Source organism: Bos indicus, chromosome 5, assembly GCF_029378745.1.
Source record: "Bos indicus isolate NIAB-ARS_2022 breed Sahiwal x Tharparkar chromosome 5, NIAB-ARS_B.indTharparkar_mat_pri_1.0, whole genome shotgun sequence".
Classification (NCBI taxonomy): Eukaryota; Metazoa; Chordata; class Mammalia; order Artiodactyla; family Bovidae; genus Bos; species Bos indicus.
The window spans coordinates 82,430,548-82,544,170 of NC_091764.1; the positions used below are offsets into that span (position 1 = coordinate 82,430,548).

Sequence of the window (113,623 nt, forward strand, 5' to 3'; positions counted from 1 at the left end):
AGCTTTTGTGTGGAGTCTTTAGGATTTTCTATATACAGTATTATGTCATCTATGTTAATAACAATTTAACCTCTTCCCTTCCAATTTGGATAAATTTTATTTCTTTTTCTTGTCTGATTGCTGTGGGTAGGACTTCCAGTACTATGTTGAATAGAAGTGATGAGAGTGGGCATCTTTGTCTTGTTCCAGATTTTAGTTAGAAGACTTTCAGCTTTTCAGTGTTGAGTTTTATATTGGCTGTGGGTTTGTCATAAATAGCTTTTATTATGTTGAGATATGTTTCCTCTATACCCACTTTGGTAAGAGTTTTTAGCATGAATGGATGTTGAATTTTGTCCAATACTCTTTCTGCATCTATTAAGATCATCATGTGGTTTTGGTCTTTTCTGTTGATGTGGTGTATCACATTGATCTGTGTATATTGAACCATCCTTGTGACCCTGAAGTAAATTCAACTAGGTCATGGTATGTGATTTTTTACATATTTTTTAATTCAGTTTGCTAATATTTTGTTAAGAACTTTCATATCCATATTCACGAAAGATATTGGCCTGTAATTTTCTTTTTTGGTAGTGTCTTTGCCTGGTTTTGGTATCAGGGTGATGGTGGCTTCTTAGAATGCCTTTGGGAATGTTCCCTCCTTTTCAATCTTTTGAAAGAGTTTGATAAGGATCGGTAAAAGTTCTTCTTTATATGTTTGGTAGAACTTGGTTGTGAAGCCATCTGGCCCTGGACTTTTGTTTGTAGGGAGTTTTAGAATTACAGATTTTTTTTTACTTCTAGGGTTTGGTCTGTTCAGATTATCTATTTTTTCTTGATTCAGTTTTGGTGGGTGGTATATTTCTAGGAACTTGACTATTTCTCATAGATTGTTGAGTTTGTTGGCATATAATTCTTCATAGTATTCTCTTATGGTTTCTAAAATTCCTGTGGCATCATTTGTTATTTATTTTTCACTTTTTATATTGTTTATTTAGGTCCCCTCTCTTTTCTTTTTAGTTAGTCTGGCCAGAGATTTGTCAATTTTGTTTACCCTTTCAAAGAACCAGCTTTTGGTTTAATTGATTTTTTTTTACTTTTTAATCTCTATTTTATTTATTTCTTCTCTGATTGTTATTATTCCCTTCCTTTTTCTGACTTTCAGTTTTGTTTGTTCTTTCTCTAATTCTTTTAGGTGGGAGGTTAGGTTGTTCATTTGAAATTTTTCTTGGTTTTTGAGGAAGGCCTATATCATTATGAACTTCCCTCTAAGAACTGCTTTTGCTGCAGCCTATAGATTTTGTATGGTTGTGTTTTTATTGTCATTTGTCTCAAGGTATTTTTTAATTTCCTCTTTGATTTCATCAACCCATCAGTTTTTTAGTAAGATGCTGTTCATTTTCCATGTAATCATTTTTTTCCTCATTTTTCTGTGATTGATTTCCAGTTTTATGCCATTATGATCTGAAAAGTACTTGAAATAATTTCTATGCTCTTAAATTTGTTGAGGCTTGTTTTATGCTCCAGTGTGTGGTCAGTCCTAGAGAATGACCCATATGCACTGGAAAAGAATGTGTGTATTTGTTTTTTTGTATGTAATGTCCTGAAAATATCAATTAAGTTTAATTGTTCTATTTTATCACTTAGGATTTCTGTTGCCTTACTGATTGTGTGTAGAAGATCCGTTCATTGATGTTAAATTCTCCTACTATTATTGTATTCCGACCCAGTTCTCCCTTCATGTCTTCATTTTATGTATTTGAGTGCATCTATATTGGGTGCATAAATGTTGTCCTTTTTTTTATTTTTATTTTTTAAAATTTTAATTGGAGGCTAATTACTTTACACTATTGTACTGGTTTTGCCATACATCAACATGTTGACAAGTGTAATATCCTCTTCTTGTATTGATCTTTTTATCACTATATAGTGTCCTTCTTTATCTTTCTTTGTGGACTTTGTTTTAAAGTCTATTTTGCCTGATATTGTGACCCCCACTTTCTTGCCATTTCTGTTTGTGTGAAATATCTATTCCCATCCCCTCATTTTCAATCTATGTATGTCCTTTGCCCTAAAGTGAATCTCTTGTAGGCAGCATATTGTAGGCTCTTGTTTTACCCAATCTGACACTGTCTTTTGATTGGTACATTTAGTCCATTGACACTTAAGGTAATTTTTGATAGATATGTATTTATTACCAGTTTAAACCTGTTTTCCAGTGGATTCTATCTTTCTTCCTTTCTTTTTGTTTTTCCTTTTGTGGTTTAATGATTTCCTTTTCTGTTATGCTTCTGTTCTCTTCTTTTCAGTTTTTGTCAATCTGTTGTGTTTTTGATTTTCACTTTTCAAGTATTGTTAACCCCTTCCTATATCTACTTGCTATGGACTGAAATTCATATATGTTCAAACACATTATAGAAGAAAAAATCTACGTTTTCTTACTCTCCTCCTCCACATTTTATTATTTTTGATGTCCTCTTTTACATCTTCACGTTTATCCTTTTGCTGTTTGTTATGGTTATCATTGTCTCAAAAAACTTTTTGTGGATTTTTAAAAATATGTATAATGGCTTACTAAGTGATTCACTTCCTAATTGTGATTTTCTCTTTCCTATAGCTTCTTGTTTCTCTTCACTTAAAGAAGACCTTTCAATATTTCTTTTAGGATATGTTTAGTATTGCTGTATTCTTTCAGATTTTGCCTGTCTGAAAAACTCTTTATCTCTTCTTCTATTTTAAATTGTAATCTTGCTGAGTGGAGTAAGATAGATTGCAGATTTCCCCCTTTCAAGACTTTGAATATATCTTTACATCCCCTTCTGGACTACAGTATTTCTGTAGAGAAATCAGTGATAGCCTTATGGGGATTCACTTGTAATTAAGTCTTTGTTTTTCTCTTGCTGTCCTAAGATTCCTCTTTTTTTTTTTTTCTCTTTTTTAAAAAATTATTTTTGTCTGTGCCAAGTCTTCATTGCTGCATACAAACTTTCTCTAGTTGTGGCGAATGGAGGCTTCTCTCTAGTTTGAGTGTGCAGGTTTCTCACTGCACTGGCTTCTCCTGCTGTGGAGCACAGGCTCTAGGGCATCATGTGGGCTCAGTAGTTGTAGCTTATAGGCTCGAGACCACAGGCTCAGCAGCTGTGGCACACAGGCTTAGTTGCCCCATGGCATATGGAATCCTCCCAGACCAGGAATCAAATCTGTGTCCCCTGCACTGGCAGGCAGATTCTTAACCACTGGACCACCAAGGAGGTCTGATAATCCTCTCTCTAACTTTTGCCGTTTTAATTATATGTTTTGGTGTAGTTCAGTTTGGGTTCATCTTATTTGGGACCCTCTGTACTTCCTGTATATGGATATATTTCCTTCTTTAGGAGTAGGATGTTTTCAGCTATAATTTCTTTAGATAGATTTTTGGTCTCCTTTCTTCTCCTTCTGGAATTCCTATTATGCATGGGTTGGCATGTTTTATGGTATCCCATATGTCTCTTTTATTGCTTTCATTTTTTTTTAAATTTGGCTTTTTGTCTGCTGTTCTAATTGGGTGATTTCTATTATTCTGTCTTCCAGATCACATATTCACTCTTCCACATTAATCAATCTGCTATTTATTACCTGTAGCTCACCTTTTGTCTCAGCAAATGAGTTTTCTAATTTTTCTTGGCTCATCTTTATAGCTTGTAGTGACTTTTTCAATAATCTGCATTTCTATGGATAGTCTTTCTTAATTCCTTCAATATTTTTATTATCTCCTTTTTGAACTCAGAGTCGGTCAGAGTAAAGAAGTTTGTTTCATTGATTGTCCTTTCAGGAGAGTTCTCTTGATCTTTTAACTGGAAGTAGTTCCTATGCTTCTTCATTTTACTCATATTTCTCTTGCTCTGTGAGTTAAGGAGAAATAATTATTTACTATAGTCTTGGAGGGCTATTTTTATATGGGAGGATCCAATTTTACCCTGCATGGGTTTAGTATTTTTGACATGAGGGCTGTTTTAGTATGCATGCCTGCCATCTCTTTCCTCAGTGTGTCCTGGCCATTATCCCCTAATAAGAGGGAGTGACTGGTGTTGGGTGACCAACAACCAACTGTTCCTCCTTTTTGCTCAGTGGTGTCACAGCCCTGTCACAGGTAGAGGCTGCTCCCTGGCTTTTGGAGTTGAAGACTCAAATCCATTGCTGAGCTGTGCTTCTGAGCTGAAGTTCCAGGTAAGTAGGATTGGAGCACTCCCAGTGGGAGAGGAGCCACTGAGTATTCCTCTGCCACTAGTGAGTGTGCTCTGTTGTGGCACCTGCCACCCGCTGTGTAGGCTCACAAAGTACTCTGTTGTGGGCACTGCCCTTGGCCCCACGTCAGTTGTGAGAATGATGACAATCAGTTTTGGTATCCCTCAGGCACTGTTTCCACCAGAACTGATCCACTGACGTCAGGTCCCAGAATTGCCATGGTCATGCATCTAGACACCCCATGGGAGCTAAGGAGGAAGTGCAGACCTTGGCCCAGCCCAGCCCCCAGTGTATGTGCCCACAAAGTTCACAGTTGCTAAGGCCAGACCTATCCCAGCTGCAGAAGCACCCATGTCCACTTGGATGTCCCACAGGTTCTGAGCTTACAAAGCTCACCAGCAGAGACCATAAATCTATGGTTTGTGCAGCTACAGGGAGACATTTCAGCCCTGCGCACTAAGTCATGCAGCCCCCGGGGCTTAGCTATGATTTCAGCCCCACTTCTGTGTGTGGTCAACCCAGTGGTACCTGTTCCTAGAGCTGCCAAGGTGGTGGCTGGCACAGGATCCCTCAGAGGTGGCAGCAGGTGCATGGGGAAAGAGGCTGTGGTGGTGGTTCCTGCCTCCTTTGTGTTCCCATTAGGAATGGGGGCTTCTCTGGTGTCTCAGATGGTAAAGAATCTGCCTGCAATGCAGGAGACCTAGGTGCAATCCCTGGGTTGGGAAGATCCCCTGGAGGAGGGAATGGCAACCCATTCCATTTCCTTTTTTTCCTCTTTCATCCTACTCAGTTATGTGGATATCTCTTATCTGTTCAGGTGTCAGAGGCTTTCTCCCAGTGATCAGTTGGCATTCTGTGAGAACTACTCTGTATGTAGATGTACTTTTGATGCATTTGTGGTAGGGGGTGAGTGCCACATCCCTGTACTCCACCCCCTTAATTGCAGACCCTGTTTTTTGTATTTCTGAATTTTCAATAAGGAATATAAGTTCCTTTATAATCAGAAAACTAATTGATTGGTTGGTATGAGTAATTGTGGTTTTAGACTGTGAATTTTAAGTCATTGTAACTAGGCTCAAACACATCTTTATTAATCAAAATAGGAACCATTACACAATCAACACATTTTTGCCAATGCGAAATGTTTGTTTATTCCAGTAGCGTAAAAATCCATGCCTCAGGATTCGACAAACTCTTGGAAAATATTTTCTGTCTCCTTCTGGATGTGGAAAGGTTTTCCATGCAAGAAGTTGTTGAGATGCTTGAAGAAGTAGTAGTCAGTTGGTGAGAGGTCAGGTGAATATGGCGAATGAGGCCCAATTCATTCAACTTTTGAAGTGTTGGTCGTGCGACATGTGGTCAGGCATTGTTGTGGAGAAGAACTGGGCCCTTCCTGTTGACCGCTGCAGGTGCTGAAGTTTTTGGTGCATCTCGATTTGCTGAGCATACTTCTCAGATGTAATGGTTTTGTTGGGATTCAGAAGTAGTGGATCAGACTGGCAGCAGACCACCAAACAGTGACCATGACCTTTTTTGGTGCAAGTTTGGCTTTGGGAAGTGCTTTGGAGCCTCTTCTTGGTCCAGCCTCTGAGCTGGTCATTGCTGGTTATTGTATACAATCCACTTTTCATTGCATGTCACAATCCAATTGAGAAAAGACTTGTTGTTGTACAGAATAAGAGAAGACAACTCTTTAAAACAACGATTTTTTTGATTTTCAGTCAACTCATGAGGCATCCACTTATGGAGGTCTTTCAGCTTTCCAATTTGCTTCAAACGTTGAATGACTGTAGAATGGTCGATGTTGAGCTCTTTAGCAACTTCTCGTGTAGTTGTAAGAGGATAAGCTTCAGTGATGGCTCTCAATTGGTCGTTGTCAGCTTCTGATGCCCGGCCACTATGCTCATCTTCAAGGCTCTCATCTCCTTTGCAAAATTTCTTGAAGCACCACTGCACTGTATGTTGGTTAGCAGTTCCTGGGCTAAAAGTGTTGTTGATATTGTGAGTTGTCTCTGCTGCTTTACCACCCATTTTGAACTCGAATAAAAAAATCTCCTGAGTTTGCTTTTTGTCTAACATCATTTTTATAGTATAAAATAAATATAGACAGCAAGTAGTAAGTCATTAGCAAAAGAAAAAAATAAAGTGAGAAATGTGCATTAAAATGATGTATAACATAACCAGATTTATTTAAGAATATATTTCAATATCAAATGGCAAATTTCAACAATACAAAACTGCAATTCCTTTTGCACCAATCTAACAAAAACAGAACCTGCTACTAATGTTATTATAGAGAAACAGAATAGCATTTTTTCTATGTAAATATTATGAACTTTATTATCTTACATATAATCTGCTATGTATCCATCCATCTTCTTGCCTCCCCAAGAAGATATTTCAGGCACTGTAACTATGTCTTTCTTGATCTTTGTTAAATAGAATACTATGGATTCCCACAAATAACTGAACAATCAAGTAATCATATGCTATTTGTCTAGACATCAGTTTTGATATATAGGAAGTTTTTTGGGTTACTGCTCACTCAACCAAGTAGTAAATGAGATTTCCAAGAGTTCACTTAAATTATAAGTTTACATAATCTAGACTTCTTATTTATGTTTTTTAAAAAATATTCTATCACAAAAATTATTCTGATGTATTGACACTCAAGATAACATGCAACAGATTTCTCCCTGGATAGGAGTGTGTGTGTGTGTGTGTGTGTGTTAGTCAGTCATGTCTGACTCTGTGATCCCATGGACTGTAGCCCATCAGGCTCCTCTGTCCATGGAATTCTCCAGGCAAGAATACTGGAGTTGATTGCCATGTCCTCCTCCAGGGGATCTTCCCGACCCAGGGATTGAACCCAGGTCTCCTACATTGAAGGAAGGTTCTTTACCATCTGAGCCACCAGGGAAGACATATGGGAAAGACTGCTTAACAGTCAGCCAAGTGCTAGGACTGCCCAAGTTTCAATTCAATGCCAGAAACACATAGGTGGACAAGGACTTAACAACTTTTTATGGTCTGTCTCAACACACACTTACTTAAGCTATGGTCAGTTCAGTTCAGTTGCTCAGTTGTGTCTGACTCTTTGTGACCCCATGGACTGCAGCACACCAGGCTTCCCTGTCCATCACCAACTCCCAGAGTTTACTCAAATTCATGTCCATTAAGTCGGTGATGCCATCCAATCATCTCATCCTCTGTCATCCCCTTCTCCTCCCGCCTTCAATCTTTCCTAGAATCAAGGTCTTTTCCAAGGAGTCAGTTATTCATATCAGGTGGCCAAAGTAATGGAGTTTCAGCTTCCACATCAGTCCTTCCAATGAATATCAGTACTGATTTCCTTTAGGATTGATTCGTTGGATCTCCTTGCAATCCAAGGGACTCTCAAGAGTCTTCTCCAACACCATAGTTCAAAAGCATCAATTCTTTGGTGCTCAGCTTTCTTTATAGTCCAACTCTCACATCCATATATGACTACTGAAAAAAATCATACCCTTGACTAGATGGACCTTTGTTGGCAAAGTAATGTCTCTGCTTTTTAATATGCTGTCTAGGTTGGTCATAGCTTTTCTTCCAAGGAGGAAGCGTCTTTTAATTTCATGACTGCAGTCACCATCTGTAATGATTTTGGAGCCCCCAAAAATAAACTCTGTCACTGTTTCCATTGTTTCCCCATCTATTTGCCATGAAGTGATGGGGCCAGATGCCACGATCTTAGTCTTCTGAATGTTTAGTTTTAAGCCAGCTTTTTCACTCTCCTCTTTCACTTTCATCAAGGGGCTCTTTAGTTCTTCTTCTCTTTCTGCCATAAGGGTGGTATTATCTGCATATCTGAGGTTATTGATATTTCTCCCAGCAATCTTGATTTCAGTTTGTGCTTCATCCAGTCCAGCATTTCTCATGATGTACCCTGCATTTAAGTTAAATAAGCAGAGTGACAATATACAGCCTTGACCTAGTCCTTTCCCAATTTGGAACCAGTCTGTTGTTCCATGCCCTTTTCTAACTGTTGATCCTTGACCTGAATACAGATTTCTTAGGAGGCAGATCAGGTGGTCTGATATTTCTATCTCTTTAAGAATTTTCCACAGTTATTTGTGATCCACACAGTCAAAGGCTTTGGCATAGTCAATAAAGCATAAGTAGTTGTTTTTCTGGAACTCTCTCATTTTTTTTGGTGATCCAACGGATGTTGATCGCTGGTTCCTCTGCCTTTTCTAAGTCCAGCTTGGACATCTGGAAGTTCACAGTTCACATACTGTTGGAGCCTGGCTTGGAGAATTTTTGCATTACTTTGCTAGCCTGTGAGATGAGTACAACTGTGTGGTAGTTTGAGCATTCTTTGGCATTGCCTTTCTTTGGGATTAGAATGAAAACTGACCTTTTCCAGTCCTGTGGCCACTGCTGAGTTTTCCAAATTTGCTGGCATATTGAGCGCAGCACTTTTATAGCATCGTCTTTTAGGATTTGAAACAGCTAAACTGGAATTCCATCACCTCCACTAGTTTTGTTTGAAGCTATGGTCAGAGCCCTCCAAATTGACTAGTGGCTGGGTATTAAATAAAAGAGGTAGCCAAGGCTTAGAAACATATAACTTGCAATGAAGGTTTGATCCCTTAATCAACAAGATTCCCTGGAGTTGGAAATGGCAACTGACTCCAGTGTTTTGCCTAGAAAATCCCATGGACAGAGGAGCCTGGTGGGCTATAGTCCATGGGATTGCAAAGAGTTGGACACTACTGAGCGACTGAGTAGGCACACATGCTACCCCCACCCTCAAAAAAAAAAAGAAAAGAAAAGAAAGAAAGAAAAAAACAAACCACCAAAACCAAACAATCTGAAAATACTTGAGGCTCACATAACCTAGACTCACAATTCTAGGAAATCATCAACTCTCCAGAATTATGAGTTTTCCATTGTTCCTTCTGCCTACATCCCTATTCCTTCCTCTGGACGTAGGCAGTTGGGTCAGGCAGTTGGCTATTTTTGACATGATTTCCCTTTCAAGGATGCCTTTTAACTTAGGTTTGGTCATGGGACCAAAGCCTGGCCATCTGTATATTCATTCCAGCCTACTGACCACAGAAGAGAGTCCATGTGAACCAAGCTGAAACAGAGGCCTGATCAATGGACATTTTTCTGTGAGTTACTAGGGAACAGAGAAGCTCTCTTTTGATTGTTAATTGCCAGGTACAAGAGCAATATGTGCTTGGAGGTTTTGAGCATCCACAATAAACTGTGGAAAATTCTGAAAGAGATGGGAATACCAGACCACCTGATCTGCCTCCTAAGAAATCTGTATGCAGGTCAGGAAGCAACAGTTAGAACTGGACATGGAACAACAGACTGGTTCCAAATTGGGAAAGGACCAGGTCAAGGCTGTATATTGTCACCCTGTTTATTTAACTTATATGCAGAGTACATCATGAGAAACGCTGGACTGGAAGAAACACAAGCTGGAATCAAGATTGCCAGAAGAAATATCAATAACCTCAGATATGCAGATGACACCACCCTTATGGCAGAAAGTGAAGAGGAACTCAAAAGCCTCTTGATGAAAGTGAAAGAGGAGAGTGGAAAAAGTTGGCTTAAAGCTCAACATTCAGAAAACGAAGATCATGGCATCCGGTCCCATCACTTCATGGGAAATAGATGGGGAAACAGTGGAAACAGTGACTGAATTTATTTTTCTGGGCTCCAAAATCACTACAGATGGTGACTGCAGCCATGAAATTAAAAGACGCTTACTCCTTGGAACGAAAGTTATGACCAACCTAGATAGCATATTGAAAAGCAGAGACATTACTTTGCCAACAAAGGTTCGTCTAGTCAGGGCTATGGTTTTTCCTGTGGTCATGTATGGATGTGAGAGTTGGACTGTGAAGAAGGCTGAGCGCCAAAGAATTGATGCTTTTGAACTGTGGTGTTGGAGAAGACTCTTGAGAGTTCCTTGGACTGCAAGGAGATCCAACCAGTCCATTCTGAAGGAGATCAGCCCTGGGATTTCTTTGAAAGGAATGATGCTAAAGCTGAAACTCCAGTACTTTGGCCACCTCATGCGAAGAGTTGACTCATTGGAAAATACTCTGATGCTGGGAGGGATTGGGGGCAAGAGGAGAAGGGGATGGCAGAGGATGAGATGGCTGGATGGCATCACTGACTCGATGGACGTGAGTCTGAGTGAACTCCGGGAGTTGGTGATGGACAGGGAGGCCTGGCGTGCTGCAATTCATGGGGTCGCAAAGAGTCGGACACGAATGAGCGACTGATCTGATCTGATCTGATGGGGAAGAAGGTCCATTAGAGGATAAAACTCAGAGAAAAACAGAGCAGAGAGACGGAAAGAGGCAGAGGCAAAAAAGAGCAACAGGTAGAGTCAGAGAGACCAACAGTGATGATGACATTGGATGTGATATGAGCAGAAGGAAACCTTTACCAGGTTAAGCCACTGATATTTTAGAGTTGCTATAGCAGTTAGCACATCCTGATGAACACACCCTAAAATGTGTAAAGTGACATGTATCTCCCTTCCCAGTGGTTTTATTTATTTGGCTGAGCCAGGTCGTAGTTGTAGCATGCAGGATCTTCTAGCTTCGTTGCAGCACATGGGATCTTTAGTTGCAGCATGTGAACGCTTAGCTGTGGCATGTGGATTCTAGTTCCCTGACCCAGGCTTGAACCCAGGCCCCTGCACTGGGAGTGTGGAATCTCAGCCACTGGACCACCACGGAAGTACCCTCCAGTGGTTTTAGAATACTGGATCTTCTACCCACTCTTTCCACTTTAGAAAGTAATTAAGGGCATATGTTTTTAGAGGAAGTGTAATGTTAAATAAAAACCCCAAACTAGTAGTTACTACAAAATATAGTTTAATTTCACTCTTCATTATTTCCCACAAAATTTTAAAAATACCAACATATAGACCAGAGCAAGTGAAACAGAAAAGACCTTAAAAGTTGTATAAAAGACAGACCTAAACTCAAGATTGTATGAGCAGTGACACACACACACACCAAATACTCTGAAATGAATTCAGAAAGCATGTCCCCAGTTGGGTGAGTTTCACATCTGGAATGATCCTAAACAAAAATTGTTATTTTATGTGGAAAGGATCTTCCCAGACTTCTCTTAAAAAAGCATTCTTTATTAAACAGAGGCAGACTTATTCTAGGAACAAAAGTCCTAAATGCCTCTCCTAGGCCCCATGGAACTTAGAAAAATTAACGAAAACAAAGCCCTCTAGGGATGAGAAAGTGACCCCTAGTGGCCACTCAGCAGGTTTTCCTTATGGCTTCTGAAAACTCTACCAGTGAGATGTCAGCCCTGCTCGTGCCCACGATATTATGTTTGGCAAACCTGAGTCTCTAATTCCAGAGCCCAGCAATGACCTACCTGAGTGACAGATTCCTCTTTAGAACAGGATCTGAAACTGGACCCATTAAACATGGGCTGATACCTAGAGATTGGCTATTTTATATACTTGTGCCCTAGACTCTATGGAGATTTCTCATTATGACAACCAATGAACGCAGCCTCTTCCCACTGTGACACTGTAATTACATACTTTCCTTTATTTCTGTTTAGTTACCAAAAGTCTATTCTGTATCTTCCTGTTTGTTTTTGTGTTTATCAGTGATTTCCCAATTTAGTGACTACTACAGTGCATACCAGCCACTCCAGTGTTATTGCCTGGAGAATTCCAGGGACGGGGGAGCCTGGTGGGCTGCCATCTATGGGGTCGCACAGAGTCAGACACGACTGAAGTGACTTAGCAGCAGCACAGTGTATATCTCAAGTTTTATTTGATTTCAGGTTAATGAATGTTTAATACTTTTAAGTTTACTAATTTCAAAAAAGTTTTAAGTTTGATACATTGATAAAGGTTCACAATTATTTACATTGAACCGAGGATCAATAAATGTTCTTTATAGCAATTAGAGGTAAACACCCATACTTAATAGTATAAATTTTGATCTATTTAAATAATACCCACTTAATAAAATGTCCAAGAGCAGGGCTGAAGAATAAAAATATAATGTGTATCACATGTGTAATTTAAAACTTTATGGTAGTCATATTAGAAAAGTAAGAAAATAAAATTAATTTTAATGTTTAATTTGGTATATCCAAAATATTATTTGAACATGTAATCAATATAAAGTTGTTATGTGATATTTTATATTCCTTTTTTTTTCATACTAAGTCTTTGAAATCTGGTATACATTTTATATTTACAGCACATTTCAGTACATACAAGTCACGTTTCCAGTTTTCAGTAGCCACATATGGCCAGTGGCTATCATACTGAACTGAATATTTCTAGCATCTGATTATGGGTTTGACTCCTATGGGTGAGAATCATTACTCCATAGGAAGTAAATGGAGAGATCAAACCTCTTTTTACAAATAAGGAAACTGAGGTACAGAGAGTTAAAATGGCTCTCTTGAGGTCACACAGAGAAATTTAGTTTAGCAGGCTCTCCCAATCCAGGCATGCCTCCCATGTAGATAATTTTTAGAATTAAAAAAATAAATAAACAGTATTCTTTTTAGGATATTTGATTAAATTGGTAGATATTTTCACCAACATGTAAGAAATTAATAGGTTTGAGTAAAAAAAAACAGTATAATGTAAAGCATAAAAAATATGTCACTCTTAACAGCAATCATAAAATGCATGAAGAAAGCACTGAACTTAGAGCTACAGTATCATACAATGCTTGGATTGAATTCTGGGTGCAGAGGAAGAAGATAAACATCAGAGTGGGTTACTAAAGGATCAAAGCATTCAATTCAAAGCAATTCAATTACTATCCACCCGTAAGTCTATGGAATAACCTCTCCTCTTACAAAGAGAGAGAACTGCTACTGTGCAAGCAGAAATGACCAAGTTCGAGAAAGTCTGCATTTCAGATCCCTGGATCATGAGGGTTGCCCCCACCTCCTTGGGAGGTCAAGGGGCCACAGTGACCTATCCTGCTACACTGGATTAGGCTGACTCTGGAGGTTTAGCACAATCTGCAGTGGTCCAGACTCCTGAAATGTTACCTCTGTAGGCAGACCTCTCTACTTGACTTAGAGAACAGGTATGTATATCTGTCACGCTTCTTCAGACTTAATTATCATGCTTGTGTGCATATGTGCGTGTGTGTGCTCAGTAGTGTCCAACTCGGACTGTAGCCCACCAGGCTCCTCGGTCCATGGAGATTCTCCAGGCAAGAATACTGGAGTGGGTTGCCATTTCCTCCTCCAGGGAATCTTCCCAACCCAGGGATCACACCCAAGTCTCTTGTGTCTTCTGTATTAGCAGGCAGATTCTTTACCAATGAGCCACCCAGGAAGCCCAACTATCATGCACAGGCTGCTACAAACCAATACCCCCATCTTGTAGGATTTCTTTGGCTTTGGCTTATTCTACACTTGAATGTCCCCCAAGTTCTCAAATGCCAGAACCAGAGGTGGTGCTGAACCTCTTACATTGCTGGAATATTGCATTGGCTCAAGATAACAGGTCAATACATCCTTGCCCACATGGCCTCTGCAAATGTCACATGTGAAGGAACATATGATTTTGGTCGTGGCCTGTTACTATGTTGCCCATTAATGTGTCTGAAAGTTTAATCTATTGCAGCCTAAGGATATATATGTAAGGTAAAAAGGATGCTCTGAGGAAAATCTGCTGGAGAGGGACAGCGTGACACAGAAAACTGGAGTGGATCCCCAGGGGTTTCCCCATTAGTTTCCTGCCTATCTTACTTTTACTTGCGAGGCACAAAAGAGAATATAAGGGAATACACTTGGTAAACTAGAAAGAGCTATTAAAACCATAGGTATTATGGAACCATTATAATATTATGGTATTATGATCTTCAAACATGTAGATATACATACAGTATTTTAAATATCCTTAATTCCTGCACTCAATTTGAGCCACTTCTAGATTACTGGTTTTAAAAATGCTTTCAATTTTTAATTATAGCTGGAAAATTGGTTTTTAAATTCTTTCTCATTGCCTCATGGTTTTAAAAATGTACTTGTCATTTATGTAATTACCTTTGGTTACAAGCAGTAGTTGGAGAAGGAAATGGCAACCCACTCCAGTGTTCTTGCCTGGAGAATCCCAGGGACAGGGGAGCCTGGTGGGCTGCCATCTATGGGATCACACAGAGTCGGACACGACTGAAGTGACTTAGCAGCAGTAGCACAAGCAATAGTAATTGTAATTTCCTAATAATTTAGAGAGCCAACAACTAGTTCTTAGGTCACTTAACTAATCATTTAACTACTGAGACTATTGGTTTCCCAAATGTGTATAAAGAAACTGGTTTATACACATTAAACATTAAAAGACATATGAACTTAATTGTGACATTATGCAAGACATTGAATCTGCCTGGACCCACTTCTTCCACTAAGACTAATCTATTGCTAAATACCTTTTCAGCATCAGAAACCTGTTCTATCTGTAATAAAAATCTTGAGTGGTTCTATTAAGAGTAAATCTTAATACTCTTGAGTATTAAGGCAAAGGCTAATCACCCAGCTCTAGGGCCCAAGATCTTTCCTTTTCTGCAAGCAAAGTTGAAACTTTCTCAGCTTTTCCTTTTGAGTTTTAAATAAGAAATCATCTCATTTAAAATCTATCTCAAAGTGCTCAATTGAGCATAACTATTGTGGTTCTGTACTTGCCCAAGTCCACAAAGACTGAATACAGTATTCATTGTGATCACAATTACAAATTGCACTATCCCTTTAAATGTCCAAGTACCCACTATTTTCTTAAAGTGGATAAGCCCTGTCCTCAGTGAAGGAAATATATGAGGAATGGAAATGTTCCAAATTACACAAATCTTCTAAGTCAATTATAAATGAATCCTGAGATTACAAGGAAAATGTCCACACATTAAACTCCCCAAACTCAAAACAACTGCACCATAAAACAAAAATAAAACCAAAACAAGATACATGTGGCATTCTTGGTTAAAAAGATTTTAGCAAAAATATAGCAACTAGTGGGTTTGAAGCCATGTCGATGACTAAAGCAGTCTATAGAAAATTCTGTGAATCTGAAGATTTCCCCAAACACATTTCCCCAAACCCCTATTAAAGTCAGGAGCAAATCTATAAAAACTGGCAGACCATTAATAGGAATAAGAGATAAAAACAGTATACAAAGGATACAAAGACCATATAGTCTTTTGTAAATGAAATGCTTTGAGACTTTTCTCATGTTTAGAGTTAAAAATCAAATGCTAGAGTGTCCAGTGGATGTCACTGAAGTCCCCGGGGTCTCCCAGGCCCCCCTCTGCTTCTAAGTAATTCATGAAGGCAGCCATGGCTGTGTCATCATTGTCACAGAGGGCTTCCAAGTCCAGCTGGACTCCTTCTCCTATCAAATTGAAATACAGGCTTGTGTAAGTACATTTGGAGATTAAAAAATGAGTTATCAAAAATGGCAAAACAAGGTTAGGATACCATACAATGTATTATTGAAAGCAAAGCATACGTTTTACAGATGCCAGATATATTTTTTAATGGGTTGCCTATTTTTATAACAATCTGCTGTCAGATAAATTGCACTTCACTCATTTGACGCACATAAGGGAGTTAGTCTATGAGTTTTCTAATAGAAAATAAAAGCACTAAGAGGTACAGACTCTGAGATAGTTGGACGGTAAGGGCTGGGGTTTATTCATGTGTGTATATAGAGCCTGGAAGGAGACATTTAACTTTAATCTGCCTTGTGAAATGCTTGTTTAACTCCAAAATTAGAAGGCTGAGACAAAAGCATCACCTTCCAAAAATCTGAAAGACTCTAATAAAAGGAAGGGGTCCCCAGATTTTTGATTGAAAAAGGAAATAAAGAGGAACCACGGAAATGTGTTTTAAATAAGATATGAAGAGGTTCTAGAAATCCATGGTTAAAACACAGTGAGAGATTAATCAAAGGTTTCTAAGTATCTTCCAAAGTACAATAGAATTTAAGATGATTAATATGTGGTTTTTGGAGAAGGAAATGGCAAGCCACTCCAGTATTCTTGCTTGGAGAATCCCATGGACAGAGGAGCCTGGCAGGCTACAGTCAACGGAATTGCAAAGAGCCAGACATGACTTAGTGACTGAGCATGCAATATGTGGTTTTGTGTGAAGCTGAATGTCCAGGTTCCTTCAAGGCTTTTGATTCTCAGGGCTTTCCCAGTGGCTCAGACAGTAAAGAATCTGCCTGCAATGCAGGAGACCTGGGTTTGATCGCTAAGTCAAAAAGATCCTCTGGAGAAAGAAATAGCTACCCACTCCAGTATTCTTACCTGGAGAATTCTAAGGACAGAGGAGTCTGAAGGGCAACAGTCCATGGGTTCCCAAAGAGTCAAACACAACTGAGCAATTAACACTTTCACTTTCTTTTTTTCCCTCTGATTCTCTTTAACATTTATTTTCAGGAGATCAGAGGCAGTTATGGGGAGCATAAAATTGTATCCCTTCAAGTTTCTTTATTCGGACTTGGCATAGGTATAGTTAAAATGAATAATTACATCTTAAACTTTTTATGATTGGTATCTTTTAAAAATCTTTTTCTGGAGAATGGAATTTTTCCCTAAACATGAGAGCTTTAGTTTTATTTAAATTGTGTTTTAATAATACTCACAACAACTCAGTTGATAATCAGACTTTCAATGACAGGTCCATTACATAGAATGTGCTGTGTGTGCTCAGATGCTTAAGTTGTGTCCAACTCTTTGTGACTCTATGGACTGTAGCCCACCAGGCTCCTCTGTCCATGGGATTCTCCAGGCAAGAATACTGGAGTGTGTTGCCATGCCCTCTTCCAGCGGATCTTCCCAACCCAGGGAACAAACCTGCATTTCTCATTTTTCTTGCACTGGCAGCCAGGTTACCACTAGTACCACCTAAGTAGCATACACTTAACAACTAACACTATGATTACTGTATTTAAGATCCTGAATGAAAAATCTTAGTTTTTTTTTTTGAAGTAGTTGATTTTATAATGTGTTAGTTTTTGGTGTACAGCAAAGTGATTCATATATATATATATACATTCTTTTTCAGATTCTTCTCCATTATAGTTTGTGATACTATATTGAATAGAGTTCCCTGAGCTATATAGTAGGACCTTGTTGTTAACCTATTTTATATATAGCGGTTTGTATCTGATAATCCCAAATTCCTAATTTATCCCTCCCCCTGCCTTTGTCCTTTGATAACTATATTTGTTTTCTGTTTGTAGATCTACTTCTGTTTAGTAAATAAGTTCATTTGTGTCTTTTTTTTTTAGATTCCACATATGTGATACTATGTGATATTTGTCTCTCTCTGTCTGATCTACTTAATATGATAATCTCTAGGTGCATCCATGTTGCTACAAATGGCATTATTCCATTTCTTTACGGCTGAGTAATATTCCATTGTGTGTATATATACCACATCTTCTTTATCCATTCATCTGTTGATGGGCATTTAGGTTGCTTCCATGTCTTGGCTATTGTAAATAATGCTGCTACAAACACTGGGGTACATGTATCTTTTCGAATTAGTTTTCTCCAGATATATGTCTATGAGTGGGATTGCTGGATCATATGGTAGCTCTAATTTTAGTTTAAGGAACCTCCATATGTTCTTCATAGTCATTGTACCAATTTATGCTCCCACCAACAGGGTTAAGGGTTCTCTTTTCTCCGTGCCTTCTCCCACATATATTATTTGCAGAGTTTTTGATGATGGTCATCCTGACCAGTGTGAGGTGATATCTCATTGTAGTTTGGGGGAAAAACTTAGTTTTAAAGCTGTTTGCATATTTAGAAATTTCCTAAACCTGAAACTATAGTGATTAAAAAAAGAGTTTTTGGAAAACCAAAATGGTGGTCCATTGTGAAAGAAATCTTACCGAGGAGTGGTTCATGACTGAGGGGAGCAGTAGCACTTTGGTTTTGCTTTGTAGCTTCTCGTTCCCCTATTTCAGATGGACTTAGGGTAATCAACTCCTTATCTGACATCTGTAATGACAAAATAAAAAACAGTAAGTTTCCTATTTGAATGAAATAAATATTTCTTACCAGTTTTCATATGTGGGTGTGCTGTCATGAACAATATGGCAATTTGCACTTACTGAGTGTCCTATGCTTAGTACTCCACAAATAAAATTTTGTTTCATGTTATAAATATTGTGAGGTCAAGAATCTGAGGCCTAAAGAGTCTAATATCTTGTCTAAAGTGTTGGAGCCATGATTCTAACTCAAGTCCATCTGACTCCAAAGCTCCTACATTATTCATAATCATAACTAGAGTATACAATTACACATATAAGGGAAAGTTTTAGATTAAGAAGGAAACACATTTCAGTATTTTTAAAATGATGGTAAAACTATATCTCATCCAAAGCTACAGTGGGAAATACTGCTTTGGAATAGGGAATGTATTAAACCAGAGACTTTTACCAAAAGTTGTAATAGTGTTACACAGACATAGGCCAAACAAACTGATGTTCAATATAGCTCATCAAAAGAAATTGTTTACCTATATTGCCTGATTCAGTTGATAAACTTTATCATAATGCCTACATAACATACACTACTCAGAGATTCTTGTGTGCTACAAGGACTTAAATCCCTGTTTCTGGTCTGGCACAAAATGCATACCCAATAAACAGGTGTTAAATGTATGAGTAAAACTTGAAAATACCAGAACAAAAGTCTATATTAATATAAAAAGATATTTTCAGGTTCTCTTTTGTCCCTGGTCAGATTTAATTTCTCTTCTCTCCTATATTCTCATGTGCTGTGTCCTATGTCATTTCAGTTGTGTCTGACTCTTTTCGACCCCATGGACCGTAGCCCACTAGGCTCCTCTGTCCATGGGATTTCCCAGGTAAGAATCCTGGAGTGGGTTGCCATTTACTACTCCAGGGGCTCTTCCTGACCCAGGGATTAAGTCCGATTCTCCTACGTCTCCTATGTTGACGGGTGGATTCTTTACCACCAGTGCCACCTGGGAAGTATACCTACTTTAGAGCATTTTGTTGTCTGGGATACATCACAATTATATTATATGAGGGTCTTCCATATATTCAGTACACACATTTTGTATGTATTTAAAATTGCTAATATTTGTTCAATTGAATTAAATAGTAGGTAATACTTATTTTGTAGCTTATATTAAGCTTTCTTCCAGACCATAAGGAATACTTTTAATCCATAGACTTGGAGTTTGTTAAAATAACAACTATTATTTATTGAGCACATACTATGTCCCAGGAACTGTGAGGTTTTTTGTTTCTTTGTGTATTAAATCATTTAATTCACACACCACTACAAGAAACTGGAGCTATTATTAATTCCTGTTTTACAAATGAGGAAGCTGAGATGCAGAGTTTAAAAAATACACAGGAGGTTATCCCAGCAGGTGAATCAAAACTTGGACCCAGACATTAATGTCCCAGCAACTTCACTATTAACCACTATTCTACACTGCCTCTTAAAAACTCTGGAAAGAAATCATTTTTTTTTTTACAGGATTGCCTCTTTTCTCAAAAGAAATAATCAACAAGGACCAATTTATCATTCATTTATTTCATGAATATTATCACTTATAATAGTACTTACATTCCTGCAGTTGAGAGTGTGTGTATCTTTCAATAAATCTGTTGGACTTGAATCAAGGGATGAAGATGACTGTAACCTTCAAAAATTACACATAAAACATGTTATATGTCTATGTATATATATTTTAGAGAAATTTCTCTTCTGAATACAGTCTACTGATAAAAATACAGGGAGGAACATAAAGACTGAATATCACAACAGTTTTCATCATTAGACTTGTTCAGAGCCAGACATATATTTGACTACAGAGTGCTGAAAACACTGTAGTAAATAGAAACATAAAACCCCAAGGTGAAAGCTCTTAAGTACATCATGTTACCTGTCTTAATACAACACTTTGCATAGTAATGGAACAATTACACAGTTCAAAATAGGCACTGACATCAAGAATCAGTTCTTATCAGGATACTAAAAAGCAGAACTAAAGAAAGATTTTCTAACATTCTGCAACCTTTTCTTTAAGTGGAAAATACGTCATGTTTTTACTATAATAGGTCATCTCCAGGTACAAATACATGAAGATAAAAACATGATCATAAGGCTTTTGAAGAGATAACAAATCTCTTCAAAACTTAATATATAAAACTTACAATATTATATATTACTAAATGCTCAATTATGTGATACATAATGGCATAAACATAACTTATGGCCTTGTGTATTTCCAGGGATGCAGCTGACAAGAAATTATAGAGGGAGAAATCAAAACAGAAAAATGAAATGAATTAGGTAGGAAACATAGATGAAAAGATTAGTGACATGTCTTGGAGATTTTTCACAATGTAATGTATATAGCTTGGCTGACTGCTCATTCTGTGGTTCAAGGTTTAAAATCACCAACCACTCTAGCCCTTGTTTAAAGATGAAAAAAGCTAACTTCCCCTAACCATGCATGTCACTACCAGATTCTGAAATATGGCTTTCTTCATATTAGTTTACTGGGCAAAAACCTGCTATTTAACTTCACCTCAGTCCCTTTTATGGAGAAGGCAATGGCACCCCACTCCAGTACTCTTGCCTGGAAAATCCCATGGATGGAGGAGCCTGGTGGGCTGCAGTCCATGGGGTTGCTAAGAGTCGGACACGACTGAGCGACTTCACTTTCACTTTTCACTTTCATGCATTGGAGAAGGAAATGGCAACCCACTCCAGTGTTCTTGCCTGGAGAATCCCAGGGACGGCAGAGCCTGGTGGGCTGCCGTCTATGGGGTCGCACAGAGTCGGACACGACTGAAGTGACTTAGCAGCAGCAGCAGTCCCTTTTAACTGAGTTAAAACTCCGTTGCTCAGTGGCCTGATCTCTTCCTCAGTGAATCTCCTTGTTGTTTGCTGAAACCAGCATGCTTTCTCCTACTTAACTGAGTTAAAACTCCGTTGCTCAGTGGCCTGATCTCTTCCTCAGTGAATCTCCTTGTTGTTTGCTGAAACCAGCATGCTTTCTCCTACTCAACGCCATACACTGGCCAAGGTGACTCCATACATAAAACTCCATACACTGCAGCCTGCACATTCTAATAGTTCCCAGCTAGCAACGTCTGGCTCAATTTTTGCTTTCCTTATGTTGCCCTTCCAGCATATACAGTCAAAAAATGATTTTCAACAAGGGTGCCAAGACCATTCAATGGGAGAAGGAATAGTCTTTTCAGCAAATTATGTGAGAAAACTGGATATCCACATGCAGACAAAGGGAGTTGGACTATAACCCTACTCAGAGTAATTTTCTTGGTTGAACTTTGTGCTACTTAGTACAAATATTTACAATTCACTTCAGAAATACATTTTAGAGCTATTATGGAAAACTCCAAAGAGATATAAAAGCAGATAATATAAAGAAATTTCATATACCCACCAAACTGCTTCAGTAATTGTCCTTTCCTCACCTAATAACAATGTATGAGATATAAAATTTTAAGTGTTTTTGTGTAGGATGTAAAATTAATATAAATATAAATGTATTATATGTAAATGATTAATAACATCATTCAAGATGCTCCTATTCCTATTTTTTCTGCATTTGATAAGATATTCTCAGAGAAATGTTAATATGTCTCACTATGATTTTATTTTTTCTTTATGATTATATATCTTTAAATTTTTTATTTATTTTTTTATTGAAGGATAATTGCTTTACAGAATTTTGTTGTTTTCTGTCAAACCTCAACATGAATTAGCCATAGGTATACATATATCCCCTCCCTTTTGAACTTCCCTCCCTTTTCCCTCCCCGTTCCATCCCTCTAGGTTGATAACAGAGCCCCTGTTTGAGTTTCTTGAGCCATACAACAAATTCCTGTTGGCTATCTATTTTACATATGGTAATGTAAGTTTCCATGTTACTCTTTCCATACATCTCACCCTCTCCTCCCCTCTCCCCATGTCCATAAGTCTATTCTCTATGTCTGTTTCTCCACTGCCACCCTGTAAATAAATTTTTCAGTATCATTTTTCTAGATTCCATACATATGCATTAGAATATGATATTTATCTTTCTCTTTCTGACTTACTTCAGAATAAGTTCAGAATAAGTTCTGACTTACTTCAGTATAATAAGTTCTAGGTTCATCCACCTCATTAGAACTGACTCAAAAGCATTCCCTTTATGGCTGAGTAATATTCCATTGTGTATATGTGCCACAACTTCTTTATCCATTCATCTGTCAATGGACATCTAGGTTGCTTCCATGTCCTAGCTATTGGAAATAGTGCTGCAATGAACAATGGGATACATGTGTCTTTTTCAATTTTGGTTTCCTCAGAGTATATGCCTAGGAGTGGGATTGCTTGGTCATATGGTGATTTTATTCCTAGTTTTTTAAGGAATCTCCATACCATCTTCCACTGTGGCTATATCAATTTACATTCCCACCAACAGTGCAAGAGCGTTCCCTTTTCTCCACACCCTATCCAGCATTTGTTGTTTGTAGACATTTTGATGATGATCATTCTGACCGGTGTGAGGTGCTATCTCATTATAGTTTTGATTTGCATGTCTCTAATAATGAGCGATGTTGAGCATCTTTTCATGTGTTTTTTAGCCATCTGTATGTCTCCTTTGGAGAAATGTCTGTTTAGGTCTTTTTCCCACTTTTTGATTGGGTTGTTTGTTTTTCCAGTATTGAGTTGTATGAGCTGCTTTGTATATTTTGGAAATCAATCCTTTGTCAGTTGTTTCATTTCTTATTATTTTCTCCCATTCTGAGGGTTGTCTTTTTACCTTGCTTATGGTTTTCTTTGCTGTGCAAAAGCTTTTAAGTTTAACCAGGTCCCACCTGTTTACTTTTGTTTTTATTTCCATTACTCTAGGAGGTGGGTCATAGATGATCTTGCTTTGATTTATGTTATCGAGTGTTCTGCCTATGTTTTCCTCTAAGAGTTTTATAGTTTCTGGTCTTACATTTAGATCTTTAACCCATTTTATCTTTGTGTGTGGTGTTAAGATGTGTTCTAATTTCATTTGTTTACATGTAGCTGTCCAGTTTTCCCAGCACCATTGACTGAAGAGGCTGACTTTGCCCCATTGTATATTCTTGCCTCCTTTGTCAAAAGTAAGGTACCCGTAGGTGCATGGGTTTATTTCTGGGCTTTCTATCTTGTTCCATTGGTCTATATTTCTGTTTTGGTGCCAGTACCATACTGTTTTGATGACTGTAGCTTTATAGTATAATCTGAAGTCAGGAAGTTTGATTCCTCCAGCTTCATTCTTCTTTCTCAAGACTACTTTGGCTATTCGGGGTCTTTTGTGTTTTCATATGAATTGTAAAATTTTTTGTTCTAGTTCTGTGAAAAATGCCATTGGTAATTTTATAGGGATCACACTGAATCTGTAGATTGTGTTTGGTAGTGTAGTCATTTTCACAATATTGATTCTTCCTACCCAGGAACATGGAATATCTCTCCATCTGTTTATGTCATCTTTGATTTCTTTCATCAGTGTCATAATTTTCTATGTACAGTTCTTTTGTCTTTCTAGGTAAGTTTATTCCTAGATAATTATTTGTTTGTTTGCAATGGTAAATGGGATTTATTCCTTAATTTCTCTTTCTGATTTTTCATTGTTAGTATATAGAAATGCAAGTGATATCTGTGTATTGATTTTGTATCCTGCAACTTTTCTAAATCCACTGATTAACTCTAGTAATTTTCTGATACTATCTTTAGGGTTTTCTATGTACAGTTTCATGTCAACTGCAAACAGTGAGAGCTTTACTTCTTTTCCCATCTGGATTTGTTTTATTTCTTTTTCTTCTCTGATTGCTGTAGCTAGTACTTCCAGAACAATGTTGAATAATAGAGGTGAAAGTGGACACCCTTGTCTTGTTCCTGATCTTAGGGGGAATGCTTTCAGTTTTTCACCATTGAGAATAATGTTTGCTGTAGGCTTATCATATATGGCCTTTACTGCGTTGAGGAAGGTTCCTTCTATGCCCATTTTTTTGGGAGAGTTTTAATCATAAATGGGTGCTGAATTTTGTCACAGGCTTTTTATACATCTATTGAAGTTATCATATGGTTTTTATCTTTCAATTTGTTAATATAGTGTTATTAATGTTAACATTGATTGATTTGCACATATTGAAGAAATCCTTGCATCCCTGGAATAAACCCAACTTGATTATGGTGTATGAGCTTTTTGATGTGTTGCAGAATTCTGTTTGCTAAAATTTTGTTGAGGATATAGGTGCATAGATATTTACAATTGTTATGTCTTCCTCTTGGATTGATCCCTTGATCATTATGTAGTGTCCTTCCTTATCTCTTGTAATCTTTATTTTAAGGACTCCAGCTTTCTTTTGCTTCCCATTTGCATGGAATATATTTTTCCATCTTCTCACTTTCAGTCTATATATGTCTTTAGGTCTGAAGTGGGTTTCTTGTAGACAGCATATATATGCGTTTTGTTTTTGTATCCACTCAGCCAGTCTGTGACTTTTGGTTGGAGCATTTAATCCACTTACATTTAAAGTAATTATTGATATATCTGTTCCTATTGCCATTTTCTTAATTGTTTGGGGTTTGTTTCTGTAGATCTTTCTCTTCTCTTTTATTTCTTGATTATGTAAGTCCATTTAACATTTGTTGTAAAGCTGGTTTGGTGGTACTGAATTCTCTCAACTTTTGCTTGTCTGAAAAGCTTTTGATTTCTCCATCAATTTTGAATGAGGTCCTTGATGGGTACAGTAATCTTAGTTATAGATTTTTCCCTTTCAGTACTTTAAATATATCCTGCCATTCCCTTCTGGCCTGCAGTTTCTGCTGAAAAATCAGCTGTTAAGCATATGGGATTTCCCTCGTATGTTACTTGTTGCTTTTCCCTTGCTGCTTTTAATATTCTTTCTTTGTGTGTTTAGTCTTTGTCTGTTTTAGTATGTGTTGTGGTGTATTTCCTCTTGGGTTTACCCTGTATGGGACTCTTTGTGTCTCTTGGACTTGTTGACTATTTTCTTTTCCATGTTGGGGAAATTTTCAACTATAATCTCTTCAAACATTTTCTCATATCCCTTCTTTTTCTCTTCTTCTTCTGGGACCCCTATTATTCTAATGTTGGTGTGTTTGATATTGTCCCAGACGTCTCTGAGACTATCCTCAATTCTTTTCATTCTTTTTACTTTATTCTGCTCTTCAAAAGTTATTTCCTCCATTTTATCTTCCAGCTCACTGATTCGTTTTTCTGCTTCAGATATTCTGCTATTGGTCCATTCTAGAGTATTTTAATTTCAGTAATTGTCTCTGTATGTTTATTCTTTAATTCTTCTAGGTCTTTGTTGATTCTTGCATTTTCTCCATTTTATTTTCAAGGTTTTTGATCATCTTTACCATCATTATTCTGAATTCTTTTTCAGGTAGTTTGCCTGTTTCCTCTTCAAATATTTGGACTTCTGTGTTTCTAGTTTGTTCCTTCATTTGTGTAATATTTTTCTGCCTTTCCATTATCTTTTTTTTAACTTACTGTGTTTGAGGACTCCTTTTTCCAGTCTTCAAGGTTGAATTCTTTCTTCCTTTTGGCCCTGGTAAGTTTGGTCCAGTAGTTTGTGTAAGCTTCGTATAGGATGAGATTCATGCTAAGTTTTTGTTTGTTTGCTTGTTTGTTTTTCCTCTGATGGGCAAGGCTGAGTGAGGTGGTGATCCTGTCTGCTGATGATTGGGTTTGTGTTTTTGCTTTGTTTATTGTTTAGATGAGGTGTCCTGCACAGGGTGGTACTGGGTCTTGTATTCAAGTGGTTTCCTTTGTGTGAGTTCTCACTATTTGATACTCCCTAGGGTTAATTCTCTGGTAGTCTGGGTCTTGGAGTCAGTGTTCCCACTCCAAAGGCTCAGGGCTTGATCTCTTTGATGACACGTTCAGTGGTGGAGAGGTGGAGTTTCCTCCTGGACATGATCCCCTCAGCCTCCTCCCATCCTCCCCAGCCAGGGAGATCTCCAGATGTGTGCTGGTCAACCTGCTTTGCCCTAGCCTTAATTATCAGGGTGGCCCAGCCACCAAAAGGAGGCGGCCACAGCAGCCTAGCCTCAAATCCCACAGACTTGAGATGCAGGCCCACTGGCCACTCCCCCCAGAGGCGCCAAGTCCGGAGCACCCACAACCATGAATCAGGGAGCAACATGGGCGGCTGCAGCTGCCGATTATATATCTTTTTCTTCTGATTTTTGCTTTATGTTCTTTGTTTCTTTGTTGTTAGATGCCTAATGATTTATGATGTCTATTTTCTTTGTGAATTGTATCTTTTGTCATTAAAAATATTCATCCTTGTTTCATTTAAAAATAAATTAATTAAAAAAAAACTGTCCTTTCCTAGTCTTGTTAAATGTATTTAACCCAAACTCATACTCCCCTTTCCTCCTACACACTTCACCACTTAATCTGTAAATACTTATCACTGGAGAAATACTGATTTAATTATTATGGAGTACTGCCCATGATATCGGAGAAGGCAATGTCAACCCACTCCAGTACTCTTGCCTGGAAAATCCCATGGATGGAGGAGCCTGGTGGGCTGCAGTCCATAGGGTTGCTGAGGGTCAGACACGACTGAGCGACTTCACTTTCACTTTCCATTTTCATGCATTGGAGAAGGAAATGGCAACCCACTCCAGTGTTCTTGCCTGGAGAATCCCAGGGATGGGGGAGCCTGATGGGCTGCCGTCTCTGGGGTCACACAGAGTCAGACACGACTGAAGTAACTTAGCAGCAGCCCATGATATAACTGTTTTCTGGGGGTATTATACCTACCTCTAAAAAGCTTGAATTCTGAAACATTATTTTTCTAAAATCTAAGGAAATTCTGAGTTCAAATTTTATCTAAAACCTGCCTAAAGGTTTTAGATGAGTAATTATGGGCCTGCATATATGCATATGCACATATATCCACACATATCTTTTCTTCCTTATGAAAGTGAAAGTGAAGCTGCTCAGTTGTGTCTGATTCTTTCAATTCCATGGACTGTTGCCTAACAGGCTCCCCTGTCCATGGAATTTTCCAGGCAAGAGAACTGGAGTGGGTTGCCATTTCCTTCTCCAGGGGATCTTCCTGACCCAGAGATAGAACCCGGGTCTCCTGCATTGCAGGCAGATGTTTTACTGTCTGAGCCACCAGGGAAGCCCATAATACTATTCTTTTGTTCTATTTCTGTGCTTTTTTCCTATTAACCATATAAAGTTCTTTCCATATTAGCATAGATAGAGCTACCTAATATTTAACTGTTACAAAGTATAACATTGTATGGATAAATACTTAAATCCCGACCGTAGACAAGTGCAGCAAGGAACAGTCTTATTCATGGATCTTTCTGCAGTTGTAAAAGAATATTTGCTTCTGAAGTAGGGTTGTTGAGTCTAAGATTATATACAACTACATTTTTGATGGGTATTATTAAATTACCCTCCAAGAGCCTTCACTAATTTATGCTCCCATGGACAGTTTGACTGTTTCCTTGCACTGTCACCAATATTATCAAACTTGCAAACTTTTGACAATCTCCTAAATGAAAATGGGTATCTTATTATCATTTAATTTTGTGTATATATATATGTATGTATATATATATATATATAATTTTAACTATGAGTGGGGGTGAGCAATTTTTAGTTTCTTGGCCATTTGTTTTTTTTTTTTTCAAGTCTACTCTCCAACTTTTTTTTTTTAATATTGAGCTATTTTTAAAACTTCCTTGACAACTGTATTCTTTATACTACCCATAAAGTTTTATATATAAAATGTATGATACATAAACTTTAATATAACATTCAATAACTTTATACTATAAAATTCTTCATCAGTTCAGTTCAGTCACTCAGTCATGTCCAACTCTTTGTGACCCCATGGACAGCAGCACACTAGGCCTCCCTGTCCATCACCACCTCCCAGATTTTACTCAAACTCATATCCATCGAGCTGGTGATGCCATCCAACCATCTCATGCTCTGTCATCCCCTTCTCCTGCTTTCAATCTTTCCCAGCATCAGGGTCTTTTCCAATGAGTCAGTTCTTCACATCAGGTGGCCAAAGTATTAGAGTTTCAGCTTCAGCACCAGTCCTTCCAATGAATATTCAGGACTGATTTCCTTTAGGATTGACTGGTTGGATCTCCTTGCAGTCCAAGAGACTCTCAAGAGTCTTCTCCAACACCACAGTTCAACAGCATCAATTCTTTGGCACTCAGCTTTCTTTATGGTCCAACTCTCACGTCCATACATGACTACTGGAAAAACCATAGCTTTGACTAGAGGGACCTTTGTTGGCAAAGTAATGTCTCTGCTTTTTAATATGCTGTCTCAGTTCAGTTCAGTTCAGTCGCTCAGTCTTGTCCGACTCTTTGCAACCCCATGAATCGCAGCACACGAGGCCTCCCTGTCCATCACCAACTCCCAGAGTTCACCCAAACTCATGTGCATCGAGTTGGTGATGCCATTCAGCCATCTCATCCTCTGTTGTCCCCTTCTTCTCCCACCCCCAATCCCTCCCAGCATCAGGGTCTTTTCCAATGAGTCAACTCTTTGCATGAGGTGGCCAAAGTATTGGAGTTTCAGCCTCAGCATCAGTCCTTCCAATGAACACCCAGGATTGATCTCCTTTAGGATGGACTGGTTGGATCTCCTTGCAGTCCAAGGGACTCACAAGAGTCTTCTTACATGCATGGATTGCAAAAGTAGGAAGTCAAGAAACACCTGGAGTAACAGGCAAATTTGGCCTTGGAATACGGAATGAAGCAGGGCAAAGGCTAATAGAGTTTGCCAAGAGAACACACTGGTCATAGCAAACACCCTCTCTCAACAACACAAGAGAAGACTCTACACATGGACATCACCAGATGGTCAACACCAAAATCAGACTGATTATATTCTTTGCAGCCAAAGATGGAGAAGCTCTATACAGTCAGCAAAAACAAGACCGGGAGCTGACTGTGGCTCAGATCATGAACTCCTTATTGCCAAATTCAGACTTAAATTGAAGAAAGTAGGGAAAACCACTAGACCATTCAGGTATGACCTAAATCAAATCCCTTATGATTACACAGTGGAAGTGAGAAATAGATTTAAGGGATTAGATCTGATAGAGTGCCTGATGAACTATGGATGGAGGTTCTTAACATTGTACAGGAAACAGGGATCAAGACCATCCCCATGGAAAAGAAATGCAAAAAAGAAAAATGGCTATCTGGGGAGGCCTTACTAATAGCTGTGAAAAGAAGAGAAGTGAAAAGCAAAGGAGAAAAGGAAAGATATTCCCATTTGAATGCAGAGTTCCAAAGAATAGCGAGGAGAGATAAGAAAGCCTTCCTCAGCCATCAATGCAAAGAAATAGAGGAAAACAACAGAATGGGAAAGACTAGAGATCTCTTCAAGAAAATCAGAGATACCAAGGGAACATTTCATGCAAAGATGGGCTCCATAAAGGACAGAAATGGTATGGACCTAACAGAAGCAGAAGATATTAAGAAGAGGTGACAAGAATACACAGAAGAACTATACAAAAAAGATCTTCACAACCCAGATAATCACAATGGTGTGATCACTCACCTAGAGCCAGACATCCTGGAATGTGAAGTCAAGTGGGCCTTAGAAAGCATCACTATGAACAAAACTAGTGGAGGTGATGGAATTCCAGTTGAGCTATTTCAAATCCTGAAAGATGATGCTGTGAAAGTGCTGCACTCAATACGCCAGCAAATTTGGAAAACTCAGCAGTGGCAACAGGACTGGAAAAGGTCAGTTTTCATCCCAGTCCCAAAGAAAGGCAATGCCAAAGAATGCTCAAACTACCGCACAATTGTACTCATCTCACACGCTAGTAAAGTAATGCTCAAAATATGCTGTCTAGGTTGGTCATAGCTTTTCTTACAAGGAGCAAGCATCTTTTAATTTCATGGCTGTAGTCACCATCTGCAGTGTTGAGCTTTAAGCCAACTTTTTCACTCCCCTCTTTCACTTTCATCAAGAGGCTTTTTAGTTCCTCTTCACTTTCTGCCATAAGGGTGGTGTCATCTGCATATCTGAGCTTATTGATATCTCTCCTGGCAATCTTGATTTCAGCTTGTGCTTCATCCAGTCCAGCATTTCTCATGATGTACTCTGCATGTAAGTTAAATAAGCAGGGTGACAATATACAGCCTTGATGTACTCCTTTCCCAATTTGGAACCAGTCTGCTGTTCCATGTCCAGTTCTAACTGTTGCTTCCTGACCTGCATACAGATTTCCTAGGAGGCAGGTCAGGTGGTCTGGTATTCCCATCTCTTTAAGAATTTTTCAGTTTGTTGTGATCCACACAGTCAAAAGTTTCATATATTAAGATAATTAGTGTATTTTATCCTATGTAATACACACATTTTCTATGGCTTATAATTTGTCTTTTAGCCTTGTTAATTACAATGGTTATAGTTATGTTTGAGTTTTTATACAATTAAATTTATCCATTTTTATCTTAATGAATTCTAGGTTCTGTGCGATGTTTAGGAAGGACTTTACAAACTAAGTTGCTACTATAAAAGTGATCTCTTCCATTATATTATTAAACTGGTTACTGTTTGCATACAGGAAACCTATTGATTTTTTAATATTTGTATGGTTAATAAGATGATGATTCTACTTGTGAAAGTATTTGCAGTAATCAAACATTACCTTTGTAAGTCCAGAAGTTCGCTTGCAACATCTGTTCCGATACTACCAGCACCGAGTAATATTTCCGTAGACGTCCCAGGCACACTAATAAAAGACTGTCTAGAGGATCCTAAATCATAACAAAAGATTCAACTGAGGACTTTAAAAAGTATATAACTTGGTCAATATATTTTTTCAATTCAAATATATTTCCTATTTCCCTCTTTAAGAGAAACAAACCAGCTGCATCCTAAAATGTTAGAAACATTCATGCTTACCTTACAAACATTCTCATAATGGTTTAAGATGCTTATAAAGACTGATGTGAATCAAGTATGTGGGAAGTCATTGAGGGGTCCACCATGACCTATAACCCTTGAGTATAGACAGTTCTTCACACTTTAACTTACTCCACACTAAAGGCAGAGCAATATTATTTTTTTTCTTTTATTGAGGTATAGTTGATTTATAATATTGTTAGTTCCAGATGTACAGCAAAGTGATTCAGTTGTACATATATATGTGTATATACATTCTTTTTCAGATTCTCTCCATTATAGGTTATTACAAGATAGTTCCCTGTGCTATATATGAAATTCTTATTATTTTACATATAGCTGTGTGTATCTGTTAATCCCATACTCCTAATTTATCCCTCTCAACCCCGCTATTTCCCCTGTGATAACCATAAATTTGTTTTCTATGTCTGTGAGTCTATTTCTGTTTTGTAAATATATTTATGTGTATTCTTTTTTTTAGATCCCACCTATAAGTGATATCATATTTGTCTTTCTCTGACTTACTTCACTTAGTATAACAAGCTCTAGGTCCAATCATATTGCTGCAAATGGCAATATTTCATTCGTTTTTATGGCTGAATGACTCTACTTTTAATATTTCCTAATATGTTGATTTTTCTTAATGCAAATAATATATTAACATATTCCTGTGGTGCACAGCTACGATAACTTCCCCTTGGTGCTTTTCATAAATTTGACCAACAGACATTTGAGCGCTCTAACATACAAGGAACTATGCTAGCAGCTGGTGGTTGATAATAAGTAGAACATCATTTCTGCTCTTACAGTCTAGCAGTGCGCCAGTTGAGTGAACAACTTATTGCAATACAATATAAGATTATAACAGAAGTGTGACCAAAGTACTGTGGGAATTCTGAGGAGGATAACTCAACCCACTGAAATCTTTTCAAGTTCACTTAGAAATTTTTCCCTCTCCAAGACAGATAAAGATGATAACTTTCTTAGTAATAAGTCTTCACACCTAAAACTAAGCTTACCTTCTGATGACTGAGAGCTGCAAGGAAGCAATGATGTTTCTCCAGCATCACTATGTCCCCTAGAATTCAGAAACACCATAGGTGATTTTTTTAAGGTGAAGAAAAATGTTAAAGCAACTACATTAAGCTCTGTGTATCTGAATGGTCAGTTCTTGACCCACTAGTGTTTTATATGCATATTGTTAATGTCACCACCAATGCCGAGGTATTGATGTGCTAAGTACCAGGGCTTTTGCCAGATGCCGTATTACCCTGTAATGTATATGTTCTCACAGATACAAATTCTCAGTTCATAGTCTAATGATAAGAAGGCAAGAATTGTTGGGATGAGTAATAGAATTATCAGGATGGGTAATTAGTACTTACTGCAGGTACTAAGAATTGGAGGGGCTATTTTTAAAAAACTAAATATTTTAGATAAGGAAATAGAATTGGATTGATAAAACCTTATAGCAATTTCAAATAGAACATAGAAAAATAATCCTTGGAATGGGGCCATGCTAGCATATTGAGCATATCAAGAAAAGCTGGCTCTTTCTTTAGGCTGACATAGCCATAGACCAGGTCTTGGAAGGCAGTGAATGGTCTGGATTTCTGCTTATCCCTCAGCCAAATATTTTTACACAAGTATATGTGGTCCCAAAGTTTAGAAGACGGACATGAAAAAATGATGTGGAGGCCAAAATGACTTATAGCAATTATGTGCTTGTGTGTTTAGTTGCTCAGTTGTGTCCGACCAGAGTCTTTGCGACCCCATGGACTGTAGCCTGTCAGGCTCCTCTGTCCATGGGGATTCTCTAGACAAGAATACTGGACTGGGTTGCCATGCCCTCCTCGAGGGGATCTTCCTAAGCCAGGGATCGAACCCAGGTCTGCCACATTGCAGGTGGATTCTTTACTGTCTGAGCCACTAGTGAAGCCTTCTTACAATTATAAACAGTTTAAAGCCACATCCACAGTGTTTTCTGGAAGGACAAAAGAAGGTCATGAAGGGTAGGAAAAAACTGCCTGAATAAATGCATCTACTGCCACATTTTATATCAAGCCAAAAGGAACTTATTACAAAAGGGCAAACTTTTAGCTTAATTCTGAGAACTAATGCCAATGAGCAGTGAATGAATTACTCAAAATATATACTCAAGTTACAAAGCCAGGGGATCATATGTGTTTTTTTTTTTTTAATTGAAGTATAGTTGATTTACAATGATTCATGTGTATAGCAAAGTGATTACACACACATATATATTTTCTTTTTCAGTTTCTTTTCCATTATATCATAGATTATTAAAAGATATTGAATATAGTTCTCCGTGATATAGTAGGTCCTTGTTCATCTATTTTATATATAGTAGTTTGTATCTATTAATCATCAATTCCCAATTTATTCCCCCCCTTTCTTCTTTGGCAACTATAAGTTTGTTTTCTATGTGAGTCTCTTTCTGTTGTGTAAGTTCATTTGTGTCATTCTTTAATTAATTAATTTTTTGGAGGGTAAAAATCTCAACTTTTTATTGAGATATAATTGACATATAACACTAGATCTGATTAGATAGAGTGCCTGATGAACTATGGACTGAGGTTTGTGACATTGTACAGGAGACAGGGATCAAGACCATCCCCATGGAAAAGAAATGCAAAAAAGAAAAATGGCTGTCTGGGGAGGCCTTACAAATAGCTATGAAAAGAAGAGAAGCGAAAAGCAAAGCAGAAAAGGAAAGATATTCCCATTTGAATGCAGAGTTCCAAAGAACAGCAAGAAGAGATAAGAAAGCCTTCCTCAGCGATCAATGCAAAGAAATAGAGGAAAACAATAGAATGGGAAAGGCTAGAGATCTCTTCAAGAAAATTAGAGATATCAAGGGAACATTTCATGCAAAGATGGGCTCCATAAAGGACAAAAATGGTATGGACCTAACAGAAGCAGAAGATATTAAGAAGAGGTGGCAAGAATACACAGAAGAACTGTACAAAAAAGATCTTCATGACCAAGATAATCACAATGGTGTGATCACTCACCTAGAGCCAGACATCCTGGAATGTGAAGTCAAGTGGGCCTTAGAAAGCATCACTACGAACAAAGCTAGTGGAGGTGATGGAATTCCAGTTGAGCTATTTCAAATCCTGAAAGATGATGCTGTGAAAGTGCTGCACTCAATATGTCAGCAAATTTGGAAAACTCAGCAGTGGTCACAGGACTGGAAAAAGTCAGTTTCATCCCAGTCCCAAAGAAAGGCAATGCCAAAGAATGCTCAAACTACCACACAATTGCACTCATCTCACACGCTAGTAAAGTAATGCTCAAAATTCTCCAAGCCAGGCTTCAGTAATACGTGAACCGTGAACTTCCTGATGTTCAAGCTGGTTTTAGAAAAGGCAGAGGAACCAGAGATCAAATTCCCAACATCTGCTGCATCATGGAAAAAGCAAGAGAGTTCCAGAAAAACATCTATTTCTGCTTTATGGACTATGCCAAAGCCTTTGACTGTGTGGATCACAATAAACTGTGGAAAATTCTGAAAGAGATGGGAATACCAGACCACCTGACCTGCCTCTTGAGAAACCTATATGCAGTTCAGGAAGCGACAGTTAGAACTGGACATGGAACCACAGACTGGTTCCAAATAGGAAAAGGAGTACATCAAGGCTGTATATTGTCACCCTGCTTATTTAACTTGCAGAGAAACTCTGGGCTGGAAGAAGCACAAGCTGGAATCAAGATTGCGGGGAGAAATATCAATAACCTCAGATATGCAGATGACACCACCCTTATGGCAGAAAGTGAAGAGGAACTAAAATGCCTCTTGATGAAAGTGAAAGTAGAGAGTGAAAAAGTTGGCTTAAAGCTCAACATTCAGAAAACTAAGATCATGGCATCTGGTCCCATCACTTCATGGGAAATAGATGGGGAAACAGTGGAAACAGTGTCAGACTTTATTTTTTGGGGCTCCAAAATCACTGCAGATGGTGATTGCAGCCATGAAATTAAAAGACACTTACTCCTTGGAAGGAAGGTTATGACCAACCTAGATAGCATACTCAAAAGCAGAGACATTACTTTGCCAACAAAGGTCCGTCTAGTCAAGGCTCTGGTTTTTCCATTAGTCATGTATGGATATGAGAGTTGTACTGTGAAGAAAGCTGAGTGCCGAAGAATTGATGCTTTTGAACTGTGGTGTTGGAGAAGACTCTTGAGAGTCCCTTGGACTGCAAGGAGATCCAACCAGACCATTTTAAAGGAGATCAGTCCTGGGTGTTCTTTGTAAGGACTGATGCTAGAGCTGAAACTCCAGTACTTTGGCCCCCTCATACGAAGAGTTGACTCATTGGAAAAGAACCTGATGCTGGGAGGGATTGGGGGCAGGAGGAGAAGGGGACAACAGAGGATGAGATGGCTGGATGGCATCACTGACTCGATGGATTGTGAGTTTGAGTGAACTCCGGGAGTTGGTGATTAACAGGGAGGCCTGGCGTGCTGCAATTCACGGGGTCGCAAAGAGTCGGACACGACTGAGTGACTGAACTGAACATTGTATTAGTTTCAGGTGTACAAGATAATGATTTAATATTTGCATATATTGAAAAATGTTCACCACAAAAGTCTAATAACACCTGTCATTACACATAGTTATAATTTTTATCCTTGTGATGAGAACTGTTAAAAAAAATTAATTTTGAATTGGAGTATAATTGCTTTACTATGTTTAGTTTCTACTATATTTATAATTTTTTAAGATTCTATTAATATATGTAAGTGATATCATGTATTTGTCTTTCTCTGTCTGACTTACTTCTCTTAGTAGGATAATCTCTAGGTCTACTCATGTTGCTGCAAATGGCATTACCTCAAGTTATAAAGACAGAGAATCAAATAGTTTTAATGATTTAGCAAGATGAAAAGAGGGAAACAAAGATACTTATTTGAAATTAATAAAAAGGTCTTAACAACATAAAGTATTACTTACAAAACTACAGTGTTGACAGACACAATATATTCCAGTTCTTTGGTCCAAGGATTTGTGAAACTAAACCACTGGCTTTTTAAAGTTACAAAAGACCCATCTTTCGCTCTGAATTTGTATGAATCTGTAAATATTTTCTCTTTACTCTGTAGAACTTAATAAGAAAAGATAATAATCAGCATAACAGTTTACCACTGTATAAATCAGTCCTTTAAGGATTAACTCAAGGTTCAGATTTCACAGGAATGAAAAATTAAGAGTTGAAACTATAATTTAAAAAGTACTAAAAGGCAACCCCACTCAAGGCATACCTGCTTTGTGCTTGTCAGTCAAATTACTATGGTCATCCTGATGAAAATATTCATAACAAGAAGTTCCCAAGAGTTCCTGAGGCAGATATCCTAAAATTGCTGTTGCCCTAGTTTTAAAATTAAAAGTAAGGTTCAGAATTTGTGAATGTATCCCCTTCTGGAAGACTGTTTTTCCATACATGATCAGGACAGTAGAGAAGTGGACCAGGAGATGACTAACCCTTAGCTTCACTGGGCTCCCTTTGGCTGCCCTTGACCCAGATTAGAGTTGCAAAGCAGAATGGACAGCCAGGCACCAGGCTGTTCCTGAGGCCACCTATCTAATCCACGGTATGCTGTTCTCACCATGTGCCAATAAAAGTGTGGCCATAGGCCATGCAGTTTCTGCACCACTGGCTAAGAAATATTTTAAGTGTACAATTTGGTTATAGATGTATCCATATCCTTATTTCATTTAAGCTTTATTCCCATTCTAAAGCTTAAAAAAAAAAAATCCAGCCGTGCTACTAAGCCACATCTTTAGTAGCTTTAAATATCCCATTGAACTCTAATCAGTATGGCAAAAAAATGTTTACCTTTGATCAACATAGACAAATTTTCCGTTAACTGCAAAACGGGTAATAAATTCAGTTGGTTTCACTTTAATCTCGCCACTGTTCTGTGGGACAATATGTGGATGTAGTCTTCCAACGGCAACAAGGCAGGTGAAATTACTCCTGTCTTTCTTATTGTCCCTTTCTTCTTCCATTCCAGCAATATTTGGAGGCCAGCTTCTCAAGTAACCAGTGCAGTGGACAGTACAGAATTTTCTGTGATCTAATTCAAAGGTTTTTAAAAAAGAGCATTTGTCAACTATATCACAATAAAACTAAAAAAAGATAAAAAATTTAAAAGCATTTCAATCATTATGAATAAATTCATTACACTGACATTTATATTAGTTATAATTCTGCTATGAAATAGCCTTTATGCTAAATATGAAAAGGGAATAGGTTGGCATTAAAAAGAAAGCATCAATCATGTTTACTTAACAACTTGATTCCTAATGGGTTATTTTTCTCAAGAACTAAATTATATGTCCTACATCAAAAGGATTGTTTTAATCTCAGTTTAAACAGATCCATACCTATTTCATTATTTCCAAGTTAATTTTTTAAATTACAGTAATTTATATGTTAAAAACTGTTAAACTTCATACCCCCTTGCTCTTTGCTACAGAAGTATTATTTTCAGCTTATTTAAATTTTGGTATATTATAATTTATATTCATAAATTTAAAGGACACATGGGTATATTCTTAAATTTCTTATGTTAGCATTTTAATGGCTAATAGATACATATTATATTATAGAAACATTTCAGGGAACATTCAGAGAAATTTATCATAAAATGTATAAAAATAAAACTTGACTAAATTAAAAAAAAATCTTAAGCAATTAAGTCATAAGAAAACACTCACCAAACAGATTCAACCAGGAAAATTAAAAATTGGAAATAATCCATATGTGAAAATATCAGGAAATGCTTAAGAAAACAATAACAGTATAAAAGATAGGCAGTATACAGATTATGCAATCTACAAAAAATTAACTTAAAGGTAAAAAAGAGGGGAGGAAAAAAAAAGTTGTTTGTGATAAGATTTAGGAAAGACCAGAATAGTCACTGCTGTAAGTTGGCACTCTTTGCTCAGACTGTTATTACAAATCTTTAAAAAAATTTTTTTGATGGAAGGTGATATGGGCTGTCTTATTAAATAGCAACTAATAGTAATAGCGAAGGTGTAAAGAACACTTTAGGTGCCATGCTGTAAGTTCTCGGTATAATTCATTTAATCTTCTTAATTAAAAGATGCTTGCTCCTTCCAAGAAAAGCTATGACAACCTAGACAGCATATTAAAAAGCAGAGACATCACTTTACAAACAAAGGTCCATTTAGCCAAAGCTATGTTTTTTAAGTAGTCATGTATGGATATGAGAGTTGGACCATAAAGAAGGCTGAGCACCAAAGAATTGATGCTTTCAAACTGTGGTGCTGAAGACTCTAGGGAGTCCCTTGGACAGCAAGGAGATCTAACCAGTCAATCCTAAAGGAAATCAACCTTGAATATTGACTGGAAGGACTGATGCTGAAGCTGAAGTTTCAATACTTTGGCTACCTGATGTGAAGAGCCAACTCATTGAAAAAGATGCTGATGCTGGGAAAGATTGAGGGCAGGAAGAGAAGTGGGTGACAGAGAATGAGATGGTTGCCTGGCATCACTGACTCAATGCACATGAGTCTGATCAAACTCTGGGAGATAGTGAAGGACAGGGAAGCCTGGAGTGCCTCAGTCCATAGGCTTGCAAAGAGTTGGACTTGACTGAGTGGCTGAACAACAAAAACAATAGTTCTATGAGAGGTTCTAATACTATCCCACCATCTTAGGAAACTGAGAGTTACTGCCAAGGTTACAGCAGGGAAGGGTGGAGCTTGGGGTTTACATTCAGACAGACTGCCTCCAAAACTCCCTATGAACCACTGTTCTGGTGCTATTTGATGGGCGTGAGTGCTGTCACAGCAGGTATTCAAACAGGAGCCTGGGTGATGGAGAGGGAGGGGTATAAAAAAGTGTTCCAATAGGGAACAGCCAGTGCAAAGAGAGTCAAGAGTGAGCAGTCAGAAGTGGCTGGGGCACCTCTGTCATGGGAAGTGTCTGGAGAATAAAGCGGGGAACACACAGTTTAGCTCTTGGAAGCCCTGCACAGTGTTAGTTGCTCAGTCATGTCTGACTTTTTGTGGTTCTGTGGTCTGAAGCCCTCCAGGTTCCTCTGTCCATGGAATTCTCCAGGCAAGAACACTAGAGTGGGTAGCCACCTATTCCCTTCTCCAGGGGTTCTTCCTGACCCAGGGATGGAACCCAGGTCTCCTGCATTGCAGGCAGAGTATTTCCCATCTGAGCCAAAGGACCTTGTATTCAACACTTAACAGACATCAACACTCTCCATGACCCACAGATGCCTTAAATTACAAGTTGTTACCTCTTTCAACCCCAAACCAAGTCTTGATCACTTCTTTCCTATCCTGCTTTATGGCACCATAATTAACCCAGGTAGTTAAATAAAAAATCTGGGCTCCTTCCTTTACCTCACCCAATATCCAAGATACCTTAAAGGAATTAAAAATTAGCATAAATACAAGGTTTTCATTTATACTAACAAAACTAAATCACAGTCAAAAATAAAAAGGCTGGGGTTTCCCCAGCAGTTCACTGGTGAAGACTCTACCTTCCAATGCTGGGAGCACAGGTTTGATCCCTGGTCAGGAAACTAAGATCCCACATGCCATGCAGTGCAGCCAAGAATTTGAAAAATAAAATAAAAAGTAAAAAGGCTTACGCCTGTGACAACATGGGTGGACCCTGAGTGTATCACGCTGAGTCGGACGGAGAAAGACAAACACCGTATAATTTCACTCATATTTGGTTATGGAAACAAAAGACAAAATAAATGTACAAACCAAATCAACCAAAAACACATAAAGAGAACAGAGCAGTAGTTACCAGAGGGGAAGGGAAGGAGGGGAGGACAAAGTGAGTAAAGGCAAATCAATTGTATGGTGAAGGATGAAACTAAATCTTAGTGGTGAGCACACAGTAATGTACACAGAACTAAAAATACAATGTTGTACACATGAAGCTTACATAATGTTATAAACCAAAGTTACCTCAATACAGAAAAAAAAAAATTTTTTTTTTAAAGCTTAGGGACTTCCCTGGTGGTCCAGTGGATAAGATTCAGTGCTCCCAATAGGGGAGGCCTGGGTTCAATTCCTGTTCAGGGAACTAGATCCCACATGCTACAAGCAACTAACCCCTGGTGCAGCCAAATAAATAAATAAATATGAAAAAGGAAAAGGCTTATACACTGAGTTAGACATTTCTTATTTCTTGCAAATTTACAAAAGATACTAACTAAAAATATTCTGCGTGCATATGCGCTAAGTCGTGTCTGACTCTTTGTGACCCCATGAACTTGGGCCTGCCAGGCTTGTCTGCCCATGGGATTTTCCAGGCAAGAATACTGGATTGGGTTGCCATTTCCTATTCCAGGCTCAACTGAAAATACAGATTGGAAAGTTTTATATTAATGTATGGAATCTCATCCTATAGAACGTAGCCTTTGACTTCAGTTCTCTAACAATAGGGTTACCAACAATTTCTAACTCACCCTGTTCTTCAGTTCCCACCTTGAACATTCATTCAGTTGGCAGATTTCTAGTTGGGATTGCTAATTCCATCTGCTGATGGAATTTGATCCATTTGATCAATTATCTAAAGTTTTTTAAAAAATCCCATTAAAAAACACTTTTATCCCCCAAATTCTTTAGACTTTTACCTAAATATTGGGATCATGGGCCTCAATCATTACCAAACTAATTATTTACATTAGCTCCACAAGGTAGATTCATATGCAATCTACTCCATGATTAAAAAAAAAAAAATCCAAGCACTGATATAACCCACAGGACAGCTTTTCAAAATCCTTTCAAAAGGACTCAAACTTTATGAATGTTTTCTTCCACAAGTTGCAGGCTGGGTCTCTCAACTTGATATCTTGCTGGCTTAGTTTGAATTCTCACAGAAGCTGATCCTGAGACAAGGATTCAAGTACAAGAAGTATGTTTGGGAGGTGCTCCTAGGGAGCTCTGTCAGGAAGTAAGACAGAGAAGACAAAGAAACTAATAATAGATCCATTTTCCAACATGTTGCCACTATGAGAAAACTGAAGCTTAATCTATTGGGGCATTCTGGGAGAAAGTTCAGTTCAGTCGCTTAGTCGTGTCCGATTCTTTGTGACCCCATGAACCGCAACATGCCAGGCCTCCCTGTCTATCACCAACTCCCAGAGTCCACCCAAACCCATGTCCATTGAGTCGGTGATGCCATCCAACCATCTCATCCTCTGTCATCACCTTCTCCTCCTGCCCTGTATCTTTCCCAGCATCAGGGTCTTTTCAAATAAGTCAGCTCTTCGCATCAGGTGGCCAAAGTACTGGAGTTTCAGCTTCAACATCAGTCCTTCCAATGAACACCTAGGAGTGATCTCCTTTAGGATGGACTGGTTGGATCTCCTTGCAGTCCAAGGGACTCTCAAGAGTCTTCTCCAACACTACAGTTCAAAAGCATCAATTCTTCAGCGCTCAGTTTTCTTCACAGTCCAACTCTCACATCCATACATGACCACTGGAAAAACCATAGCCTTGACTAGACAGATCTTTGTTGGCAAAGTAATGTCTCTGCTTTTTAATATGCTGTCTAGGTTGGTCATAACTTTCCTTCCAAGGAGTAAGCGTCTTTTTATTTCATGGCTGCAATTACTATCTAGGAGAAAAATGGAGAACAAAAACCTCAGAGTTATGTGGCCTGAAGTGCCTCAAGGAATAGGAGAGTAAGGATATTGAGAGTTAACTTAGGCAGGTTGATAAGGAGTCCAAGCCTAAGGGCCCCTTCAAGGAGGAGGTAAACATACTTTTCTACATTCTTTTGCCTTAGACAAGATATTGTTCATAGGCAGCAATATCTCTTGTTCAAGGACTTTTTTATTTTTTGAGTTTTGGATGTATGTTATGGGAGAAGGTCTGGGTAAAAACTTCCATAGCCTTGAGCTCTGGGTTAGCCTGTTCCTTCTGGCTAATCTCTTGCTGATGTCATTCCAGGATGTATGTTATGGCAAAGGGTCTGGGCAAAATTCTCACAGCCTTGAGGTATTTTTTTATCTATTCTCAGCAGCTACTTGAGAAGTATATAAGGCCCCACTTAAATTAGTGAGGCGGGTACTCTCCTACCCCTTTCTGATGTCTATCAGATGTCACAAGTTTTTTTTTTTTTTGTCACTTTCACTTTAAATAAAATCTACACAAAGCTCTGAGTGACTGAGACTGTCTTTGGTCCTGAAGTTAAATCTCTTTCAGAGACCATGAATCTGGTGGCACCCTTAACTGTTCATCACTAAGATATCAGTATTTATATATCAGCTGCCCTCAGTCAGTGGAGTGGGGATGCTCCCAGGCAGAGCCCCACCAGGAGTGGAAGCCCTCCTCTTGCTGATACAGGCAGAACTGTCTCTGAGGACCAGAGAAAGAGGTCAAGTAGAGAGTCACGAGTGTTGGACAGTGGAAGCCAAGTGGCATGAGAGGATGTTGTGGGGTTCTGATAACTGCCACACTTGCAGAAGAAGCCAATGGATTACTGATATTCTTACCAAGATAAATTTAAGGAGTATCTAAGCTATTTGGTAACAATCATTCATCCCTAGCAGCCTTTGATTTCACAAGTGGAGGTACATGAGCAATCTTATCCTTGTCTTAAAAGCTTTTTCGAAGTTTGCATGGCATTCATGTTACAATTAGGGTTGAAATAAGGTTTTAAATGCCAATCATGTTTTTTTAAAAGACTTTTTATTATGGAAAATCTCAAATATCCACAAAATCAGAGAGAACAGTCACTCAAGTGACTCATGGCCAATCTTGCCTTTCCATAAACCTTAAATTCATTTTCAATTAGCCTAAAATGGGCTGCTTTCCAGTCTCTCTTTTTTTAAATTTAAATATAATGAAGGCAAAAACTCATCAAAAATATAATGAGACAAAAAATAAGTGATTGCCAGAGGTAGTTTGGGGGAGAAATGAATAGACAGAGCAGAGAGAATTTTTACAGCAGTGAAAATACTCTGTATGGTATTACAAAGATGACCAAGATTGAACCCTAAGGTAAAGTAATGGGCTTCAGGTGACTATGATGTGTAAACGTACTATATATATATGGCATATAAATATATGCCATATATACAACAGCATTCTGGGTGGAAGATTCAGTTGATAATGAAGGAAGCTATACACGTGTGGGGACAGGGATATATGGGAAACCTCTGTACCTCCCTCTCTGTTGTGTTCTAAACCTCAGTTAGTTCAGTGCAGATCAGTCGCTCAGTCATGTCTGACTCTTTGCGACCCCATGAATCGCAGCACACCAGGCCTCCCTGTCCATCACCAACTCCTGGAGTTCACTCAGACTCACGTCCATCGAGTCAGTGATGCCATCCAGCCATCTCATCCTCTGTCGTCCCCTTCTCCTCCTGCCCCCAATCCCTCCCAGCATCAGAGTCTTTTCCAGTGAGTCAACTCTTCGCATGAGGTGGCCAAAGTACTGGAGTTTCAGCTTTAGCATCATTCCTTTCAAAGAAATCCCAGGGCTGATCTCCTTCAGAATGGACTGGTTGGATCTCCTTGCAGTCCAAGGGACTCTCAAGAGTCTTCTCCAACACCATAGTTCAAAAGCATCAATTCTTTGGCGCTCAGCCTTCTTCACAGTCCAACTCTCACATCCATACATGACCACAGGAAAAACCATAGCCTTGACTAGATGGAGCTTTGTTGGCAAAGTAATGTCTCTGCTTTTGAACGTGCTATCTAGGTTGGTCATAACTTTCCTTCCAAGGAGTAAGCGTCTTTTAATTTCATGGCTGTAGTTACCATCTGCGGCCCAAAAAAATAAAGTCTGACACTGTTTCCACTGTTTCCCCATCTATTTCCCATGAAGTGATGGGACCAGATGCCATGATCTTCGTTTTCTGAATGTTAAGCTTTAAGCCAACTTTTTCACTCTCCACTTTCACTTTCATCAAGAGGCTTTTTAGTTCCTCTTCACTTTCTGCCATAAGGGTGGTGTCATCTGCATATCTGAGGTTACTGATTGTTGAAAATAAAGCTATGGGCCTTGCTCACTGAAGCTTGGTCTCCCCATGTCATTCTTTCTCTCAACCTCTGGCTGAGTTTCCATCTGGAGCATGAAGGTCCTCTGCGACCACTTATTTGCCTGGGCTTCTAAGACCCACTTGAGAAGGTGCCTAAGGTGGGGCACCTTCTGCTATTCGAGAGGGCGCCTGCGGCCTCCGTGGTCAGAGCTAACCTGATGTCACAGGTTATATTGACTTTCCGCGTAAACCAAGCTACTCAGCGTCTCTTCTCCACTGAATTTTCCTACTGAGCTATCCTCATTCTATTACTCTTTATATCTTTGATTAATATTTAATTAAAGCCAGTGGAAGAAGGGGACGACAGAGGATGAGATGGCTGGATGGCATCACTGACTCGATGGATGTGAGTCTGGGTGAACTCCGGGAGTTGGTGATGGACAGGGAGGCCTGGCGTGCTGCAATTCATGGGGTTGCAAGGAGTCGGAAACAACTGAGCAACTGAACTGAACTGAACTGAAAGCCAGTGTAATTGCCGACGCCATCTCCCCTTCGAACTCCCTGGATCAGCCAGGGCTGGACCTCGGCAACTGATATTTCTCCCAGCAATCTTGATTCCAGCTTGTTTCTTCCAGCCCAGCGTTTCTCATGATGTACTCTGCATATAAGTTAAATAAGCAGGGTGACAATATACAGCCTTTACGGACTCCTTTTCCTATTTGGAACCAGTCTGTTGTAACCTCAACCTGCTCTAAAAAAGTAATTTTAAACAATAATTACAAAATTTAACTGTAACTGACGTGTCATGGTAAAAGGGAAGAAGAACACCTTTGCTAACTATAGGCTTTTCTCAATAATAGGGAGTGGTCTTAAAACACAGTGAATTCCATTGGCTAATTATCATTGGAAAAAACAATTTAGTAGCAACTCTACACAAAATTGAAGGCAAAAGGAGAAGAGGGAGGCAGAGAATGAGATTGTTAGATGGTTATCACCAACTCATTGGGTGTGAATTTGAGCAAACTCCAGGAGATAGTGAAGGACAGGGAAGCCTGGAGTGCTGCAGTCCACGGGGTCACAAAGAGTCAGACGTGACTTCAAGACTGGACGACAGCTATGTATAACCTAATCATTTCACTTGGCAGACATTCCCTTTGGTTAAAGTAGAATACAAAAGTGTCTCACGAGTGGGACACCATCTGTGCAGCCAGTCAGGGTTACACTCTGCAGTTGCCTCCTCCTGACCCAGGCAACTGTCTGTACACCTATCTCCATATAGTCTCCCCAACTTTCAACTCTTCTACAGGTGAGGCAGAGCCTCGCCATCAGAATAAGACATACGCTTTGCCACCTTAGTTGCTCAGTCATGTCTAACTCATTGTGACCCCATGGATTATAGCCTGCCAGGCTCCTCAGTCCATGGAATTTTCCAGGCAAGATAGTAGAGTGGGTTGCCATTCCCTTCTCCAGTGGATTTTCCCAACCCAGGTATCGAACCTGGATCTCCAGCAATTCAGGCAGATTCTTTATCATCTGAGCCACCAGGGAAGCCCTGAGGAAGAGCCCATCTAATGGTTAACATGCCCTTACTGTTCCTGAGGCCAAACAGGGCTCATGCCTTTGGCACAGAGCTCTGGAGTGTTAAGTGAAATACTTGGTCAGGCACTTGAGCAGATTAAAAAGTCCTTTATGAAAAGGTGTTTGACTCTGACTGCAGGCTTCTGTGTGGCCTAGCCTGGCAGGGGAATAAACGTCCGTGTGTGGGCAGGGAGACATTCCTAGAGCAGGAGCCAAGCCCCTGGCTGTGTGTCTGCTGCAGAAATCATCTAGAATGGACCTCTTTCATTAACAACCTTTGGCATCTAGGAAGCTACTCCAGTTGGTAGCATGGCACAGTGGAAAGAACACAGATTTTAAGGCCGGATTCCTGATTCTGCCCCCTTCTGTGTGATTTCCAACAAGTTACAGAATTTTTTCAGGCTTCAGATTTTCTCATTTGCAAGACTGGGATGGTTTGCACAGGACTGTTATGGAAATGAAAGTAGGTTTCATATGCAAAGTGTTTGGCATACAGATTTTAAAAAATTACTGATTCTCGCTCTTTGATTTTCCTTCTCTTCTTTCTGAGCCACAAATAACAGCTTACATTTATTGAGTGCTGTCTAGGAACCAAACACTGCCTTCAGTTCAGTTCAGTTCAGTTCAGTCCCTCAGTCGTGTCCGACTCTTTGCGACCCCATGAATCGCAGCACACCAGGCCTCCCTGTCCATCACCAACTCCCAGAGTTCACTCAGACTCACGTCCATCGAGTCAGTGATGCCATCCAGCCATCTCATCCTCTGTCGTCCCCTTCTCCTCCTGCCCCCAATCCCTCCCAGCATCAGAGTCTTTTCCAATAAGTCAACTCTTCACATGAGGTGGCCAAAGTACTGGAGTTTCAGCTTTAGCATCATTCCTTCCAAAGAAATCCCAGGGCTGATCTCCTTCAGAATGGACTGGTTGGATCTCCTTGCAGTCCAAGGGACTCTCAAGAGGCTTCTCCAACACCACAGTTCAAAAGCATCAATTCTTTGGCGCTCAGCCTTCTTCACAGTCCAACTCTCACATCCATACATGACCACTGAATCCTCACATCACTCCCATGTGGTGCTATTATTCCAGCCATTATATCAGTCTGCTTGGGCTGCCATATAGAAGATCAGAGACTGAGTGGCTGAAATAATAGACATTAATTTTCTCACAGTTCTGGGGGCTAGAGGTCCTGGATCAAAGTGTTGGAAAGTTTGGTTTCTCCCAAGGCCTCCCTCTGGCTTATAGATGACCTACTGTTTCCTCACGTGGCCTCCTCTTTGTGTGTGTACCCCTGGTGTCTCCTCCTCTTCTTATGATGACACCAGCCACATTGGATTAGGCCCCCACTCTTATGATCCTTATGGCAGAAAGTGAAGAGGAACTAAAGAGCCTCTTGATGAAAGTGAAAGGAGAGTGGAAAAGCTGGCCTAAAACTCAACATTCAGAAAATGAAGATCATGGCATCCAGTCCCATCACTTCATGGTAAATAGAGGGGGAAAAAGTAGAAACAGTGGCAGATTTTATTTTCTTGGGCTCCAAAATCACTGTGGACAGTGACTGCAGTCATGAAATTAAAATATGCTTGCTCCTTGGAAGGAAAGCTATGACAGACCTAGACAGCATATTAAAAACCAGAGATATCACTTTTCAGACAAAGGTCCATATAGTCAAGGCTATGGTTTTTCAGTAGTCATGAATGGATGTGAGAGTTGGACCATGAAGAAGGCTGAGTGCCTGAATTGATGCTTTTGAGTTGTGGTGCTGGAGAAGACTCTTGAGAGTCCCTTGGACAGCAAGGAGATCAAACCAGTCAATCCTAAAGGAGATCAACTCTGAATATAAATTGGAAGGATTGATGTGGAAGCTGAAGCTCCAATCCTTTGGCCTGATAGGAAGAGCTGATTCATGGGAAAAGACCCTGATCCTGGGAAAGAATAAGGGTAGCAGGAGAAGATGGTTGGATAGTATCTCCGACTCAATGGATGTGAGTTTGAGCAAACTCCGGGAGATAGTGAAGGACAGGGAAGCCTGGGGTGTTGCAGTCCAGGGAATCAGAAACAGCTGAGCGACTGAATAGCTTATGATCTCTGCTGCTGCTGCTGCTAAGGCACTTCAGTCCGACTCTGTGTGACCCCATAGACGGCAGCCCATCAGGCTCCTCTGTCCCTGGGATTCTCCAGGCAAGAACACTAGAGTGGGTTGCCATTTCCTTCTCCAGGGGCTCTTCCAAATCTAGGGATCCAACCCTCATCTCCTGCATTGGCAGGTGGATTCTTTACTCCTGAGGTACTAGGGAAGCCCTACTGTCAATGACTAACTGTGTATATTCAGTCATGTGCTGTCCTAGAATTTGACAAAAACTGAAATGAAAATTCAAGGTGAAAGATAGGACAAGCCTAGACAAGGCAGAATCCTACCACCAATTTGTGACTTGTAGTTCCATTTTTCAAGATAAATTGTAATATGCCAATTTACTAAACATACATTTATTTTCCGCAAAGCCCAGATTCCTTTGGTTCCCACGGCAGAGCCTTTTCAGAAATACTTACGAGAATCACCATAGAGAAAATGATCCAGGTTGTTTGCTGTCTTGGTCAGCTGGGCCCCCCATAATAAGTACTACAGGCTCAGTGGCTTAAACAACAGACATTTATCTCCTCACAGTTCTGGAACCTGGAGTTCTGAGATCAGGACGGCAGCATAGTTGACTTCTGGCTTGCAGACAGCTATCATCTCACTGTGCGCTCACAGACTACAAATCTTCTGGGCTCCCCTCTTAGAAGGGTGCTAAATATAGCATGAGGGCCCCACCCTCATGAATTCACCTAAATCTAATTATATCTCAAAGGTCCTATCCAAATAATACCACATTGGGCTTCAACATATGAATTTCAGGGACACAATTCCATGTGTGCATGTGTGCTAGGTCACTTCAGTTATGTCTGACTCTTTGCTACCCTATGGACTGTAGCCCACCATGCTATGCTGTCCATGGGATTCTCCAGGCAAGAATACTGGAGTAGGTTACCATTTCCTGCTCCAGAGGATCTTCCTGACCCAGAGACTGAACCCCCATCTCCTGCATTACTGGCGAATTCTTTACTACTGAGCCACCTGAGAAGCTCAGAGAATGGTTCTCAAAAAGAATAGACAGGTTGAAAATTAACCTTGTGGGACTGCAAGGTTTAGAAGCAAAGAGTAAAATTCTAGGCCAGGGGGTAAGATCCAGTTTTACAGAAGTTAAATGGTTATACTGGGCACTAGCCATGCGCCATGACAAAGAGATGACTGAAATATTAGTACTGAATAAGTACATGTGGAAAATCTGCTTTCCTCAGAAGGAGAGATAAACTAATTTGGCAATCCTTAAAAGACTTAGAAACCTGGCTAGTGTTAGCCTCTACTCAAGTTACAACTTGCATCAAACATCAAAGAGATTTCAGCTGTGTTGAGGTGGTTGCACTGGCTGCCATGTTTTCTCTCATATGGACTGCTGTGTAGATTAGGTGATTCATTTATAACTGGATCTATTCAACATGGAATTGATTCACCAGAGCCATAATTATTGGATAAATAAATGCTTTTGACCTCAGTATTTCCCTTGACCATTCAGTTCAGTTCAGTCGCTCAATCATGTGACTCTTTGCGACCCCATGGACTGCAGCATGCCAGGCCTCCCTGTCCATCACCAACTCCTGGAGTTTACCCAAACTCATGTCCATTGAGTCAGTGATGCCATCCAACCATCTCATCCTCTGTCATCCCCTTCTCCCACCTTCAATCTTTTGCAGCATCAGGGTCTTTTCCAGTGAGTCAGCTCTTTGCATCAGGTGGCCAAAGTATTGGAGTTTCAGTGTCAACATCAGTCCTTCTAATGAACATTCAGGACTGATTTCCTTTAGGATGGACTTATTGGATCTCCTTGCAGTCCAAAGGACTCTTAAGAGTCTTCTCTAACACCACAGTTCAAAAGCATCAATTCTTCAGTGCTCAGCTTTCTTTAAAGTCCAACTCTCAGATCCATACATGACTACTGGAAAAACCATAGCCTACCTTGACCATACAACTTATTTTTTTATGTAGAAAATATTAGGACATTAATTTTACATCCATGCCTCAAATCACTTGATATTTCAAAAAGATGATACCTTTCTTTTTTGAGTTGGGTAAGTATTCATGTTCTTCTTTGACAGAGATTTTGCAGCTCTTGATTCGACAGAAAAAAGATCTTCTTGAGCCAGAATACACATGACTCTTACTTGTGTGGAAATTACTGTGAACTTGCAAAGCAGCTTTCATAGTGCAAGGAGGCAAAAGAATAGGAAGAAAATGTTTTCAAATAAATTTAAAATGTATTTCCTCATGTGTTCTGGTCATCTATGGTTATTGACACCATTGTACAGCAAACCCCAAAGTGAAACACACCAAAAAATATATTATAATCACTTGCAATTTATCTTTATATTTTTCCCCAGGGGGGCAGATAGTAAAAATAACTTAAATGAAATAAAAGTTACATTTAAAAACTTAACTAAAATAGTATCAGTGGCATAAAACATCATTATTTTATATGATAAACAATTATTAGGCAATAAGCAGTTTCAGAGAAAAGAAGTATTTCTGGAAAAGACAGAGAATATGTATACTTCCCAAGAACAATTATACAAGGTCTTTCACATTGAGAAGACCTAACATATTTGAGAAAGAGAATTGTTATCCCTTAGCAAACAACTAAATAATAAAAAAACTCCAGCAATTTTTTTATCCCAAGTAACACTTTCCAATAAAGATTTTATTAGCATATGAAAGCTAGAGAATATGAAGTAATCACATTTTCCCAAAAGCATCTTCATATATTTGCTTTGATACATGAATTTTCTATATAGCGATATTTTTAAAACTGAGGTTGATGATTATAAAGTTATTAAATAATTCTCCCCTTGATAAAACTATAATTAGTAACTTTTCAAAAAACTATATTGCTGTACTTTTAAGTAAGAATTATATTTCCATAAAATGATAAGAAGGCTGAAATGAGTACTTACCTTTGGCATCTATTAGCTTCTCTCTGGGTGAAATATCAGAGGAAGAAAGTTGTTCCTTTACTTTGGAAACATCTTTTGGATGTAAGAAGTCAAATAAGCTTTGTCCAATCAAACTAGCCTATTTATAAGGTAGAAGTTCATTTAAAATCAGTATCATGTTATTTCTATGTTTCCTCAAACAAACAAATGATACTGTTTTTTTTTGGTTAAAGTGGCTTTTTCTTAAGCTTGGATACATCAACTACACTGAGTGAAGTTACCTTAGTGTTAAAAGCAGAGCAAAACTTGCAGACAAAAAAAAGTACATAGACACAGACCCATAACTGGATACACACAAATCACATACACATACCTAATAACTAACCTTTTATTTAAACTTAATCATTGGTAAAAGTGGTAAAGAAAAAAAGAGTGGGCTTCCTGGGTAGCTCAGTTGGTAAAGAATCCACCTGCAATGCAGGAGACCCCAGTTTGATTCCTGGGTCAGGAAGATCTGCTGGAGAAGGGATAGGCTACCCACTCCAGTATTCTTGTACTTCCTTTGTGGCTCAGCTGGTAAAGAATTCACCTGCAATGAGGGAGACCTGGATTTGATCCCTGGGTTGGGAAGATCCCCTGGAAAAGGGAAAAGCTACCCACTCCAGTATTCTGGCCTGGAGAGTTCCATGGACTGTATAGGCCATGGGATCACAATGAGTCAGACACTTTTCACTTTCACTTTCATTGGTAAAAGTAAAAACATTATATTACAGAATAATATAAAAGACACTGAATACCTATGATCTCATGATGTGACTCAGAAATTTACCATACTGCCTTAAAAAATTACCATACTATTGATAAACCAAACCCAACTTGGTACACCTCCTTCCTACTTGGCATTTCACTTCTCCCCACATGCAGAGCATTCCTTGGCCCATGACTTTGTTTGCATGGTCTCATCACCTGGAAATCACTATCTCTTCTCTATAAATTCAGTTCCCTGGCCAAGCTAGCCAATTGCCTTTTACTCCCTAACTTCCAAGATTCCCTCTCCAAACCTGAAATGTCTTCCTCCTCCTCTCTGCTCTAAACTAGCAGACATTCTACTTCACATGTGAAGCCCACAGTGATCACTCTCTTCTGAATTTATTACCCAAGTAGACATTCCAATGGGAGGTAGAACAAATGGACCAGCTGGTCCAAGTGGCCTGGAGTGCTTGGCAGTTAGATCAGTATAGTTTAGTCACTCAGTCATGTCCAACTCTTTGAGACCCCAGAGACTACAGCACACCAGGCTTCCCTGTCCATCACCAACTCCTGGAGCATGCTCAAACTCGTGTGCATTGAGTCGGTGATGCCATCCAACCATCTCATCCTCTGTTGTCCCCTTCTCCTCCTGCCTTCAGTCTTTCCCAGCATCAGGTCTTTTTCTTCACATCAGGTGGCCAAAGTATTGGAGTTTCAGCTTCAGCATCAGTCCTTCCAATGAATATTCAGGACTGATTTCCTTTAGGATGGAATGGTTGGATCTCCTTGCAATCAAGAGTCTTCTCCAACATCACAGCTCAAAAACATCAGTTATTCAGTGCTCAGCTTTCTTGATAGTCCAACTCTCACATCCATACATGACTACTAGAAAAACAATAGACTGATGTATAAATCAGATTGCTAGTTTCTTTCTTCTTTTTTTTTTAAGGCAGTTAGCTAGCTCTACTTTAAAAAAAAGCTAGCAATCTGATTTATACTTCAGTCTATTGTGTGATTGGCTAATATAAGTCTATGCCCAGAACTCTGGTTCAGAGCAAATTAGTTTTTTTTTAATTGATGTATAGTTGATTTACAATGTTGTATCAGTCTCTGCTATACAGACAGATCAGATTTCTGAAGCTGAAAAGCTGAGGACAAGACCCTATACCACAGGGATCCCAAAGTCTTCCTGAGCAGTCAGTGAGTCTCATGGTCTCTGAAATGCAAAGTCAGTGTCCAGTGGGACCAGACTCTTTGTCACTAATTTGGAACTTAAGAGCTATCTTCAGTTGTCAAGTATCTTGGTGTGTACCTATGTGAGTGATGTTCTCTATTTCTAATTAGAAAATATAATAATCAAATCAGCTGCATGATTCCTTCGGTCTTCACTCCTTTTGTATGTAGGTTCCTACTATCTATTTCTTTTATTTAACTTATTATCTATGAATGCCTTCCATCTCTCCATATTTTCAAGTTTTGGGGAGAATATAGGCTGAGATTGATGAGAGTTATTTATGATCAAAGCTGTTATCTTTATATTATCTTATCTTATATTACATATTATAATATATACATATTATATTATATTATTGTATTATATTTCTGTTTTAAAGGAGACCACATGTACTAGTTTATTCTCTCTGTTGGTTTCAATCCTATAGTTTTTGAGTAACTAGTTTAAATTAAATGGTGTTCAAAAATGAGACAAACCAATCACAGTGCTGGTTAAATAAAGGGTGTATTTCAGAATTTGTTGCCAGAGCCTACAGCCAAAGCTGTTTCGCAATGCACATAGCTTAATAAATATTAATGCTCTCTCCTGGAGGAAACAGGAAAGGGTGACTAATATTTTTCCAACACTTAAATATGATATCTTATTTAATGTGTTTATATCCTGAAAAACAGGTATAATCATGATTTCCATTTTTTACATAGGAGGAAGCTGAGGTTCAAGAAAATGAAATAACTTGCTTAAGGAAGTAAACACTCCTGCCAGTAACAAAAATTCATACTTTTTCCACATATCTTCCCATCTCTCTTGAAATTCTAACTCAGCAGAACCCAATCCCACAACCCAGGTGGAAGAAAGAGTTAAGAAGCTTCAATATATGTGTTATTTTTAAAAAATAAACATAATAAGAAATATCTTCAGTTTTGGATACCTGATCATAATTAAGTATTCTGGAGACCGATTTAGAAACGAAGAGAATTTTTCCTCTTTCACATCCAACCACAAATAGGAAGCCTTCTGCAGTCTAGGATTTAAAAATATAATACAAGGTGAATACGTTAAAAGATCTTGAGGGAAACGTGGTTCACTGATTTATGTAGGTATAGACATTAGATTTATTTTGCTCTTCTTGATGTATTAACCTATCCACAGTTTAAATTCTAATGAGCACTGTAAACAATTCAAAACCAAGTTAATTGGATTGTTAATGGGTAGAGTTTCTTTTGAAGGTGATGATAATGTTCTAAAATTGCATTGTGGGAGTTTCCTGGTGGTCCAGTGGCTAAGAGTCCATGCTTCCAATGCAGAGGGCCCAGGTTTGATCCCTAGTCTGGGAACTAGATCCCACATGCCACAAGTAAGACTTTTCACGCCTCGACTAAAGATTACATGTACCACAGCTAAGACCCGGTGCAGCCAAATAAATAAATATTTAAAATTTTTCTTTAAGAATGATAAAAGAGTTGCATTGTGATTATGATTGCATAACTGTGAATATACTAAAAACCATATGGTATGTAAATAATCTCAAAAAAAGGAGTTAAACAAAAAATAAAAGATCTTCTGTCTCTCTCATACATATACATTCAGATTTTGAGAAAATTACTGTAGCAATAAAACTAAAGAGTGGTCGTAAGAGCTAGTAAAGTTAATTTTAAGAAATTTTCTCATTATATAAAAAGATTGATAACATCAAGTTGAACTCCAGTCGAAACTAATGTTTTTCATCTGGAAAGTCCAGGCATGCAATATTAAATTGAAATATTTCATAATATAAAAATTACCTGTGTCAAGTTCTATACTCATATAGAAACTCTGTAAACATATCAAAACACATCCATAACAGTTGCCTGTGGATGTGTTGAGATGGAAGGACTGTGCAGACTGGGATAAAGGAAGCATCAGGAATACTATATTTGAATTCAGCTGTTCAGATAAAAAAGGGGCTCTTAAAAAAATTCAAGGACAAATGTAAATAAAATCTTTCTGTTTAGTCATACAAAGGCATAAAGCCTAGTAGTAACAGCACAAGATCAAGACACATATTGCCTCCTGGGGGCAGAATAAGCCAATGACATGCTCATATTTTCCACATCAAATAAACCTCTAGACCAATGAATCTGATGCATTTGAAATGATGATGACAGAAATGGCAAAGCATTAACTAAAAATTCATTCAGTAAGCAGTGGCTGGCTCTGCAGAGGACAGGATCCTGAAGGAATTGAGTACAAGATAGATGGCTTTGAAGGAGGGGGTAATAGAGGGGCACAGAGCTTACAGTGTGCGAGGTGAGCATGTCAGGAAGCATAAGGAGCTTAGCGTTGAAGACTAGCTATGCTCTCTCTTTGGAATATGCCCATCCTCTGCCTCTACATTCATTAGCTCAAACTAACAAGACACGAGCTCCCCTGGTGCCTCAGATGGTAAAGAATCCGCCTGCAATGAGGGAGATCTGGGTTCCATCCCTGCATTGGGAAGATTCCCTGGAGGAGGGAATGGCAACCCACTCCAGTATTCTTGCCTGGAGAATTCCTTGGACAGAGGAGCCTGGCGGGCTATGGTCCAGGAGGTTGCAAAGAGTTGGATACAATGGTTACTTGTGATAACTTAAATTTTTATCTTAAAGGAAATTTGACATAATATATATTCCTGTACATTTACAATAGGAAGTGAACTGAAGAAAATCTTCCTCCTATTCAGACAAAAATGAAAGGACAATACAACTTAGACAAGCATATCTCTTTACTTACCTTAAGAATTAAGTGTCTGAGCTCATTATCATGAATGAATGAAGGTCTGTAATTATTTCCTGGGTAACAACTTGTCATACCTAAAAATAAAGAAGTCATATAGTTAACTGAAAATCAAGTAGAGATGGAAATATAGTAGATGCTCAGTGAATATTAGCAATTCTGGGGCTGCTATTGGTAATGACAAGGATGATGGTATTTTCTTTTCTAGCATACTCTAAGATCTCTTCTATAATTATTCTCTTTCTTTTTTGATACTCGATTACAATTTCCTGCTTTCAGATAAGTTCTTAGAGCTACTTATTCCTTTATACACAAATGTACAGATAGTAAAAGCTGTATATTGAAAAGAGATAAAAATGCAATATATTATCTATAACATTATAATAACACACAACAATGTTCAAGACTCTGGTTATTTTATAATCTCTTAGCTTCCTAAAACTGATCATATGGTGATCTAGTGGTTAAGGGAATCTGCCTTGCAATGCAGGAGATGTGGGTTCAGTTCCTGGTTGGGGAACTAAGATCCCATATGCCTTGGAGCAACTAAGCCCACTTATGTGCTGCAACTACTGAAGCCTGAATGCTTGGAGTCTGTGTGCCACAACTAGCGAGTCCAAGCACAATACCAAAAGAGAGCACGTGAGGTAACAAAGATCCCGCATGCCACAACTAAGACCAGAGGTAGTCAAATAAGTAATAAAAAATACTCCTTTCAAAAAAAAAACCACCTGATCATATGAATTATCCTGAATAGGAAGATTATTGAATTCTAAGCAAATTTTATGGATTCATAGGATTTTCTATATGAACCTTTAAAGACCATATGGAGACTTCTGACAGTATACAAAATGTATAAAGTATAAATGAAATCATTCATTTCAAGCCCTTTCACAGAGTTCATCATATTGAAAGGAAAGTCTCAAAAGCAACCAGAAGAGCTTGGAAAAGGGTAAGGAATGATCAGATCAGTTCAGTTAAGTTCAGTTGCTCAGTAGTGTCTGACTCTTTGCGACCCCAGAGACTGCAGCACACCAGGCTTCCCTGTCCATCACCAACTCCCAGAACTTGCTCAAACTCATGTCCATCGAGTCGCTGATGCCATCCAACCATCTCATCCTCTGTCATCCCCTTCTCTTCCCACCTTCAGTCTTTCCCAGCATCAGGGTCTTTTCCAATGAGTCAGTTCTTCGCATCTGGTGGGCAAAGTATTGGAGTTTCAGCTTCAACATCAGTCTTTCCAATGAATATTCAGGACTGATTTCCTTTAGGATCGACTGGTTTGATCTCCTTATAGTCCAAGGGACTCTCAAGAGTCTTCTCCAACACCACAGTTCAAAAACATCAATTCTATGGCACTCAACTTTCTTTATAATCTTTTATAATTTTCTTATAATCTTTCTTTATAATCTTTTTTTCCAGTAGCTGGAAAAACCATAGCTTTGACTAGACAGACCTTTGTTGGCCAAGTAATGTCTCTGCTTTTTAAAATGCTGTCTAGGTTTGTCATAGAGCAAGGAGCAAGAGCCTTTTAATTTCATGGCTGCAGTCACCATCTGCAGTGATTTTGGAGCCCAAAAAAATAAAGTCTCACGGTTTCTATTGTTTCCCCATCTATTTGCCATGAAGTGATGGGACTGGATGCCATGATCTTAGTTTATTGAATGTTGAGTTTTAAGCCAGTTTTCTCACTCTCCTCTTTCACTTTCATCAAGAGGCTCTTCAGTTCCTCTTCATTTTCTGCCATAAGGGTGGTGTCATCTGTATATCTGAGGTTATTGATATTTCTCCCAGCAATCTTGATTCCAGCTTGTGCTACATCCAGCGCGATGATCAGGTCAAACCTAGGTAAAAGTTTGACCTGAGAGAAGTAAAGGAAGAACTAAAAGTAATACGTTTGTCTTGAGGACATCCACCAAGTCTTACAGGGAAAGCCCTCCATGGCCACAAGGGGGCGCAGAGGACTGTTCACCCAGCCCAGGTAACTCTAAGCAAGGGTGATTCAAAAGTAAATCAAATTTCCCTTCCTTACGCTTCCCAGTTTCCCTAAACAGCAACCCCTCCTAGGGACTTCAAAGAAAGATGTTTTTGCAAAAAAAAAAAAGATGGGGGTAACACTCTGATACAGGCTAACCATTAACTGGCCTTTGGATGAATTTACAGCCCAAACTCACCAATTACCTGGAGCTTCCCTGGTAGCTCAGATGGTAAGAAAGTGCCTGTAATGCAGGAGAAGCAGGTTTGAGCCCTGGGTTGGCAAGATCCCCCTGGAGAAGGAAATGGCAACCCACTCCAATATTCTTGCCTGGGAAACCCATGAACTGAGGAGCCTGGCGGGCTATAGTCCATGAGGTTGCAAAGAGTTGGACACAACTTAGCCACTAAATCATCAACACCAATTACCTAAGTGGTGGGGAAAGAACAAAACCAGAAAATAAAAAATCCTCATGGAATGATTTGGTAAATTCTTTTCAGATTGGCAGCATCCTTACAAGGCCTGACATAAGCAAAAGAAAGCTCTTTTGGAATCTACCTTCTAGGTAGCCCTCAACGAATCTCCCCACATGACTTCTTGTTATTATTATTATTGTTATCAGTCCCCAGGAGACTTGTAGGAGGGAATTGAGCAAAGGCTAAAGATGCAGACCTGAGTGCTCGGCTGGCACAGGAATAAATCAGTGTGAGTGAGGCAGTGACACTTGCAGGCTGGCCTGAAGCCAGGTTGGCAGAATTGTGCTGAGGTAACCTGGTCAGAGTCAGTCGGCCAGAGTGGGTGAGCCCTGGCTAAATAGATGAGTGAGGACGTGAGGACATGACAGTGAGGCAAAGACGGCAGTCAGTGTAGAGCTGAAGTTAGGGTGAAGTGAACTAACAATGTATGGTGAACTAACAGTGTATGGTGTGCGATTCTGTACTCCTGCCATCGGGCAGCGACAAATTTGATTCTCAGATTCTAGTGGCAAAAACAAATGCAGAACATGATGACTTACTTTTACTAAGTTCTTCATTGTCATTTATTGTCATTTTATTTTATTGTGTTCTTCATCGTCATTTGTCATTTTATTTTATTGTGTTCTTCATCATCATTGAAAATGACAATATGACAGTAATAATGACAATGATCATTATCATGATAAGGATAAATAAGGATCAATATGACAATAACAACTCTTCTTCTTCATCCTCGGACCACCACCTCCACCATTAAGAAACACTGTGCTCAAGGACGTCCCTGAGGACCTGCCTCAGGGAAAGGAAAGGCTACCCACTCCAGTATTCTTGCCTGAAGAATTCCATGGAGCCTGGTAGGCTACAGTCCATGGGGCTGCAAAGAGTCCAACATGGCTGAGAGACTAACATACACACACATGGAAATGTAGAACTGCTGGGACATACCAGTCTATGAGCATTTTCCCCTTAATTAATTGTGCTGTATTTTACAATGGATAGGGAAAGGGAATACTTGCCCTTTCCCCAGATAATTTGAGATGCACTGCTGTAGAATGTAGAGAAAAAAAAATCATTTCACATCCTCTGTCTTCAGAGTAATTATCTGTAGACCATCCACATGCAACCCTATCATGGCATCTAGGCATTTTGGGGATGGAATTGGGGTACCCTCTGGCCAGAGCACTGGAATGAAGCCCCAGCTGCTCTATGTCATCTCATCCATGGGCAGCACTAAGGTCTGATGAGGATAAGACCATCTCATTTCAGTTTACAAGGACCAATGGTGAAATCTATGCTATGTTCCAAAGAACCCCATCTGGATTTAGACAGGGTTTCCTCCTTACTGAGCTTGCCTTGCAGCACATCCCATGCATACTTCCACGTATCATTAATCACACTGGGTGTTAATAATCTCTCCCTGGGTCTATTCCTTATCCACCATGCACCCCCCGCCCCCAGCACAGAGACCTTGCCTCCTTCATTTGCCTAACCCCAGCACAGAACAAGAACTCAGCTGATGCTCAGTGCATACGTATTGAATTAGGTTGCTGATTCATAGCTTTTCCCTCAGGTCCTCCTTCCTCAGAACGCTGTGAATGTGAAAACTGTTGGATAATTTTAGGGTTGCAATCAAATGACCTCAGTTGAACCTGCTAATGTTCATTGCTAACAGATTTAACAGAAATATTCACACAACTTATGCAAGGCCTAGTTGTGAATAAAAGAGAATCTTCTTTCACAATGGGCTGTTATGAACAAAAGACCACCAATCGTGCTCCCAGAAGGAGGCCTGCCAGGCAGTCCCCCAACCCCAGGCCTGCTGTGCATTCTGTACTGAAGGGATCGAGAGCTGTACTTGCTTTCCCCACAGCCTGCTCTCCAGATCTACTTGTGCTCGGCGGGAGTGCACAAGCCAGTTTTTTACCATCTGCAGAGATTTAAGGAAGGCGCTTTAAGGCACAACTTGCACAAACTACTATTAAATAGCCCTGTAATAGCTGTCTCTGGTTTTATGTCCTAATTTGTAGATGTCCCTTCCTCCTCCAATCTGAGTAGATCTGTCAGGATTTTTTGGTTCATTATGAAGTAAGATCCTCTTGGTCTGGGCTCCAGTTTGCACGTGGAATCCAGGTAACATCACTCTCCTCTAAGCCACTTTAAGTCAACTTTCAAAATCTGTGTTTTGGCCACAGAACTTCCTTCTCCCTGAAACAGACTGTCCTTTTCCTGGCATGCAGTTCAGGACAGAATCTAAATAAGACTGTTGCCTTTCCTTTGCTTATTCCTTTTTAATACTTTTTGAGCAAGATTTCACTATAATCTTTCAGATCTTTACAAAACCGAGCCTTCAGAGTCTCCTCTACAGTCTGCAGAAAACTCACCGCCCAGGTCTTCAGACTGTATCAAAATGAATTCATGTCACCAATATTCTTGTATCTAAAACCCCAGTCTATTTCCATTGTTCTGTCCCTCAAGTTGGACCGGGTTTGTTCCCAAACCAGATGTGATTTTAACTACACATGTACACAGAATGTTTATTACACTTTGATCTAAAATTCAAGTTCAGGGCTTCCCTGGCTCAGTGGTAATCCACCTGCCAATGCAGGAGACATGAGTTCGATCCCTGACCCAGGAAGATCCCCCATGCCACAGAGCTGCCAAGCCCGTGCACCACAACTGTTGAGCCTGTGCTCTAGAGCCTGGGAGCCACAACTACAGAGCCCATGTGCCGTAGCTACCGCAAGCCTCGTGCCCTCAACAAGAGAAGCCTCCTCAGTGAGAAACCTGCTCACCACAGCTAGAGAAAAGCCCACACAGCAACAAAGACCCAGCATGGCCAAAAGTACACAAATAAGTAAATAAAATTATTTTTTTGAGTTCGAAGTCAGAAATGATCATGCATACCTCAATCCTCATCAGCTGAGGACCTCCTTCACCCAATATGTAAGACTATCTTGGTTTATGTGAGACTATATTAGTAAGTGGAGACACTAATAGTAAGGCATGATGCATTTTCAGGTACTACTTACAAGTCTGAATGAAGTTTTAAGAGAAATTGATGAGTTTAAAGAGTTTTTCTTTTCTAATAATGGAAATCTGACAATAACTTTAAATTATCATAACTAAATATTTCAGAACTTCTAAACTAGGTATGCATGACAAGTATCATCACCTTAATATTATACCTGGGAAGACAAGTAAAAATGTAAAGACTTTTCAAGTTCACAGAGTAAACCTAAGATGAAGAGTTCAGTGAAACCAACTTTTCTGACATCCAAGTTAGTATTTTCTCCACCTATGGAATATGGATGAGCATCAAAATGAATATCCATGAAGCTGAAAGACACATTTGTATAAAATCTCAGTAGCCTAAAACAACAAACCAGGGACCTCAATTACAGGGGAGACTTTACAAACCCGAGTGTGGAGGCCGTCTTCCAACTCACCTTTTAAAGATCTCAAGTGTTGAACAGCCAGTCTTAAAACTGTCAGTTTGTCCAGTTTCCGGGCCATGGGACTGCACTGAGGGATCATCGTAGACAGTTTTCCAATCAGGTTGTTCATTTTATCTCTCCTCCGCTTTTCAGTTTGGCTATGAGCTTCTCTAAGAAGGAGAAAGCGCCTCTGTTATATTTAGCATTCAGCAGACACTCAGGGACCCCAGGGGCACTAGCAGGAGCATGGGTGGGGCCGGCAAGCTCCCGCTGTTCGTCCTCCTGACTTTGACCCTGCAGATGGCATTCAGGGATGAGGCAGGACGGGCTGCGACAGGAGTGGCGTTGTTCACACTGTTTTTACCAGCCTCCACCTCCTGCCCCTACCCCCATTGCACTACCCTTGCTCCTTCCCTTCTGATCTTAGTCCCTGAAATCTGCAAGTAATAAGATTTCCCACCCTAGTATTCTTGCCTGGAGAATCCCAAGGACAGAGGAGCCTGGCAAGCTATGGCCCACAGGGTCGCATGACTGAAGTTGGACATAGGATCGAACACGACTGAAGTGACTTAGCACATGAGAGGTGAGGTGGATTTCTTTTTTCCACTTCCCTCTTAGAGGAAGAGATATGCGTGTATGCGTGTGTGCACAGTTATGCCTAACTCTTTGTGCCCCCATGGACTGTAGCCCGCTGGGCTCCTCTGTCCATGGGATTTCCCAGGCAAGAATACTAGAGTGGGTTGCCATGCCTTCTGCAGGGATCTTCCCAACCGGAGGATCAAACCCGAGTCTCCTGCATCTCCTGCATTGGCAGGCAAACTCTTTACCACTGCACCACCCAGGAAGCCCCTGAGAAAGAGATGTGTTGCCTTCTATTCAAAGCTAACTTCTCTGGTCTTCCCTTGAACAGTAACCAGCATCTTGAGCTCATTCTCTTTCACAACTCCTTCTACGGGTCAATAAATGGGCTCAAATCTCTTCCCTTTAGGGGGAAAAATTTTTTTTCCCTAAATCTAGAGATTTTTTCCCCCTTCCCTCTTCCCTCCTTGGCCAGCTTCCTGAGGCTGTCATCTCACTCAACCTTCCACTTCCCAGGCGTCTCTCCATCTATTAAAGCAACCTCCCACAGCCCCCACTCCACTAAAACTACTCTAGCAGAAGTCATCCGCATCTTATGCAACCCCAGCTGTTCCCTGCCTTACACTGGACACTGATGGCATTTTTCAGTCTTCGTTGGCTTCTGCTCCTCCATCCTCCCGCCTCAGCTCTTCCTCTGTCCTTCAGTACTGGTACCCTGAGATCCCTTACTTGGCACTACTCGTTCTTCCCCCTATAGCTTCACCCTGAGAGATCCCATTCTCTCAGAAGGCTTTACAGCAACTCATAAGCTACTTAACCATTTAATCTCTATCTCATTCATATGTCATCCAACTCCAGAACTTTAGAGCTAGAAGGATGTACATCAGTGATTCAAAGCACCCTAAAATTCAACAAATCCCAAACTGAATGCGTTCTTTGCAACTGGCCTCATTTTAATTCTTCCTCTGCCAGCCCTGATTACTCCTTTTCCTTTTATAGGGCTTATCTTGATTGGTGACACCACTGGACTCATGCTAGACCCTTTATCCTTCTTCACCTGGAAGAACCAGATAATCACAAACTCCTATAAATTCTTGTTTTAAAATTATCTCTTAAAGGTGTCTTTTGCTTCTCTCCATCCACCTGTTACTGTCTTAGTGTTAGTCATTCAATTGTGTCCAAGTCTTCGTGACCCCATGGACTGTAGCCTGCCAGGCTCCTCTGTTCATGGAATTCCCCAGGCAAGAATACGGAAATGGGTAGCCATTTCCTTATCCAGGGGATCTTCCTGACCCAGGGATCAAACCCATGTCTTCTGCACTGGCAGATGGATTATTTACAACTGTGCCACTTGGGAAGCTCCATGATACTCATTGCACAACCCCTAAAAGCCTTTGAATTGATATTACTGCTTCTTCAAGTATCTTCCTTATCTACTCTATCCTACCCATGACTTCCAGAATTATTGTTTTAAAATAAAATCATCTAATCCCATTGCATAAAGGATGCTAGCATGCATTTTCACTGCCAAAGAGGAAAGTCCAGACTCCCTAATGACATCTCAGTGTTCTCATGACCTGGCTCATGCCTTCATCTCTGGTTTCACCTCTCCATTCCTTCGCCCTACAGGTCTGGGTGTTGTAGAGCAGCAGTGCCAGATAACTTTCTGTCCTCCAACACATGAAGTCAGCTCCCATGTCCTCTATGTCTTGCACTCTTCTAGGATTAGAATGTCCTTCCTCCCTATATTCCTGGAAAAAAATCCTAGTCCCTCTTCAAAACCCAGGTGACTTATTTCTCTGGGAAACTCTCTTTAACATCCCTCTCAAAGCCACCTCAGTGCTTTGTTTCATCAAATATACCACTACCACATTTCATCAAGTCTAAGACACCATCAGCTGTAAGATGCACCATTATCTACTGCATCACAAAGACGGAAAAATGCTCTCAATAAACAGGAAGATAACGATGATAAGACATGTTTCACAGGTGATAAGATGTGAGGGGTGGGTGTATATCTTTGATTTCAAGAATTAGGTTATTCTACTTTTGACATTTTACTGTGAATATTTGTCTGTTTCTCCTACAACACACAGATCGTGGCAATTCCAGAATTTCTACATAAGAAAAGTTTGGGGGAAGTCAATCTAATGGGAAAGGGGAAAAATAGGAGATTTGTCCTTATCTATTTTTAGAGACTTTAAATGAAGGAGTGGGAGGAAGGGGAGAAGCACTGATGGAGCTAACAACCTCCTTGTGCACTGCCCCCCAAAAAACCATTCACCTTTGTCCAATGCCTGGAACAAAGGACATGCTTTGGGATGAACAGGATGGCATTCAAATTAAAGGGAAAGTGAAAATGAAGTTGCTCACTCGTGTCCTACCAGGCTTCTCCGTCCATGGGATTTTCCAGGCAAGAGTACCAGAGTGGGTTGCCATTTCCTTTTCCTGGGGATCTTCCCAACCCAGGGATTGAACCCGGGTCTCCCACATTGCAGGCAGATGCTTTACCCTCTGAGCCACCAGGGAAGCTGCATTCAAATTAAATGTAGATAACTATGAGCAAGCAAATTGATTCTCAGACTGTGCTCCCCAAAGTCTGAAACTTTGGAAGGGGTCTTGGGAGTCATGTGGAGGAAAGCAGAAATGAAGGACTCCTGGAGTGGGGGTGGGGGTATGATAGAGCTGCTGTAAGAATTCATTAAGCAAAGGGTTCTGCAGCTTTAAAAATAAAGTTGGCTCATGCATGCATTCATTCACCTGTACATAAATAGATGTACTTAGCATACGTGAATGCATATGTGAATGGATAACTACTACTTCAAATGCCATCTTGTTCATCCCAAAGCATGTACTTTGTTCCAGGCATTAGCCAAAGAATGGTCTTTTTGAGGAGGGTGGGGGGTTGTCAGCTCCATCAGTGCTTCTCCCCTTCCTTTCACTCCTTCATCTAAAGTCTCTAAAAATAGATCAGGACAAATCTCTTATTTTTCCCCTTTCCCATTAGAGTGACTTCCCCAAACTTTTCTTATATAGAAACTTTGGAGTTGCCATGATATCTGTGTTATAGGAGAAACAGACAAATGTTCACAGTAAAGTATCAAAAGTAGAATAACCTAATTCTTGAAATCAAAGATATACACCCACCCCAACATTTTATCATCTGTGAAACATATAGGGCTCCCCTGATCGCTCAGTTGGTAAAGAATCTGCCTGCAGTGCAGGAGACTCTGGTTCCATTCCTGGGTTGGGAAGATCCACTGGAGAAGGGGAAGGCTACCCACTCCAGCATTCCTGCCTGGAAAATCCCATGGATGGAGATGCCTGGCAGGCTACAGTCCACGGGTTCGCAAAGAGTCGGACACGACTGAATGACTTTCACTTTCACTTGTACTATGGTCTGCTGTTGTTAGTCACTAAGTTGTGTCCAGCTCTTTGCAACCCCATAGACTATAGCATGGTTTTCCCTCATAGCTCAGTTGGTAAAGAATCTGCCTACAATGCAGGAGATCCCTGGGTCGGGAAGATCTCCTAGAGAAGGAAATGGCAAACCACTCCAGTATTCTTGCCTGGAGAATCCATGAACAGAGGAGTCTGGCAAGCTACAGTCCTTGGGATCGCAAGAGACTTAGAGACTTACGTGAGAGACTACAGTACATCAGGCTCATCTGTCCTCCACTATCTCCCAGAGTTTGTTCAAATTCATGTCCATTGAGTCAGTGATGCTATCTAATCATCTCACCCTCTGTCACCCCCATCTTCTCCTGCCTTCAATCTTTCCCAGCAGCAGGGTTTTTTGTTTTTGTTTTTTTTTTTTCCCCCAATGAATCAGATTTTCCTATCAAGTGGCCAAAGTACTGGAGTTTCAGCTTCAGCATCAGTCCTTCCAATGAATAATCAGGGTGGATTTCCTTTAGGATTGACTGGTTTGATCTCCTTAGAGTCCAAGGGACTCTCAAGTTAGGTCCTTACTGTTTCTGTCCTTTATCATGTCCATCCTTGCATGAAATGTTCCCTTGACAGCTCCAGTTTTCTTAAAGAGATCGCTAGTCTTTCCATTCTGTTGTTTTCCTCTTATTTCTTTGCATTGTTCATTTAAGAAGGCCTTTTTGTCTCTCCTAGCTATTGTCTGGAACTCTGCATTCAGTTGAGTATACCTTTCCTTTTCTCCTTTGCCTTTCACTTCTCTTCTCTCCTGTTGGGGCATAGACTTGGATTACTGTGATGGTGAATGGTTTGCTTAGAAATGAACTGAGATCATTCTGTAGTTTCTGAGCTTGCATCCAGATATTGCATTTCAGACACTTTTGTTGACAATGAGGGCCACTCCATTTCTTCTAAGCGATTCTTCCCCATAGTAGTATATATAAGGGTCTGAATTAAATCCACCCTTATATATATAAGGGTCATCTGAATTAAATTCTCATGCTTTTTAGTTCACTGTTTCCTAAGATGTCAGTATTCATTCAATCTTGCTATCTCCTGCTTGACCACATCCAATTTACCTTGATTCATGGACCTAACATTCCAGATTCCTATGCAATATTGTAATTTATAGCATCGGACTTTACTTTTATCACCAGATACATCCACAACTGAGCGTCGTTTCCACTTGGCCCAACTTGCTTTATTCTTTGTGGAACTACTAGTAATTGCTCTCTGCTCTTCCCCAGTAGTGTACTGGACACCTACCAACCTGTGGGGCTCATCTTCTGGTGTCATATCTTTTTGCTTTTCCATACTGTTCATGGGGTTCTCTAGGCAAGAATACTGGAGTGGGTTGCCATTTCCTCCTCCAGTGGACCATGTTTCATCAGAATTCTTCACCATGACCCATTTCTCTTGGGTGGCCCTACATGGCACCATTCATAGTTTCACTGAGTTATGCAAGTACCTTCACCATGTGAGGTTGTGATCGATAAAGGGGATACTATGGTCTATTCAAGAACAATTTTTATATTAAAGATTTATGTTTTAAAAATGTAATAGTTATCCTCTAAGGTGAAGAATGTTCACCTCTTCTTTCTAACAGTATTACCCGTTAACACAGACAGTAGCAGTAGACAGAGCTGCCTGATTCCAGGAACATACAGCAGAAGTGTCTTCTCTTAGACCCAGGATTTGAGGGAGATGAGAACTGATGAGAACAGTTTTCATCAGTTGGAAATAAGGAATGGTGGTGCTGGGAGCCAGGAAACAGAGAGGAAGGTGAGATAGCCAGTTTTTGAATAAGGTACTTTACTTGAAGGGGGTGCACTTGAAAAGATTTCTTGGAGAATTTTATTAAAGAAAGGTATATCTACCCAGAGAACAGTTTTCTGCTTAATAATTTATCAGGGCTCTGGCTCCTAATCCTGTGATTAGGAGGATTTTGAACCATGTCACTTTGAACCATGTCAGTGTTTCATAAAGTCTTATTAAAAAAAAAAATAAATGGAGAAAAAGCAAAACTGAGATCTGGCCATGTTGCCAGAGGTAGAAAAATATTTGTTGATGTTGAAAGAATATGATGAAACAATTGACAGAATTTATGACGATGGAATCCTAATAATCAGAAGCTCCTTGTAAGTAATTCTGATTTGCTATTGGATGAATTAGGTTTTCTCTAGTACTTCAAGGAAATAATAGTTGTTTTTAATAAATAGCTATTCTAAGAAAAATTTAAAGACACATAAGCCAAAATGTTATCCAAGTAGATAGAGAAAAAAGGTATAAGGTATATGATGATCACTACATCTCGGAGCAGAACAGATGAGAAAAACCTAATATTCATGAATCTATTCTATCTTGACATCACTGTTTGCTTCAGCTGATGGTCTGCATATGTGACCTTCCCCACCCACCACACACCCTCTCAATGGTTCATTGTACCTGAAGGACTTAATTTTTACTTGTTGTTCACCATCTTCCATTCTTCAAAAAAGCAAGATAAAGTATCAAACTACAAGAAACAGATCTTCAGTAATTCTTGAGAAATAAATGTGAGATTAAGTTCAATCATCCTAATTCCTATTAAGTCTTTAGTTATACATGCTACCTGAGCTCCTAATTGAAATGATTAGTATTGTCTGGGTGAGCTGTTCTTGTACCAAAGCTGACAGGTACCTCATCTCCATCAGGTAACAATAACTATGTGAAGCAACAGTGAATAATAATTGCTGCTCTGTTTAGAAATCATGCCATGCCAATCTTGAAAAGGAGTGCATTCATAGAAATAACATTAAATAAAATAGCAATTTTTAAAACAATGGATGGCTTAGCCAAAAATGTTGTAATAGCTCTATTACATAGACTGAAAATTTATTAAAACTATAAGACCTTTAATTTTGTCTGAAAATTCATCTAGACAATAAGAAATAATTTTGAAAACTGGAAACTGATTACTTGCCAATCATATTAATTTTCACATTAATATATGCCTTAGCAGAAAATTCTAAATGTATATATGTGTGTATATAAATATTTGTATATATATACTTACATACAGGTACATATATGGCAGTGTATTTATTCATTCAGAATGTAGTCACCAGACCACTACCAAAGTGATGGTGATAAAATACTTTCCACATTAAAAAATCATGCAGGCTGAGTAGTTTTTATTCAAATATGTGTTTTAAAATATATATTCCCAAGTATATTAATTTTTGAAAGGGCACTTAAAAAATTCACAGTAAAGCTTCCATAATCTCATCTGGAAATAATTACAATCAACATATTAGTGGGTCTCCCCTACACGTCTTTCATAGAGATGCATCTGTGTGCGTGCTTAGTTGCTCAGTCGTGTCTGATTCTTTGTGACCCCATGGACTGTAGCCTGCCAGGTTCTTCTGTCCATGAGATTCTCCAGGCAAGAATACTGGAGTGGGTTGCCATGATCTTCTCCAGGGGGATCTCCCTGACCCAGGGATCGAACCTGCATCTCTTGAGTCTCCTGCATTGGCAGGTGGATTCTTTATTACTGAGTCACCTGGGAAGCCCAGCCATCTATCTAGATACATAAAAACAGCTTTGACTATTTAATTTAGTCATGGGGGGTGGGGGGGAGTTGTGGAGCATGGAGGGTATTTATATAGATTTGTGTTCTATATTGTGTACATATTGATATAAATATATAAAATAAAATTCAGATGACAGTGTAAAATTTTTCATGTCTTGTCTGATTCACTTAACACTATAACATAAATATTTTCTCCTAGCTTTAAATATTCTTGAAGAACATAATTTTTAATGACTAAATAGTGGCCTGTTGGTTAGCTATGCTATAATTTATTTAATAATTTTATATTACTAGCTATCTCAATATTCTAATTTTTCAATATTATAAATAGTGTGCCTAATACCACTGTGGTCCATGCATCTTCGATTATCCTCCTAGGATAAAACTTTGGTAGTCAGTCTTATCTGACTCTTGGCAACCCCATGCATTGTAGCCTGCCAGGATCCTCTGTCCATGGCATTCTCTAGGAAAGAATACTGGAGTTTGTAACCATTCCCTTCTCTGAGGTATCTTCCCAATCCAGGAATGGAACTCAGTTCTCCCACATTGCAGGCAGATTCTTCACTGTCTGAGCCACCAGGGTAAACCTTCAGATGTACAATGTATGGATAACTACTTTAAGGCTTCTGACTCATGTTGCCAAGTTTCCCTCTTTTAGAAGACTCAACAATGATCATTTTCTAGACTTTGAAAAGAGTTTGATCTACCTGTGAACTATTTTATTCATATGATGTATTTTATTTGAGGTTTCAATAATATTTTCCAGCTTAAAAAAGATAATACATACTGTATAGAAGACTTAATAAAATTTATGAAGAGATGCATATAAATGTTCCAAATTAAAAAGGACCACTAAGATAAAAGCTTAATCAAAAAGCTTTTGATTTTCCTTAGCACTGTCTAAACAAATAGCTTTGATGACACTTTATCAAAAGTACTTTCACATGTGTTATTTGATTCTGACAGCATTTAAGAATCATGTAGTTATTCAGTTCAGTTCCGTTCAGTCACTCAGTCATGTCCGACTCTTTGCGACCCCGTGGACTGCAGCACACCAGGCCTCCCTGTCCATCACCCACTCCCAGAGTTTACTCAATCTCATGTCCATTCAGTCGGTGATGCCATCCTTTGCCATCCCCTTCTCCTCCCACCTTCAATCATTCCCAGCATCAGGGTCTTTTCCAATGAATGAGTTCTTCACATCAGGTGGCTGAAGTATTGGACTTTCAGCTTCAGCATCAGTCCTTCCAATGAATACTCAGGACTGACTTCCATGTAGTTATTACTCTCCCCATTTTACAGATGAAGGAATTGAGGCCCAATAAGGTTACTGCTCAAGGTCATAGACCTAACAGGAGGCCAGTGAAGCTTATTCTATGTAGGCTCATATGCCTTTCTCTATGCCTCTCTCATTATCAGCCTGCTCTGTGGTATAAAATTAAACAGCCTTTTTGAAGCAATAGAGAGTGTTAGATTAAGTCAGCTTTTTTTCCCCCTCTCTTTTCTGCCTGACTTCACATCTAAGGATTAAAGTAGAGAATAATGATATAGGATGAATGATTTTCTTCCTAATGACCTGGAATTATATACACATATGCATATGTGCTCAGTTGCTCAGTTATGTCCTACTTTTTGCGACCCCATGGACTGTTGCCCACCAGACTCCTCTGTCCATGGGATTTCCCAGGCAAGAATACTGGAGTAGCTTGCCATTTTCTTCTCCAGGGGATTTTTCAGATCCATGGATTGAACCCATGTCTCCTGCATTGGCAAATGGATTCTTCACCACTAAGCCACCTGGGAATCCCCATATATAGATATGCTGCTGCTTAGTTGCTTCAGTCGTGTCCAGCTCTGTGCGACCCTGTGGACTGCAGCCCGCCAGGCTCCTCTGTCCACGGGATTCTCCAGGCAAGAATACTAGAGTGGGTTTCCATGCCCCATCCAGGGGATCTTCCTGACTCAGGGATCGAACCCGAGTCTCCTGCATTGCAGGCAGATTCTTTACTACTGAGCCACCAGGAAAGCCCCATATATAGATATATATTACTTCAATTTCAAAAGGTAAAGTTTAACTTTTAAATCATGCTTTTGCTTTTATTATACATATCTTAGCAAATTAACTCACTGGCTAAATTTGCCTCCTTGATGAAATCCAAACCGACTGTACTTAAGAAATCAAAATATACTTTAACGGTCCTGTGCAGAACAGAAAAAAGGCATGATCTCATTAGTCAAACAGTTCATTCCTTTGCAACATGAACCTAGACAATTAGTAAATTTGCTCTTTGTATGTTTTCCTCATGCTGGCATTTGGTCTATAGTAAAGATATTTTTACTTATGAATTTTAATAAGCTCACTGATATTAATAACATTCACATTACTCAGATGCATTTTCTTAGTGTAGCTTCTTATACTAAGTAATATAACTTTTTCAAAACACAGTGGAGGTGTCCTTGAAAACTACTTTCTCTGCATTTTGAATGAAATGTAGGCCCTCCTCATAAATCAAGCAAAAACAAATGAAATTGGAAGCAAATACGGTCAAAACAACTCCTCCGATTTGCTCCTTTCCATGACTTTCTCATTTTTGAAACTTTCTTCCTTTCCCTTCTGCAATACCATGCTCATTTTACAGCCCCATCTCCTCACATTTTGGGTAGGCGCCCCTCCTCCCTGAGCCTCCCCCATCTTTCCTGCACCCATACCTGCATCCATGCCAGTCACCGCTCTTATTCCTTTATACATTAACAATGTCTGAATCTCCATCTCCAGGCCATGCCTCCACTCTGAGTTCCAGACCCTTATATCCAACTGCCTACTTAAAGATTCCCATAAATGTCACATTCTCCTTGTAGCCAAAACTGAATTCATCATCTTCCCCTCAATATCAATGAGTGAAATACCATCCTTCATCCACGTCCAAGTCAGAAAATTTGGATGCTTCTTAAATTCTTACTCTTCCTCATGAACAAGAGTGAATCTTAGAGATTCTCTCTTCTGAATGTGTCATAACGTGTCCCTCCCTCTCCAGGCCCTTCCTGCCCAGGCTACTGTCTTGGACCAGTGCTCAGAAAACCTATTCCCCAGCAATCGTCTCTCTGCTGTTTTCTCTGCCTGATGGATTTTCCTCTGTCAGCCCATCCTCCATACTGTTTCCTGAGTGCTCCTTTAAAAATACAAATCTGTACCACTTCACACTTACTAGGATAGCTTTTTTTTTTTTAATGGAAAATAACAAGTGTCAGCAAGGATATGCAGAAATTGGATCCCTCACACATTTCTGGTGGGAATGTAAAATGGTGAAGGTACTGTGGAAAAAACAGTTTGGTGGTTCCTCAAACACTAAACATAGAATTACCACCTGACCCAGCAATTCGACTTGTAGGTATATAATCAAAAGAAGTGCAAATTGAAAGCAGAGACTCAGATACTCATGCACCAACATTCACAGCAGTATTATTCACAACAGCCAAAAAGTGGGAACAACCCAAATGCCACCAACAAATGAATGGATAAATAGGATGTGGCATATACATACAATGGAATATGATTCAGACATAAAAAATACTGAAGTTCTGCTACATCGCTACAATGAAGGTGAAACTTAAAAACACTACACTAAGTGAAATAAGCCAGAGATAAAAGGACAAACTATATGATTCCACTTAGATGACATATCTAGAATAGGCATATTCTCAGAGCTAGAAAGTAGGCTAGAGGTTACCAGGGGCCATGGAAAGGAAGGGAGAACCACTGTTTCATGGGTACAGTGTTTCCGACTGGGGTGATAGAGAAGTTTTAGAAACAGACAGTGGTGATGATTGTACAACATTGTGAATGTAATTAATGCCACTGAATTGTACACTTAAAAATGGTTAAAATGTCAAAGTTTATGTTACATATATTTTACTACAATAAAAAAGCTTTTTCAAAAGTGCTGCTAAGTCACTTCAGTCGTGTCTGACTCTATGCCACCCCATAGACGGCAGCCCACCAGGCTCCCCCGTCCCTGGGATTCTCCAGGCAAGAACACTGGAGTGGGTTGCCATTTCCTTCTTCAATGCATGAAAGTGAAAAGTAAAAGTGAAGTCGCTTAGTCGTGTCTGACTCTTCGTGACCCCATGGACTGAAGCCTACCAGGCTCCTCCATCCATGGGATTTTCCAGGCAAGGGTACTGGAGTGGGGTGCCATTGCCTTCTTCTCCTTTGCACTTTAAAAGCACAAAGGTAAACAAAAGTTTTAAAAATGTAATCTGATCAAGTTCTCAAAATGCCTCCATTTTCCTTATTGCATTTAAGACACTTTCCAGGCTTTCCTGATGGCTCAGACAGTAAAGAATCTGCCTGCAATGCAGGAGACCCCGCTTCAATCCCTCAGTCGGGAAGATCCTCTGGAGAAGGGAATGGCAACCCACTCCAGTATTCTTGCCTGGAGAATGCCAAGGACAGAGGAGCCTGGTGGCTACAGGCCATGGGGTTGCAAAGAGTTGGACACGACTTAGCGACTAACACTTTCATTTTACTTTTTAGTTTCTTTAGCAGACATTCATAACCTAGTCCAAATTTATCCCTCAAGCCTCACAGCTTACCCACCTCCTGGTGTGTCCTCTGGTCTACTGTGACAATTACTTGTTTCCTGATCAGCAGTGCGCTGCTTCATACTCTATGCTTCTGCAGAGTGGTTCCTACTGCCTGAAATACCTTCTCTACTTCTGCTCTGAATGGCTCATACCCATTTTTCATTCAAAACTTAGCTGCTGTCAACGTTTCCAGGAAGCTGTTCTTCTGATCTCATTATTATCTAAGCACCCAATTTGCCTTGCTGCCATAATACCTAGGGTCCCTCTTATGGAAATCATCATGATATGTAATAATTCTTTGTATCTTTCCCATTTGTACAAATTTATTGTGCCTTATATATGTCTTCCTCCTCGTCTACTGGATATCACGTTCTTCAATTCAATTCAGTCGCTCAGTCATGTGTGACCCTTTGCGACCCCATGGACTGCAGCACACAGTAGATATGTTGTAGATACTCAATAAATGTTTAATGTAGACATCACATTGTAGATACTCAATAAATGTTTAATGATTGCATTCCAAGGAATCTTCATCAATGACCCTTTTAAAGAAGCAGCACTCCATTCAAATCCAACGGTGCTGCAGAAAGGGTGAAACTTCTCGCACATTCTCTTCTGTTCAAAAATATCCAGTGTTTGGAGGCTGCACCAATGAAATCAACCTCATGCTGAGTCTCTGGCAAGGATGCTGCACATCAGTACTTTGTAAAATTCATGAAGCATTTTGACATCCCTTATTTCATTAGAATGGAAAATGGTGAGATGAAAGAAGGATTGGGGCAGAGTGGAGAAGTTCTGGGATAGATAATGAGCAAATCAGGGGGTGTACACTCACTTTCTGCTGCCACTCTATGTGCTCTTCAAGTAGAAATTATGTCATGTGAGAGTCCAGTACTTACCTGCTGCAACTGAATGCTGACATTTCTACCCTTGTTGAAAGGAGACAGGTAAAGGGATTCTGAGAAAGTTTTTCCATCACTTTTTCTTTCATGATTCCTGACCTGGAAGGGAAGAGGCCTTGGGTCATCCCTACCAGATATGCTGGAAAATTGGACAGCATGGCTGTCTTCATGTGCTAGAAACACCCTCCCCTGTCCAGCTGCAGACAGACAGGAAGTAAGGTGTAAATGGGAAACCACTACACTGACAATTAGGCATTTCAACTAGCTGGATAATGTTGGGCGAGATACTTGATGTTTCTGAGTTGTAGCTGCTTCATTTTCTAAAATGTGTGTAATAAATAATCTTTAGGGTTGCCTTCTACCAGAAAGCCATTATCTGTCAGTATATTGTCACTATGTTTTCTAGGGCTTCAAAATCAATGCAGATGGTGACTGCAGCCATAAAATTAAAAGATGCTTGCTCCTTGGAAGAAAAGCTATGACAAATTTAGACTGTATTAAAAAGCAGAGACTTTGCCGACAAAGGTTCATATAGTCAAAGCTATGGTTTGTTCCAGTAGTCATGCATGGATGTGAGAGTTGGACCACGAAAGAAAGGTGAGCACCAAAGAATTGATGCTTTTGAACTGTGGTGTTGGAGAAGACTCTTGAGAGTCCCTTGGACAGGAGATGCAACCAGTCAATCCTAAAGGAAATCCACCCTGAATATTCATTGGAAGGATTGATGCTGAAGCTGAAACTCCAATACTTTGGCCACTTGATATGAAGAACTGACTCATTAGAAAAGACCTTGATGCTGGTAATGATTGAAGGTAGGAGGAGAAGGGGACGACAGAGGATAAGTTGGCTGGATGTCATCACCAACTCAATGGACATGAGTTTGAGCAAGCTCCCGGTATTGCTGATGGACAGGGAATCCTGGCATGCTGCAGTCCATGGAGTTGCAAAGAGTCAAACACAACTGAGTGACTGAATTGAACTGATATTGAACTGATATTTCTAGTATTTCCCTTGTCACTGCTCTCATTTTTCCATTCACTCTCAAAACCACTGTAAGGTCTCACCATGGCCCCTTGGGACATGTGTGACACAAATTCTATTGTGTGACTCTAGTCTCACTTGAAAGTCATATTCTTATTTAAATATTAAGAAAGAACAATGGTACTTATGATTCTAAAGAAAAAAGAAGAAAATAAAAAGGACTAACAGTCATTTCTAGCTCAAAGTGAATGAGGACTGTATGCATGCTAAGTCTCTCTAGTCATATCTGACTCTGCGATGCTATGGACCATAGCCCACTGGTCCCTCTGTCCATGGGATTCTCCAGGCTCCAAGAATACTGGAGTGGGTTGCCATTTCCTTCTCCAGGGGATCTTCCTGACCCAGGGATCAAACCTGCATCTCTTACGTCTCCTGCACTGGCAGGCAGGTTCTTTTACCACTAGGACCACCTGGGAAGCCCAGAGCCACCTGGGAATGGGACTACCACCTGATAATTAAGGATGTAGAACAGCAAACAGTTCTAGGTAGACTGTCACTTGATCAACTGTTCAGTTCAGTTCAGTCGCTCAGTCATATCCAACTCTTTGCGACCCCATGAATTGCAGCACGCCAGGCCTCCCTGTCCATCACCAACTCCCGGAGTTCACCCAGACTCACGTCCATCGAGTCAGTGATGCCATCCAGCCATCTCATCCTCTGTCATCCCCTTCTCCTCCTGCCCCCAATCCCTCCCAGCATCATAGTCTATTCCAATGAGTCAACTCTTCGCATGAGATGGCCAAAGTACTGCAGTTTCAGCTTTAACATCATTCCTTCCAAAGAAATCCCAGGGCTGATCTCCTTCAGAATGGACTGGTTGGATCTCCTTGCAGTCCAAGGGACTCTCAAGAGTCTTCTCCAACACCACAGTTCAAAAGCATCAATTCTTTGGCACTCAGCTTTCTTCACAGTGCAACTCTCACATCCATACATGACCACTGGAAAAACCATAGCCTTGACTAGATGGATCTTTGTTGGCAAAGTAATGTCTCTGCTTTTGAATATGCTGTCTAGGTTGGTCATAACCTTCCTTCCAAGGAGTAAGCGTTTTTAATTTCATGGCTACAATCACCATCTGCAGTGATTTTGGAGCCCCCAAAAATAAAGTCTGACACGGTTTCCACTGTTTCCCCATCTATTTCCCATGAAGTGATGGGACAAGATGCCATGATCTTCTTTTTCTGAAAGTTGAGCTTTAAGCCAACTTTTTCACTCTCTACTTTCACTTTCATCAAGAGACTTTTTAGTTCCTCTTCACTTTCTGCCATAAGGGTGGTGTCATCTGCATATTTGAGATGATTGATATTTCTCCCAGCAATCTTGATTCCAGCTTGTGCTTCTTCCAGCCCAGCATTTCTCATGATGTACTCTGCATATAAGTTAAATAAACAGGGTGACAATATACAGCCTTGATGTACTTCTTTTCCTATTTGGAACCAGTCTGTTGTTCCCTGTCCAGTCCTAACTGTTGCTTCCTGACCTGCATTCAAATTTCTCAAGAGGCAGGTCAGGTGGTCTGGTATTCCCATCTCTTTCAGAATTTTCCACAGTTTATTGTGATCCACACAGTCAAAGGCTTTGGCATAGTCAATAAGGCAGAAATAGATGTTTTTCTGGAACTCTCTTGCTTTCTCTATGATCCAGAGGATGTTGGCAATTTGATCTCTGGTTCCTCTGCCTTTTCTAAAACCAGCTTGAACATCTGGAAGTTCATGGTTCATGTATTGCTGAAGCCTGGCTCGGAGAATTTTGAGCATTACTTTACTAGCGGGTGAGATGAGTGTGATTGTGCAGCAGTTTGAGCATTCTTTGGTATTGCCTTTCTTTGGGACTGGAATGAAAACTGACCTTTTCCAGTCCTGTGGCCACTGCTGAGTTTTCCAAATTTGCTGGCATATTGACTGCAGCACTTTCACAGCATCATCTTTCAGGATTTGAAATAGCTCAACTGGAATTCCATCACCTCCACTAGCCTTGTTCATAGTGATGCTTTCTAAGGCCCACTTGACTTCACATTCCAGGATGTCTGGCTCTAGGTGAGTGATCACACCATCGTGATTATCTTGGTTGTGAAGATATTTTTTGTACAGTTCTTCTATGTATTCTTGCCACCTCTTCTTAATATCTTCTGCTTCTGTTAGGTCCATACCATTTCTGTCCTTTATCGAGCCCATCTTTGCATGAAATGTTCCCTTGGTATCTCTAATTTTCTTGAGATCTCTAGTCTTTCCCATTCTATTGTTTACCTCTATTTCTTTGCATTGATCGCTGAGGAAGGCTTTCCTATAACTACAGTTGAGGAAGGTCAACTGTAGTTATTTATAATCATCCACTTTGTTGGAAGAGACTAAGAGGATACAGACAATCAAAAACAGTATATAATCTTTATATACTTTTATGTATACAATCTTCATATACATTTTATATGTGGCTTGGGAAGTGTGTTGGTCCTTACATTTGAATAACACTGATTCTGCCATCTTGGAAACTAAAGCTAAATTATAAAGTGTACTAGGAAGAACTGAGTTAAAAAGAGTTGGATATTTCATTACATCCTCATCTTGTCCCCTACTCAGGACTTTTCCAGTCATTCATGATGAAGAATGGTCATCAACTTTCATGTTCATGTAAAGAAAGTACCAGCTTAAAATGAATTGCTCTAGATTGTTATATTTATCTTGCCCTATTATTTTCACTATAAAAACCCTATGTTTGGGGAGATCATTAAAGACTATTTGAGACTGCAAGCTGCATTAGGCAACAAAATGAACAAGGAGATAGAAAGTATTCTCAACATTGATTTTATTATCTACTTAGCTTAATAAACATGGAAAACAAGAGTTTTAATTGATTAAAGTTGCCACAGATAACCAAGGGTTGGTTGTTACATAAATGATGAGTAAATCAAGAAGCAAGTTGTGATTATTTTCAGCCAAACATGCAAGATGTTTTCCTCAAGGTTAAGTATTTCAATTAGAAAGGCAAATATCTTAACTGTTAAGCAAATTAACCTCAAGTTCCTATGTCTTTCGGATCCCAGCTGACCTCCTTGGATAGCTAATAACCATAAGAGTTGGATCAGTCAATGACAGAGGTAGCAGCTGGGTGGTTAAGTAATCTACCCTGTCCAAATTTTTAATTACCATGAATTTAAAACAATAATTTTAAAATAATCTTTTTCTAAAGAAGATATATATATATATATATATATATATATATATATATATATATATATACACACACACACATACAATAGAATATTACTCAGGGATAAAAAAGAATGAAATAATGCATCCTGCTGATATGACACATGGATGGACCTAGTGATGATCATACTAGCAAAGTAAGTCATAAAGAAAAAGACAAATACCACATGATATCACTTATATGTGGAATGTAAATATGACACAAGTGAATGTATCTACAAAACAGAAACAGACTCACAGCCATAGAGAACAGACTTGCAGTTGCCAATTGAGAATTGAGAATTTGGGACTAGCAGATGCAAACTATTATAGACAACCTAGAATGGATAAACAACAAGGTCGTATTGTACAGGTCAGCACAAGTACTTAACATCCATATATTAAACCATAATAGCAAAGAATATATATGTATATGTATAACTGAATCACTTAGCTATACACCAGACACCAACACAAAATTATAAATCAACTACACTTCAATTAAAAAAAATAAAAAGAAACTAAAGGTTTTAATAATGTTTAAAATGTAATATTTTTCTTTTTTCCCTAGGGTTGAAGATTTCCTGGGGTTACAGGAACAAATTCACTTACTGCGATGGGTCTGAATCACTCCGTCTTCGTTTCCTTGGCAACTCTGTCATATGTGGGCTGAAGGATCCAGTGTCTATTGGTTTAGTCCAGGGGCTTAGATGACTGGAAACCACGGAAGCAATGCACTGGTTCCCTTCCATCAATACTTTACCTGTGAGACATAAACTGCAATAACGCATCTATTTGAAACATTAATTTCCACTTTAGAGATTTATATCTCATATTTTAAATGGCTTTATACTTTGATGTTTTAAAATGTGAAGTAAACAATAAAATGGGGGACTTCTCTGATGGTCCAGTGGTTGGCAATCCCCTGCCACATGCCACAGTGTACACAACTTAGTGGCCCAACTAATCTCATGTGCCACAACAGCTGGGCCTCTCCTCCAGAGCCCACTTGCCACAAATACTGATGCCGTGTGCCCTAGAGCCTGCACTCTGCAACAGGAGAAGCCACCACAGTGAGGAGCCAGCACGCAAGTGGACAGGAGCTCCTGCTCACCTCAACTAGAGAAACCTACAGGTAGCAATGCAGACCCAGTGCAGCCGAAAATTAAATGATATGGAGTGAAAGACTAATTATACACAACCAAATACTAGTTAACAATCTATTGTTAGTCTGTAGCTTTATTTTCCCTGTCTAATTATAAAAATATATATATGGATATTGCAGGAAATATGGAAAACACAAAAAATTGGAATTGAAGGGGGAAATCCAAATTTCACCAACTAATGTTACTATTTAGAGTGACTTCCTTTTAGAATTTTTTCTATAGTTGTTTTTATAGTAATTGAAATCATAGTGAAGGCTGAGCGCTGAAGAATTGATGCATTTGAACTGTGGTGTTGGAGAAGACTCTTGAGAGTCCCTTGGACTGCAAGGAGATCCAACCAGTCCATTCTGAAGGAGATCAGCCCTGGGATTTCTTTGGAAGGAATGATGCTAAAGCTGAGACTCCAGTACTTTGGCCACCTCATGCGAAGAGTTGACTCATTGGAAAAGACTCTGATGCTGGGAGGGACTGGGGGCAAGAGGAGAAGGGGATGACAGAGGATGAGATGGCTGGATGGCATCACCGACTTGATGGACATGAGTTTGGGTAACCTCCGGGAATTGGTGATGGACAGGGAGGCCTGGCGTGCTGCGATTCATGGGGTCGCAAACAGCTGGACATGACTGAATGACTGATCTGATCTGATCTGATGATAATAACCTTACAGTGTTATCACAAATTCTTTATAGATGATTCTAATGACTGCATAATATGCTATCATGCAGCTGTGTCATAGCTACTTAACCACTCTTCTATTGTTGGAATCCACGTTTGTTTTTATTTTTTTCACCATCATAAATATGCAGTGTGCTTTTATCTATGTGTATAAAACTTTTAATCTACTGGCTAATTTTTTTCATCTACTTATTTCTTGTGGATAGTATCCCAGAAATAGGTTAACAAGGTCACAGGACATGAACATTTTTAGTCCTGAATTGACTAAAATTCAATTAAACCTGAACTGACTTAGAGGGAAATTTTAACCCTTAGTGTTTAAAAAAAAAAGATTGAAATTTAATGAGCTAATCATTTATTTTAAGAAATCAGGAAAAGATTCCTAAAATAAATCTAAAGAATTAGGTGAAAGGAAATTGTTAAAATAACACTAGAAATACTGAATTAGAATACAAATTAGTACAGATCAAAAAAGCTAAACATAGGTTCTTCCAGATTGGAAACTCTAATAACCCTATGGCAAGACTTTTTTTCAGTTCAGTTCAATTCAGTGGAATGGCAACCCACTTCAGTATTCTTGCCTGTGAAATCTCCTGGACAGAGGAGCCTGGAGGTTGCAGTCCATGGAGTTGCAGAGAATCAGGTATGACTGAGTGACCAACACTTCCATTTTCATAGAAGAAGAAGGAATTCTTTGTCCCTCAACTCTTTTTATAAGGTTTACATAAATTTGATATTAAAATTTGACAATGGCAGTACAAGATAGGATAAGTATAGGCCTAATCTCATCTATGAACAAATATATAAAAATCTTAACAAAATCTTAACAAAAACTCAGAAATGTATAAAAAGAATAACCCATCATGACCAAGATGGTTGTATCTCAGGAATGTAATACTGGTTTAATATTAGTAAATTTACGAATATAATTTACCACAATAAGAGCTCATTGAAAAAATATGATTATTTTAAAAGCTTCAGAAATACTAACGAAGAAACATTGAAAAAATCTTTTTACAATCAGAAACAAAAACATTAAACAAAACAACAACAAAAGAACACCTTTCCACACTGTATTATTAATAGAAGACCTATCAGTGGAATAAGGCAAGAAACTATACTTGAAGTATAAGAATTGGAAAGGAAGAAAAAATAATATCCTTATTGGGAAATGCTATGATTGAGAATATAGAGAACCCAAAATAATATAAATTATTAAAATTAGGGAGTGGATCGAGGTTGCCTGTATGTATGTAAAGTCAGTACACAAAATCAGTCTTTCTATTCACCAGAAAATGATACTTAAAAAATATAATTTACAATAACTTCAAAAAATATAGAGTACCTAAACAACAAATGTACAAGAATAAATGTATAAGCTAATAAAAATGTATAAGGTCCTTCTGGAGAAAATTATAAAAATTTATTTAAAACATTGAAAAAGATTCAAATAAATGGAAGAATACACCATGTTTATGGATGGGAGGCCTCAATATCATAAATATTTCAATTCTCCTAAAATGGATGTATAATTCCTCTTAAAATATTGTCTTTTTTGGTGGAACTTCAAAAGCTGAATATAAAATATATATGGTAGTGCAATGACTTATGAACAGCCAAGGGAAATGTGGGAGGACTGGGCCTCTCATATATCAAGCATTATAAAACATTTTTTATTAAAACAGGGTGGTATTGGTGTGGAGATATAGACAGACCAAAAGAAAACCATGGAGAGCCCAGACACATAAATATGGACATCTGCTAAATGTCAGAGGTGGAATTTCAAATCAGCATGAGGAGTCCAGCTTTTTAACAAATAACCCTGTGCCAACTTATTTTCTCTATGAAAAAGAATAAAGTCAGATCCCTTACCTTATGCCAAATATAAAAACCAAACCAAATATAAAAATTCAATTCAACTAGATTAAAGACCTAAACGTAAAAGGCCAAAATTGACAGAGAATACTCTGAAAGAGACAGAATAAGCTATTGGTGTAGAAAGAATTTCCCAAACGTACAATGTAAAAACAATAAAGGAAAAGACTGACTAAAATCGTCTTAAAATTAAGTTAATATTCATCCAAAGGCACTATAAAGAGAAGGAAACTAAAAGTCACAAAACGGCAGAAGATATTTGCTACACATATAAACAAGAAAGGGTTACTATGTGGACTGTATAAAGAATGCCATTGCATCAATAGGAAAAAGACCAATACAACAACCCAGCAGAAAACTGGAAAGACTTTAATGGGCACTTCATAAAAGAAATTCCAATTATCAATACAAAAATGGAAAGATACTCAATTTCATTAGTAATCAGGAAAATCCAAAGTAAACTCCAGTGACATACTACATACCCATCTAATGGCTACAAATGAAAAGTTTAATGATACCAAGTGTAAGTGAGAATGTAGAGCAATGGAAACAGAAATGGAAAGCTCTGTTGGTGGGAAAATAAATTGCTACAAGTACTTTGGAAACTATTTTTGCATTCGTTTTATTTTCACTAATAAAGTGAAACATATGTAAATAACACGGTTTAGTGTTTCATTCCTAAGTATAAGGAGGAACTCTTATATATCTTATGACAGCAGTCTGTAACTATTTCCACACCAGACACTGTTTTCATGGAAGACAAGTTTTCCATGGACCAGGGGTGGGGGATGATTTCAGTATGATTTAAGCACATTACATTTCTGGTGCTCTTTATTTCTATTTTGTAGCAATCTCAGGATATTCTGCCTTGACTTTAGGGTTAAGGTTCACGCCCCTGTGAGAACCTAATGCTGCCCCTGACCTGACAGGGGGCAGAGCTCAGGTGGTAATGCGAGGGATGGGGAGCAGCTGTAAATACAGATGAAACTTCGCTCATTCACCTGCCACCCACCTCCTGCTGTGCAGCCCAAGGTGGGGGACCTCTATCTTAGCAGACATGTACAAGAAATACCTTCACAGCATGGCTTGCAACTAAACAACAAAAATTAATGAGAAAACTAGAAACTCTTTAATTTCCTTCAGCAAATGGATAAATTGTTTATTCACTGGATAGAATACTATGAGTAGTAAAAATGAATGTAGTACTGATATATTTGAATGAATCTCAATAATGCTAGGTTAAAAAAAAGTGCCTATTAATTGTCCTCAGTTTTTTTTTAAAAACATCTTGTTTTCTTTCATCTTTATTGATATTTTTGAAGGGTAGTTAGCAAGTATTGTATAGATTGTCTCTCAGTTTAGCTTTTTCTGTTATTCCCTGATGACTACATTCAGGTTATGCACTTTTTTCAAGAACACCAGAAAATTGATGCTATGTCATTCTCAGTACTAAGTGCTTTCACTTTAAATTTAATTGCTTCTGGTGTTTTTGGTTGCTTCATTAGGATCCTGCTCTTTAGGATGTCAAATGGTGTTCAGCCCATGGAATCAACAAAAAAAGAGGCAGGGGGAAGATTTATGAGATCCTCTATCTGGTTGTAAGCTCCAACACTGGAAGCTTTTAGTTTTCAGGACCATGTCATCTTTTTAGCTCCAAATCTTAGCACAGGGCCAGACATACAGTTTTTAGGGTTTGTTGAAAGAATGAATCACCTTTCATTTCATTACCCACAGACATTCAAAAGAGAAACTGAAAGGAGTGGAAAGTTGGGATTTCCAGATTCACATATTTGGGCTGCTGGGAATGATGAAATTCCCACAGTAAAGAATATGCAATTTCCCTTGGTACCTACCTCACAAACAAGGAGGCCTACTCCCTACCATTACTTCATTTTTATCATTTTTCTTCCACAAAAGGAAAAAAAATGCACCTGATTATCTTCTGAAAGAAAAGACACTATGTGGCATGAGATTTGTCAATTGGAAGTAGCTTTCTGAAATAATAAGCAGCAGCTGTTTCACAGGTTTGTGCTAATTTGTTACAATGGAAACCAAATTCTGCTTCTTACCACTGACAAGTTACTGGAAGATGCTGAGACACACAATAAAAATGAAATACTAATTGGCACTACAGGAAAAATACCAACTGGCTATAAATATACAAATTGTGAAAAAGCTTTTACTAGGCAGAGTAAAACACTGTATTATTTCACAATATTTATTAAGAGTCGGCCCAGGTAGACAATATGTCTAAAAGGGTTAAGATTTAGTACCTGAGCTCAGTTCAGTTCAGTCCAGTCACTCAGTCATGTCCAACTCTTTGTGACCCCATGGACTGCAGCACACCAGGCTTTCCTGTCCATCACCAACTCCCAGAGCTTACTCAAACTCATGTCCATTGAGTCGCTGTGCCATCCAACCATCTCACCCTCTGTTGTCCCCTTCTCCTCCTGCCTTCAATCTTTCCCAGCATCAGGGTCTTTTCCGAAGAGTCAGTTCTTCGCATCAGGTGGCCTGAGTATTGGAGTTTCAGCTTCAACATCAGTCCTTCCAATGAATATTCAGGACTGATTTCCTTTAGGATGGACTGGTTGGATCTCCTTGCAGTCCAAGGGACTCTCAAGAGTCTTCTCCAACACCACAGTTCAAAAGCATCAATTCTTTGGCACTCAGCTTTCTTCACAGTCCAACTCTCACATCCATATATGACCACTGGAAAAACCATAGCATTGACTAGACGGACCTTTGTTGGCAAAGTAATGTCTCTGCTTTTCAATATGCTATCTAGGTTGGTCCAAGAGAATGCACTGGTCATAGCAAACACCCTCTTCCAACAACACAAGAGAAGACTCTACACATGGACATCACCAGATGGCCAACACCGAAATCAGATTGATTATATTCTTTGCAGCCAAAGATGGAGAAACTCTACACAGTCAGCAAAAACAAGACCAGGAGCTGACTGTGACTCAGATTATGAGCTCCTTATTGCCAAATTCAGACTTAAATTGAAGAAAGTAAGGAAAACCACTGGACCATTCAGGTATGACCTAAATCAAATCCCTTATGACTATACAGTGGAAGTGAGAAATAGATTTAAAGGACTAGATCTGATAGATAGAGTGCCTGATGAACTATGGACCGAGGTTCCTTTGGGATAGATGAAATTTAATCTAAAGTCAGGGGTGTTGGAATTTTAACCTGACCTGTGGAGCAGAGAGGTTGAAAATGCTTAACTCTTGCTTGATAGCCATGTTGCCTGACTTCCTGGGAGTCTGTCTGGCCCCTTTCCATAAACAGTTTTTTTTTTTTTTTTCAATCCTTGTAGCTCTTCAGCAGGAACTTATTACACTATCATCATAAGTGAAGTTGGAGAGTCACAGCTTCAGCTATTTTGACAGGCTTCCAAAAGTGAAGGCTTTGATCTCCATCACCCAGAGAATCTCAGAAGCATCTCTCCCTTTTCTGCTACCCCACCTCATACAGAGCTCTGAGGAGCTCCTCAGAGTGAGCTCCTTCTCAGATAACGGGCACTCTCTACTTAGCTCATTAACAGGTGATGTGAGGCAGTTATAAGAGGATACAATTCTTCCTTAGCACCTACTTAGATGCTGTTATAGAGTGAGTGCATCCTACAAAATTCATATGATAAAATCTAATCCACAATGTGATTATATTTGGAGATGGGGCCTTTGGGTGGAGCCACTCAAAGATCCTGAGAGTGAAGCTCTCAAGACTGGGATTGTTGTTGTTCAGTCACTAGGTCGTGTCCAACTCTTTATAACCCCATGGACAGCAGCATGCCAGGCTTCCCTATCCTTTACTATCTCTCCGAGTTTGCTCAAACTCATGTCCACTGAGTCAACGATGCCATCAAACCATCTCATTCAATGTCACCCTCTTCTCCTCCTGTCCTCAGTCTTTCCCAGAATCAGGGTCTCTTCCAGTGAGTCAGCCCATTACATCAGGTGGCCAAAGTATTAGAGCTTCAGCTTCAGCATCCTTGAATGAATATTCAGGGTTTATTTCCTTTAGGATGGACTGGTTTGATCTCCTTGCTGTCCAAGGGACTTTCAAGAGTCTTCTCCAACACTACAATTCAAAAGCATCAATTCTTCAATGCTCAGCCTTTTCTATGGTTCAACTTAGGTACTAAAAAGCAGAGACATCGCTTTGCCGACAAAGGTTTGTATAGTCAGAGGTACGGTTTTTTCAGTAGTCGTGTACAGATTTGAGAGTTGGACTGTAATGAATGGGAATAGTGCTGTTATCAGAAGAGGCTGGAGAGCTGCCTCGCTGTCTTTCTGAGGTGACAACGAGAAGCTGGCCAGCCGCACCACCACAGCACTGTTTCCAAAACCCAACCACACTGGGACCCTGACTTCAGACTTCCAGCCCACGGACCATGAGAAATAAATTTCTGTTGTTGACAAAAAACAAAATAAAAATGATGATTATGAGCTTTATAAATATGGAAAATGTTTATGTACTGTTTAATTTAAAAAGCAGCATGAAAGACACAGAGACTACATAAAAATCAAGAAACAAAGATAACTATTGGGTTGACTAAAACATTCATTCGAATTTTTCCATAACATCAGATGGAAAGCCCTGAATGAACTTTTTGGCCAACCCAATATTTTCAGGGGAGAAAAAAGTCTAGAAGGAACACAGTGAAAGTTTTTCAATTATTTTGTCTGAGTGGCCAATCAAAACTCTTTTTTCCTTCTACTTTCCTGCATTGTTCTAAATTCTACAAGTATCATGTCTTACTCTTGTAAGACATACATACATACAGCTCAGAAAGAAAAAAGAAAAGAGATTTTTTTTCTCTCTCAGAAAAAATAAAAGAGAGATAAGAAAGCCTTTTAAGTGAACAATGCAAGAAATAAAGGAAAAGAATAGAAGGGGAAAGACTAGAGATCTCTTCAAGAAAATTAGAGATACCAAGGGAACATTTCATGCAAAGATAGGCACAATAAAAGACAGAAACGGTATAGACATAACAGAAGCAGAAGATATTAAAAAGAGGTGGCAAGAATACATAGAAGAACTATACAAAAATATCTTCATGACCCAGATAACCTGATAGTGTGATTACTCACCTAGAGCCAGGCATCTTGGAGTGTGGAGTCAAGTGGGCCTTAGGAAGCATCACTACGAACAAAGCTAGCGGAGGTGATGGAATTCCAGTTGAGCTATTTCAAATCCTGAAAGATGATGCTGTGAAAGTGCTGCACTCAATATGCCAGCAAATTTGGAAAACTCAGCAGTGGCCACAGGACTGGAAAAGGTCAGTTTTCATTCCAATCCCAAAGAAGGCTAGTGCCAAAGAATGTTCAAGCTACCACACAATTGCACTCATTTCACATGCTAGCAAAGTAATGCTCAAAACCCTTCATGCTAGGCTTCAGCAATATGTGAACCATGAACTTCCAGATGTTCAAGCTGGATAGAGAAAAGGCAGAGGAACCAGAGATCAAATTGCCAACATCTGTTGGATCATAGAGAAAGTAAGAGAGTTTCAGAAAAACATTGATTATGCTAAAGCCTTTGACTGTGTAGATCACAACAAACTGTAGAAAATTCTTAAGAGATGGGAATACCAGATCACCTCCCCTACCTACTGAGAAACCTGTATGCAGGTCAAGAACCAACAGTTAGAACCTGACATGGAACAACAGACTGGTCCCAAATAGGAAAAGGAGTACCTCAAGGCTGTATACTGTCACCCTGCTTATTTAATGTATATGCAGAGTACATTGTGTGAAATGTTGGGCTGGATGAAGCACAATCTAAAATCAAGATTGCTAGGAGAAATATCAATAACCTCAGATACACAGATGACACCACCCTTATAGCAGAGAGCAAAGAGGAATTAAAGAGTCTCTTGATGAAGGTGAAAGAGGAAAGTGAAAAATCTGGCATAAAGCTCAACATTCAAAAATCTAAGATCATGGCATCTGGTCCCATCACTTCATGGCAAGTAGATGGAAAAACAATAGGAAAAGTGACAGATTTCACTTTCTTGGGCTCCAAAATCACTGTAGATGGTGACTGCAGCCATGAAATTAAAAGACACTTGCTCTTTGGAAGAAAAGCAATGACAAACCTAGATAATATATTAAAAAGCAGAGATAGTACTTTGCCTACAAAGGTCTGTATAGTCAAAACTATAAGCCCTGGAGGAGGAAATGGCAACCCACTCCTGATTCTTGCTTGGAAAATCCGATGGACAGAGGAGTCTGGCGGGCTACTGCATAGGGTCAGCAAAGAGCTAGTGACATGACTGAAGCGACTTAGCAAGCATGCATGATTTTTCCAGTAGTCATGTACGGATGTGAGAGCTGGACAATAAAAATGGCTGAGCACTGAAGAATTGATACCTTCAAACTGTGGTGCTGGAGAAGACTTGAGAGTCGCTTGGACAGCAAGGAGATCAAACCAGTCAATCCTGAAGGAAATCAGTGGAAGGACTGATGATGAAGCTGAAGCTCCAGTACTTTGGCCACCTGATGGGAAGAGCCAACTCAGGAAAAGAGCCTGATGCTGGAAAAAAATTGAATGCAGAAGGAGAAGGGGACAACAGAGGACGAGATGGTTAGATGGCATCACCGACTCGATGAGTTTGAGCAAACTCCAGGAGATGGTGAAGGACAGGGAAGCCTGGCATGCTGCAGTCCATGAAGTCACAAAGACTGAGTTAGACACGACTGAGCTACTGAACAACAACAACTAGAAAACAGTAAGTAGATCAATATGGCTGGATATAGCATGAAACAGGAGATCAAGCTGGAAGAATAGACTGTGTTAGTTTGTGGGGGGCCTTGTATGTCTCACTAAGCAGTTTGAACTTGATTTCCAGGTACCAGAGAGCTAGTGAAGTTCCCTAACACTGCAACTCAGTCCCCTACATTTCTTGGCTAGTTATCACTAAAGCAGGAGGCACATTTGCACTGTTTTCCAGGAACTAGTTTCCCATTATAAGCTATAAGTTTCATCTTAATGCAGTCCACATATGCCCAACCTGAATGGCTCACTTCTTACATGGGTTCCTATTTATTTCTGTAGTGAAGGTTGTACTCAAAGCTATTCCAGCCTGGCTGGGAAAATAAGGCTTTGCTGCCAAGCATGGACATGGAAAAATCAACAACCTTTCACATGAGAATTAGGGTCCCACCTAACAATGATACAACATCAACGTATCACAGAAAAATTCACTTCTCCTACATAAACTAGAGGGAGGAAATTCTATTCTCTTGGCCTTGACTTCAAGAAAAGAGGTGGCTTTACTGGCCCAAGATCAGTCAATTTCTAGGGAGTTATGCAGAAAGTCAAGAAAAGGAATAAGTAATATCTACAACATTCAGCAATTGACTGTTGAACAACATGGGCTTGAAATGCAGAGGTTTACTTATACTCAGATTTCTTTCACTAAAGACATACCAGGGTATTAAACAGTCTGCAGTTGGTTGAATCCATGGATGCAGAACCATGGATACAGACAGCAGACTCTAAAGTTACACATGGATTTTTTATCATATTGGGGGTCAATGCCCCAACCCTCGCTGTTATTCAAGAGACAACAATAGTAAAATAGTGCGTCACAGAGTACATGATGGGTAAGAAAGAAGGAGACACCAGAAGAGGTTGAAAGAATAGGCAGGTGGCTAGAATGTTTGTGTGAGAGTCATAAAAATACAAGACCACGGTCAGTAGGGAAAAGTTCAGAGGTAAAGCATTTGCAGCTGATTCAAGAGCCAAGTAAGAGGTGCCCAGGGATGGCCCAGGTGGTGCACTGGTAAAGAATCCACCTGTCAAGGCAGGAGATGTGGGAAGATCCCCTGGAGTGGGAAATGGCAACCCGCTTCAGTATTCTTGCCTGGGAAATCTCATGGACAGAGGAGACTGGTGGTCTTCAGGCCATGAGGTCGCAAACGAGTCGGACATGACTGAGTACAAATACACACACAAGATGTGCCCAAGGAGGCGCTGCAGTGCAGTGAAGATGAGATGCATTGGGAAAGAGAAGAAAGACCAAAGTCGCCCAGGATGACATCAGGGGATGGCAGGAGAGGAAAATGTCAGAACACAAGGGGCAGCCTCCTGGAGGTGGGGGGTGGGGGCAGTGATTAAAATAAGGATAGAAGAGGGCTGAATAAACAGAAAACCTAAATGAAGGTACAGGCATATCTCATTTTATTCCACTTCCCAGATCTTGTGTTGTTTTTGTTTGTTTGTTTTACAAATTGAAGGTCTGTGGCAACCTTGAATGGGCAAGTCTATCAATGCCATTTTCCCAATAGCTCATTTCATGTCCCCGCATCACATTTTTGGTAATTCTCACAATATTTCAAACTTTTTCATTATTATTATATTTGTCACAGTGCTCTGTGATCAGGATCTTTGATGTTGCTATTGCAAGATCATGATTCACTGAAGGACCAGATGATGGTTAGTATTTTTTTAACAATAAAGTGTTTCAAAATTAAGGTATGTACATATTTTTAGACATAATGCTATTGTACACTTAGATTACAGTAGAGTATAACTTTTATATGCACTGGGAATATCTGGCTGGAATTACTGGCTCAGACCATAAAGACTGCCTGTAATGCAGTCTTTAATGGAGACCTGGCTATAATGGAGACCTGGGTTCAATCCCTGGGTTGGGAAGATCCCCTGGAGAAGGGAATGGCAACCCACTCCAGTGTTCTTGCCTAGAGAATCCCAGGGACTGGGGAGCCTGGTGGGCTGCCGTCTATGGGGTTGCACAGAGTCAGACACGACTGAAGCGACTTAGCAGCAGCAGCAGCAGTATGATCACTGCCCAATACCTTAGGTATTCCATTCCATTGCTCAAAACTCAACTGTGGCTCCCCACTGAATTTTCTTAACTGAAGTATAGTTGACTTATAATGTTGTGTTAGTTTCAGGTGTTTAGCTCCCCACTGAATTTAAGATGACATGAAATAAAAGTCCCTATGAGCCAGATTCCATGCCACTCTCTTATTCATGACCTGTGGCAGCAGCCACAGGGCCCGAAGTGACAGTCCCCAGTCATGTCACATTGCTTCCTGGCTCTCTTCTCCAGGCATGCCCATAACTGGAAATGCCTGTAATCCAGTAGCACCTTGTAATTGACACCATCATTGAGCTGATCTCACTTCACTGTAACTATCTCATCACCAGTCCATCTCTCTCACCAGACATAGCTCCTTGAGGCCAGAGACTAAGTTTGTATTAGTTTAACATAATCCTTGATATACCACCCACATTCAATAATTGAGGAAATGATGGAATATTCAATACCTAGTATCAGGTCAAATCCTTAAGTTCAGTTCAGTTCAGTCGTTCAGTCGTGTCCCACTCTTTGGGAACCCATGAATCGTAGCATGCCAGGCCTCCCTGTCCATCACCGACTCCCAGAGTTCACTTAAATTCATGTCCATTGAGTCAGTGATACCGCCAGCCATCTCATCCTCTGTCGTCCCCTTCTCCTCCTGCCCCCAATCCCTCCCAGCATCAGAGTCTTTTCCAATGAGTCAACTCTTCACATGAGGTGGCCAAAGTACTGGAGTTTCAGCTTTAGCATTATTCCTTCCAAAGAAATCCCAGGGCTGATCTCCTTCAGAATGGACTGGTTGGATCTCCTTGCAGTCAAAGGGACTCTTAAGAGTCTTCTCCAACACCACAGTTCAAAAGCATCAATTCTTCGGTGCTCAGGTTTCTTCACAATCCAACTCTCATATCCATACATGACCACTGGAAAAACCATAGCCTTGGCTAAACGGACCTTTGTTGGCAAAGTAATGTCTCTGCTTTTGAATATGCTCTCTAGGTTGGTCATGACATTCCTTCCAAGGAGTAAGCGTCTTTTAATTTCATGGCTGCAATCACCATCTGCAGTGATTTTGGAGCCCCCCAAAATAAAGTATGACGCTGTTTCCACTGTTTCCCCATCTATTTCCCATGAAGTGATAGTGAGGACTTTTAAAGTATGATACCAAATGTAAAAACTGGGAAGGAAATTACTACATTAAAAAGTTAAAATTTCTATATATCAAAACCACCATAAAATTAAGATGTGAAGACACTGGGAAAATGCTTCCCATGCCCTTCCCTCTACCCCAATTCAAGGTAAATGTGACTTGTTTTTGACCATTTGTCTGCATTGTCTAGACTTCATATAAATGGAATCATATGACATATTCTTTTGAGTTGGGCTTCTTTTCCTCATAACGTTTTGAGATTCATCCATGTTGTTGTATGGTCTTATTGTTGATGTATGTTCTATTGAGTTGGCATCATCTTTTGTTTATCCATTTAATTCATTTGTGGATGGCCATTTGGCTTATTTCCAATTGGAGGCTATTGTAAATAAGGCTGCTACAAATATTTGTGTACCAATCTTTGTGTAGGCAATGTTTTCATTTATCTTGGGTAAATTCATAGACATAGAATGACTGAGTTGCAAGGTAGGCACATGTTTTTGGGAAAACTGCCAAACTGTGTCCCTAAGCGGTTGTGCCTTTTCACATTTCCACTAGTGTCAGTCTGACTTCCAGCTGCTCCATTCTCACCAACAATTAGCACCTTTTAAACTACCCATGGGGTCGCTGAGGGTCGGACACCACTGAGTGACTTCACTTTCACTTTTCACTTTCATGAATTGGAGAAGGAAATGGCAACCCACTCCAGTATTCTTGCCTAGAGAATCCTGTGGATGGAGGAGCCTGGTGGGCTGCTGTCCATAGGGTCGCACAGAGTCGGACACAACTGAAGCGACTTAGCAGCAGTAGCAGCAGCAAACTATCCATTCTAAAGAACAGGTTGTGCAATGAATTACATAGTTATCTGTGTACTTTTAAGACATTTTTATTATTTGAAAAGTTTACTTCTTGGAAGGCCAAAAAGTCTCTCTATAATTTCTATCCATCATCTCCATTTCTGATAAGTCTAATAAGTTTCAGTTCAGTTGCAAGGCACTGCATTAGAAGCTAGAGGATGCAAGGATAAGTATGACATGCCATTCACCCTCAAAGAGTTCAGCCAGATAAGAATATGCATGCTAAGTCACTTCAGTCATGTCTGACTCTTTGCAACCCTAAGGACTGTATCCCACCAGGTTCTTCTGTCCATGGGATTCTCCAGGCAAGAATACTGGAGTGGATTGCCATGCTGTCCTCCAGGGGATCTTCCCAACCCAAGGACTGAACCCACATCTGTTATGTGTCCCCTTCATTGGCATGCAGGTTCTTTACCACTAGTGCTACCTGGGAAGCCCAATAAGTATAGACATACCCAAATGAAAGGTAGAATGGAAGGTGTCTTTCGAGAAATCTGGGTCACAGCACTCTGTAAAGTCTTCAGGAAGGAGGTGGCAGCTTAGACAATTTGTATGGAGAATGGTTGGTTGCTTTAGTCACTAAGTCATGTCCAACTCTTGCAACCCCATGGATGCAAGGCTGTAGCCTGCCAGGCTTTTCTGCCCATGGGATTCTCCAGGCAAGAATACTGGGGTGGCTTGCCATTTCCTTCTTAAAGTGTATAGAGCATAGAACTCAAGCTTTGATGGCTAACCATAATATTCACACCCTTGTCTTAAATCTGTCTCTCATCTAAACCAAACCATGTGATCCTTTCAAACATTACCCATAGGTTGCCTTATCACTAGCTAGCTTTCTTCTGAATATACTTAGGTTAAAAATACTTTGACGTGTGGTGTGATTGGTATTCAACATCCAAGAGCTGTCTAGTCCACAGAGAGGAGAACAGAACTTTGATGGATAAGGTTCTGATTATACTCTCACTATTTATAAGACTGCATTAGCTTTTAGTTTACATATGGGGCCTTCACTTTAAACTGTTGATTCATTTGTTTATGTAATTTTAGAACTGTAACTGACATGAGAGATGATGCAGTATAGCTCCCTCTTTTTCCAAGAAAGAAACAGAGTCTCATAGTTGATTCAGTTCCTTGCCCTTTATCATACAGCCACACATTGATGTAGGAGGGGCTCCTGACTCCCAACAGGGCTTTTTTGGAGTAAATCTGAACTTGTCTTTTCTACAGGCTGTTGTTAAGTCACACCTTTATCATTTTAAAGATGTGCATTTTGTTTTACACTTAGATGCTGGCCCTTTTTTTGGCTGTTAAGTTTCATCTTCTTTGATATCATCCTATCAACATCTTTTTGGATTCAGATTCTATCTACCAGATTGACTAAGCCTCCTCAAAATATGCCATCTGCAAAAGTGACCAGCATGACATTTACATTTTCAAACCAAATGTCTGGATGGTGTGTTGAGCAAGAAAAAGGGAGGGGGAAAGGAGGGAGTTATTCACTGTGACCAAATAAAGCGTAGGCAAAGTGAGGCCCAAGTCAGAGTCATAAAGGTGAGCACAAGGTTGACCCTAGGGAAGAGATAGGAATGCTATAGTGGGCTCAGACAAGCACTCAGCAAATAGGAGAAAGGATCCACTTTGGGGTGGAGAAGCAGTCTGGAAGTAGGATAGTGAACAATGCAAGGGTGTCAGGAGCTGTGGGGATTAAGTTGTGTTCATTGCATGGGCTATCTTGAACCTTCTGCCTTAAAATGGGCCAAAGGGGAATCTGGTTTCCTACATGACAAATCCCTCCTACTTGGAAGGAGGGGTCGAGGCTCTCCCAGACCTGCTCTGCACAAAAGGCATTTATATTCCAGAGCACGTGTGAGGTGAGACATGGATTTGCTTACACCATTCCTATCAGACTAGGTACTAAAAATGGCTTTAAAATAAGAAGGTGTCCTGGATTTCCTGCAAGGTTCTCCATATCTGATCATGAGGGTGCAGCATTCAGGGTGGAACACAAACCAATTGCATAGGTGTGAATGGGAGAAGCAGGATACAGAGTGATAGAAACTTTAGAGCTTCCAAACCTTAGAATGAACCCAAAAACCAGTTCCCCAGTTTGCAGCACAGTAGGTACAACAGGTAGAAAGGGCATGGAAGGAGAAGAGCTAGTCTAGTCCCTATTGGGCTAGTCACCTGATGAGCAGAATCTGTCAGCTGTGATCCCAAGACATCTGCATATCATGCCATCAGTACATATTCACCGAGCTACTACAAAGCGGACACCATGCTCTAGAGGCTGGGAATACATGGCGACCAGAGACTTATTCCTCATGGAACTGGAAATTTAATCAATCCTGCTGTGTATCCTGGGGTTCAACTGGTATTAACCAGCTTGCATGCTGCTGGTGATGCAGTGAAATGGCGAAAAAGGACAAACTATTGGGGAAAGGTATCATTTATGAATTTCAGTGAATAAAATCTGGTACATGATCTTAAAGTGTTAAGGTATGTAGCCCACTCACTTTCTGGATGACATTCAATGCCTATAGATTTTCACAGTTCCTAAGTTCATTCGTTAATGTGTTGTTTCTCATCTGATGGAGTGGGGAAGTGGAAAATTCTCTTGGCTAATTCTTTATGTACTATTTGATTCAACTATAACAAAGTATTGCCTTTTAAGGTTCTCTTTTGATCTGAGGGAAGAAAAACTTTGTTCACAAAGATAAAAATTATTATAAAGTATTTGGAGAAAACCCTAAAATATAGATATATCTGATTTTCTTAACTTGTAATAAAAGGTTAAGAGGAGGGAAAAGGAACAAAAGAAACCATCTTGTCCAATTCATTCACCTTACAGTGGAGGAAACTGAGGTTCAGAAACAAGACCCCTAGCTGTGTGTTACACCACAGTTTCAATAAAAGAAACAGAAACAGGGACTTTCCTGGTCCAGTGGTTAAGAACCTGCCTGCCAATGCAGGGGACATGGGTTCAGTTCCTAGTCAGAGAGGATTCCACATGTCTTGGGGCAGCTCAGACTGTGAGCCACAACTATTGAAGCCTGTGTGCTCTAGAGCCTGTGCTCTGCAACAAAAGAAGCCACTGCAATGAGAAGTCCACGCACCACACCATCTCCACGACTAGAGAAGGCCAGAGTGCAGCAACGAAGACCCAGCACTGCCAAAATTAATTAATTAATTATAAAAGCAAAACAGTACTTAAATACAATAGCCTCGTTTGGAGGAATAGTTCTCATTCATTTCCCACTCAATCACTGCAGAAAAGGTTTTTAAAAACCACAACAGTGCCACTGGGAGAGGAAGTTCTCCCTTCCACAAGCTTTAAGCAAGCAAGGGGAGTTACACCGTTGCACCAAAATGTTGGGGAATGCTATAAACACAGTGGGTCTGGATTTCAGGAAGACATCTCCAAAGATGGAGAGTAGAGAGTTACTTTAAGCCTCCAATATGGTCTTCAGGAAAAAAACAAAGATGGATAAGAAGAGATTTTAGGCAGGAATGTCAATTAGGCAGCAACCACGGCAGTGAACCAGACTGAACAGGAGAGACAAAAGCGGGGATGAAGCCACTAGTGAGACCACAGCGGCTGCCACTGTCACCAGCCCCACTTCCACCACCACCAATTAATAATCTTGCACTGAATCCTTACACACCAGGCAGTAATCTTTTTATACCTAATTTTGCACAATCCTCATAACAGCCCTATGGTGAGGGTTTACCATGTGAGGAAACAGGTTCACAGAAATGAAGTCACTTACTGTGATGGTCTTTGTGTTAACCTGGCTGGCTACAGTCCTCAGGCACTCAGTTAGATATGAATCTAAGTGTTGCTGTATTTTGTAGCTGTGATTAAATCCCATAATCAGTTGTCCTTAACTGGGGAAACTGTCCTAGATTAGGGTCAGGGTTAGAGTCAGGGCTGGGTTATCTAGAGCAGTAATCCCCAGCCTTTTTGACACCAGGAACCAGTTTCATGGAAGACAATTTTCCATGTACAGGGCGCAGGCATGGTTTGGGCAGTAATGTGATTGATGGGAGCAGCAGGTGAAGCTTCACTCGCTCACCCTAACTCACCTTCTGCTGTGAGTCCTGGTTCTTAACAGACCTCGGACCAGTACCGGTCCACACCCCAGGGGTTAGAGACCCTTGATTTAGAGTTATCCTAGACAATCTGGGTGGAGCTGATTTAATCAGTTGAAAGCCTTAAAAACACAGCTGAAAGTGAAAGCAAAAGTGAAAGTGTTAGTCACTAAGTTGTGTCCATCTCTGCCACCCCACGAACTGTAGCCTGGCAGGCTTCTCTGGCCATGGAATTCTCCAGGTAAGAATACTGGAGTAGCTTGCCATTCCTTTCTCCAGGGGTTCTTCCAGACCCAGGGATTGAACCTGGGTATCCTGCATTCCTGGTGAATTCTTCCCCACCAGGTTTCCCTAAAGAAGAAGAAACTCCACCTATGGATAGCTGCTTCAGCCTGTGCCTGAGAGCTCCAGCCCACCTTTCCTGATGGCTGGCCCTACGAACTCCAGTCCTGTGGCCTGACCTCGCATTTGCACAAGCCACTTCCTTGTAATAAATCTCTCACTATACATATCCCCTATTGGTTCTGCTCCTCTGGTTGAACCCTGACTGATACACATGCCAAAGATGACATAATTATAAGATGAGAGAGCTCAGATTTTCTCAAAGCCAAAAAAGGCCAATATTCCACACTCCCTCCTCAAAGAAGTTCAATTTTAGACATCAGCACATCGCAGAAATGCCACCTCCTCCAGAGATCTATAGGCTTCCCTGGTGACTCAGACAGTATAGAATCCACCTGCAGTGCAGGAGACTTGGGTTTGATCCCTGGGTTGGGAAGATCCCCTGGAGGAAGAAATAGCAATCCACTCCAGTATTCTTGCCTGGAGAATTCCATGGACAGAGGAGCCCAGTTGGCTACAATCCATGGGCTCACATAGAATCGGAGATGACTGAGCGACTAACATTCACTTTCACTTTCCCAGAGGTCTAGCAGTCATGGCAGACAAGGACAAAAGCTCTGGAGGCCAGTCTGTTTGGGTTCTGATCCTGGTTCAGCTACTTACTATGGAAACTTTACTTTGGGGAAGGTACTTAAAATCTCTGTGTCTCAGTTTCTTCATGAGAAATATGAAACAGGGACTTCCTTGGCAGTCCAATGGTTATGACTCCATGCTTCCAATGCAAGGGGCACAGGTTCCATCCCAGGTTGGGAAACTAAGATCCCATGTGCCATGCTGTGCAGCCAAAAAAAAAAAGAAATATGTACATAACCATGCGTAAGATTGATGGCCAGTGGGAATTTGCTGTGTGATGCAGGGAAGTCAATTACGGTGCTCTGTGACCACCTAGAGGGGTGGGATGAGGTGGGAGGTGGGAGGAAGGTTTAAGAGGGAGGAAGCATATGTACATCTATAGCTGATGCATGTTAATGTATAGAAGAAACAACACAATATTGTAAAGCAATTCTCTTCCAATTAAAAATAATTTTTAAAAAAAGAAACATGAAACAATAATAGTACCTATTTTATAGATTTGCTGAAGATTTGTGAATTATACCATGTAAAGCATTTAGAGAACTAGCACATAGTAGATGTTAAGAATTATTAACTATTTAGAAGAACCAAAAGGTGAGAATCATCCATGCTAAGCTTTTGAAATGGGGCAAAGAGGGAACAGAAACACCCATGATGACTATAAGGAAATCAGAGTCTTGGGAACCAATTCAGTTGTGATGCAGAATGTAATCAGAGTGATACAAGCACCTAACAATGCTTTCCTGATGATGACTATTCCAGAAAAGGCCAACCTTTCATAAGCATTATAACTTAATCCAGGGATGGGCAAGAGCAAGAAAAAGCCTCTCATCAGAATTTGTTCCACACTGAAACAGAAAATTCCCCTAACTTGGTCCAGGACTGATTGATCTTCAAGAATAAGAAGAATGCAGGGTTCAGCATTTTCAACATTGGCAGGTTTCTCCAAAAGGCACAGAAACAATTTTGATGAGCTATACCCGCATCACTGTTACAAATACAATTCTTGCAGGTTATGAGTACACAGAAAACATGATGGAGACTACCGTCGTGATCAATACTAGTCAGGCATGACTTGATATGTCAGATTTGATACAGAACCTACAAAAGATATCATGGTTCCTCACCTCTAACGTATCGACAAAATAAGAAACCTTCAGTTAACTCTGAGAAAAAGAATTCATCAGTGTTCACAAAGTATTTATGTATCTTTTCACCCAGTGGTGATTATTCTAGAAATAAGAAAGACCCTTTAAAATGGGGTGAGAGGAGAAGCACTGACTTTGCAATAAGAAAATGCTAAGGCCCTACAAACTGAAACACAGTATGAGTTTAAAAAGTAATAAAACCCAACATGACATTAATGACTTTAATATTATTTATGTATTAACATACCATAGTTACAATGATGATCCGAATCCAAAGCTGCCTTCAGGCTCTTCTTCCAAAACAAGCAGCTAACAAAAAATTACTTAAAAACCTCTTGATGAAGAATTTGTCCTAGATGTCTTCTGAAAGTTGAGGTGTGAATTCGAATGTTCTTCTAAGTTCAGGCTGCACGGTTTGTGACCCACATGTCCCAGAAGGAGCAATGGTTACTGCTGAAAGGAACTGACAGGCCAAAAGTGCTAGTTGAACTCAAGTTGAAAGGAAAAGAAAAGAGAATTGTCCTAAAGAAGCCACTAGCCCCAGGATGCGTGGGAAATCGGGTTTGGTCTCTCTTTTCTAGGTCAGTGTTGTTGCCTGGATGACTCATTAGAGAAGAGGTGGCCTCCCTAGAAGGCCATATTGTTTGTCTCCACAATAGTGCGAGCATGGCCTACCTTTGGGTACCATGTAAGTCAGAGAGGAAATCCGATTCTCTACCCAGGAGGTTGAGGAGAGAAATAAACGTAAAGCTGGCAACCATGTTCAATTTTTCAATCAAAACTGTTTTCTAGATTTTGACAAAACAATTACTAATTGTCACAATCTTCTATTCATTTAAACATATATTGATCTCTGTTCTGTAAAGTGTTCAATTTCAATTCTGCCCATCGTATACTGATCTCTTTTTTACAATCTGTCTATAAAATACCTATACTTTCGTACCATCCAGGCTCAATGACAATCTCTTCTCCCTCTCTTCTCCTCTCCGAAGAAGAAAAGATGAAGAGGTATTTTGATGTACATAAGTGTTTCTGCTTTTGAGTAACTTCTATGCCAGAGATCCTCTGCACTGAGTCTAAATCAACAAACATCTTCTGATGTTATCACACACAGGAGTGCTCTTTTAGGAATGTGTTCAGACATGCATGGCAATGGAGTCCTTTTGGTTTATAAACCTTCACTGCTTGTTTTGGAAGTCAAGGCTGATAGTTCTGTTCAGTCCTGCACCCTGGGGCTGCATAGGAAGGGTCTGCAAGGAGACCTGGAGCACATGTCCATAAGAGGAGGACATCAGTGGCCATTACACTGGACAGAGGATGGAAGTCCAGAAACCTGCTTCCCAGCAGGCTGCAACAGGAACAAATGAGACAGGACTAGTGATGGTTTTAAGAAGAAAGAATGTGAAATGGATTTAAAGATAGAAGCAGCTACTTTTTTTCAGAGAAGAGAGGATGGGCAAAAGTAGTGGCCCAGATGCACCTGGAGGGAAAGCTAAGACCGTATAACTATCATCTGGCAGGAACCAGGACCTCTGATGTTCTTCTTTCTGGTCAGAAATACGCCGCAAGTAACATTTCAGAGTGATACAACTGGTCTCTTGCTGGCCAGGGACCAAAAAGAAGATGCATGGATCTTTCCTTCCAGAGCCTGTAACTCCGGTTTTCCACATTAACTGTCCTGCCGCATCACAGGGTGGGAGGGCAGTGCTGGGCGACATTAACAGGGCAAGGACAGGTCAGTCCTTCCTTTCCCACTTTTCCCAGCCAGACCAGCACCAGTTCTTCCAAGCACATCACTGACGATTTTCCATACACACACATCTAATCTGTTGTGGATGACCCTCTTTGCTGCCTCCACAAGTTATCTACCCTTCAATACTAAACTTGACCCCTTCTCTGAAAGCCAACTCCCCCACAAACTAGATATAATTCTTCCCAAGTGTGGGTGGGGAGGCTCACCCCTAGCAGTTAAACCATAGATTGTGCTAGGTTCTGTCTTTACAACACATATTTGGCTGTTTTTCATCTCTCCTTTTATAAGCTCTTTAATCCTTCTGCTTGTTTCATCTGTTTCTTCATCTCTGTTTGCCTAGAACAGCAATATGTTTTATGAATAAACCAGCCCTGTCAGCACCTCAAACCAACAGTCACTTACAATCAAAAAGCTTGGCTAGGTACTTAATAAGAAGGAAAGTTATGACCAACCTAGACAGCATATTAAAAAGCAGAAACATTACTTTGCCAAAAAAGGTCTGTCTAGTCAAGGCTATGGTTTTTCCAGTGGTCATGTATGGATGTGAAAGTTGGACTGTGAAGAAACCTGAGCACCGAAGAATTGATGCCTTTGAACTGTGGTGTTGGAGAAGACTCTTGAGAGTCCCTTGGACTGCAAGGAGATCCAACCAGTCCATTTTAAAGGAGATCAGTCCTGGGTGTTCTTTGGAAGGAATGATGATGCTAAAGCTGAAACTCCAGTACTTTGGCCACCTCATGTGAAGAGTTGACTCGTTGGAAAAGACTCTGATGCTGGGAGGGATTGGGGGCAGGAAGAAAAGGGGATGACAGAGGATGAGATGGCTGGATGGCACCACTAACTCGATGGATTTGAGTTTGAGTGAACTCCAGGAGTTGGTGATGGACAGGGAGGCCTGGCGTGCTGCAATGCATGGGGTCGCAAAGAGTCGTACATGACTGAGCGACTGAACTGAACTGAACTAAGTGCAAGGAGGTGAAGACTGTAAAGATGAGCCAGGTCCAACCCTGCTCTCTCAGGGATGTGCAACCCAAGGATGGAGCTAAGATACATACCTAAATAAGCCATGGCAAGTGGGCACAGGGTTCTCGTAGGCATGCCAAAAACTACAGTGAGGAAATAGAAGGGAAGAATCATTTCCATCAGTGGGTAGGAGAAGTTCTGGGAAGGGTTCATGAGGAGAAGGAAACTCATCTGTTGAAGGTCAGATTTCACTAGCTTGGAATCGTCTCATTTAATTGACACATGACTCTTCAAGTTAGGTAATTTTTTACCTCCATGTTATAGATGAGGAAATTGGGGCTCAGAGAAGTTAAATAATTTGGTCAAGGTCGTAGAGCTAGTGTATTAACTGGCACCCACACTCCCACTCCTGGAGTAGGCAATGGAAACCCACTCCAGTGTGCTTGCCTGGAAAATTCCACGGACAGAAGAGTCTGGTGAGCTACAGTCCATGGGGTTGCAAAGAGTTGGACACAACTGAGCACGTACACACACATACTCCGACTGGGTCCAAAGTTCATGCATTTTCCTGCACCAGCTCTTCTGTTCCAGGGGTAGAGGAAACACAGTGACACCGGAGCTTGGCCTTCAAAACTACAGGAGACCCCTTACAGGCCCATCTGGAGGGAGGACAGGGCAGTCTAGGAGCAGCCAACAGCCTGAGGAGAGGCCTGGACCATACATGGGAGGGCAGACTCCCTCACATAACTGTCTAGGACATGTAAAGGAGAAGCAATGGAGATGTGCTAAGAAAGCAAGCCAGTGGATGGTCCTCCACTTCCCCTGTGCTATGCTTGGAACAGAGGGCAAAGTGTATTTCTTATCTAAGTGAAAAAAGTAATGGGACTTCCCTTGCAGTCCAGTGGTTAAGACTCTGGGCTTCCACTGAAGGGGCCTGAATTCAATCCTTCATCCAGGAACAACGATCCCACATGCTGTGGAGTAGGGCCAATAACTAAATAAAATTAATTTTAAAATAGCATTTAAAAATTCAATAAAATATTGTACGTAAAACATTTTGAACGTATTGGGAATTGCTGTTTTACAGCAATCATCTTAACCCTCAATTGTAAATCTCCTATAATGCAAACCTGGGCTTCCCTTGTGGCTCAGCTGGTAAAGAATCCACTGACAATGTAGGAGACCTGGGTTGGGAAGATCCCGTGCAGAAGGGAACAGCTAGGAATGGCTACCCACTCCAGTATTCTGGCCTGGAGAATTCCATGGACTGTATAGTCCATGGGGTCGCAAAGAGTAGGACAGGACTGAGCAACTTTCACTTTCACGTCACTATAATGCAAACCGGATAGAGTGGAAGAAGGATTCTCTCTATATTTCCTTTTCCTTCAGTCTTCTTTGTTTCTCTCTTTCTGTAAAGATACGATCTAGAGGTTTAAATCATAAGATTAAAAACTAGAGAAACGAAATCCCAGAAATTTACTGAGATAAATGACAAATGACATGCCCACCAATTAAGTATTTTCAAATGAGAATTTTAATATTATACACCTAGACTGATTTAAATATTTTAATTAGTTTCAAAGTATTTTAAGTTTAAAAACTGGGGGTTAGGTAGATGAGACACTTGCCTCTTGCTGGCTCACTGAGACCCTGGTGGTGCTGATGCTGACTAACCACCCGGATGGATGCCAGGCACCGAGGTCTTCAGCTCAAGGCAACTGAAATTAAGGCTGTCGAATGACATCTTATTATCTTGTTTATGATATCCTGAACATTACGCAAAGGAAGAGATTTCAAAAGGATGCTCTAATTAATGTTCACCACACAGAAAGAGATCGTGCTTTTCCTTTTTCTATTTGTTTTGGTCTGTGCTGGCGGTTCTTTGTGGTTTTGTCTGGGCTTTTTCTAGTTGTGGAGCACGGGGGCTACTCTTCATTGTGATGTGTGGGCTTCTCACTGTAGAAACTTCCCTTGTTGCAGAGCGCAGGCTCTAGGGTGCACAGGCTTCAATAGTTGTGGCTTGCGAGCCTGAGAGGTCAGGCTCGGTATCTGTGGCTCACAGGCGTTAATTGCTCTGTGGCAAGTGAATCTTCTCAGACCAGGGATTGAACCCATGTCTTCTCACTGGCAGGCGGATTCTTATCCACTGTACCATGAGGGGAAGTCCAGATCACGCTTTTCAGAATCAAGAAGTCTTTCCACAAGGAAAAAAGTATTCTGAAATCACTGTTTACTAATATTTTGGCTTTCCAATGGATTTTAAACATTAGATTTCTTTTTTTCCTGGAGTCAAACTCTAATGCGTGGCAGTCCCTACCCTTCCTTCTCCCCTGCACCTCTCCTCACCTCCATCCCTCCTCAGCCCTCCCCCGACCTGCCGCAGGGGCTCAGTTCCTCTCCACTCCCCTTCTCCACCTTCTCCATCCTCCGTCTTCAACAATGTTTCTCCGCAACTCTTTCCCTCTCTCTTCCTCTCTCTTTACTCCAAACCTCCTCTCTCACTCCTCCACCTTTCTCTCTTTTCCTCTTGTTTTCCTCCCACTAAAACATGTCAAAAGTCATTTTTGGCCCATCTTGGTTTATCTTGAGTAATGCACATCAGACTGAAGGACTAGGACAAGAAGAGTAGTTTATGCACAGTGGACTAGGACGTGACTTTCGATATCTGAGTCACAAAAATGAATTTAAGCCACTAATTGCAGAACTACCCCTCAAAAGAGTTGGGTATGATAGCATCACAGGTGAAAACAGGGGATGGTAAAAAGTGGGGGAAGGGAAGGCGAGAAAGTTGCCCCTTGAATGCCTAGACCCAAGACCAAATCTGTCAATCAGCTCTGGGACATGTGCTGCTCTCCGGAGAATGCCTGCTCCCTAACTCCAAGGATTCTGGAATCATTTACCAGAAGGTGCCAGTCACTTGGCATGGCAGCTTGCTTAATCTTGTTGTTTACCATCAACCCATCAAAAACAAGTGAGCAGGCAATCATGTTAGGTACCAGCTGATTTTTGGTGGCCATCTTCAAAACCAGCTCCCTCAATTTTTTCAGCAGTGTAATCAAACCATGGGGATTTTTTTTCCATATCACCATTATTAGATTTTTCCCCCCTTTGGGCTGCACTGCATGACATGTGGGATCTTGGTTCCCAGACCAGGGATTGAACCCAAGCCCCCTGCAGTAGAAACAGAGCCCTAACCACTAACCACTGGTCCACCAGAGAATTCCCTGATTTTCATTTTATTGTGAAGGCCTGATGTCAGTCTGCCTAGGAAAAAGGAATATGGAGGGATTTTGCACCAGGGGGAAAAAACCTGTGGCCCTGGATTCTGATATAGAGACCTGTTTTGTTTTTTTCCTCCAGGAATGGGAGAAGTTGCAACAATAATTTTCCCTCTTTAGACAGAGTGTCTGGCAGTGAGCACACTGCCCATTAACCATCCAAGCAGACAGGAAAGAAAGAAGAGCAGCCCAGCCAGGAGTCACAGAGCTTAACTTCAGGTTTGTTTGTCAATTTCTGGCTACAGCTTCAGTTTTTTTACCTCATTGATGAAAGGCATATGGTATCACCCACATCACAGGACTGGTATGAGGCCAAGAAATGCCTGGTACATAATAGGAGCTCAATAAACGCTGGCCCTCTGAGGCCCTGTGGAGACTTTGTTCCTTTTACTGAAAAAAGATTAATTTTGATCATCCCCAAGTTAACATCTGGTGTGCAGCTAAATAGCAATAAATTCTTTGTCCAAAAACTTATCATAAAGACTTACCTGGTATAAGCCATATTTTGAATTAGCAGGTGTATTTTCATACCCCTCTTTTTCAGAAAAGCCCAAATATTTGGCCAATTTTAACTTGAGTGCAACAACACACTTGAGTGCAACAATACTTTCTTAATAGACATGAGATTCATTACTTTCAGAAAGCAAACTGAAGCTGTAAATTAATAACAACTATATTAAGCTAACATTTATGGAGTACTATATATATATAGTATATATATATATATGTATATATATATATATATTTAAATACATTTATATCTCAGATGGACTTATTTGCAAAGGAAAGAGTCACAGATGTAGAGAACAAACTTATGTTTACCAAAGGGGTGTGTGCTAAGTTGCTTCAGTCATGTCTGACTCTTTGGGACCCTGTGGACTGTAGCCCACCAGGCTCCTCTGTCCATGTGATTCTCCAGGGAAGTGTACTGGAGTGGACTGCCATGCCCTTCTCCAGGGAATCTTCCTGAAGCAGGGATCGAACTCACATCTCTTTTGTCTCCTGCACTGGCATGTGGACTCTTTACCACTAGCGCCACCTGGAAGCCCAAAGGGGAGTGGAATATATGTGGGAGACTGGGATTGACATACACTACTATGTATAAAACAGAGAACTAATGAGAACCCACTATATAGCACAGGGAACTCTACTCAGTGCTCCGTGGTGACCTAAATGGGAAGGAAATCTGAAAAACAGTGGATATATGCATATGTGTAACTGATTCACTTTTGCTGCTCAGCAGAAACAAACACAGCATTGTAAAGCAACTAGACTCCAATAAAAATGTTTTAAAAACAAAGAAGGAACACAGCCCCTGGATAACTTCATAGAGCGAGCCACTCTACTCTCTAGTTAGGCTTTCATGTACATAGAACAATTCTTGTTTAAGTCTCTCTAAAGTCACCTCAACTATATTCTGGCTAATAGAGGAGGGTGTAAGATGTTTCCTAAAGGATAGCATATCTTTAAAAACATCTTCAAGAAAATTAGTTAGCCCAGGGAAGGAGAGGGGTATATTGGTCATAAGGGCCAGTTGCAAAAAGAAGGGTGAGTGGGGCAAAGGAGACTACAGAGCCAGGGCAAAGAGGCAACGGTCCAAGGAGCTCTCAAACAGGAACACAGGCTTGGAGACAGGGAGCTCTAGAAGATGAAGAGGTAGGACTCAGGATGAGGCTGCAAAGGCTGGTCAGATGCCTGAAAGACTTGAATGGTGGGTTGAGAACTTTGAACTTTTTTAACATAGGAATGGAGAGCTACTGAAGATCCTATCAAAGGAGGGATAGGATATTGCTCTGGTGCAAGGACAGAAGGTGGGTGTTCAGGAGGCCCAGTCAAAGGCAGAAGTGAAGCAGCCATCCAAATAAGGGGTGATCAGAGTGTGACCTCCAGCAATGGCAGTGTGGAGAAGATGGGGCAGAATTAAGGTCTGTGTAGTCACCCTAGGGAGCATAGAAGAAGGGGAAGTAAAACAGACTCTCAGACTTGTGGATTAAAGGAGAGGACCACAACTATGGCAGGAGGAAGAGCCATTTGGGATAAGGAGGGAGATGACAGGCTCAGTTTCAGACACACTGAGTGAGACATCACCATTTGTGCCAAAGCATGTCATTAACAGCTGTCCCCTGTCTAGAGCTTAAATACGGTATCAGAAACAAGGATGCAGATTCCAGGGAGGGTGGACATTTATGTAGACACCCAGTGTCCACAGACATCAATGGCGCAACATGGGACAGTAAATGCCAGGAGAAAAAAAGGAGAAGGGAAAAGGGAGGTAAAAATCAGTCAAAATCACAGGGATGTGAAACACTGATGCTTCTCTCCAGGCTCTTCTTAGGGGAAAAAAAAAAAAAAGCAGAGAAACAAACACACACAAGACTTTTTAGGGAGAAATGGTGAACAACAAGGAGCTGAAACTATTACAAAACCTTAAAGCAAAACTTTTGTCCAAAATGACTCTTGTAGTCTCTACGCTAAATTTTATCAGTAATAAAAGCATACCCAAATGAAACAATATATATATATATATTTATATCTCATTTAATTCTAACAATCCTATAAGACAGATACTAAAATTATCCCCACTTTAGGAAAAGACTAATGCTGAGTAACTTAACCCAGGTGACATAGTAAAGGGCAGAGTTCAGTCACAGCCAAAACAGGATTTCTGGGCTTAAAATGATGAATACTACCTTCTCTTTTCAAACCAGTGCCTTCTCACATCTTCACATAGACCAGAAAGATTTCAAATATTCAAATGATAGAATTTCAGAAACCTCTCCATGATCTAAATCCCCTATTAGATTTTCAAAAGACCTCTTCTCATTGCTGTATTTCCCAGAAGAATCTAAACGCATCACAATATTCTAAAAGGAAAGGGGAGATTTAACAAACTGCTTCCCTGAACTTCTCTCTGCCAGTCTTTTAGTTATTTACATGTTTTTTTCCTGCCTCCTGTCCGTCTTAAGTAACAAATACTTTATGATCAGTCCATAATTATGAGAAGTCATATGAGAGACCAGAGAATGTCGCCAGAGAACACTAGAGAAAGGAAAAAGACGTAGCAACGCTTCCAACTCAATTCACAAAAACTCCAAAATAATATAAAACGAAACAAATTCCACGGATGACTTTCCTAGTGCTGAAATGGCACAAGAGCCGCCTCTCGCTGACAGAGGACTGTTGCGGTGCAATCTGTGGTTTTCAAGAATAAGAAATGTGGGGGACCTGCCTCCCCGCGCTCGCCTGCCAGATCCACCGCTGGGCAGGTTTTAAAGAACGGAATAGAAGTGAGAATTTCCAGTTCAGAGGGGAGAGGATCGCAGAGCTCGAGCTCCTTCAACGGCTAATAGCAAATGGTTTATGAAGGGGAAAAACGAAATCTAAGAAGTCTGCGCAGCAATCCTTGCCGACTGAGAAGTGGGCGCCCAGGGAGATCGCTGGGTGGACGGTCCCTTGCCAGCTCATCTTCGCTGAAACGTCCGACCCGGGGCCCCGAAATGGGGCTGCGGGCAGTTCGAAAGCCGGCAGCGATCGCTGGCGTCAACCCCCACCTCCCGCTCCGGGCGAGGATGCTCGGGGCGCCGAGCAGCACCTGTGCCGCAAGGGAAGACCTCCGCCCCCAAGCCCGCCGAAGTGATGCGAGGTCGGAGGAGAGCCCCAAAGTGAGCCCACCTGGCCTCGCGCACCGGCCGCTCGATCTAGGCAGGCCCAGGCGCCACTCCCGCAGCCGGAGCCCCTCGCCCGCAACCTCACCTCTCGCCGCCGCCTCCGCTTCTGTCGCCATCGCAGAAGCCACCCGGCCGGCTCCGCAGCCCCGGGGCCCGCAGCATGGAGAGCCCCGAGCCAGCGCTGAGCCAGCCCAGGCGGCCGCCCCGGGGCAGGGCGCAGGCACCCGCGGGGCTCTGCCCGATGCAACGGTGGCCCCACTGCAGCTCGGGGTTCAGGAGCTTGCGGCCGGGGGCTCGCCCGCCCGGGGGTCTAGTCGCCGCCGGGCCGGGGGCGGGAGAAAGGGACCGCGCGGGGCGGAGTCACGGCAGCCCCGCCCGCCGACCCCGGCGGAGGGAGGCGAAGTGCGGGGAGGCCAGCAGAGCAGCGCCTGGAGCCTCGCTGGAAACGTGCCTGTCTAAAGCAGGTTTCCCCCATCACTTCCAGATTCGTTGTCTGGTGTTCTGCAGTGTGGAGTTGTTCCCCTTGTGTGTGTGTGGCGGGGGGGGGGGGGGGGGGGGGGGCGGGGGGCCGTGGGGGGAGATTGTTGTTCAGTCTCTAACTCATGTCCGACCCTTTGCGACCCATGGACTGCACCACGCCGGGCTTCCCTGTCCGTCACCAACTCCCGGAGCTTGCTCAAACTCATGTCCATTGAGTCGGTGATGCCATCCAACCATCTCACCCTCTGTCGTCCCCTTCTCCTCCTGCCCTCAGTCTTTCCCAGCATCAGGGTCTTTTCCAATGAGTCGGCTCTTCGCATCAAGTAGCCAAAGTATTGGAGCTCGATCATCAGTCCTTCCAATGAATATTCAGGGTTGATTTCCTTTAGGATTGGCTAGTTTGATCTCCTGGAAGTCCCAGGAACTCTCAAGTCTTCTCCAGCACCACAGTTTCAAAGCATCAGTTCTTCAGCGCTCAGCCTTCTTTATGGTCCAACATTCACATCGCCAAAGAAGCTGTTTGGGGTCCTGAGACAGTTGGGTAAATCCAGAAGCAAGATTCTTTGGGGACCACTTGTCAGCCCCTCATCATACGCGGAGTACGCTGGTTCGCTCCCCGCCCATAGGACTCTAGGGTTCCTTGGTCACAGTTTGTCTTGTAGTGGAGGGAAGGAACAGCAGAGAAAACACCAAAGCTCTGCATCAACCAGCCTAAAACTAATACTTTTCCTTCAGGACTCTCCATTACAGCGTCGTAACTAGCTGCTTTGTGTGTCCTGAGAGCTACTTAGGACGAGGGAGTTGGACGCGTGTTCCCAACGGAAGTAGGCAGACGCAGAGAGACTGATGTAGCCTTAAGTGGGTCCCGGATTTTATCCTGCTGGAGGTGGCAAGAGATGCTGCCCTGGATAACACACAAGGAGACACATCCCTAATCAAAAACCGTTGTTGAGACATCCCAGTCCTGACTTTGACTTGGAACTCCACCCGAAGTCCACCGACACCAAAGTCCCCCGACACCAACGTGTGCTGTCGGCTCAGAAAGAAAAATTCCGCAGACAGCCTGATAGACACTCTTAAGATCTGGTCTAGGTTTCCCTGAACATGCTCAAACCCTGGCTTTCCAGACAAGTGTACACTGTTTTGAGGTGGTTTACCAAGACTTGGGGGCAGGAGGGGTACTCTTAGATTGCACATGTGTTCAATGCCACTTTGATGGGTAAGTGGAATTTCTAGGATCCTGGGCAAAAAGTACAGGGGCTTCCCTGGCGGCTCAGTGGTAAAGAATCTGCTTGCAATTTGGGAGACGCACATTGGATCCCCGGATTTGGAAGATCCCTTGGAGAAGGAAATGGCAACCCATTCCAGTATTCTAGCCCGGGAAATCCCATGGACAGAGGAGTGCACAGGCTTCAGTCCATGGTGTCGCAAAGAACTGGACACAGCTTAGCGACTGAGCTGGGACGGACAAGCTACAAACACGATGTCTTGCTTACAAAGTGTTTTTCCCTTTATCATCTCAGGCGAGCCTTATAACAACCTTTGTGAGGTGGTTGAACACTTATAATTCTTGTCTTCTCAGTAGGCAAACAGAGGTTCAGAAATGAGTGTTTTGGCCAGAATCATTCAATATACAGTAGAAGCCAGATGGTGAAAGTCAGATCTCCTCAGGGGTTCATACGTGATATGATAAGCTTGCTGGTGAATCATCACAGTCCTCATGTCTTAGAAATGATGATTCACTTCCACCAAAAGCCTGAGAGCAAAAGCCAGGAATCTGGTACCTAAATGTGATGTGTAACACACAAAGAGCAGACACACAGGACTCCTTGGGGCAAATCATTCTCATAGTTTAATGTGTGTTTCCCCAGTTGTTCAAATTTAAATTCTGCTTTCAAATTTTTCTTTAAACTCTGGAGCTTTACTTTCTAAGATTTTTTTTTTTTTTTAGAGTGGTTATACTATACCTCCTAGGATAAGGCAGAGATAATCACACAATATCTTGACAGATGGATAGGAAATTCATCTCGCCTTTCTTACTAGTGGTCTTTTCATATTTTCTCCTTGAGCAAAATGTAAGAAGGTGATTTGAAACAGAACTTGCAGAGTGAATGGTATAGTTCCTTCCGGCCAATGTGGTTTCCTTCCCCAAAGCCCAGGAAAAACTTTGCTTTCAGGAACCATTGCTAATCTTAGGGGGAATTTAGTTTGTTCATTAATTTCCTTCACTGCCAAATACTCAAGCAAGAACAAGACTGACATTAGGAACCACTGCCTAGCACACTATAAATTCCTATTGTTGTCAACCTCCTGTTGGGGTTGTAACAGTGCAATTTTGTTTGGAGGACCCTTTAAGTTCACATATATATTTCAGTTGGTCCAGAACAACAATAACAAAAATCACCTGTTTCGGATTATAGTTAAATTGAAGACCCCCATCTCCAGTGATGTATAAAAATAAATACACATTAATGAGCTCCTAAGTGACTGAGGAAATAATTATTAATATCTAAAACTACTCTTTCTTCCCCATCACTCCTCCACCCCTGACGTTCCATGGAGGGTGAATTCTGGGGAAGGTTCCTGGATTTGCTGAGCAGGTTGATGAGTGGGAATGCAGTTAGGAGAAACAGGGGGGCACAAACGTGTTTTGAGAGATAGGTGTCTCATGGGCTTCTGGAATGGGAGAAAGCAGCTTGAGCTTGGCCCATGGAGGTGAGACGCAGAGAAGGTAATTGCAGGAGGGTATACTCATAAGAAAGAGCAGAAGTGGTGGTGGCAGCGGCTACTGGGAGTGGAAATTTGAGAGTATTTTTAAAGATATTTAGGAAGCTTCATTGTGTAATGCAAACCCTCTTATATTATTTCCCTGGAAAATAACAACTTTAGCAAAGGCTATAGTTCATTTCAATGCTTTTGGAGTTGATTTATGTATTTATTAAACATGAAAACATTTTGAGATTGGCCTTAGAGGGGGAGTAGGGCTGCTCATAAAATGCAGTTATTCATTTGTTCACAAATGCTTGTAGAGTGTCTACACTGTGCCAGGCATGGCTATTAAGCACTGACTGCCGTACATCACCAACTGGACATCCATTACTTCATATAGATATTTTCACAACAGTCAGTGAGGCAGGTATTATTTCATTTTAGAGAAGTCCAACCAGTGTCCTTTTTCCTTTAGCTCAGTAGTTTCTGAGCTCAGTAGCTCAGAATTGAGACTGTGCAGAAGTTCAGAACACCCCAGAAACTCTGACTTAGTAAGTCTGGGGTGAGACACACTAAATCTTTATCCAAACAAGTATCCTAGTTGAGTCTGAAATAGTTGCACTAAGTACTCTATTTCAGGAAATATTGCTTCAACTAGCCAAAAATGAATTTTCTTAAGCCTAGGTTGTTGCAAAGGAGAAGTTGTGTGTGTGTATGTGTGTGTGTGTGTATTTCTATAAGCCAGAGGACAGAAGCAGCAATAAACTAAAATTCCAAGACAAATACAGGGAGAACAAAACTTAGAACAAGAGGGAATAGTTTACAGACATCTCTTTATATATGGAGCTACTGCCTCTTTTTTCCTTAGAGAGTATGTATTTGTATATGTAAGTGTCAAAAGCTGAAGTAATTTTTACTTTTGGACGTTTTGGACAGTCTTACAACATGTATGGTACCCTAGACCCTCCTCAGTCCTCTACTATATAGACCCATACTGGAGGATTTTTCAAGTTTTGTCCATGCTTAACTTACCTAAGAGGACAGGAAAGGCAAACGACAATCTCCCTTTCCTGATATGTATTTCTCCCTTTGGCAGAGACTTATAAGTCATCTCAACATTTAAGGATTTGCTAAGGAATGCTTTAGAATGAACAGTAATAAACTTGGTAATGGTTTTTAGCACAACCTCCTGAGAAATGTTTTGATTTCTACTAATCACAGCCTATCTTCTCAAGTTAGACAAAGCAGTTGAGCCACTAGTGA

General features: G+C 40.3%; 1 protein-coding gene across 2 annotated transcripts; it reads right to left on the reverse strand.

The window, feature by feature from the left end:
• Nucleotides 1-9,009: 9,009 nt before the first annotated feature.
• On the reverse strand, nt 9,010-109,556 carry BMAL2 (basic helix-loop-helix ARNT like 2). 2 transcript variants are annotated; one of them, XM_070789919.1, is made up of 16 exons: nt 109,257-109,556; nt 79,345-79,495; nt 74,504-74,605; nt 61,454-61,611; nt 55,554-55,633; nt 53,734-53,826; nt 50,843-50,960; nt 49,946-50,089; nt 37,068-37,308; nt 36,493-36,599; nt 36,185-36,335; nt 32,223-32,281; nt 30,947-31,055; nt 19,833-19,908; nt 18,119-18,227; nt 9,010-15,604 (listed from the first exon to the last, which is right to left on the reverse strand). In XM_070789919.1, exons 1-16 carry the CDS (start codon nt 109,285-109,287, stop codon nt 15,468-15,470), a joined length of 1,866 nt encoding a protein of 621 aa, XP_070646020.1. In that variant the 5' UTR covers nt 109,288-109,556; the 3' UTR covers nt 9,010-15,467. The 2 variants fall into 2 exon arrangements, with proteins under 2 accessions (XP_070646020.1, XP_070646019.1); XM_070789918.1 differs by lacking the exon at nt 74,504-74,605 and having other exon boundaries at nt 109,257-109,554.
• Nucleotides 109,557-113,623: the final 4,067 nt, after the last annotated feature.

Excerpts from the sequence above, each read along its gene's own strand:
- BMAL2 (XM_070789919.1), bottom strand. The coding sequence starts at position 109,287 with ATGGCGACAGAAGCGGAGGCGGCGGCGAGAG. Across the intron at positions 53,827-55,553 it reads TCAGACACTTAATTCTTAAG|ACTGCAGAAGGCTTCCTATT; the intron begins GTAAGTAAAGAG and ends TTTAAATCCTAG. Across the intron at positions 18,228-19,832 it reads ACACTCTCAACTGCAGGAAT|ATGTCAGATAAGGAGTTGAT; the intron begins GTAAGTACTATT and ends TTGTCATTACAG.